The sequence below is a fragment of the Felis catus genome, chromosome F1, assembly GCF_018350175.1.
Source record: "Felis catus isolate Fca126 chromosome F1, F.catus_Fca126_mat1.0, whole genome shotgun sequence".
NCBI classification, from domain to species: Eukaryota; Metazoa; Chordata; class Mammalia; order Carnivora; family Felidae; genus Felis; species Felis catus.
Window position 1 is genome coordinate 63,513,637 of NC_058384.1, and position 106,525 is coordinate 63,620,161.

At 46.4% G+C, this 106,525-nt stretch overlaps 4 protein-coding genes across 11 annotated transcripts; 2 read left to right on the forward strand and 2 right to left on the reverse strand.

Moving 5' to 3' along the window:
• Window positions 1–340: 340 nt before the first annotated feature.
• SDHC (succinate dehydrogenase complex subunit C) lies at window positions 341–53,533 on the reverse strand. 4 transcript variants are annotated; one of them, XM_045049445.1, is made up of 7 exons: window positions 53,435–53,469; window positions 52,343–52,387; window positions 47,797–47,853; window positions 46,304–46,405; window positions 36,340–36,401; window positions 21,138–21,301; window positions 341–896 (listed from the first exon to the last, which is right to left on the reverse strand). In XM_045049445.1, the coding sequence occupies exons 1-7, from the start codon at window positions 53,452–53,454 to the stop codon at window positions 876–878; spliced, it is 471 nt and encodes a 156-aa protein (XP_044905380.1). In that variant the 5' UTR covers window positions 53,455–53,469; the 3' UTR covers window positions 341–875. The 4 variants fall into 4 exon arrangements, with proteins under 4 accessions (XP_044905380.1, XP_044905378.1, XP_003999607.2 ...); XM_045049443.1 differs by lacking the exon at window positions 341–896 and adding an exon at window positions 17,217–18,072; XM_003999558.5 differs by lacking the exons at window positions 341–896; window positions 52,343–52,387 and adding an exon at window positions 17,217–18,072 and having other exon boundaries at window positions 53,435–53,533.
• CFAP126 (cilia and flagella associated protein 126) lies at window positions 11,153–15,611 on the forward strand. 3 transcript variants are annotated; one of them, XM_045049441.1, is made up of 6 exons: window positions 11,153–12,395; window positions 13,659–13,763; window positions 13,878–13,940; window positions 14,143–14,223; window positions 14,702–14,878; window positions 15,198–15,611. In XM_045049441.1, exons 2-6 carry the CDS (start codon window positions 13,719–13,721, stop codon window positions 15,534–15,536), a joined length of 705 nt encoding a protein of 234 aa, XP_044905376.1. In that variant the 5' UTR covers window positions 11,153–12,395; window positions 13,659–13,718; the 3' UTR covers window positions 15,537–15,611. The 3 variants fall into 3 exon arrangements, with proteins under 3 accessions (XP_044905376.1, XP_044905377.1, XP_003999690.1); XM_045049442.1 differs by having other exon boundaries at window positions 11,154–12,395; window positions 13,659–13,940; window positions 14,145–14,223; XM_003999641.6 differs by lacking the exon at window positions 13,659–13,763 and having other exon boundaries at window positions 11,159–12,395.
• A 3,960-nt stretch (window positions 53,534–57,493) lies between the features above and the next one.
• On the forward strand, window positions 57,494–62,974 carry MPZ (myelin protein zero). Its single transcript, XM_003999560.4, has 6 exons — window positions 57,494–57,634; window positions 60,125–60,291; window positions 60,530–60,743; window positions 60,996–61,131; window positions 61,563–61,620; window positions 61,745–62,974. The coding sequence occupies exons 1-6, from the start codon at window positions 57,568–57,570 to the stop codon at window positions 61,844–61,846; spliced, it is 744 nt and encodes a 247-aa protein (XP_003999609.3). The 5' UTR covers window positions 57,494–57,567; the 3' UTR covers window positions 61,847–62,974.
• Window positions 62,975–76,931: 13,957 nt separating this feature from the next.
• Window positions 76,932–98,781, reverse strand: PCP4L1 (Purkinje cell protein 4 like 1). 3 transcript variants are annotated; one of them, XM_023247606.2, is made up of 4 exons: window positions 98,537–98,781; window positions 78,598–78,652; window positions 77,905–78,000; window positions 76,932–77,728 (listed from the first exon to the last, which is right to left on the reverse strand). In XM_023247606.2, the coding sequence occupies exons 1-4, from the start codon at window positions 98,543–98,545 to the stop codon at window positions 77,634–77,636; spliced, it is 255 nt and encodes an 84-aa protein (XP_023103374.1). In that variant the 5' UTR covers window positions 98,546–98,781; the 3' UTR covers window positions 76,932–77,633. The 3 variants fall into 3 exon arrangements, with proteins under 3 accessions (XP_023103374.1, XP_044904749.1, XP_023103375.1); XM_045048814.1 differs by lacking the exon at window positions 98,537–98,781 and adding an exon at window positions 90,021–90,306; XM_023247607.2 differs by having other exon boundaries at window positions 76,932–78,000; window positions 98,537–98,779.
• Window positions 98,782–106,525: the final 7,744 nt, after the last annotated feature.

The following is a 106,525-nucleotide window of genomic DNA, read 5'->3' on the forward strand; positions in this document are numbered from 1 at the left end:
TTTTTGAGACAGAGAGAGACAGAGCATGAACAGGGGAGGAGCAGAGAGAGAGGGAGACACAGAATCTGAAACAGGCTCCAGGCTCTGAGCTGTCAGCACAGAGCCCGACGTGGGGCTCGAACTCACGGACCGTGAGATCGTGACCTGAGCCGAAGTCGGACGCTTAACCGACTGAGCCACCCAGGCGCCCCCCTTTTTTTTTTCTTAAGTAAGCTCTACACTCAAGGTGGGGCTTGAACTCAAGACCCCAAGATCAAGAGTTGCATGATCTACCAACGGAGCCAGTCCCCTTTGCTTTTTTACAGTTGCATAGTACAGTCGTTTAGGTTGTTTCCGGCTGTTACAAATAATGCTGTGTTTAATAGTGCCCACTTCTTTTCATATTGTTTGCTGGAGTATCGTTGGGACAGATTTCTCGAAGTGGCATTGCTTAATAAAAAGGTATTGCTGGCTGTGGTCAGCCGGCCAGACATCGCCCAACTCCCTGTGATGGAGGTTGTACCGGTTTGCATTTCCACGCTCACCATGTCAGAGAACCTGTTTTCCTCACAGCCTGGCCGGCAGAGCGTGCTATCTACATTTTGGATTTTGGATTTATGCCAATCTCACGGGTGAGATACGATATCTCCATGTAGTTTTAATGTGCATTTTTTACAGTTGTAAACAATGTTGAACATTTTCATATGGTTCACAGCAATTTCCTTCTTTCTCTGTGAGATGTCTGATTGTATCTCTAGCTCGGTTTTCTCTTAGGTTATCAGGGTCTTTCTCTTCTGGCTTTCTTCTCTTTTTACCAGAGATGTTAACTCTTTGTCTATAATTTATACTGTTTTTCTCAGTTGACTTTTCACTTTGCTTTTTGTTGTCATTATGTATTAAAATCTGTCCTTCTGCATCTGTGGAGATAATCATATGTTTTGGTTCACTTTGGATCAATTAATAGGATAGATATTAGATTTCTTAATTTGATTGTCCATTTAAAAAAAAATTTTTTTTTAATGTTTATTTTTGAGACAATGCAAGAGACAGAGTGCAAGCGGCCGAGGGGCAGACAGAGGAAGACACAGAATCCGAAGCAGGCTCCAGGCTCTGAGCTGTCAGCCCAGAGCCCGACATGGGGCTCGTACTCACAAACCGCGAGATCACGACCTGAGCCGAAGTCGGCCGCTTAACCACTGAGCCACTCAGGTGCCCCTGATTGTCCATTCTTGCATTCATGGAGTTATCCATTTGGTCATGATAAATATGTGTGTGTGTGTGTGTGTGTGTGTGTGTGTGTGTGTGTGTGTGTATATATTGTAATGTGCTGTTGGATTCTGTTTGCAACGTTTTATATAAAATTTTGGGGGTTTTGTTGTTTTTATTCTTCTTTTAGAGAGAGAGAGAGTGCAAGCGGGGGAGAGGGACAGAGGGTGAGAGAATCTTAAGCAGACTCTGCATAAACACAGAGCCGGATGCGGCATGGGGCTCGATCCCACGACCCTGAGATCATGACCTGAGTGGAAACCAAGAGTTAGAAGCTCAACCCACTGAGACACCCAGGCGCCCCTATATACGATTTTTGCATCTGGGCGCCTGCTGGCTCAGTCAGAAGAGCGTGAGACTCTTGATCTTGGGGTCGTGAGTTAAAGCCCCATGTTGGGTGTAGAGATTACTTAAACAAAACTTTAAAAAAAGATTTTTGCATCATTATTAATAAGTGAAATGACCTATACTGTTCTTTTTTGTTATAGTCTTTGTCACGGTTCCAAAATTCAGGTTTGGGAATTCATAACTCATTTCATAACATCAATTTGGGAGTTTTCCTTCTTTTATCATTCTCTAGAATAGTTTAAGAAGGTTTTATTTTTTTATAGTTTGATAGAATCCCCTAGTGAAACTGTCTGAAACTGTTTTGTTATGTAGGAACTCTAGCTAGTAATTTTTTTTTTAATGTTAAATAGTCTGTTTAGACTTTCTGTCCCCACAGGGGTCAATTTTGTTAAATTGGATTTTTCTACAAAATTGTTCACTTAATGTAGATTTTCAGGGGTGCCTGGCTGGCTCAGTCAGTGGAGCGTGTGACTCTTGATCTCAGGGTCATGAGTTCAAGCCCCACGTTGAGTGTAGAGATTACTTTTAAAAATAAAACCTTGGGAAAAAAATTTAAAAAATAAAACCTTGGGGCACCTGGGTGGCTCAGTTGGTAAAGCATCTGACTTTGGCTCAGGTCATGATCTCATGATCTCATGGTCTGTGGGAGTCTGTGGGTTCGAGCCCTGCATCGGGCTCTGTGCTGACAGCTCAGAGCCTGGGGCCTGCTTCAGATTCTGTCTCCCTCTCTCTGCCCCTCCCCCGCTCATGCTCTGTCTCTCTGTCTCTCAAAAATGAATAATTTTTTTTTAATTTTAAATAAAATTTTTATTTTAAAAATTTTATAAATTATTAAAATATTGAAATTAAAATTTGAAATCTTAAAAAAATATTTTCAAATATATTTACAGAGAATATATATATATTTTTAATTTTATATATGAAATTTATTGTCAAATTGGTTTCCATACAACACCCAGTGCTCATCCCAAAATGTGCCCTCCTCAATACCCATCACTCACCCTCTCCTCCCTCCCACCCCCCATCAACCCTCAGTTTGTTCTCAGTTTTTAACAGTCTCTTATGCTTTGGCTCTCTCCCACTCTAACCTCTTTTTTTTTTTTTTTTTCCCTTCCCCTCCCCCATGGGTTCCTGTTAAGTTTCTCAGGATCCACATAAGAGTGAAACCATATGGTATCTGTCTTTCTCTGTATGGCTTATTTCACTTAGCATCACACTCTCCAGTTCCATCCACGTTGCTACAAAAGGCCATATTTCATTCTTTCTCATTGCCACGTAGTATTCCATTGTGTATACAGAGAATATTTTTAAAATTTCCTCTTCTATGTCTCATCATTTCTAATTTCATGTATATGTGCTGTCTCACCTTTTTCTTGAGTAGTTTAGCTCAGAAGTTAATTTTATTGTTCCCAAGAAACTGCGTTTATTAGTGTTACTTTCTGTTTCTGTTGCTTTTGAGCCCATTAATCTCTGCCTTTCTTTTTACTTATTTCTTCCTTCTGCTGGCATTGGTTTACTTTTTTTTCTAGTTTCTTGAGTTGTAATGTTTATTCACTCCTTTTTACTTTAATCCATATAGGTATTTAATGTCATAAATATTTCTCTGATAGCTGTTTTAACTATTTCCCAGAGATTCTGGTTTTCATTATTACTGTTTTCAAAAAGAACTCTACAATTTGTGTTGCATTTCCCCTTTGACCCAGGAGTGGTTTCACAGCATGTTTTTACATTTCCTGTTAGAAGAGCCTTTTGGGTTTTTTGTTGTTGATACCTTGTTATATTACACTGTGGCCAGAGACTACGATTTTATTTTTTTTTTTCCCCTTTGAAATTCACTGAGATTTTCTTGATGTGAATGTGCTACATTCTTGTGGATTTTGTGAATGCCTGAGAATGCATTTGGGGAAAAAGGGTATCCTGTATTACCAAGGTTCAGAGTTTCATGTACATTAAATCTTACTTATTATGTTATTTAGGTTTTCTACACCCTTACTAATTTCGTGCTCGCTGCATCTGAGAAGATTTGTTAAAATCTCCAATTATTGGTATGCCTATGTTTCTCCCTGTGTTACATCTAATTCTTTCTCCTTTTTTAAAATTGTGGTAGAACTTTCTCTCTTAAAACATTTTAGTCAGAACTCTCTTTTCCTGGATAGTTACAACTGTAATCCCTGCTTATGTTTAAAAAAAAAATTCTGGCCTGTTTTTGTTTTTGTCATTTATTTGTAGCCTTCCTGATTTTCCTCATCTCAGATGTGTTTCGTTGACACGGCATACTGTTGGATTTTGTTTCGTTGCTCGACGTGAAAATCATTTTCCTTTGATGGGCATGGTGGCCTTGTTAGTATATTTATTAACGTGATCAATATGTCTGACTTCAGATCTGTCTTAGTATGTGAAATTCGTTATATATTTTAGTTTTATGCCATGTGATCTCTTTCACATGTTTCCTCCGCTCCCTCCTCCCCCCACCCACCTTTTTTTTTAACATACTTTCTGGCATTTAGGAAGAGTTTATATTTTTGTTCTAATGGTCACCTTGATCCTAAAACTTTTATATAATACGTAAGTTCTCTCTCTTTTTGGCTATTGTCTGTGTGAGAACAGAGAAGCAATGGATATATTGGTCTCGACCCCTCCCATCCCTGTTTCCAGCACAGGGCTCCTAAAACCCTTGTAATTTCTTAAGTGATAAGGGCACTAAGAACATCTTTTGTGCTAATAGGTGATCTCTGACCTTAGTTCCGGACACAGGGCTCCTAAATCCCTTGGAATTTCCTGGGGAGTAGGAGTGTCTTTTGTTCTAATGAGGCGACTCTGAGTGGGCTCCTGGGTGAGGGGCTGGTCACCAGAAAGACAAGAGCCAAGATTAGAAGCCTGGACTTTTCAGGCCCACCCCCATTTCCCAGAGAGGGAGGAAGGGCTGGAAGTGGAGTTAGTGATTGATCATGTTTACCGGATGAAGCTTCCATCAAGATCCCAACAGTACAGGGTTTGGAGGGCTCTCCAGGTTGGCGAACACGGGGAGGTGCCGGTGAGGGGCCTGCCTGGAGAGGGCGGGAAGCTCCACACCCCTTCCCGCATCCCTTGCCCTAAGCATCTCTTCATCTGGGTGTTCCTCTGTGTCCTTAATCATATCCTTTTACGGGAGGCTGGTAAACAGTAAGTAAACAGCTTTCCTGAGTGCTGTGAGCCGCTCTACCAAATTAAACTCAAGGAAGGCGTCATGAGAACTTCTCGCTTATAGCTACCAGGTGACAATCTGGACCTTGCAACTGGCACCTGAACTGGGGGTGGCTGGAGAGGTGCGGTCTTGTGGGACTGAGCCCTTCGCCTCAGGGACCTGATACGATCTCTAGGTGGACAGTGTCAGAACTGAGTTCAATTGTAGGGCACCCAGCTGGAGGAGCCACAGATTTGCTTGGTGTGGAACCCACACACACATCTGGTGTCGGCAGTGGTGTGAACGTGGTAGCAGTGTGTTTGAAAAACTCCTAATATGGAGAAACAGCAAACCCATCTAGGAGTCTCTCCTTTAAAAAAAAAAAAAAAGTCTTGCTGAGGGGGTGCCTGGGGGGCTGTCGGCTGGGCCTCCGACTTCGGCTTAGGTCTTGATCTTGAGGTTCCTGAGTTCAAGCCCTGCACTGGGGCTGTCAGCACAGAGCCTGCTTTGGATCCTCTGCCCCTCCCGACTCATGCTCCCGATCTCTCTTTCAAAAATAAGGAAACATTTAAAACATTATAAAAAAAAATAAAAAGATTAAAAATCTCTTGCTGAGTACTTTTACACCTGCTAGTCCTAGCTGACATCTGTACCTGACAATCAGGACGCAGTCTACTTCTTAAATATTCTCCCTGAACTCTCCTCGCTGATGGTTGTACTACATTTACAGGGTTACGAAACCTGACATAAAAGAATACATATTACTGGTTTGTGGAGATTACATTTCAATACGCTGGAGAATAATCGTATCTGTTCTCAAAGGTAGGGCCACCCCGCGTGCTGTCCGAGCACATGGCTTAGCACATGGCACGCTGTGTCCATCACAGCCGTCGCTATTCTTAGTGGTGCAAGGACACGAAAGTTTGACTCTCGCCACTAGTGACACATATCGGTGTCTCCTCATGTTGGTTGCGTACAGTTTGTTCTCTAGATTCCTCATGAAGGGTTCTGATCAAGAATATTCTTTTCCGGTGTGTGTGGGGAGATGTAATAGTTTCCAATAGAGGGAGCCTTAGATTCCTCGCAGGAAGAAAACAGAATTGGCAATTTGTAATCTATAGAGAAACTTTGAAATAGCTTGTGTATTTGGGCCCTCCATTTCTTCTGTGCTGTGTCTAGAAGTGTACTATGTCTGGAACTCTGAGGGAATATACAGAAGCCAGGGGAGATAGATAGTTCAAGGTTGGGCCAGTACTCGGTGGGATAAGATCCTGTTAGCCCAGGAAAATAGCCACAAGCCAGGTTTCTCATCTAAGACTCACCGCCATCTGCCCCAGTAAAGTAGCATGAAGGTACCCTTGGAACTATCTGGAAGAAACCTTCGAGAGCTGATGGTAGGACCAGAGACAGTGATTCAGGAGGCCAAATTGTAATAGATAAGATACCCAAAGTTTTAGTCATAAGGGGTCACTAATGATTTTTCTGATTTAAAAAATTACCGTGGGGAGGGGGGATACATGAAAAGTATAAGTTGCTGACTTTTGGCTGTTATAAATTAGAAAGCACCAAATAAGGGAGTTTGTCTAACAATGCAAATTTTTGAGGGAGAAGTTGCTCTAGATCCCTTTAATTTCTGGGAAGGAGTATGGGGTGAAAGGAAACAACGTGGGAGATCTGATCAATCTATCAAGATTCCAAAATTTGCCTGACAACTCTGACACGTTGCTGGAGGGAGTGTAACCTCTTTGGAAGACAATTTGGCAATGTCTATCAAAATGCAACACCCTTTGGGCACCGGGCTGGCTCAGTCAGTGGAGCATCCAGCTCTTGACCTAGGGATTGTGGGTTCAAGCCCCACGTTGATGGGGAGAGTACCTCAAAATAAAATCTTAAAAAAAAAATGCAATACCCTTTGACTTGATAATTTCACTTCTATAAACATATCCCACAAATATACTCAGAGATGAAAAACAACACAAGTACAAAGTTATTCATCTCTGCATTGTTGTAATAGCAAGAAACAAACTAAATGTTCAATAATAGAACACTGATTAAAGTGTAATATATCATCCATGTAATACTATGCAGTTATAAAAAAGCAAGGAGGCTCTTGATACACTAATATGTAATGATATTCAAAATACATTTCTTTTAGGGGCGCCTCAGTGGCTTCAGTTGGTTAAGCTTCCGACTTTGGCTCAGGTCATGATCTCCCGGTTCATGGGTTCGAGCCCCATGTTGGGCTCTGTGCTGACAGCTCAGAGCCTGGAGCCTGCTTCGGATTCTGTGTCTCCCTCTCTCTGCGCCACCCCCCACCCCCACTCGCATGCTGTGTCTCTCTCTCCCTCTCAAAAATAAACTTTACATTTCTTTTCAAAATGTTTCTTAAAAAAAAATATATTTTTAAGTAATCTTCACACACAACGTGGGGCTCAGACTTACAACCCTGAGACCAAGAGTTGCATGCTCCATCAACTGAGCCTGCCTGGCACCCCAAAAATGTGTTTCTTTCTTCCTTTGTTCCTCCCTTTCATTTTTTCTTTCTTTCCTCTTTCTTTTCTTCCTTCTTTCTTTTCCTTTCTCCTTGAAAGTGCAAGCAGGGGAAAGAGAGAGAGAAAGAGAAAAGGAGAGAGAGAGAAAGAGAGAGAGAGAAAGAGAGAGAGAGAAAAAGAAAGAGAAAGAGAGAGAAAAAGAGAAAAGAGAGAGAGAAAGAGAGAGAGAAAAAGAGGGAGAGAAGGAGAGAGAGAGAGAGAGAAGGAGAGAGAGAAAAAGAAAGAGAAAAAGAGATAGAAAGAGAGAGAGAGAGGGAGAAAATCTTAAGCAGTCTCCGTGCTCAAGCATGGGGCCTGACTCAGGGCTCATTCCCACAACGCTGGGATCATGATTTGAGCCTAAATCAAGAGACAGATGCTCAACCAACTGAGCCACCCAGGTGCCTCCTAAATATATTTAATCTTAAAAGTAAGTAGTATAGCTTGCTATAATTATTGTAAAAGATAACAGTGATGAATAAAATACATGTTTGTATTTATTATTTCTAGTTTTTGTGTAGGCACAAACTACAAAGTGTAATTTGTAAAACTATTCAAGAACTGATCATTGGTTTTGGGAAAGCTATTCCTTATTTTTTAATCAATCAATTAATTAATTAATTTTCATGTATTTGTTTTTATTATTTATTTTTTTAATTAAAATTTTTTATCACTATTTTTTTTTAATTTAAATTCCAGGTACTTTTTTTTTTTTTAAGATCTACTGGTTCAAAGCAAAAGCAGGAAACTTTCACCTTCTATGGTCTCTCTCCACTTAAACTGACCAGTATTCTTTTTCTTCTTCCCAAATTCTATGACATTAGTTAAGACTCTTACTAGGTTGCAAGAAAGGTACAAGCCCAGGGTGCCTGGCTGGCTCAGTCGGAAGAGTGTGTGACTCTTGATTTCAGGGTCATGAGTTTGAGCCCCACATTGGGTGTAGAGATGACTTAAATAAATAAAACTTTAAAAAGAAAGGTAAAGCCTATGTTATTTCGGGATGATGGCTGCCAACGAGGGAACGCTGGCTTTCAGAGAGGAAGAAAGCACTCCAGGGAAAAACACAGATGGAGGAAAAGCAATCTCTCTTCGTGACCACGTCCTACCTTCTGCATTCTAGAGCCCTTTAAGACCCAAACATCTGCTATCTGGGCATATCAGATGTGTCTACCGCTCAAAATGAAGACTCTCCCCAGTTCACACCACAAGGGAACTGAGACACAGAAAGATGGAGTCACTGTCCAAGGTCATGTGTTCAGGCAAAGCCAGAATTTAAACCAGGCAGTTGACTCCAGGGTCCAGGCTGGTGGTCACCCTCAGCTAGAAACAATTTACACATTACCTACAGATACAAAGCAAACTTGTAACTCCACAGCAGGTGATCTGAATCCAAATGAAAGATTTCCTGCGGTCTAATTTCAGGCATCACAGAACTGAAGCAAACAATGAAAATATCTTGAGGCATATTTTGTGACTGGGACCCTTATGGGGCCTTCCAACTTTGAAAGAGTTAAATCTGGTCCCATGAAAGACCATCTCCTGTTCCGGAAGTCAACCGATCAATCTGAAGAAAGACTAAAATTTCAGTACAATTTTATGAGAAGCTTGAAAATTGCCTGTTATTATTTACAATTTCCTAGTCTTTGTGAAATTCTAACTGGAGAGTTGACACGGGTCCAAGCCCGGATTGGATTTTAAACAGACAACCTAAAATGGTTACCCTTCCCCCAAGAACAATAGGTTAGAGGATCCAGAAATAGACCTAAATAAATTAGGAAGTAAAATAAAGGTGGCATTTCAAGTCAGCAAGGAAACCACGGTATATTCAATGAATGATTCCAAGACAGCTAGTTAGGCATCTGGGGCCTGATCTCAGTCTAGTCACCAGAATAAATTCCAGGAGGAATTTAAAGCTAGGGGCACCTGGGTGGCTCAGTTGGTTAAGTGTCTGACTCTTGGTATCAGCTCAGGTCACGATCTCACGGTTCATGGGACTGAGACCACTTTGGGCTCTGCGCTAACAGCGTGGAGCCTGTTTGGGATTCTCTCCCTCTCTCTCTGCCCCTCCCCTACTTGGTCTCTCTCTCTCTCAATATAAATTTTAAAAAAATTAAATATAAAAAATGAAACTATGAACTATTTTTTTAAACATTCAAATTTACAAAAAGCCATTCAAAGCTTAAGATACAGAAGCACAGAAAGAGTAATCAATTTGACTGTGTAAATATTAAAAACACATCCATGGCCAAAAAAAAAAAAAAAAAAAAAAGCCCACAACAAAAAATTAAATGACAAGCACACTGGCAGGAAATGTTTGCACTGTTTGCAGCATATTTGACAAAAGAACTAATTTCCTTAATATATAAAGAGTTCAAGATTAATAAAAAATGATCAACAGCCCAATTGCAAGTGGCAAAAGACACAGAAGGTTATTTTCAGGGGAAAAAAATATGAGAAATAAAAAGGCTAATAAACATATGGGAAAAAATCATAATTGAAGAAATGCAAATTTAAAACAATGATAAGCCATGGTTTGTCCTTCTTTTTAAGCTTATTAATTAGAGAGAGAATAAGCAGGAGCAGGGGAGGGACAGAGACAGAGGTAGAGAGAAAGAATCCTGAGCAGGCTCCACTCTTTCAGCCCAGACCCTGATGCAGGGCTTGAACTCATGACCTGTGAGATCATGATCTGAGCTGAAACCAAGAGCTGGACACTCAACCGACTGAGCCACCCAGGCGCCCCCGGTGATTTACCGCGGTTTACCTCCAACTTTAAGACATAATATGGTGGAAGTGGTTAAAACTGATGGCTGTAGAGTCAGAATACCTGGGATGAAATCCTGGCTCTACTCCTTTCTGGGTATGCCCCGGTTTCCTTGGCTGGGGTGGTTACGAGAGCCAAGTAAGAAAATGTAATAAGAAGCAATTAAAACCGTGGCGGGTATATAGCAACTATGCTCGCTATTGCCAGATTGACAAAAACAGGAAAAACATTAGTAACAGTGTTAGAAAGAGAGTGGAGGACTAGCCCTCTCATGCACTTCCAGGAGATGTACAAACTGGCATAGTATCTTTGGCAACTTGACATTGTCCACTCAACGTTCTTTTTTTTTTTTTTTTAATTTTTCTTTCAACGTTTTTTATTTATTTTCGGGACAGAGAGAGACAGAGCATGAACGGGGGAGGGGCAGAGAGAGAGGGAGACACAGAATCGGAAACAGGCTCCAGGCTCCGAGCCGTCAGCCCAGAGCCCGACGCGGGGCTCGAACTCACGGACCGCGAGATCGTGACCTGGCTGAAGTCGGACGCTTAACCGACTGCGCCACCCAGGCGCCCCAGTCTACTCAACGTTCTAAATGCACAAGCCTTTTGACTTTCCGATTCACGTTTAGGAACATGTCCTATCAATCCCGTACGTTCGTAAGAATACATACAGGTCTATCTATATCTATTCATAAAGATATATATGCATATATAGATTTTCATTGCAAGCACGTCTATAACAGCAAAAGGCTGGAAATAACCTAAATGGTCAAGGAGTTACGACAGCAATAGTAACAGTAATTGCCTCTGAGGAGCAAGACTGGGGGTTGAAGTCAGGTGGAGACTTGACATCCTTCTGTAAAACTGGAACTCCCCCCACCCCCAGTACATTACTTCTCCCATTAAACAACAACTAGTTAATTCTTAAAAATAAGAATGCGGTCATCAGATAATTACACCTCTATCAGAAGAGCGAACCAGCTGAAGGCAGAAGTTCCATGAGAAATGCAGTTGCTTAACTGTCACTGTGCTTTCAGGACCACAAAGGGTAGCCTAGAGCACACTCCTTGGTTCTTAATGGTATCACCCTAGGGTGTTGAGGACCGCAGGGAATGAGCACACACGTCCTTTCCAGACTTCAGGTTATCCCGGGGTTAACTGCCAGAGCCTACAGAACCAAGGCTCTTTGTACCTCCAATTCTAGAAGCGCAGGAGTGTTCTTATACCCGGTGTGTTGGTTGGGGTGATGACTTGGGTGGGGGTGGGGGGAGAGGAAGGGAGAAGGGACTGACGACTCTCCCTTATGACGCTCTCTTGGTTCTCTATCGTTTCTTTGAACAACTGACTTTTTTCATCTTAACACCTCATGTATAAACAGACTTTACAACTTATGTGGCAGTGCCACTTTCTCATGAATTCTGACAACCCAGTAAACGGATATGCTGATGCCATTTTACAGGAGTCTCAGAGGGTTTGCCCAGTCCCGCAAACGTTAGGTTTGTGTCCTGGCACCACCACTTAATTCCCCAAATCTGGTGCCTTCCACACCATGGTTTTCTCGCCATCCCTGCCCGATCTCCCACCACCGGCTCCTGATCCTACCCAATCCCTGCCAACACCAAGTATCTGTGTTCTTAGGTCCTGAGATTCTGAAGTGATGGAGGAGACAGGAGCCATTTCAGGACAAAGGACAAGAGATGCTTTTTCCTTCTGGGGATAAATCTAAGTCGCGTTTTAAAACATTATTCCTCTGAGAAAACGAAGTAGGGGGCCTATAAACAGTTGCCCCCGTACTGAGTACCTCCTATGCAATGACACTGTTTAGACACTTTGCGCTTTATCTCATTTACCCTGTAAAGGGAGGCCCTGTTATCTTCACAATACAAATGAGTCTACACGAGTTTAGAAGGGAGGGTGGTGCCTGGGTTGCTCGGTCGATTAAATACCCAGCTTTTAGTTTCGGCTCAGGTCACGATCTCATGGTTCAAGGGGTTCAAGCCCCATGTTGGGCTCTGTGCTGATAGTGCAAAGCCTAATTAGGATTCCCTCTCTCCCCCTCTCCTGCTCACTCTCTCTCAAAACAAACTTCAAAAAAAAGTTTTTTTTAAAGAAGAGAGAGGGCTGCTATTTAGCTAATTTTTTCATGTTTATTTACTCTCTCACATCCCTAAAACGAAAATGAACCTAAGTGTCACGGGAAAGGTTGGAGCAGTGTCATCGGAGAAAGCGAAGAACAAGTAGAAGGGACCGGCAGTCCCGGAAGGTCTGCCTTCTGCAGTTGCCAGGCAACAAAGGTAAACAGCGAAAGTGGCAGGATCATGGCCACCAACTACAGTGCGAACCAGGTAAGCTCTTTTCCCATCTCTAACATTTCATCTTGCCTTCCAGACTCCAAGTTTGGACTGACCCTCCCATGGGATTCTGATTATTGAATGGACAGCTCAAAGTGGGGTGAGACTATTTTTCACCTCCTTAGCTCCTCAGGGTAGAGGGCCCAATGACGAGCAAAAGGTATGTCAGGGTTAAGTTTGTAGGATCTAAACAAGAGGTCAGCAAGTCTTTTTTTCTGTAAAGGGCAAAGGGATAAATATTTTATTTTTAGGGCCAAGAGACACAATCAGAGATATTATGTGGGTACTTACATCAGCAAAATATTTTTCCATAAAATTTTGACAAGATTGAAAATATAGTAACTGCATTTTTTTGGTAATACTAATGAAAAAATGATTTTTTTTATAGATCGTGTTTATTTTTTTTAAGTTCGAGAGAGACTGAGGCAGCACCAGCAGGGTGGGGGAGGGAGAGAGGGAGAGAGGGAGGGAAGGAGGAAGGGAGGGAGAGAGAGGGAGAGAGAGAAAATCCCAAGCAGGCTCCGCACTGTCAGCACAGAGCCCAATATGGGGCTGGAACTCATGAACTTGCAAGATCATGATCTGAGCCGAAACCAAGAGTCGGGTGCTTAACTGACGGAGCCATCCAGGAGCCCCCCAAAAATGGAATTCTTATGGGATGAGAAAACATTTTAGTTAATTGGGATACAAAGCTAGTGTTACCTTTTATCATATCAATCGCAAATATTCATCTATAAAAACCATTCTTAGCTTTCTCAGGTCATCCCAAGACAGACTGGAGGATGGATTTGGCCCACGGGCCAGTTTGCTGACCCCTGTTCTAGATCAGGGGTCCCAGTAAAAAGATAATGCGAGTCGCAACGTAATTGAAAATTTTCTAGTAGCTACATGAAAAAAATTAAAAAGAAATCAAATTAAGTTTATTTTGAGAGAGAGAGAGTGTGTGTGTGTGTGTGTGCGCGCGCACGTGACCAGGGGAGGGGCAGAGAGGGGCAGAGAGAGGATCCCAAGCAGGCTCCGCACTCTCAGCACAGAGACCAATGTAGGGCTCGATCCCATGATCCAGGAGATCATCACCTGAGCTGAAATCAAGAGTAGGATTCTCAACTGCCTGAGCCACCCAGGTGCCCCCGAAATAAAATTAATTTTAATGATACACTTAGTAAGTCCAAAATATTATTTTAATGTTTAATCAATATTTTAAATGTCTGCATTCTCTTTTTTGTACTGTCTTCATTGTATTTTCTATTTCCAAAGCACCTCCATTCAGACTAGTCACGTTTCAAGTGTCCATTAGCCACATGTGGCTAGTGGCCCATGTTGAACAGCACACATCCAGACCAAGAGTACATCCCTTCTACAGTGAGTTAAAGCCTTCAGGTCTTTGGTCCTCCGCTCTCAAGGACTCGCCTAGTTATCATTTCCTGGGCATGGGGCCTTTGAGCCTCACAGAGATTCTCGTCTTTCTCTCCACAGTATGAAAAAGCTTTCTCACCCAAGTATCTGCAGAACTGGTCTCCCGCCAAGCCAACAAAAGAGGTATTCATGGGCAGGGCTCCTGCAAGGCCGGTTTCTGATTCTTTACCCCATGTTCTCTGTCACTGACTGGCACCGAACTCCTTTAGCCTGTTCTAAAGTCTAAGACCCTCCTCTCCCTCAGCCCTTACCTCAAGCCCCTAGGACACCTTCTCTCTTTTCCACTCCATTTTCACAAACGCTTCTCTCCTCGCTTCTACCCTAGAGAATTTCTTCCCACGAAGGCTACACTCAGTTTATCGCCAATGATCGTGGCCATCTGCTGCCCTCGGTGCCCCGTTCCAAGGTGAGATACTGATCTCCATTCCTACTGAGAAAGGTAAAGAACTGAGGCACAGAACTGGGGTGACCGAGACTAGAGGTTTGCAATCTAGCACAGCCACTATCTGGAAATTAAAATTCCATCTAATTCACCACTGCAACACGACCACCCCCAAACTGCCAGTTTATCCAACATGACAGAGTGAGCACCCAGAATTCCTTACACTGATGAACACCTTCACGTGATGATACTTACGCAGTGGGCACTCTGCCAGACTTAGCCCAAGCACACAGGATTTAATTTAGGCCCTCAGAGTTAATATGCTGAAAAAAATAAGAGTGGCCTAAATAAGAAAGGGGGTAAGGTGAGGGTGGGGAGGCTGTGTCTCTGACTGATTTCGTCGCCACGCCTCCTGAGGGTGGAAGGGAGACAACAGACCTGCCAACAGGTGCGGTACTGGGAGTGGGGACCCTGCCGCAGGACCGCGTCGTCTTCCTTTTAGGCAAGTCCTTGGGGATCCTTCATGGGCACCTGGCAAATGCCTCTGAAGGTGCCCCCCGCCCGGGTGACCCTGACCTCCCGCACGGTGGCTGGTGCTGCCTCCCTCACCAAGTGGATACAGAAAAATCCGGATTTACTCAAGGCCTCCAACGGGCTGCGTCCTGAAATCTTCGGCAAGGTATCTATTCCTCCCACCCAACCTCAAATCCTATTATCCCCCCTTCTTTTCAACCTCAAAAATGCCTCTTGTTACGGCATCACTATCCCAGCAGGGGGAGCCTCTAACCAGCTCTGTCTTAGCCTGTCTAGTCCCCGTCTAAGGGGAGGAGCTAATGACATTTTACGCCCTCCCCCCCCCCCCCCCCCAGTGTAAAATGACCTGATCTGACCTTTTGTCCATGGTACGGGGATAAAGGGAGCTAGAATTCTAAGGATTCTAAGGACCAGGAACGATCTAGGCCTGACCAGAAACATAACTCTTGCATTCTACCCGACAGCCTCACGACCCAGACAGTCAGAGGAAACTCGGGAAGTGGATCACAAAGACCGTACAACAAGCACCAAGTCCCATCATAATCCCAAACTCCCCACCTGTAAACCTCAGTTCCCCAGACCAACCCCAAAGCTTACACCCCTCTGCAGGTCACACTCCAGGCCCCCAAAGCCCAGCCATCTCTCCCAAGAGCCCACCTGGGAGCCCGCGCATGCCGGAGCATTGGGCAGGTCCTAATTTAGCTGAGGTCCAGACGTACAAACCTGGAACTCCGGAGACACCCAGGGACCCCACTGAGAAAACCTGTCTGGAGACTGAGCGAAGGAAGCAAGACCCCTGGTGAGGGATATAGAATGGGGAAATTTCAGGGTGGGAATAAAGGTACGTTTGGAAAATAAACATCATTTGTTGAATCTTTTACTGACTCGGATGTTTTCCTCCTGTTATGGTTGCCCCCGGTAACCCGTTAGTAGGAGGAGGGTTGGAGGAAACAGAATAGGAATAAGAACATGACAGGTGCTTGAGGTGGAATACGTTTTTACACAGGTTGAGTCACTTATACTCCAAAAGTGACCAAGAGTAAGTTGGTCTGCTAATCGTAGCAAAAGAAATCTCAAACCACCAGTCCCTCACTGCCACCCCTCATTTTTCACCCCGAGCATTCCTACTACAACTTCTGGGTCGGAAGTACAGGCGTTGAGTAGAGGCTGCATGCGTGTGTCTGGAGAAGATGGGGAAGAAAAGGTAAGGAAAGCCAGACACGGGCAGAAGACACTACCCTTGTGCAAGACTTCACACCTGAGGATGGTGAACACACCAGGAAGACAAACTAGAGAGAGCTACAAAAGTGAAACTCAAGCAAACGTACATCCATAGTTTGAAAACTGAAGATACAAAAGTGATTAGAAGACAGAGGGGGGAAAAAACCCCTAATAAACAAAGAGAGATGGTAAGTAGGAATTGAGGGCAGAATAACAAACTTAATGACCACTGGACCCCAACCCCAACCAGTCAAATGGTTAAGAAGCCACCAAAAAAGTTAAGATCTGCTTCCCGGCTTCTAACACCTGTTTACCATTCTCCTGTTCTGCATCGTCCTGGTGCTGACTGTTCAATGCAATGCCCTTGCCGAACCTTTCCCGGTTCCGATGCCAAAACCTTCCCTCATGGACATTTGTCCCTCACTCCAAGGACAAGGACAAAGGACATAGGGTTTAAGCGGGAGGAAGGCTACAAAGACTCTTCAGGGCTAGCTGCACAAAAAGGGAGAAGCAATCCGCGTGGAAAGCCAAAGACCCCTTGGGGGCCGGGAGGAAGACTCTTGTGGCAGCAGGTCCCCGCGGTCTTGGCTTAAGCGAGGTCTTCCTGCCCAACGGCCACCAGTTACACAGTCCCTGTTCCTCCTCTCCAATCCACAGCATTAACCAGTTGGCCAACAAGTCAGACAGACAAGACAGATGTTACCCCCGAGTTTCCAAAGAATATCAAAACAGCACTCCCACCAAGGGAGTTAGGGACCCAAGAGCCTGGCTCATATAGATTTTCAAAGCAGCAAGTCTTCCCATTAAATTATAAATTTTTGCCGGGTCTTGAATAATCCCTCCTGTCTCGTCTCTGCCCCCCTTTCTCTCCCAGTCTATGTACCCAGCTCATGATCCCTCAGCTGCCACCTCTGGGGCTCTGGCTCCCTTCCTGGCTCCCAGTGTGCTGAACTGCACCAGGAGGTTTATAAGCAGTTCTCAGCGGGATTCTGGAGCCTGTGGTAACGCCGAGCTTCCACATGCTAAGCTTCCTTTCTCTTGCTCCTTCCGTCTCTGAGGCTTCTGTATGATATTCGATCTCTGGCTACTTCCATTTGATTCCCTAAAGACCGTTCCAGTGGTCAGTGGCAGAGGGACGAGCGGTTTCCCTCCTGTGAAAGGTCAGATTGGGGGATGTGAACGCCTGAGAGCAGAGGGAGTGGGGAGGAAACTGGCTCCTCCCCGACCGCCGTTCTCTGGGTTTCTCTGGATTTCAAGGAGAGTCAAAGACAAAACGATTTTTTTAATTCAGTTTCAGAAAAAGATGCCCTACGAACTTGGATTAGCAAAGAGGCTCATTTTTCCAGAAATGCAGGGGGGAAAAAATAACCCTTCACAGGTTCAGCGATAACTTTCTGGGTCTTCCTTTTGCATCAAGAGCTGTGTATCTCCCCCCACCCCCCGAGCACCTGCTTCAAGAGTCAACTGACTCTCTTTATCTCCCTCTAGCTGGGGCAGGCTAATTCCCCACCACCCCCACCCCTCTGCTTTCGGTCATGCTGTGTGGGCGCTGAAGACCCTGGGCTCTGACCAGTGAACAGAACTGTCCTTTAAGCTAGCAACCCACAGGCGGTGGCGCCCACAGCCCCATTCCCGGTCCCCGTGGCAGAGGCCACAGAGCTGGCATTGTTTCCACTGTCTCAGGAAGAAGGAGCCAAAAGCTGACCGTCAGCACAAATCAAGGCCCAATATGGACAGAGAATGAGGGCTCCCAGGCCCGGAGCAGGCTGTAGGCTGGGGCAGGAAAAGGGAGTTTTTGAGTCATTCCCTCTTTAGAAACGAGGGGAAACCGGGCCCTTTCCCACTGCCATGGCTCTATAAGGTATCTACTGGTACTGAGCTCCAAGGGGATGTGCGAGCACAAAGGGTCTGAGGAAATCAGGAGAACTGCGCCTCGGCGGGAGAAGAGAGTCACCAACAGGAAGACAGGTCAGTGAATCATTTATGGGAAGACAATGCTGGGAACTTCACTCTTCACATGGCTGCCAGCCCTACAGAGGACAACACAGTAAGAACCAAGACAGCCACTCCAGACTGGTACAGCTGGGGGATCTTCAGACCTTTCCCGAGGTCCCACATCTGCAGAAAAAAGAAAAAAAAAAAAAAAAAAGAAGAAGAAGGAGAAGAAAGCAAGGAAGAAAGGATTTCAGCAATCAGGGTCCTGGCTACTGTCCTTTCTGACACAGGAGCCCCACCTCATGGAGGGCAACCGCCCTCAGCCCGGGTCAAGGGGGAAAGCGCTTCTCTCACACCCGACCCACCTCCACCTTTCTCAAAGCCCGTGCGACATGGCACCCACCACCCCCTTCTCCCGGGGACAGGAAAGGCATCCTCAGCCCCTACATACAGAAGCTTGCAGACTGAAGAGATGTAACTTTCCCTCGTGACACCACCACCAAATCAGTGTTTCCCCAAGTGTGTCCCTCCACAAACTAGTCCCTCAGAATGCTGAAAGTTACTGCACGAAAAAACTTCTATGGTCAAGTGAATTTGGTGGCCATTTAGCTGCAAGACTTCTGAAACAACTTATTGACGTACAGCGCGAAGCTCCACAACGGGGGCGCACTACACGTGATTCCTCAGACACAGTGGCTCACGGGACCCCCGCTGAGAAGTCACATCTGTCAGAGAACCAGTACCCTAAGAAAATACTCTGGGATCTAGAACACGACGTCTCAGTTCTGTTTGTCAGTATATTTATAGCGAAAGTTCACGAAAGAATAAGCGGTATTTACCATTATCGTGTATGTGCTACGTTCTGTATGCCGCATCCTACTAAATTCCTGTTTTGTTGTTTTTTTAAGAACCTCTACGCCCAATGTGGGGCTTGAACCCACGACCCTAAGACCAAGAGTCACACTCTCTACTGACTGAGCCAGCCGGGCACCCCTAATTTCTGGTTTTGTGGGTAATAACCCACTAACCTGATTTTCTACCCATTGCAACAAAAACCAGGGGTTTAAAAACACTGATCTCGACTCTCTTGTACCCCAGGGTCACTAACATACTGTACTCTGAGTCACTAAAAGATCCCCTAGGGCAAAAGCAGAATTTCTAGGTTCTACACTTTCCACACTTGGCTGCCCCCTGCACAGCACCAACGCCCACACTCTGGGTTAAGCTAAGTCAGGAGCACTTCAGAGAAAAGTCAGGGAGAGCCCAGCACGGGGTCAGGGAGTAGGAGTCAGGCCTCTCTCTACCTGGACCAGATTAGGAGTCAAACAGATTCCACATAGAGCTGTTCTGCTTACATAGGAACGGTGTTTTACCAACAAAAAAACCCAAAACAAAACAAAACAGAAAAAAGGAGCCCTACTGGCTGGTAGTGATGGAGGGACACTCTCAGAACGCCAGAGACCCTGTCACTTCTCAGTCTCCTACATCAATGCCACTGACCACGCCCCATCAGGTCTTCAGGGAAGGCAGCTATCAGGCTCAGAGAGGCTCAGAGAGGCTCAGAGGGCGAGAGCTGGCACTGCCTGCAGAGTAGACCAAATCCTGTCCCACACTCAGAGCCAGCACTCGCAGCAAGAAAAAAAATAAAAGCAGATTTAAGGGCTTAAGAAAAGCCTTTAGGCTCCCCACTGTGTCAACAAAGAGATTACCATTACAGGCAGGAACCAGGGCAGAAAAACCTTGACTGCATTCTGAGATTTTGCAAGACCTCTTCCCCTAACCCCCCCTCTTACTGAGACCAAAGCAGATACACGGCAAACCCCGCCTGAGCCAGGATGTGACCAGAGGAAGCCGATCGGCTGATTTTCATTAGAGAGATGTGTTCTGCGGAATAAGAAGTCATTAATGGAAATGCCCTCCTTCCCTATCCCCTCCCAGGGGGCAGTGAAGTCATTGTGAATCAAACTGAACACCACCCCAGGGAACAGTTGATAGATACACTTAATTAAATAGGTCATTCAGTCCCTCACTTTTCTGATTCCATTAAAGTGTCTTTTGGACCAGACTGAAATTTAGAAAGTGCTTGTCTCTAGACTCTGATGTGGAAGGTTTAAAGGTCACATTAAGGCAAAAGTATCCATCTGGCAGATGACTCAGGTTCAGAAGGAAGGAAGATGAGAAACAATGGAATCAAAATTGTCTTCCTGGGAAAGAAAGCAAGGCTGGGGTAGGGAGATCACAAAATCTTAAAACGCTGGAGGAGAGACTAATCTCTGGCCCGGGGCAGGCATGATTAAGCTTTAATCCCTTTATAAAATAGAGATGGAAACACTAGTTTTGAACTGACCCAAAGGTCACACAGGAGGCAACACCAGGACAGCTTTTAGGCCATCAACAAATTTTTAACCCCAATATTAAAATCTGGGATCCTAGCTACCCAGCTGCTGTTAAAGGTGGCCCCATTCTCTCTAACAGCTTAACAAAAGACCAAAAACAGTTCGGGCATCTGGGCGGCTCAGTCGGTTGGGCGGCCGACCTCAGCTCAGGTCATGATCCTGTGCTTTGTGGGTTTGAGCCCCGCGTCCGGGCTCTGTGCTGACAGCTCGGAGCCTGGAGCCTGCTTCGGATTCTGTGTCTCCCTCTCTCTCTGCCCTCCCCCACTCACACACACACCCTATCTCTCTCAAAAATAAACACTAAAAAACAAAAACAAACAAACAAAAAAAAACAAGCACTCCACCCCTTATTTCCAGTTAAAAAAAAAGAACAGTCAACGCGATCCGATGTTAAGATAACAGAAGTTAACAGAAGTTAATATATTTGACTCCAGCAGTTTGTCACCTGGATTGACAGGAATCAGCAACCATCTAGCTCATAACTGAAACCCCAGGCTCTAGAACAGAGGCTGACACACAGTAGGCGCCAGTTAATTACGCGTGTACTAAGTACGCCTCCTAGGCCAGAGGGACGTCCTGGCTTCAGGGGTCTCTTGTAGTGACGTGCCTCACACAACGGACGAGTTCGCAGTGAGACCAAGCAAGGGTCTGGCTGGCCTACACCCAGTGCTCGGCGGGGCTGCCGAGCAGGGCACGGGACCCGGGGACCCGTTGAGCTTTCCCCAAGAGGCCCCCGGGCAAAGGTCAGCACAACTAACTTCAGGGGCAGCACCAAACCCAGGCAACAAAGGAGAGAACCCTACGTTCCCCTATATTCCCTTCACCCCGAAAGCGCGTAAACAATGAACTTACCAAGTGTCGGATCCCATTCCAGGTGTGATACATGAGAGGGAAGACAAGAGCGAACTTGGCTGTGTAGATCAGCGATGGCCCCAGACACAGGGACTTGACAAGTTCCAGATGGGACTCAAAGTTCCCAGGGACCAAGAGGGCCGACAAACCAAACAGAGAGACCCCTGAGGAGAAAACCAAATGAGCCCATTAGAGCTGCCCACCCGCTACGGCTAACATAACACATAAAACTGGTTCTACGACAGCCCCTGGCACCTGTCGTACAATTCTCACCCATTCTGAAACGGCAAGATTTAAACTAATGCTCGAGTCTGTGGTGAGCGGGAGGCTGCCTGGCACCTGACCCTAATCTCTGAAATCTGCCACACACGTTAGCACATTATTCCTCCTGTCAACATCCCTACAAGAGCGACACCTGCCACTCCAGAAGTCACCTTCTGACTGCATCTAGATTATCATCTCAGGAAGGAAAAAATAAAAACAGGATATTCAGTCCTATGTCAAGACTGAGAAACATTTTTTAAGTCGTTCAAATCTCTACCACACACACACACACACACACACACACACACACACACACACAATGTAACTCAAAATGGATCAGAGAGCTAAATGGAAGAGCTAAAACAGTAAAACTCTCAGGAAATCACGGGAGTAAATCTTTATGACCCTAGATTAGGCGCTGGCTTCTTAATATGATGGCAAAACCATCGGTGACAAAAGAATAAATTGGGCTTTATCAAAATTAAAATTTTTTTTGCTGTGAACCATGTCACCAACAAAGTCAAAAGACGAATAAAAGGATAGCATGGGGAATAAAGTCAATGACACCGTAACAGCGACACAGACACATATAGTGACATGGTAGCTACACTTGCAGCGAGCACAGCATAATGTACAGAGAAGCTAAGTCAGTGTTTGTACGCCCGGAACACACAACACTGTGTGTCAACTACACTCAAAAGAAAAAGTAGGAGAACACAGAAGCTGTTTGTAAATCGTCTGTCTGATAAGGGACCTGTATCCAGAATACATCAAAGACTCTTACAGCTCGATAATAAAAAGACAACTCAGGGGTGCCTGGGTGGCTCAGTCGGTTAAGCGTCCGACTTCGGCTCAGGTCACGATCTCGCGGTATGTGAGTTCGAGCCCTGCGTCGGGCTCTGGGCTGATGGCTCAGAGCCTGGAGCCTGTTTCGGATTCTGTGTCTCCCTCTCTCTCTGACCCTCCCCCATTCATGCTCTGTCTCTCTCTGTCTCAAAAATAAATAAACGTTAAAAAAATTAAAAAAAAAAAAAAAAAAGACAACCCAATTTAAAAACAGGCAAAGGAGGGGCACCTGGCTGGCTCAGTCAGAGGAGCGTAAGACTCTTAATCTCGGGGTCAGGAGTTCGAGCCCCACACCGCTAACAGAGATTAGTAAAAAAGATAAACTTAAAAAAATAGGCAAAGGATCTAAATAGTAAAGATAAATAAATGGCTGATAAGTACGTGAAAAGATGCTCAACACCATTAGCCATTAGGGAAACGCAAACCAAACCCATAATGAGCAGCCCCTGGGTGGCTCAGTCAGTTAAGTGTCCGACTTTGGCTCAGGTCATGATCTCACAGTTTGTGAGTTCAAGCCCCACACTGGGTTGTCTCTGTCAGCTCAGAGCCCACTTCAAATCCTCTGTCTCTGTCTGCCCCTCCTCTCTCTCTAATAAATTTTTAAAAATCTTAAAAAAACATCACAATGAGAAGCTACTTCACACCTACTAGGATGCTATATCTAAATATAAAATTACACGCACCTTTACATAAAATATGCACATTTATATAAATATCAAAAGCGTTCAGTCTGTCTTTAGTCACATAAATATAAAAAGACAGGTAATAACAAGTGTTGGCAAGGATGCAGACAAATTAGGATCTCAAACACTGCCGGTGGGAATGTGAAATGGTGTTATAGTCACTTTGGACAACAGTCTGGCGTTCCTCAAAATGATAACAGAATTAACACATGACCTAACAATTTCACTTCCAGGTATACACACAAAAGAAATGAAACAGAAGTCTACTCAAACACTTATACACAATAGCAGCATTACTCACGGTAGCCAAAAACTGGGAACAACCCAAATACCCATCAATCGACGAATGAGTAAATTAAACACAGTCTAGCCGTATACGGACATATACTACAACACGGAGGAAATTTGGAAACGTTATCCTAAGTGAAAGACACCTGTCACCGAGGACCCCGTATTGCAGAATCTGCTTATATGAAATGTTCCACACAGACAAGTCTACACAGACCGAGTAGGTAAGTGCTTGCCTTGGGCTAGACGATTGGGAGGGAAATGGGGAGTGATAAATGATATGGGGTTTCCCTTTGTAATGATTAAAACGTTCTAAATTTTCATTGAGGAGGGCACTTGCACTGGGTGTTGTATGTAGCGATGAATCACGGCAATCTGCCCCCCACAACCAAGAGCACACTGTATACACTGTATGCTAGCCAACTTGACAATAAATTATATTTAAAAAAAAATATGTTCTAAATCTTATCGTGGTGACTGTTACACAACTCTGGGAATATACTAAAAACTGAATTCTACACTTTAAATAAGTGAATTGCATGGTGTATGAATTATGTCTCAATAAAGCGGTCATAAGAAACAATCTCTACTCCAATAGCTGCCACCTAGTTCCCACCCCTACACATTTCCACCGGTAACCGTGGCTCATTACAGAGTGATTCTCAACAGCATGGTGAAAGGCTATTAGCTTTATTTTAACAGGCATCTAATTTTCCATCTCCACTCACGGTAGAAGAGGGACCAGAACTGTGGCAACTGAGCACCAGAAGGAATCTTGCGCAAGTCAGGCTATTGAGATGGCTATGCAAACTCTTTCCAAGAAGATCTGTTTTTCTTCGAGCAAGCAAACAAGGGAGAGGGGGCAGAAGGAGAGTGAGAATCTTAAGCAGGCTGCACGCTCAGCATGGAGCCCAATGAGGGGTAGGATCCCACAACCCAGGGATCGTGACCTGAGCCAAAATCAAGAGTGGACACTTAACCGACTGAGCCACCCAAGCGCCCCTCCAAGAAGATCCTAAAGAACGTGAAATATTTACAGCGGCAGGAGTTGGAAGACAGCGTGCAGGGAGTGTAACTTCTAGAAGGCCATTCTACTCCACTCTTGTCAAGTGTGGCAAACACACACGCCTCCATTTCACAGACACTTACGAAAAGCATCCTTCGTACTAAATCTGTATGAAGCTTGCAGACAGAAAAATGAAGACCTGGTCTTTGCCCTTAGGAAGCTTAGTGTCCAGCTTTTTTTTTTTTTACTTAGGGAAATCAATCCACAGGACCAAGTAAGGTGCTAAAGGGCACCAGCCCACAACCAAGGTATCTGTGTGCACAGGGCGCTAAGGAACTCAAAGACAACAATCAAGATCCATCTGGTGGGAGGAGCAGAGTACCCTGAAAAGCTTTTTCGCAGAGGTGCTTTTAAGCTAAGTTCAAAAAATCTTTTGTTTAAGTTTATTCATTTATTTTTGAGGGAGGCAGAGACAGTGTGAGCAGGGGAGGGGCGGAGAGAGACAGAGAGAGGGGGACGGAATCCCAAGCAGATGCTGCACTGTCAGCACAGAGCCTGCCACAGGGTTCAACTCACGAAACCTGAAGATCATGACCTGAGCTGAAACTGAGTCAGGTGCTTAACCGACTGAGCCACCCCGGCGCCCCTGAGCTGAGTTTTGAGAAAAGAGATAAGGGGACAGCAAAGTGGGGAGTGGCGGGATACATGAAAGAGGGCCTTACATGCCAAACTACACAGTTTAAACTTGATCCTGCCAGTCAAGGATGACAGATTTCAGGGGCGCCTGGGTGGCTCAGTCGGTTGAGCGTCTGACTTCGGCCAGGTCATGATCTCACGGTCCGTGAGTTCGAGCCCCGCGTCAGGCTCTGTGCTGACAGCTCAGAGCCCGGACCCTGCTTTGTCTGTGTCTCCCTCTCTCTCTGCCCCTCCCCTGCTCGCACTCAGTCCCTCTCTCTCTCTAAAATAAATAAAAACATTAAAAAAAAAAAAAAGGATGAGATTTCATCCTGGTACCAATCAAACGCAGTTCACCTCAGCGCCAATCCGTACCAATTAATAATGACGGTCTCAAGTGTTACAGTAAGACATACAGACAGCCAACAGGCACACGAAGAGATGCACGCGAAGGGTCACCTGGGAAACGCAAATCAAAACCACAAGGACACATCACCTCACACCTGTCGGAATGGTTAGTATCAAAAAGAAAAGAAATACCAAATATCAGCAAGGATGTGGAGAAAAGAGAACCCTTGCGCACTGGTGATGGGAATGTAAATCGGTGCAAACACTGTGGGAAACAGTATGGAGGTTCCGCAAAAAATGACAAACAGAAATGACATGTGATCCAGTAATTCCACTACTGGGTATTTACCCAAAGGAAACAAAAATCTAATTCAGGGCCACCCGGCTGGCTCAATTGGAGGAGGATGTATCTCTTGACATCAGGGTCATGAGTTCAAGTCCCACATTGGGTGTAGAGATTACTAAAAAAATAAATAAATGAACTTAGGGCCCCTGGGTGGCTCAGTTGGTTAAGCGTTCGACTCAGCTCAGGTCATGATCTCACATTTCATGAGTTCAAGCCTCGCTGTGCTGACAGCTCAGAGCCTGGAGCCTGCTTCGGATTCTGTGTCTTCCTCTCTCTCTCTCTCTCTCTCTCTCTCTCTCGCTCTCTCTCTCGCTCTCTCTCTCTCTCTCTCTCAAAAATAAATATCAAAAAAAATTTTTTTTAAATAAATGAACTTAAAAAAATTCACTAATTCAAAAAGATATATGTACCCCTATGTTTATGGCAACATTATTTACCAATAGCCAAGATATGGAAGCAACCCAAGTGTTCGTTGGTAGGTGAATGCACAAAGAAGATGTGGTGTATGCACCCAGTGGAATACTACTCAGGCATAAAAAAGAATGAGACCTGGCTATCTGCTACAACATGGCTGGAGTGAGAGGGTATTATGCTAAGTGAAATAAGTTAGAAAAAGACAAACAGCATATGATTTCACTCATACGTGGAATCTAAAAAACCAAACAGACTCTTAAATACACAGAACAAATTAGTGGTTGCCAGAGAGGAGGTGGATGGGGGAAGAGGTTAAATAGGTAAGGGGGATTAAGAGGTACAAACTTCTGGGGTGCCTGGGTGGCTCGGTTAAGCGTCCAACTTCCGCTCGGGTCATGATCTCACGTTCGTGAGTTCGAGCCCCGTGTCGGATTCTGTGCCGACAGCTCAGAGTCTGGAGCCTGCTTCAGATTCTGTGTCTTCTTCTCTCTCTGCTCCTACCCCGCTCATGCTCTCTCAAAAATAAACATTAAAAAAATTTTAAGAAAAAAAGAGGTACAAATTTCCAGTTATAAAATAAACAAATCACAGAAATGAAAAGTACAGCACAGGGGATATGGTCAGTAATATTGTAATGACATTGTACGGGGACAGGTGGTGACTTCACTTATACTGAGCACTGAGAAATGCAGAGTTGTCAAATCAATATACTGTACACCTGAAACAACCAACCAGAAAAAGGTGTTGTAGTGAGAAGGACTGTGAGGCTGTATCACATACACAAACACTGATCTGCCCTCGGCTCAGAAGGAGGAGATGTTTACTTGAGCCAAAACCTGCCATTCTTTTTTTTTTTTTAATGTTTATTTATTTTTGAGAGAGAAAGACAGAGCATGAGCAGAGTAGGAGCAGAGAGAGAGGGAGAGACAGAATCTGAAGCAGGTTCCAGGCTCTGAGCTGTCAGCACAGAGCCCAATGTGGGGCTAGAACCCAGGAACCACAAGATCATGATCTGAGCTGAAGTTGGACACTTAACCGACTGAGCCATCCAGGTGCCCCAAATCCTGCCATTCCTAATGGGACTGATAAATCATTAAGGGTTTTGAACTGGACAGTGATATGGTCACATATGCCCTTTAAGAAGGTCAACCTGGCAGCCACAGGGGACAGAGGACAGTAATCACAGGGGAGGCAGGAAGTCTGAACAGGAGGCTGTGGGTAATTCCGGGTCTTCGGTGGATGAAGGTGGTAGCCTGACTGAAGACAGTAACAGAATAAAGAATGGACAACTAAAAAAGATGTAAGGAGGTAAGATCTGGGGACACGGGGTAAATGAGGGAAGTCAAGGGTGGTGGTTTGCATGAGCGACTGATAATGCCCTTTACCCACACAGGGAACGAGGGAAACACATTCAGGTTTGGTTTGTCAGAGGACTGACGTTGATACTCTGGGAAGGGAAAGACAGGTTCAATTCAGAGGACACCTAAGGTGGAGGTACGGGAGGAACGTCAAGGTTGCATACGCAGTAAGCAGCTGGATCAAGGTCTAAAGCTCTGGCCTGAAGACACAGGTTTGAGCGTCATCCCAAGGTCAGTGATACGTGAAGTCTGAAGTGTGGATGCGGCAACTGGGGGAGGGAAATCCACCTGGCGATGAGGTCCTCAAGAGCAAGGGCCATGACTTACTCATTTCTGTAACCACAGCATTTCACACAGTGGTCGGCACAAACCAAGGTCTCTACGCGACTGGGTCGAGGAGTACAGGTGGCAACCTGGGACTTGTGACTAGAGCCCGAAGTGGGGGACCATCAGCCTGAAGGGCTGAACCCTTAACCCGTGAGGTCTGCACTAACTCTGAGTGGTATCACTACTGAACTGAATTGGAGGACACTCAGTTGGTGCGTGGACAATTGAAAAATTTGTCGTTAATGGGAAAAATATGAATTTGGTGTCAGAGCGTTGTGTGTAAAACAGTTCAGAAAAGAGCCCCTGTTTTTTGATGTCTATTTATTTTTGAGAGAGTGAGCAAGCGTGTATGGGTGTGTGCGTACAGGCGAGGGGCAGAGAGAATGGGGGGACAGGGGATCCGAAGCGGGTTCTGTACTGACAGCAGAGAGCCAGATGTGGGGCTCAAACTCCCAAACTGCAAGATCGTGACCTGAGCTGGAGTCGGACGCTTAACTGACTGAGCCACCCAGGCACCCCAGAAAAAAAAAGCCCTTTTTAAAAAGAACAGAAAGGCAGCCAGCCAACACGGTCTCTCCTCTAATTATACATAGACTGGAATTTGTGTGGTGATCCCCAGATCTCCCTGACCTCCCAGAAACATCACTTAATTTTTTTTCTGATTATAAAAATACATCGCAAAGAACTACAACATTATAGAAGAGTATGGTTTACAAAGGTTCCCCATAATCCCACTACTCAGAGATAACCATTTTGTGTATATCCAGAGACACTGTGTCATTTCATGTCATTTTCATATCAGAAAATACCACCTACTGCAAATACAATTATTGCTACAGCCATCGTTTACTGAAAACTTACATAATTATTTAATCCTCCTAACCATCTGAAAAATTAGCACCATCTTCACTTAGCAGTGAATGAAATGAGGTTCAGAAACATTAAGAAGCGTATCCAAGTTTACTTAGCATCAAGTGAACGGGCTGGGATTTGAACACAAAACTCAGATCCTTTCCGCTAACACCACACTTTTTTCTTAAGCACTTATAAACTCCAGACTCGTAATTGTTTTTTTAGACTTGCTGGTGTTTCCACTGTTTAAAAAATACTGATCTTGAAAAAAATGGCTCGGGGTTATGGAGGAGAATGGTGTCGAGAACAACTGATTTATTTTGAGACGTTTGTTTGTTTTCGAATTGATTAAGCTGACAAAATTCTATGACATTCATACAAGCAAAGGCTGAAGATGTTGCTGTTCACATCCCAGGATTTCCATTAGTTTTGACTCTGGAAGGTTATCCCAGAGTAGGTGGTGTTATTCTAAGATGAGGCAGCCTGACCAGTCTGGTCTTCTGGGAGGGGAGTGTTGCTATGAGCGGCCATTCCTGGGACTCAGCAGTTAGACTGCTGTCACATGGGGTGCACAGATCAGAGCGGAGCCTGTCTGGATATCTTAGGCATATGTGTGCCTATCAAAGTTTCGGATGAAGGTTTGCACTGAAATTCCAAGAACAGTGGAGGGATCCTGTGACCTTCTAACTTTCTATCTATCCAGGCCAAATCTATCCAAAGATCCTTGAATCCTCTTGGGCCATATCTTCTCAAACTCTCTCAGTTCATGGTACCTCAGTGTTTTCAGTAATTTTTTTTAAGGGTACCCCTAAGCCAAAAGAGATACCTAACAGTTTTGTTTCTTAACTAATTAGATCCAAACAACTCAAGTATTTATGTCCTGACAATTTAGCAGCCATCTGGAAAAACAAAAAACAAAAAAACTATTCACATAATGGCAAGAGGAATTTTCTTTTTAATTTCAGTTGTCAATAACCACAATGACTTACTAATGGGATGTATACACTGTCGGATACTGCACAACTTCTCCAACCCCGGCTATCAGACTGGCCGTCACCATCACCATTTCCAGGTCCACAGATTCTCACACGGGCCAGGCTGAAGGATCAGCCTTTCGGTGAGAGACTGCTTGCATACACGGGCAAACCTCTGCTCAGGCAGTCAGCTTCCTTTCTGGAAAAACCAAAGGCCTTACGTACAGACCTATAGATAATCAGTGGAACTCTGAAGTGGCTGCTTTTCTCTTCTGGGCTTGGCATGAGAGGGAAGGGACATCAGTCACTGATTCTCAAATGTGGTGTGTTATGGACACAGCAGGAATCCTGGCCACTGAGGCGGCGTGGAGAAAGCAGCAGCACAACCTGTGCAGTAAGACAAAGGAGTCCAGTTCTTACTGTCACTAACCAGCCACTTACTCCTCACTTCCCTTTCTGCTTGTATTAATGCCAGTTAGGATGGTGAGGATTAAATTAAATACTAGACGTGAATTTCCTAATACAGGCCTGGTGGCGATTATTATTTCTGTGAATGCTTGGGATACTTCCGCACCGTTCAGAAAATGTCTCATCATCTGTAGCTGAAGAGCTTGTTCTCAGCCTTTCCTACTCACAAGTGCTACGGTTCTGTCCTCGCATTACCAGGATGAAGTGGCCTGGCAAAATCGATGGTCTCCAGAAGAGCAAATGCTTCTCCGAAGGGTTTTACTTTTTCTCAGTGCAGGAACACTCCTGCCGCCGCCCCCTCCAGAGGCTGCAGGGAGGCCGACAGGCACAACGGGACAGGATGAGATTAGTGTGCGAGCACTTCGGATACAAGAACAATCAGGTGCTGTCACCGGGGCTGGGTGAACCATCACGTGGACGGCTCCGGCAAGGCTCTTGCACAGGTTTCCGTTCTCATCTGCAGGGACATCTGCAGGGGCGTGCTGGGAAGAAGGGTCTGAAAGGGCTTCGGATGGCTTCTGGAAGTGGCCACAGGACTTGCTGCCAACCTGAGGAGTTCTGTATGTAGCGCTTTACTGCAGTGCAGCAGGCCAGAGCTGGTCCCCACAGCCCAGGGAAAGCACCACTTAATTTGTCTGACTGATTAGATGGGACAACTTCAGTGGCTTTGTTTTCCTAATTTTCGTTGTTTAGCTGTTAGAGGAGCCCCCCTTGGGCACTGAGGTCACTGGAGGAGAGGCTATCACCAGCTTCCTGGTATACTAGGCATCAGAGGGGAATTTGGGAAATCGCATATTTGGTTTCCTCTCATATATTTTTTTCACTTGTAATGAGGAAAGCTTTGGCCAAAGTCACTTTTGACTGAATTAACTGATTGACATTCCTTGTTCAAAGATGTGCTATGGTAAGAAATATATATTTGGTCTCTCCCCCTAGTTCCTGGCACACCAGTCCTGACACCTTTGGAACTTCTAGAGTGGGAAGAGTGTCTTGGGATGACCGGTGGCTGGGGGCCCCTAGACAGCTTCAGGACGGGGGCTAGTTGCCAGAAAGACCAAGGCAGGGATGGAGGGTTGGAACTTCCATCCCCATCCCCACCCCCCACATCTCTGCAAAGGAGTGACTGGTGCTTGAGCTAATATGGCCAATATCGTGATCAATCCTGCCTAAGTGAGAAACCTCCATAAAACCCCCTGAACGACAGGTTTTGAGCTGCTTTCAAGTTGTTGAACACATCAGGTGCAGAAAGGGTGGTGTTAGAAAAACCCACAGGCCGACCATGGTGACGCTTAGGGCAAAGCAGCAAACCTAACTTGATACCTAAGCTAACTGCAGTTTCAACTTCCCAGCAGTGTAACCAGTCAACACGGAATTTTCTGGTCAATCTGAGTAAATTTACTGATAGGAAATTTACTGATAGATACCTTCCATGCCCCTCAGGAGGGCAACTTTGCCTAAACAATGCATTCCTTGCTACTAAATTCCTTTCCTTCCTTTCCTTTTTTTTTTTTGAAGATTTTATTTTGGGGGCATCTGGGTGGCTCAGTCGGTTAAGCATCTGACTCTTGATCTCAGCTCAGGTCATGATCTCACTGTTCGTGGGTTCAAGCCCCACATCTGGCTCTGTGCTGACAGTGCGGAGCCTGCTTGGGATTCTCTATCGCACTATCTCTGTCCCTCTCTCAAAATAAATAGAGGATGCTCGCTCTCTCTCTCTTCTCTCTCTCAAAATAAATAAATAAACTTAGAAACATGTTAAGATTTTATTTTTAACTAATCACTATACCCAATGTGGGGCTCAAACTCACAACGCCAAGATTGAAAGTCACATGATCTACCCACTCAACCAGCCAGGCGCCCCTCTTTTTTTTTTTTTTTAATGCCTTCTCTCTACCTTTAAAAACCTTTCTTTTGTTTAGCTCAGCAGAGCATCTCCTTGCTAAAAGGGATGCTGCCCAATTCATGAATCAATTCATAAAGCCAATCAGATCCTCACTTTTACTCAGCTGAACTTTGGTGTTATTTTAAATACACCAGAGAGGGCATGGGAACTCCACACACACTGACAGCCGCCCGTCCACCCCTATATGTTGTCCTACATTCCTCTTCCATTTGGCTCTTCTGAGGGGCATCCTTCATTTAAAAAAATCACTAAATGTAAGTAAAGTGTTTTCAGGAGTTCTGATGAGCCGTTCTAGCAAATTATCAAGGGAGGGGTCATGAAGACTCTGATTTACAGCCAGAACTTTCTATCTAGTGTTTAATTCCCACAATCCTAACTAGGCATTAATACAAGCAGGAAAGGAAGTGAGCCTATATAGTACCTGGTTAGTGACACATTGGGAACCGAACACAGATCTGCCCTACTCCCAAAGTTTACTCTTGTTACTTTGTCTCCACTGCCTCAGTGACTAGGATTCCTAACACATTCGAGAATCAATGACTAATGTCCCATCTCATGACAAGCCCAGAAGAAAAAAGCAGTCATTTTCAAGTTCCATTAGTTACTTTAGAAATCTGTAAGGCCTTTGGCTTTTCTAGAAAAGAAACGGACGGCCTGAGCAGAAGGCTTGTGTATGCATTCAGGCAATCTCTCACTGAAGGTCTCCGACCTGACCCGTATTTACTAACAACCCCAGACCTTCAGGACCATTCCCACACCCCTCTGAGGTCACTGTAAGCTTCATTTGTAGTTGCAATTCCTCTGAATACCTGTTATTTTGCACCCCCCCGGGCTTCATCTAAACTCACGGGGTTTCCGGTGGTGTTGCCGCATCCTGACTGCCTCCCCCAGCCTCACTCTTGCTGCAGCTTCCGCTACCTGCCACTCTCAAGGGACTGACCTGATCGCATCAAGACTGTTATACCATCTGTCACTATGAAAAGCCATGAGTGTTTTACTCCCTACAGCATCTAAGCAACGGAAGAGTATTACTGGCCATCTCTTCCCATATTTTAAAGGATTGTTTACGAAGTCCCTTTGCAATAAATTCTATTTTAAAGTCAAACTAGCGTCATCACACTTTTTGGTTCAACATGCTTTTCACAATTTACATATTGGCTGCAAAATCTCTACAGTGGATTTGTCCCAGCCAGCCTGTCCTATTACTGGAATGAGAACAGGAACTTTTCTTTCTTTTTTTTTAATGTAAAGCTCTATGCTCAATGCGGGGCTTCAACTCACAACCCCAAGATCAAGAGTCAAGTGCTCTGCTGACCGAGCCAGCCAGGCACCCCAAAAACAGGAAACTTTTATGACTTCCAAAGATCTACAGGATCAAGTTCCAACTTCCCCACACGGCAGTCAAGGTCCTTCACTGTCTAGCACATTTTCCAGCCTTACCTTCTGCCACTTCTCCCATAAACACTACTCTCAAACAACCAGACCCAGTCATCACCATCCAGTGACTCTGGACACTTCCCAACCCCTAGGCCATAAGGTAGTTTCTCTGTTGGAATGTCCTCTTCTACCACCTCTTAATGAACACTCCTCCTAATCCTTCTCTCAAGCTCTCCAACTCCTTCACAGATGGTCTCTCCTCAAGGACCCCATATTTCTATTAAAAAGTTATTACAGGGCATTATACATGTTTATTAATCTTACTCCTTAGACTCCTCTGCCCTTGAGGGTAGGGGCCATTACTATCACTATTTAATGTCTCATGCAAGCAGAAGATGAACTAGAAGGCAGGAAAAATGAACATTTCTGAAATGACCACCATGAGCAAAATGACTTAGATGGTTGTATTCATTTAGTAAACGGAGATCTATTAAGCACCTACTGCGTGTCTGCCAGTGGGCATGGAGGGTAAAGAAGGTACATGCAGTCCCCACTCTCTGTAGAATTAGCAGTCTAATAAAAGAGACAGATTTATAAAAAGTAAGCAAACAAAAGAATTACAAATATGTAATAAAAGCTCTGAAAGAGGCGACCAGTGCAATAAGAACTATGAAGGAACAGTGCTGTGAAACAGAAAATTAACAAAAGAACTAGAACTGGAAACTCCTTAATTAGAGATGGTGGTAGGCAAAGTACTTTTTTTTTTTTTTTAGGGGGGAGAGAGAGAGAAAATAAATGAAACAAATGAATCCCAAGCAGGCTCCACACTCAACACGGAGCCCGATGTGGGGCTTGATCCCTTGACCCTGGGATTATGACCTGATGATTCTGGTCAATGCAATCATGCAATGATTCTGGGGTGAGAAAGGCTTTTGCTCATTCAAAGGAATTCAAAGACCAGTGTGGCCAGAGAACAGGAAGCAAGGGGAGGCAAGGCCAGACGAGGCAGGGCACTTTATGCCACGGTGGAGATTTGAATTTTAATCTAAGCGCAAAGGCAAATGCAGTGATAGGGTGACTCTAAGTGTGACATGATTCAATTTATTTTCATAAGGTTTTGTTTCTCCTGCCGTTAAGTGAAGAACAGACTGGAGGAGAGCCACAAGAATGCAAAGATCACAGATGCTGGGACTGACTTCATTTCAGGCCAAATTCACCATCTGGTCCAGTGCACTTCATCTTCTAAGAGACCGCTGTCATTAAATTTATCGTACTTCTCATTCCTGTTTTCCTAAGTCAACATCCAGAGTGTGGTTTCTTGAAATCCCATCAATTCTGGGAGAGGCATTAATAAGATGCTCATTTTAACAAGGACTAAAACTGAGGTTCAGAGAGCTGACCGGGTTGCCTGCGTCACCCACCTATTGAAAATAGGTTCCCTTCCAGTTTTGAATGGACCTTCAGCATTTGAGGGAAACAGGAAAACTACTACCATATACACAACAGCCACTACGTTCCATCCTGGAATTAGGGGAAAACGTTAGGGATAAACTGGATACGTGCTGATGAATACAAGGTCTTTCAAGGGGGTAAAGATAGGAAAGAAGTAAGTTACTGCTAAGTACGGTTGTGAAAAAAATATGTATCACCGTTAGCTATGTTTGGCAAACGAATATTTTTTAATTAGTATGGTCTATGAAAGAGTCAACATCCTCTGTCTCATTCGGTGGTGATAAATACACTGAGATGAAAAGGGAAACTAAAGCCTGATAAACTGCTCTTGTTCTTTCAATGATTTTTAGGATTAAATTTGCTCATCAACACCACCAAACTAAGCATACAGAATCAATCTAGCAATTCTAAGATTCAAAGTAGGCAGAAAGAAAGTAACTGAACTTACAGCTAGCATAACCTAATCTTGAAGTCTGTTATATTATTTTCAGTCCAAGTGGGTTAAAAACCAGAAACTATACACAGATTCCAAGACAATAGCAATCATCCTTCTACCTGGATTCCATCATCCCTTTACCTACCAAAGGAATGATAAGTAGGGATGATAATATCTGATCTTAGGTAGGAGTTCCTATCCCTACTTGATTACCAACAAATGTGACTTTGAACGGCAAAGACATGGCATTAGCTAATTTCTGCCAATGTCTTAGCAGCAGCTGCCTAAATACAGGGTCCCTACACTTGAGCCAGCAGTCCCGCTGATGAGCACTTCTGTAAAAACACAGTCTACAGGAGTCCAGGGGGACGGTCCCTGAAGAACATCACAGAAAACAAAAATATGTCCATATTTCCTGTACCAGCCAGGGAAAAATTTAAAATACAGCTGATCCTCTTGTAAAGTATCTATCATAGAAAGATGCATCAAATCCCAAAACCTGATTAAAATCTGCATCCTTCCTGCCTGTAATAAACCTGACTACCTGAAATGGATGCACTAAGACCAGCATACAATTCATACCACGTAAGTAAATAAATAGACATTCTGGGCCGTAAACCAAGATTTTGCGAGACTGGAGCAGGACTTGGTTTTTTGGGCCTAATCAATTCTAAGTGATACAGAATGGGTGCTAAAGCTGAGTTTCTAGAAGAATAAGGTTGATGACTAATCTTGGACGGTGTTTGGTCAATGTGTAGTCGACCCACACATCTCTATGACATTTCTACCTCTGTTCTCTGTAATTTCAATAAATACATAATAGTGTGCTAGGGATAGGGGCGCCTAGGTGGCTCAGTTGGTGAAGTGTCCGACTCTTGATTTCAGCTGAGGTCTTGATCTCAGGGTCGTGAGTTCAAGCCCCATATTGGGCTCCTCACTGGGTGTGAAGCTTACTAAAAACCAAACAAACAAAACACCTGGCTAAGGAAAGAACATAAGCTTACTGGGAACTCATGATGAATTGTTAAAGGAACAAATGAGCAATAAACTTAAATGGACTCATCATTTTCTCTAAATCAAGTTGCTGATTTGCACAGGAGGGGGTGCTAAGAGACACAGAAACAGCAAAGTTCTTCAAAGTGCGTGTGCCGGTGTGCATGTATGCGTAAATACACGTGTCCATACCTGCACTCAAGGCCATACCAGTACCACGGTGGCAAATGGACATCGCCATGGGAAGCGACCAACTGCAAAGAAATACACAAAGGCAATTAAAAAAAGGAAAATATGACACAATAGAGAGTTCATTTTTATTTTTATTTTTATTTATTTATTTATTTTTATTTATTTTTTTTGGGACAGAGAGAGACAGAGCATGAACGGGGGAGGGGCAGAGAGAGAGGGAGACACAGAATCAGAAACAGGCTCCAGGCTCTGAGCCATCAGCCCAGAGCCTGATGTGGGGCTCGAACTCCCGGACCGCGAGATCGTGACCTGGCTGAAGTCGGACGCTTAACCGACTGCGCCACCCAGGCGCCCCGAGAGTTCATTTTTAAAAAAAAATTTTTTTTAATGTTTATTTTTGAGAGAGAGAGAGAAAGAGAGAAAGAGAGAGACAGAGCTCAAGAGGGGAAGGGCCAGAGACAGAGGGAGACACAGAATCTGAAACAGGCTCCAGGCTCTGAACTATCAGCACAGAGCCCCATGCGGGGCTCGAACTCACGAACTGCAAGATCATGACCCGAGCCGAAGTCAGACGCTCAACCGACTGAGCCACCCAGGGACCCCAATACAGAGTCCATTTTGGCAAAGACAAGATAAACTACTTGGATATAGGCACTATTTACATGTAAAAACAAAAACAGCTTTTGCATTCTTGTTTCCACTTTCTAGTTTGAGTACATGAAAACTGATTTATTTCAGGAGAAGCATCCCTCCCTTTCACCAGAAGGAAACTCCTCCTTTCCTAAGAAGGAACAATGTGGGTGGGTCAAAGACGCCAATTAAAGTTGCATCAAGTTAGAAAATAATCACCAGACTGCAACCACCTGGGTCTTCCCTTGCTCTAGTCACAAGATTGGAGGAAAAGGAAAACCAAGTGAGTTTTGTTTATCTAGTTTCACAGAACACACAGTCACCCCTGAACTCTTACTATATGCCCGTAAATATTCAAATTGAGCATACCATTTACTCCCTGGTAAATTACCTATCCCAAATTTTTAAATCCAATTTTCCTGGATTTAGTGTATGTTTCCTAATCCACGGTAGTTTTGAAATACTTTGTCATCAAACCCCTTTCTAAATCACGCTCTGAATCATTAATTTGCCAAAGCGTTTCCACAGAAGGACAACTAACACTGCTATATTCTGGACCTGGTTCTCATGCTCGAGAGAATTGGTTAGTGAAATGGAAAGAACAGAAGTCTTTGGATAAAGTGAACATTCACCCTAGAGAGTCAGCTTAGATAGGAAATGCTGAGCCTACTCAGACCATATTTTCAACACTCTAGAGGGAAGGTACCCAAGCAAGTTGAAAAAAATCTCAAAAAGAAATTCTAACTATGTAACGAAAATGGTCACAGTAAGAAAGGAGTAATGTCCAAAGAAACCAAAAAAACTGGCTAGACAACACTCTGCTTAACTCAGACTTAACAGGATAAATATAAAAGGCGGAAGAAGAGCCACATAACAAAGGACAAGCAGAGAACAATGACATAATTTGGTTAGATAAATCAGGAGACTAAAACCCAGAATGAGCTGAGGCTTGCAAAAATGTCAAGGACAACAAAAAGGGGCTTTTAAAATTGTATTCAGGGAAAGAAAGCCTCCTGACCGGGATGGACAATTTTATGTTAATAGATGACAGAGTACAAAGCAGATTGCTCAACTATTTTATTTGTCAAAGAGAATGATTATCAGACTGAAAAAGACAGAACAAATATTGATTTGAGAGAACTGAAAAAAACAGAGGTGGGGAAATTGTAAGACACTGCTTAGCATTCCGAATGCACTTAGGGCCCATGGCCAGTGAATGAAATCCCATGACTGAAAGAGCTACCCGATAAAACATGTGCACTGCTCTGGTATTTAGACATACTGAAGTGGAAAATGGGAGCGATAGGAGAAACTGCTGAAGTCAAATGTTACCCTAATTTTCAAAAATGGTTAAAACCATAGCCTGGGTTAGCTTAGTGCTGAGTAGGTAAAGGAGATTTTATTTCCCAAACAACCACAGTCCTATTTCCAGTTTCACGTGACCTTCCAGAATCTTGTCACTCCTTATAACTCCTTGTAACTCAGGCAAGTAAGTGTTTAGCCCTTTGAACCTTCATGACTGACTGCCTCAAGAAACAGAACGTAGCAGAATGGACATTGCGTGACTTCCAGAACACACTCTCTCCTGCTAAGAGGAAGCCCAAATAGCCTATGCAGAGAGATCACGGAGAAAGACTCAGGTGGAGAGAAAATGATGGTGCCTTTAGAAGCCAAAATCGGGGCGCCTGGGTGGCGCAGTCGGTTAAGCGTCCGACTTCAGCCAGGTCACGATCTCGCGGTCCGTGAGTTCGAGCCCCGCGTCATCAGCCCAGAGCCTGAAGCCTGTTTCCGATTCTGTGTCTCCCTCTCTCTCTGCCCCTCGCCCGTTCATGCTCTGTCTCTCTCTGTCCCAAAAATAAATAAACGTTGAAAAAAAAAATTTTTAGAAGCCAAAATCAACCCAAGACATAGAAGTAAATGGATCTTCAGATTAATTCAGCCCCGGCCTTTGTGTTTTCTAGCTGAGGCCTAAATATCACAAAGACAAATCATTTCCACGATTTCCTGTTCACACATTAGGTAAGAGTCCAGTATAGAAAATCAAGATTGTTTTAATTCATTTACAGAAAAGATAATCACTAAGAGCCACTAAAATTTTCCCTTAGGAAAATTTTTTTTCAGGACATGAGATCCCTTTGAACACAGATTATATCCTATTCATCTCTGTATTTCCAACTCCTAAAAGAGCATCAAGCACACTGAACAATCAACAAATACTTGATTTGAAATGTATTCATTTTATTTCCTTTTTGGACTGTTAATAGAATGCTAATCAAGGAAAAGCTAGAGACCTAGGATAGATGAGTTTCAGCATGTGACTTAACCATCGTGCTGCAAATAATACCATCGACAAAGTAAACAACATTTCTCCAAGGAAGATATACAAATGGCCAGTTAGTATTTGAAAAGATGCTCAAAGTCACTAATCATTAGGGAGACACAAATCAAAATCACAATGAGATACCTCTTCACACCCGTTAGGATGGCTATTGTTAAAAACAAACAAACAAAAACAATGAAGAATGAGCGTTGGTGAGGATGCAGAAAAATTGGAACCCTCGGGCAGTGTTGGTGGGAACGTAAACCAGCGCAGCTCCTGTAGGAAACAGTATGGCGGGTTCCTCAAGAAATTAAATCATTACCATATGTCCTGGCGGTTCAATTTCTGGATATATACCTACAAGAACTGACAGCAGGGATTCAAAGAGGTATCTGTGCACCGATGCTCACTGCAGCATTATTCCCAATAGCCAAAAGGTAGAAGCCACACAAATGCCCGTGGACAGATGAATGGATAAGCAAAATGCAATGTATACGTACACCAAAGCATCTGTTCAGCCTTAGAAAGCAACGGAATTCGGACACGTTCTACAATATGGATGAACCTAGAAGACATCGTGCCAAGTGAAAGAAGCCAAGCACGAGAGGACAAACATTGTATGATTCCATTTTATGAGGTACCCAGAGTAGTCTAATTTACAGAGACAGAAATTCAGTGGTTAGGGGTTGGGGCTGGAGGCAGAGAATGGGAATTATTGCTTAATGAATATGGAGTTTCAATTTAGGAATATAAAAGGATTCTGGAGATGGATAGCGGTGATGGTTTGTACAACAATGGTGAAGACATTTAATGCCACTGAACTGTATACTTAAAAATAGCCAAAATGACAAGTTTTGTATATTATGCATATTTTACTGCAATAAAAAAAGTTAAAAAAATAAGACAACCCAATTAAACAAATGAGCGTAGGATTTGAATATTCCTTTCTCCAGAGAAGACATACAAATGGCCAATAAGCACATGAAAATCAATAAATGGATGTTGGAGAAAAAGTGTGCTTGGATTTATTTCACATGACTCAAGGTAAACCCAGAGCCACTGGATAGAAGATGTAAGTTGTAGCAACTTCTGCAGTGCGTGGGTGGCTCAGTCATCCGACTTCGGCTGGGGTCATGATCTCATGGTTTGTGGGTTTGAGCCCTGCGTCGGGCTCTCTGCTGTCAGTGCCGTCTCCCTCTCTCTCTGCCCCTCCACTGCTCACTCTCTCGCTCTCAAAAATAAATAAACATAAAAAATTTAAAAATATAATAATAAGTTGCAGCAACTTCAATAAAAGAAGGGTCTGATAAAGAAATTCCCAAACTGGAAAAGGGCGGTAGGGAGTTCCTTGTATGCTAGAGGGGTATAAGCCCAGCCAGAGACAACCACGTGAAAATAACGCAGAAGAGATTCACTCATCAGGTACAACCGTGACTTTTAAACTTTTCTGGTTTTTTTTGGTGAGCAGCACCTTTCTTAAAATGCAAAAACTGGGGCGCCTGGGTGGCGCAGTCGGTTAAGCGTCCGGCTTCAGCCAGGTCACGATCTCGCGGTCGGGGAGTTCGAGCCCCGCGTCAGGCTCTGGGTTGATGGCTCAGAGCCTGGAGCCTGTTTCCGATTCTGTGTCTCCCTCTGTCTCTGCCCCTCCCCCGTTCATGCTCTGTCTCTCTCTGTCCCGAAAATAAATAAACGTTGGAAAAAAAAAAAATTAAAAAAAAAAATGCAAAAACCCAATACAGTGAAACCTTGGATTGCGAGTAACTTATTCTGCGAGTGTTCCACAAGACGAGTAAACATTTCCAGTAAATTTTGACTTCATAAACGAGCGATGTCTTGCAATACGAGTAGTATGTGATGTGGAACATCACATGATTCCAAATAAGCCAACGGTTCCTCTCTCTCTCTCTCTCTCTCTCTGCAGGATTGTGAGTGATAGTCTCCCATGCTCGGATGCTCAGTCTCAGGCCACGGTGTTTGGCAGAAATCAGTAATTTTTTTCAGAACGTTGGAAGGTGCCCACTCTGGCACTTGTGTATTTTTTGTCACTCCAAAGCACCTACGGGCAGTCCTTTGCTTTTCCATCCAAGAGTAAGCTTAGGAATGCTTGGCTTCATTCTAGGTCAGGCTGCCTGCAGATACAGACCTTTTCCCCTGCTGCCTTATTGCCAGTTACGTTAAATACAGAACATGACAAGAGTTTATTAATACTGTACTGTAGGGGCGCCCAGGTGGCTCAGTCGGTTGAGTGTCCGACTTCGGCTCAGGTCATGATCTCACAGTTCGTGAGTTCGAGCCCCACATCTGAGCTGTCTGTGCTGACAGCTCAGAGCCTGGAACCTGCTTCAGATTGTGTGTCTCCCTCTCTTTCTGCCCCATCCCCACTCATGCTCTGTCTCTCTCTGTCTTAAAAATAAATAAAACATTAAAAGAAAAATTAAAAAAAAAATACTGTACCGTAGCCAATATCCATTGGTGATAGTGAAAGACGTCCTACACAATAACCCACCTCTCTCGTCTCCCTCCCACCAGCCATGAAGGTTTTGAAAGTGCAGGTTATTTTTCTTTATACTTTGTATTTTCTTTATTATTTGGTATTATGTTACAGTATTGTAATCATTTCTTTATGAATATTTTTGGGCTGTAGAACAAATCATCTGAGCTTCCATTATTTCTAATTGAGAAATTCGCTTTGATATACAAGTGCTTCGGATTACAAGCATGTGTCTGGAACAAATTATGCTTGTAAACCAAGGTTTTACTGTATGTAAAACAGATCAAAGTGAAGTTGCTTTGGTCACCCAGGGCCGGGGCCCATAGCTGCATGTTGGCCAGCCACACACAACTACCCACAGAAGCTTAGTGGAATATCCAAAGTCCCAAGGAACATTCTTAAAACAGTGAGGTTGGGGCTCCTGGCTGGCTCAGTCAGTAGAGTAGGAGACCCTTGATCCTGGGGCTGTGAGTTCGAGCCCCACGTTGGGTGTATAGATTCCTTAAAAAGTAAAATCTTAAAAAACAAAAACAAAAAACACCAATGGGGTTGATGAGGAAATTAAATGTTATGGCCCCTTTCATCTCCAACTTTCAACCCTAGGTTTTAAGAAGTTTTCTAACATCCTTTTCAGTGGCTCTTGTTCTCCTGATAACTTAAGCCCTGTATACATTTTTGGTTTGATAAATTGATGCAATTTAGTGAAATAAATAATAAAAGTGCTCCCTTGACCATTTACTCCCTCCCATGCCTCCTCCAAAAAACTCTAAAGAAGTTAGTAATAGAAAATATGATTCCATAAAACATAAATCAGACATCTTTCCTGGACATATCACCTTGGAAACCGCCCCATGCTCTCTGATGCTTTTTTCCCCCCACAAGTATGTCTAGAAGGTAGTGAAAGACTCACGCCACCAGCCTACTAACATTCGTTACGTGACCCAAGCAAAAAGGCCAGGGCTTTAAATACAGATTCAGAGTAATTTGAGAAGTTCTTCATCATTATCATTTTTCCCCAAATATTTTCTCTCTTAAAAAAAAAGTTCCACCAAGTTGCAAGGATTAAGATCACCTATTAGTCTCCTTCTGTTTTAGTAGAATGCCCAATTTCTGCAATCAGAATTATTTCTGGAATCTGGCTTGGAAAAAATCTGAAGGGTTGTGGTATTTGCGGAGGTGGTAAAGAAACGGCCAGCCTCCCTGGCAGGAACCCAAGTAGAGAGGGTAGCGGGGCTCCAGCTGCTTTGCTGCATGAACTGGAAAGGAGCAGATCTAGAGGGGTGTTTCTTTGAAGACACCAGCTTACCAGTTATCGATGCTACTTCCGAGGACAACGGATGAACAGCTACAGATGCATCTGTGTATATGTATACACTCACATACCTACACGGACACCTGCATCTGCATCCACACATATCCTAGCTCTGTCTACTGAAAAGGGCCTACAAGCAATGACATCCTGGTAGCAATGAGAACATCTAGCACCCAGATCTTGATTTCGCAGGAGCCTTCTTGAAGCACTCCCACTGGCTAAGTGTGGGACAATCTGAACATCAAAATAAAGGAGAGTAACAGTGTAACCCTTTAGGCAGAATAGGCACTGGGAAATAATAAGAAATATGTATCTAGACTGTCTCTCTTCCTGGTTCCTGACACAGAGCTCCTAAAACCCTTATCAACTCCTTAGAGATAGGAGGGCTAGGAACATCTTTTGTTCTAATATTTGGTCTTTGACCCTGATTCCTGACACACAGTTCCTAAATCCCTTGGAATTTCCTGGGCGGTAAGAGCGTCCTTTGCTCTAATGAGGTGACTCTGGGTGGGGGCTGGTTACCAGAAAGACCAAGCCACGGTTAGAAATTTGGAACTTTCAGGTCCACTCCCTCTTTTTCCAAGGAGGGAAGAGGGGCTAGAGATTGAGTTAATAATTGATCATGCCTACGTGATGAAGCCTCCGCAAAAATCCCAAAAGTAAATGGTTCAGTGTCTCCAGGTTGGTAAACACAACCACACGTCACGAAGGTGGTATACCTCAACTCCATAGGGACAGAAGCTCCTGTGCTCAGAACTTTTCTGGACATAGAGGTGCGTCAAAGGGTACCTTATGGTTTATCTGTATCATCTGTAGTACCCTTTATGACGAACTAGTAAATGTTAAGTAAATGTTTCCAGGTTCTGAGAGCAATTCTAGCAAATGATTGAACCTAAGGATGGGGTAGAGAGAACTCTTGACTTATAGCTGGTCAGTCAAAAGCACAGGACTTGCAAACAGGCATCTGAAGCGGGGGACAGCCTGGGGGACTGAGCCCCTAACCTGTAGGCTCTGCACTAACTCCACACAGTAAGCGTCATGACTGAATTCCTGGATACCCAACTGGTATCCACAGGGATGGAAAACTGGTTGGTGTGGGAAAAACCTCCACACATTCGATGTCAGAAGTATCAAGAGCAGAGAGGAAAGGAGGTTGTTTTTCCTTTAGTTGGTGTCATCACAGTAGAGAAGAGTTTTTCCTTTTAGGATTCCTTGAGTCTGCACCGATAAAGTATGCTTCATCCTATTAATTTATTTATTACAAATAAATCTAGAAGGGATGATGGAATTAGAAAAATTACAATCTGGCAACCGTCACAGTAATAACTCATTGTAATAACTAATAAAGGTTGATGGTAAGTACCATCAACAGATGGTGGTAAAAGTCTCCCCACAAAATAATGATCAACTAATAAGCACACTATCTTTATTCATTAACTTTACAGAGAAACCGAAGCAGACACATTTATTTATTAATGTTTATTTATTTTTGTGAGAGAGCGGGCACGCACGCACTCTCAAGTGGAGGAGGACAGAGAGAAAGAGAGGGAGACACAGAATCCGAAGCAGACTCCAGGGTCCGAGTTGTCCGCACAGAGCCCAACGTGGGGCTCGAACTCACAAGCCGTGAGATCGTGACCTGAGCTGAAGTTGGATGCTCAACCAACTGAACCACCCAGGTGCCCCTGGTGATATAACTTTTATCATTAGTTAAAATGTGTCTGCTTAGGGCACCTGGGTGGTTCAGTTGGTTGAACGTCCGACTTCAGCTCCAGTCATGATTTCATGGCTCGTGAGTTCGAGCCCTGCGTCGGGCTCACTGCTGTCAGCATGGAGTCTGCTTTGGATCCTTCGTCCCCCTCTTTCTCTGCCCTTTCCCTGCTCACGATATCTCAAAAATAAATAAACATTAAGAAAAAAAAAAAGTTGACATCACCAGTAACGGGATAAATCATCATCATGTTTATCCCTGGCCCCACGCACTGAGAAGAGCACAGCATCACGTTAGAGGCATTCCTGCCAAAAACATCAGGCAAACAACCCAAGCTGAGGAACATTCTAAAAATGTTAAGGTCATAAAAGATAAGGTAAGACTCTTTCCTTACCAAAGGAGATTAAAGAGTTAAAGAGATAACTAAATGCACTACGTGATCCTGGGTTGGATCTTGGACCTATAAAGGACAATATTAGGACAACTGACAACACTTGAATGAGATCTGACGATTAAATGGTAACATAGGGTCAAAGTTAACTTTCTGATTGTGATGGCTGTACTACAGAGTGTCCTTGAATTTATGAAACATGCACTCAAGTATTAAGCCTACTTGAGTAATGAGTAATGATCCTCCTAAAGATGTCCGCATTCTAATCCCTGAAACCTGTGAGTATTTTACCTTAAATGGCAGAGGAGAATTAACAGTTGCATATGAAATTAAGTTTGCTAATAAACTCACCTTGAGCTAAACAGACTAGCCCGGATTATCTGGATGGTACCAACATAATCACAAAGGTCCTTAAAAGTGGAAGAGGCTGGCAGAAGGGAATCAGAGAAGAAATGTGACAATGGAAGTAGGGCGGAAGTGGTGGGAGGGAGAAGAATGTCACCCATCACTGCTGGTTTTAAAGATGGAGGGAGGAGGCCACAAGCCAAGGAATTCGAAGTAGCCTCTGGAAACTAGAAAAGGCAAGGAAACAGATTCTTCACTTGAGCCTCCAGGAGAGAATGCAGCCCTCCCAACACCTTAATTCTAACCCAGTGAGACCTGTCAGACTTCCGCCCCACAGAGCTGTAAGATAACAAATGTGCTGTTTTAAGCCACAAAGTTTATGATCACTTGTTACAGCAGCATAAGAGCTAACACAGGAGTAATGGGACACGATCATCTCTGCACTTGATCTTAAATCACTTGGACATGTTCACAAATCGGGAATGTGCACAACAGTATGCAGGAATTGAGTGTATTGTTTTTGCAACATCTATATAAATTTGAAATCATTTCAAAATACTGGTTTTTGACTAATAGAAATTACATTTTGACTTGCCATTTTCCAAATGGTAGTTCTTCAGGATAGATTACCCCCTAAGGCCAGAAGGCAAAAAACAGTTGTCTTCTTATTAAAAAGGCCTGAGCGAAATAATCAGGGGCGCAATGGCCCAACCTCCAGGACCTTCACCCATTACCTCTAGATTCCCTGGTTCCACAGCGCTCACCTGTAGATAGTGATATGAGGAGACAGAGGACGGTTTAAACCAGCGTTCTTATTCCAGAACCTCTCCATCTCTTCTTTGGCTGTGGTTCCCAGAGGAACAGCACTAAAATAAAACCAGAAGATGGAAGACTTTAAAATGATTAGAAATATACTTGTCTCAAGATTTTACATAACAAAAAGTTAAAATAAAAAAAGGTAAGGGGGGCTGGATGAACCCATTGTATAAAGAAAACATGTCTGTCCAATCCTCTTATCTTTAGGCCAAGTTTGACTCAGTTATTAACAACCTCAATCACCCAAGGAAGTCCTAGCAGAGGAAAACTCTTCTTTCCAATTCCCCACCACGCAGGTCCTGCCACAGAAGCTCTACTTCTTTGGTGCCAGGCAGCAGAGCCAGTACAATATTTTAAAATCATTTATATAAATGGATCATCCTTTCCCGAGGGCACGGGTGTGGTCTCCTACATCAGCACCACCTGCTCTCATCTGGTTTGTCAAGACTCCCTTTCACATCCTCAAAAATCAAGGCCTCAGCACCTCTGAACAGTTTCTTGGGTTTCCCTTGTCAATGGGGTGGATGGAAGCTAAGTGTTGAACAGCTACGTCCAACAATTTATTGCATGCCTGTATTAAATACATTCCATCCCCCTCAAGAAAATATAACCTATGCACAGATGACCCATTAATTATAAAAAAAAGAAAAAACCCAGTAACTTCATAGTGGAAAAATACCTAGCAGACATTCCATTATTCAAATGATCAAAGTTAAAATCACTGGCAATGGGACAAATGGGATCACATGCCCTTGATGTGAATATAACCAGGAATATAACATACTTACATATTACTCCTGCCCAAAATGGGTAACCTGACTCTAATCATAGCAAAGAATCATACAAGCCCAACCTGAAAGGCATTCTACAAAACAACTGGCCTGTATTCTTCAAAAACGTCAGTAACGGGGTGCCTTGGGTGGCTTGGTTGGTTAAGCCTCTGACTTTGGCTTAGGTCATGGTATTGTAGTTCGTGAGTTCAAGCCCCGCGTCGGGCTCTGTGCCGACAGCTTGGAACCTGGAGCCTGCTTCGGATTCTGTGTCTCCCTTCTCTCTCTGCCCTTCCCCTGCTGACTCTCTCTCTCTCTCTCTCTCTCTCTCTCTCTCTCTCTCTCTCAAAAATGAATAAACTTAAGAAAAAATTTTTCTTACATAAAAAATAAAAAAAAAAAAATACACAGAGCTCTAAGTAAACATAGCAAATGTCTTCCAACTTTTCTGAAAGTATAAAATATTTCCCAAATTTAAAATTTAATATTCTCATCCTTCCTTCTTCTACTACCAGATGAGAAAAATAGTGACCACGATCACTAAATTTTCAGCCAACCATCTACAACTATTTTCTTCCACACATATCCCCCAAATCTAAACAACAACCCATTGCTGTTCCCGAAGGAAAAAATGTTAAGTCATAATAGCCTCCACAAATTTAGAAACTTACTTTCTGATACAGAGCTGAGGACTAAGGTGGGCACGGAGGCAATGACGGCCAACCTGTCTGCAAGATAAGAGAAGAAGGAGTCAATGGAGGGCACCTGGCTGGCTCAGTCAGTGGAGCATGCGACCCTTGATCTTGGGGTTGTAAGTTCAAGTCCAATGTTGGGTGTAGAGATGGCTTAAAAATAAAATCTTAAAAAGAAAAGAGAAAGAATAAAAAGCAACACACATTTCGAGATCAATTTCAGTTTATCAATTTCTCTATTTTTGTACCATATTAGACTTAGGAGTGAAAGGAAAAATTAAGAATAAGATGAAAACAATGACAGTATTACTGTCCTTGAAATGATTTTTTAGTTAGAAAGCTACAACTTTAAATAACTTGAGAATAATCACAAATACAACCTACAAATGCAAAATAAAGTTTTAGCCCAACACAAATAATACAAGGTAAAAGAATAATGAGCGTTGGTAACGTTCAACAGAGAAATATAGAATGTGATTTATTTTTAAGTGAGGTTTTAAAGGAGGTCATGGTTAAAAGATAGGGGTTGGGGCACCTGGGTGGCTCAGGTGGTTGAGCATCCAACTTCATCTCAGGTCATGATCTCGCAGTTTGTGAGTTTGGGGCCGCCTCAGGCTCACTGCTGTCAGCGCACAAAGTCGGCTCCGGATCCTCTGTCTCCCTCGTTCTCTGTCCCTCCCCCACTCACACTCTCTCCCAAAAATAAAAATTAAATGTTAAAAAAAAATTTTAAAGAAAAAAAAAGATTGGGGTAAAGAAGAAGAACAAGAATACAGCTCAGTTAACTGCTGCAAAGGGAGGAACTAAGAAGGCTGAAGAATAAGGGGTTTGTAGAAAGAGGGTCTTAAACATTAAGCTGTCATTTTAGGAACTACCATCAAGTTCCCGACAACACAGATGAATTTCAAGTCAAAAAGTCTGTAATAGGGGCGCCTGGGTGGCTCAGTTAAGCACCTGACTCTTCATCTCAACTCAGGTCTTGATCTCAGGGTCCTGAGTTCAAACACTGCATTCATAGAGTCTACTTTAAAAAAAAAAAAAAAAAGTCTCTAATAGTGCAAAAAGTATGGGAACGCAAAGATTTCATGGACCACGTGAAGAGTTGCACCACGAGGATACACAAGTTTTCTACTGAAAAGTTGCTATTTTCGAAATGCATCAAAACAGTACCGGAACTGCTCCTCAAGCCTAAAACTAAGACGTGCCTGGGCATTCTATGTAAAGAGAGTTTAACTGATCCAGAGAGCACACACGAACTGAAAAATATGACCACTAGGCCCCTCTATTCACATTATCATATCAAATCTTTCCAGAAGTATTTAAGAAAGGTATCAGAGTGAAGCACTGGGATTAAAATGAAAAATATGTTGCTTCCACAAGTTTACTGTATATCCCCTATGCGCAAGGCACCGTGGGGAAATAAAATCACACTGAGGTCCGATGACCTTGTAAAAAAGCTCACAGTGTCCATCACACCCTCGATATTAGAGGCACAAACGTTTCAAAATCCCTCTGCTTTACACTAGGACAGTGGAAGGGTACGCTATTTGAAGGTAAAATAATCCAGCCAACACTTCCTTCAGCTCCTCTCTCTCTCCAGCCCTGGAGACAAGAGGTGAATGCAGACATTGTGTACCCCAGGCTCCCAGAAGGAAGTGGGAACAAATCTCTTTAATCAATTGAAGTAATTGTGGTTCTGAAGTTCGCAGGACATGCATTCCGCACACCAGGCTAGGTCCACTCACTCGGCTGCCCAGCAAGAGTTTGCAGATGTGGGCTGGAATCTACAGCACTCTGTCTAATGCTATTGTTTCCCAGACAAATACCAACGTAAGCTTTCCACAAGGCCCTCACAGAAACTAGGTGCACAAAGTCCATAGCCTTATTTGAAACAGGACCAAAGTAGGTATCGATCCTTGCCTTTTGTGGGAAACCAGGAACTCTGGCAAGTTCCACCAAGGAAGTGGGAAACCAGGAACTCTGGCAAGTTCCACCAAGGAAGTGGGAAACCAGGAACTCTGGCAAGTTCCACCAAGGAACTTGGTGTTCTAGGTTATGGCCAAAAAGTAATCGTACTTTGTTTTCTTTTTAATGAACAAGCCAGAACTTACCATTCTAGTTAGCACTGTCCCTTTCTAAATGCATTATACATGTGTACCCAAAAAACGTAATCGCTGTTCAAATCATTTGTGAAACTCTTCTCTGGACTGGGGTGACAACAGCGACACAGGAAGAATATTAAAGTAAAAACTGGAATTCCGATTCTGCATAAATCATGTAACTCTAGGGGACCACTGAGCTTCACCTTCTTTATTTGTAAAATGGGACTGAAAAGACCTACCTAATAGGTTGCTGGGAGGATTACGTAAGAAAACGGCCAGAAAATCATTCTCCAAACTGCAATTCGGCCCACATGTATAAGATACGACCAGTATTTCACTGGTTTCCCCCAAGGTCTTTAGAATTCACAACACATTCTTTTTAAAACCATCAGTGGTGATAAAAATATTCATCTGCTGAAAATGGATTTGACTTTTGGGGGGAAAAAAAGTTATTCAAAGCCAAGTCTACGGGATCAAACTAAATAAAACCATTTTTGGTCCAAAACAAGATGCGACTATAATATAATGAGTTTCTCTTATATGACCTCTAAACTTGATCTGATGGTATGCCAAAAAGTTTCAGAAATATCTGGGGTAAGAGCAACACTAAAATAGACGTATAACCTCGAAGAACAGGATGAAGAGAAATCACTTAAAGACAAAAATTCTGATTCATGACTGTTAGCCCCCACCCACTCCCAAACGACAACAGAAGTCATCCTTGATTTTTTTTCTCTCACCCCCATATATACGTGAGGCATCACCCAGTCCTATCAATGCTATCCAGGACTTCAGTCCATTGTTTTAGTCCTTATCCTCTCCATTTCTCACAAAGAGAACTATAAGAGGAGCTCCTGAACTGATCTCCCTACCATCAGTCTCTTCCCAATCATTCAATATTTACCAAAGCTAACTTACTGAAAAATAAAGCTGATTTCATTGGTCTTCTGCCCAAAGTCTTTTAACAGTTCCCCGTTGCTTGTAGTGTAAGGTCCACACCGTAGCCAAACAAGGCCCCTCTCAACACGGCCCACTCCAACTCTCTGGACCCATTCTCCTCCAAATTCCCGTCAGCCCCTTATATGTCTGCCACACTGAGTATTGCACTACACCCAGACACAGCAAGCCCTCTTAGGACTATATGCCCTCGCTCATGCTCTTCTCTGATTGGAACCTCCCTCACAGTCTGATTAAACTCATCCTTGAAAACCCAACAACTCCTGGATGGCAACTTCAGTTTCTTTCGCCTTACTTGCTGCCCCCTGCCATGCCTCACACCGCTTCTTCATATCTCTATAGCAACACATATTATGGTGCTTAATAATTAATCTATTTATCGCCTCTACTAGACTCTGAGCTCCTCAAGGATAAGACTGGAATGCTCTGTGTCTATAACACCTATGATAATGTCTGACACATAGAAGAGGCTCAAAAAAAAAAAGTTTGTAAATGAGGTATGCTTATTTTAAGAAGCAGTCTTATATATTTAAAGTTAAGCCTTATTTTTAGAGGTGTTTCATAGGTAGTGTTTTATATGATGAGCAATGTGCACATAGTTAACAACTCTTGGCGACTTTGTGCCTAAGCGGCATGAACTTTATCAGACAGAAGCCTAGCTATTCTTTGCTTAGTTCTCCATCTCCGTCTTGGCTTTGGCAAACCATTCCTTGACTAAATGCCAATGGCGTTGCATTACTCAGCTGGTTATTCATTCCTGGCTAGTCTGTGAACTGTTTAGGGAATATACAAAATATAGAGCACTATTTAAAAGCCATGATGTACGGTACTTTGAAAACTAATCATTTTTAGTTAGCCAATTAGCCAACATTAAAAATGTTTAGCCAATACTTCTCTTAAGTGGGTCCAAGTTATTACTATTTTCATTCACAAATGAGGACTGATGACCTTGACTTGTCCAAAATAAATGAACTAGTGACACTAGAACTAGAATCTAGCTCCTAGGATTTCTTAGAAGGTATTTTTCTTTGAGGCTAAGTTAGCATGTTATAAACAGTTCCAAATCCCTCTAATGAAATGGAATTAGACTCAGAATTTCAATCAGAAAAAGAAATTATTGTTGTTTTTTTAATTCCCTATGCCCCCTCCTAAGAAATCCCTTGTGAAAAAAGAAGAGAGAGGCGCCCTTCCCATGAGCTTCAGATTAATACTAATGAAAAAGAAGTCTATTTCTTGGCATTGAATCCTGGTGGTGACAGTGGTACACATCTCAAAATGATACTGTCTGGACATATTTACTGAGTATGATAATTGTCACCTTCCAAACAATAATCCTGAAACTCCTAAAACGAACTGTTTAGAACCAACATGATCATTTCAAGCTAAACATGAATTCTACCAAAAGGCCCCCGACACCCACCAAAATAAATCAAGGATTCAAAATCATTCAGTTACAGTAAAACTACCTGGAATAAAGAATGCAGTTCTGGCAAGACTGGGGCTGGCAACACCTTAGGAAAAAAAAGATACATTTGGAAATGAGAGGGAAGGAGGAAAATGATGGATTAAGATAACCCACTCCTGATCTCAACTCCGAAAGGAATCGATCTGTCACAGAGAAAAACTAAATAAAGTCCCTCTATTTTTATACTGGGTGTACTGCTGTGGAAAGAGAAATAAGAAGGCACTTGGGGAAATCAGGAATTAAATCTCAACGACATTAAAACTAACTTTCCATAACAAATAGTTTCCAAAAATAGGCCTGGCACGAAACTATGCTGGGATTTGTACCGGGAGTGTCTAAAGTCGCTCGAGTTGCCGCGTCTAGAAAGGCTCTGAGTGGAGAATGAGGTCTAGACAGTGGACAGGACAGAATAGAAGAAAATCTAGGATACTTCTCCGGGCGGCGAATGACCTTGTATAGAAAAACTGAGACATCCACTCCCTACCCCACATAGAAAGATAAATTGAAACTGAATTCCCTGGGCTGCTTTAGGACAGTAGAGCGACCGCTATGGGCGCTATTTCTAATCGCCGGCGCGGTAGGGATCCAGGACTCCTGTCCCCTCCCCCAGGGGCCCGTTAGGAACTCAGTGGCCACTCGTTGCCAGCAACTAATGTCTGCAGGAGATCGAAGCAAAAGCGAAGTACACCAAGATCTCTCTTCCCGAGGCCCGAATAAGAGCTCGAAGTCGTACGACCGACGGTCCGCTGACCTCGAAGTCCTAACTATTTACTCTCTCGGAGCGTGGCTCTGGGTGCAGCCCCGAACGCAACCTGGGGGGGAAAGTATTGAAGCTGGGGGAAGGAGAAGGAGCGACAGCCGCGCGACCTCTCGGTAGGGAGTTCAGGAGGAGATAACGGGCCCGTGACCCCGGGGACCGGAGCGGCTGGGGGGAAAGGGAAGGGGCCCTAGGACGCCAGGGCGCGCGACCCGCGCACCCACGGGCCCTTCCCCCGCCCCGGGACGCTGCAAACAGTCGTCAGCAAGACAGGAGGGGCAGCGCAGGCCTCCCCAGGGCCGCGGACACAGACTCCCAGCCCCGGGCTAAAGTCACCTCAACAGGAGCGCAGCCATCTTGAGTTCCGGCCTGGACGGAAGTGACGCACAACGTCTCCGCCACTTGGGGGGGGGGCGGGGCTATGTCACGTGACGCCTCCGGCTCTTTAAAAGGCTCGCAGGCGGTCCGCCTCAGCGTTGTTCACGCTTGATTTTTTCCGTTTTTGTGTGTCTGCGTGGCTTCCCTCGGCTGGCTTCTGCTAGAATTTGCCAGGGGGTCGGCAGAAATGGCGCTGACTCAGACTCTGCGGTCTGCGTTTCACCTGTGAACATATTCATTTTGCTTCGCACCACTGAACTTCTGACTTGCCCTGATTCTTCACCAGGGACTCCACAATAGTTTCGCTCTCCCTCTTTCCCAGGTAGGCCGGCCGAGGCTCCCAGGGAAACGGGCTCCATCCGTTCTGATGGGAAGCTCCACAACAGAGTACAGAGAACACGAGTTGAGGCCCAAGTTGAGGAAGGATCGTGAGAACTACGTAGACCACCATCCCAAGGCCTGGGAGCCTCGTCTAACCACCTGGATCAGCTCTGTGCCCACAATTCCTGGGCTTGAGCTGCCGCCTGAGCTGGACGCCCACTAGCCAAATACAACACTCCTTTGTTCCTTGTTTCAAGACTGTGTGGGTGACGCCCACAGCCAGAAGAACCTGGAGTGGGGGAGAACTCGCTTTGATTTATACACACACACACACACACACACACACACACACACACACATATGGTTTTGAGGAACCCAAGCACTGCAATCAATTGCAGACCAGTTGTGACTTAAGGAAGAAAAAGGGAGACAGGAATAGAAAATTGAAAAAGTTCTTGAGTCTTTTTGCGGGCGAGGGCGGGGCAAAGAAGTGAAGGAGACAGCCTAGAGCAACTCCTATTCTACAATAAAACATTCAGCTAACATTACTATTCAGATCTCATTTATATTTAGCACTCCTGCACTTTCAGGATTTAAATAGCACACATTCACTTATCTCTGCATCAAATGAAAATCCTGTTGTGCATTTCTATAATACTTGACAAAGAAAGCACTTTTATAGACTTTTGGACTGTTAAGAGACCTTAGCGGCTCTCTAACTTTAGTTTCTATTCAGTGCAGGGATCTCCTATACAACACTGATGGCCACTCATCTTCAACACTAACACATTCGGTAAAGGTTACCTCAAAACACAAGTTTTTTGGGGCGCCTGGGTGGCGCAGTCGGTTAAGCGTCCGACTTCAGCCAGGTCACGATCTCACGGCCCGTGAGTTCGAGCCTCGCGTCAGGCTCTGGGCTGATGGCTCGGAGCCTGGAGCCTGTTTCCGATTCTGTGTCTCCCTCTCTCTCTGCCCCTCTCCCGTTCATGCTCTGTCTCTCTCTGTCCCAAAAATAAATAAATGTTGAAAAAAAAAATTAAAAAAAAAACACAAGTTTTTTTTTTTAGTAAACTGCTTAATCATTAGAAAGTTGTTACATTCAAATAAAGTTTTCTGGGGAGCCTGGCTGGATTAGTCAGTGTACCATATGACCCTTGATCTCAGGGTTGTGATTTCGAGCCCCACATGGGTGTAGCAATTACTTACAAGTAAAATCTTTAAAAAAATAAAATACAGTTTTCTGCTATTGAACTTCCAGTCATTGGGGGTGCCCGAGTAGCTCAGTCAGTTAAGCGTCCTACCCTTGATTTTGGCTCAGGTAGTGATCTCACAGTTCATGGGTTTGAGCCCAGGATTGGACTCTGCACTGACAGCACAGGAGCCTGTTTGGGATTCTCTCTCTACCCCTCCTCTACTCACTCATGCGTGCACACATAATAACAATAAATAATAATTAATTATATATATAATGAATTTATTTAAAGAGCTAAGTAAAAGAGGCATATACATATATGCCTATATATATATATATATATATATATATATATATATATATAAACTTTTTGTAGAGGATGTGAAAGTGCTTCAGGGGATTCAAAAACACAAACGTAATTGTCCTCAAGCAGCTTATGCCTTAGCAGGGTCAGTAAGTAAATACAACAAAGAAATTAACAACCCCGTGAAAGAGGTATAGGTAAAAGGAATGGATGAAAGCAGAAAGTGGGTCATTTGCAGCTGGGGAGACGTGGTTCGGGAGGTGTAATTGACTACAACATCCCGTGAACATTTACTGACAATTTTGCCTGTGGAGTTTATGATCAAGTCCCACATTTAGAGTTCCACAGTTCAAATCCAATACTAATCATGGAACCCTCCATCTCCTGTGTAAGGAGATGACCGGTGGGTACCAGGAGCCTGTGGCTTTACAGGTGAACCTGCAGTGGTCCCAATCGCAGGAAAACAGTGGCCTCTCCCATCAAATTAACCCTGTAGGGCTCACAACTGATTGAAATTAATTACACTGAAATTCAAACAAGGTATTAAGTCAAGCCCCTTATCACCAGGGTTTATCTTTAAAATAAGCAGGAGAGAAAAGCAGGGTCTATCCAAGGCCTGAGGTCAGAGAAAGAAAGGGGGAAAAAGAAGGGGAAACATTGCAAATGGAAGTATGAGAGGTTCAGTGAAAAACAAAATCATTTCAGATAATCCCAAGAAGGGAAACAAAGGAGACCACAATTAGGAGAGCTCTGGTGGGAATGATTTTTTTTAGCCAGGTTTGTCTTAAAACTCAGCTCTGACCATGTGGACACTCCCATCTGTAACCCAAAATATCACCCTCAAACCATCAGGAAATTCTTATGATGAACCAATGAAGCCCACCCTCTTTCATTTGCCGCTTAATGCCTTTCACCAATTGGCTTCAACTTTCCTGTACAGACTTGTTTCCTATGATGCCCCTCATGTTCCCCTAAATCAAGTCAAAGTGGAGGCCACAAGATCTGGCTTGAATATCCTCAATACTTCAGAAACCTACACACACACACACACACACACACACACACACACACACATTTTGTTCTGTCTTTGTTTTTGCTTTTGCTATATCTGCCTGGATAGCTTCACTACCCATTCCTTTTCTTCAAAATGGCCACATCCTTCAAAGTTGGTCCATATCTAAAGTTGCCTTCTAGACACAACTCCCCCGCCTCTGAACTTCCTTTATTAAATGGTTTATTTTTGTTTTTCACCCTCCGTTACTAACTTAATCTCCCGGATGTTTGTGAACTACTGCGCATGTTCAAGCAGATCTGGTCGTGCCCTCCTTGGTATACTAAGCACTTGGTTCATCACTCTGCTATGGCAAGCACGATGGTTGATCATGTTGGGTATTGATGGATTTGTCCTTTGATCCTCCCCTCTCTGCCCCCCGCCAACTAGATTTTAAACTCCTTCGAGGAGAAACTTAATTTTTATTCCTCTTTCTGTTACCCACAAACCCATACTTTACATATAGCTGGCATTCAATACAATTTTGTTGCCTTGTCCTAAATCGCAATGGACTTAAACTGCAGCATGAGGCATTGAAAGATTCCCTGACAAAGAGGGAAAGCTCAGGGAAATTATTTCCTGGATATTTTCCAGTGGAGAAAGCTTCTATCAGGGAAGAATCACCCAGGATGCAGGGAGATAGGGGGTGGGGGGAAGGACTCCCAAATGACCTGGTCATCTCAAGAAGCCTATAATGCAACCAACAGTCATCGAAAAAATTAAAAATTAAAATTAAAAAAAGACAAGGGATTTCCCACTTTCAGAGTTCTCTGGGGGAGCCATTCTCTGGGAAGGAGGCTATAGAGAAATTCCCTCTCATGGCCTAAGGATTCAGGTTCCCCTGCCCATCTATCCCTCGGAGAAGTGTGTTTATGTCCCTTTTTCTGTCCCTCTCCCTCACCTCCCCCCCCCTCCCCAGGCATTCCAGCCTAGGGCAGGGGGAGGCCATCAGACACAAAGCCCTCTGTGTATGGGGTGGTATGTGTCCCCCCACCCCTCCACCGAGAGGACACAATGCCCCTTCTGCTCCCTGTACTCTTCCCCCCTCCCCACCACCTCTCAACTGCACATGCCAGGCTGCAATTGGTTACTGGCTCAGGACAGCCCCCTCATACTGGGGCCCCAGGGGATTTTAAGCGGATTCCAGGAACCCCCCGCTCAGTTCCTTGTCCCCCACTCTCCCATCCCCACAGACGCTCCGAGCCCTTGCCCCTGCCCCAGCTATGGCTCCTGGGGCTCCCTCGTCCAGCCCCAGTCCCATCCTGGCTGCGCTGCTCTTCTCCTCTTTGGGTAAGTGGAGCCACCCCAGTCTGGGAGCCCTGGAGCTCAGCTTGCTTCTCAGCAACCTTCTCCCTGCCTTCACTGCATGCCCCACCGCCACCAAAGAGTGAGCAGGAGCAGGAAGGTGATATTATAGTCGGAGAAAAAATATATATAGCTTAGAGGGAGACAATAAAGGTATTCTGTGAAGGGAGAAGGGAAAAGAGCGTAGAGAGCTTCCCTGAGGTGGACCTGACTGGACCCAGGTGGGAAGGTAGTAACATGCCCCCAAAGCCATGCTGAGCACCTGGTGGGAAGCAGTGTTATGGTGTGGTAAGGAACAGGACAGACACCTGGGTCGGGTACCTAATCATTCCCTAGCAGTGCCTGAGGTACTTAACCTTAGTTCCCCTGAATAGGAAGGTCGGGGAATGTGATCTAAGGAAGGAGCCCAAGGTCTGTGGTCCCAACTCCTCGAATCCTTTGTCTCTTGGTGCCTCAGTTTCTCTCTGTGGATCCATTGTCTATTATGCAGGCAAAAGGAGTAGGAGGGAGGTTCTATGAGATTCTAAGATCTTGTCCATCTAAAGCAGTCTTCCTTTATAAGGTGACCAAACCCTTTCTCACCCCGTGACAGATGTTGGGTGGGCAAGTGAAAGTCAAAAGTAGGGATATTTGAATGGACAGTTCCCTTCTCCAAACGGCCCCAAAGCCTAACACAATAGATGAGTAGTAGGCAAATTGGGGGTCGGGGAGAACTGCTCAGAATATCAGCTCTTTGAGTCCTAACCCCAGAATCCAGACCCTTCTGGGTGCTGTGCTGGACTAGTCTGGGACACCCAGAGAAAATGTTAAAGACAAGGAGTTGGAGAAGGTCATAGTGAGGGCAATGGGGAGAAGGAGTGTTGGAGAATAAGGAAGAAGGTTCTGTTCTAGCACCTGTCCCTCTCATAGTACCATTGAGCAGGGCTGAAGGGCAGTGGTTGATGCTAGAACAGGAGGAATAGAAGTTAGATCCAATGAACAACCTTCGTTGTTGCATTTGGGATTCCCAAGAGACCTCTAAGGAGAAGCAGGTCACTGATCTTGCATGCTGAGGTGGGAGATTTGAGACTCTGGAGCAGGAGTGGGGGGGTGGTTATGGGGTCTGGGGATGGCAGGAGCCCCCAACATTGGTCAGACAATGGGTCTCTGTTTGTTTGGTTGCTTCCTCCCCCTCCCATAGAACAAAAGGGTCTACAGTTGCCCCCACCCCGGGCCAGCCCACACACATAATCTCCCTGGAATGGCCTTCCTTGTGTGGGTGAGTCTTGGGAGTGGCACTGGGCCAGCATGGCCCAGAGGAGGGTGACAAGGGTCAAGCCACAGAGGGCTCACATGCAAAGTCATCTGAACTCTGAGCTTGGGATCTTCCTCTGTACCCAACTTCCCCTGAGAAGCTCCCTGACCTCCCAGTCGACAGCAAGCTGTATGGCAACCAGGGATTCAGCAGCGAGGACAGTTGGGCCAGGAAAAAACAGTCTTAATTATCTTCTTTTTTTTTTTTCTGTGAGAAATTTGAATGTGTGATGCTGTGAAATACTACGCAGCTGTTAAAAATAAGATTGATCTCTATGAATCAACATGGGAAGTTCCCTCAGACACATAGGCATGTTATACATCCTCTTAAGTGAAAAAAGCCAAGTACAATATAATGCAATGTATCTCGAAAAGGAAAGAAAAGCTCCATAAGACAAAACTATTTCATGTTTTGAGTTTGTCGGGTTTACACTGCACTTGATACATAGAAAATGGTTACTTACTAAACTGATTGACACTGGTCATATTTGGGAGGGGACTACAGGAAAAGCATTTGTTGGGGGAGGCGTCAAGAAAGACTTCAGCGGGGCGCCTGGGTGGCTCAGTCGGTTGAGCGTCTGACTTTGGCTCAGGTCATGATCTCGCCGTCTGTGAGTTCAAGCCCCGCGTCGGGCTCTGTGCTGACAGCTCAGAGCCTGGAGCCTGCTTCTGATTCTGTGTCTCCCTCTCTCTCTGCCCCTCCCTGACTCATGCTCTCTCTCTGTCTCAGAAATAAATAAGCATTAAAAAAAATTTTTTTTAAAGAAAGACTTTAGCTTTATCTCTATTTGAATAGTTTCTAAAAAAGAATGCAATATGTATTACCGTATAACTTACAAATTAAAATTTTTTAAGCCTGCATCTTAGGGGTACCTTAAGAGTTAAATACTGACCCAAAGGGAAAGGGAGACTTGGAGACAGAATCCACCTTCTGGAAGTCCTCAAGAGAATTCTGTTACTGCTGATTTCATTTCCTCTTATGAACACACTGAACTTGAACCCAATGCAGCGTTTCTGCCTAACTCTTCAGCTGGCCCAGAGAAATCCGGGCTTGACAGTGGATCATTTCTGCCCCAGCTTTGCTATGGTCTCTACTCAGCCCTTGGCTTCCTATTGGTCTCACTTCCTCTGGATCCCTTAGTGGGTCCCGGGCGCCCATCTGACTCCCCTCTCTGCTTCCAGGGCTCCCCCTGGCCCAGGCCATTGTGGTTTACACGGACAAGGAGGTCCATGGCGCTGTGGGCTCCAAGGTGACCTTGCACTGCTCGTTCTGGTCCAGCGAGTGGATCTCAGATGACATCTCCTTTACCTGGCGCTACCAGCCCGAAGGGGGCCGCGATGCTATCTCGGTGAGTGCCTGGGGGCGTCCTGGGATTGGATAACCAAACGGTGCTCCGAAGAACAACAGAAAAGAGCACTTGGGCAACCGAGGGGACATCCTTTGAGCCCTAACCCTAACTGTGGCAAGGTAAGTAGCCATCTGACTAGGGCCTCTCTCCACTGTCTCCCCCACCCCCAACTACCCTCTCCAGCCCAGGAGCCCTTACCCTGAGGCTAGACCCACATACTTCCCCTCATTCCTCATAGATCTTCCACTATGCCAAGGGACAACCCTACATTGACGAGGTGGGGACCTTCAAAGAGCGCATCCAGTGGGTAGGGGACCCTCACTGGAAGGATGGCTCTATTGTCATACACAACCTGGACTACAGTGACAACGGCACTTTCACCTGTGACGTCAAAAACCCACCAGACATAGTGGGCAAGACTTCTCAGGTCACACTCTATGTCTTTGAAAAAGGTGTGAGAGGAGATGGCCCAGGGGGTCTGGCAGTACAGGGAGGACTGGGGGCGGGGGGTTGTGGGGGGGAGGGAAGGGCTGGGGGAAGAGGCAAAATACCTGGGCTAATGCCCTTCAGGCTCTGGGAGGGCGGGCAGAAGACAGCCGTGGCTGAGCGCTGTACCTCTGAAACAGCAGGGAATGGGTGTGGGGCTAGGAACCGAAGGTGCGTGGCCCCGCTCACCCCTTTACTTGTTTTCCCTCCCCTCCTAGTGCCTACGAGGTACGGGGTGGTGCTGGGAGCCGTGATCGGGGGTGTCTTGGGGGTGGTGCTGTTGCTGCTGCTGCTATTCTATGTGACCCGATACTGCTGGCTACGCAGACAGGCGGCCCTGCAGAGGAGGCTCAGGTAAGGGGAGCCTGGCGACCCTCCCTTTATTTTTCATTTTTTTTTATTTAAAAAAAATTTCTTTTAACGTTTATTTATGTTTGGGACAGAGAGAGACAGAGCATGAACGGGGGAGGGGCAGAGAGAGAGGGAGACACAGCATCGGAAGCAGGCTCCATCCAGGCTCTGAGCCATCAGCCCAGAGCCCGACGCGGAGCTCGAACTCACGAACCGCGGGATCGTGACCTGAGCTGAAGTCGGACGCTTAACCGACTGAGCCACCCGGGCGCCCCATGGCGACCCTCCCTTTAACCCCACTGTTCCCCATCGGGGCAGAAACTTCTTGGGGGGCGGGGGGGGGGAGCGGCAAAGGGAGGAGGAAGCTATAGCTGCTCTCCAGGGGGGCCCGGGCCTGGAGCGGGGCAGACCCACAGCGCCGCCTTTCCCTGCAGCGCCATGGAGAAGGGGAAATTGCACAAGGCTGCGAAGGACTCGAAGCGCGGCCGGCAGGTCAGTGGAACTCGGGGCCTGGACAAGGCGCGGAGCTACCTGGCAGCAGTAAGGGATGGGCTGGGACCAGGGTGGGGCTGGGCCCCCCCAGAAGGGTGACTGAGGTGTGACCCCCTCCCTGCAGACGCCAGCGCTGTATGCCATGCTGGACCACAGCAGAAGCACCAAAGCTGCCAGTGAAAAGAAGGCCAAGGGGCTGGGGGAGTCTCGCAAGGATAAGAAATAGCGGTTAGCGGGCCGGGCGGGGGGTCGGGGGTCAGGGCGGGAGCCCACCAAAGGCTCTCAGGTGGTGGTCATAGAGATGGAACTGCGGAAGGATGAGCAGAGCTCGGAGCTCCGGCCTGCGGTCAAGTCCCCCAGCAGAACCAGCCTCAAGAACGCCCTCAAGAACATGATGGGTCTGGACTCCGACAAGTGACCACCCCCCTGGGCCCTCCCAGAGCAGGGGGACCTAGGCTCCTCTTCTTCCCCCCGTCTAGGTGCTTTCCTCCTTAACTCCCCAGCCCTGCCCCGCCCTCAGCACCCTTTGAGATGTAAGTTTCATTCCAAAGTTCACGCCCCAGGCCCCTCCCATCTCCCCCCACCTGCACCTCCGGCTTTCTGGGAACCCAGGGGCCTCACCCTCCCCTTCACCGGCCCCAAGGACTGTGTGTTTGGTGCCTGTCCCTCTGGCACCGAGAAGAAAGGGACCTTGATACCCCGTGCCTCAGCTCCAGGCCACCTGGCGTTCCCATCCCTTGCGGCACCCAGCCTGTCCCTCCTTCTTTTCTTTCTGACCCTCCCTCCCCTTCATCAGGTGGCCCAGCTCCATATTCTGTCCTCCCGGCTAACACCCAGAACATCCAGATCAGACTCTCCTTCAGGGTTTACTTAGGTTGTTAGTTATTTTTTATTTTTTAATCCAGTCTTGTTTGTTTGTTTACCGGCGCCCTCCCCCCATGACTGAGTACCAATGACGTCATGTGGTTTTTGCATTTCCCCCTCCCCCCTCCCCATTAAATCCTTCATGGAGAGCTAGCCCGAGCAGAGGGGCCCCTGGTCCTCAATCCTCAGCTACAGGACTGGTGCCCCTGACCACTTTAGGGCACTGTTCTGGGACTCGAGGTCATGGGGAAGGAGAGACAGAGAGAGGCAAAGAATCCTCACAGGTCAGGGCATTGAGGACGGGGCAAATAAGCCTTAAGAAAGGGCTTTAAACAACCAAACAGAAAGGGAAAATCAACGGGAAATGGGGGGGAGGGGAAGGCTGCACTCCCGGCCACAGGGGACTCTTAAGATTTTTCTAGATTCTGTATATTTCTTCTCAAACTCCCAAATGTCCTTAAATGTTTAATAAACACTGACATTTCCAGAAGTGCTGCCTCCATCTCCAACTTCCTCATTCTCCTGGGAATATCCCTGCCCCCTATTCCATCCCCAGCCCCCTACAGTCCCCCATCCTTCCCCTCTCCCAGCCCTCTTCCTCATCACCTGGTTTCGGTTGTTAAGAATTTGGCTTTATCTTACGGACCTTCCATAGTACAGTGGAAAGAACTCTGAAAAAGGCTCACAAGACGCCTTCAGCAAATATCCAGTGAGTTTATCCTATGTGCTGAACTGTGTATCAGCCTCTGTGTTTACATGGGTTAGAACACAGACTCCCTCTTTACCAAGATCTGAGTTTTTAAAATATGCCCGCCCATCTGTGTGGCCCATGGCTGGTTATTTGACTTTTCTGTTTCTGCCTTTGTAAATTGAGATGATACCTGCCCTGCTTAATTTTTTTGAGACGCAAATGAGATCCTGTACATGGAAACCTTTGTAAACCATAAATGGATATGCAACTAAGATATTAAGGATCAGTCTTTTAAAGATGTTTCTACAGGGGCGCCTGGGTGACTCAGTTGGTTGAGTGTCCGGCTCTTGATTTCGGCTCAGGTCATGATCCCGAGGTCATGGGATTGAGCCCCACAGCAGGCTCCTCACTGATCATGGAGCCTGCTTGGAATTCTCTCTTCCTCTCTCTTTCTCTCTCTCCCCCTCCCCACTGTCTCCCTCTCTAAAAAGATTGCTTGAAGATATTTCTACATCTTGCCTAAAGGATTACACTTTACAAATTAGCATAAATCCCATCCCCCCTACCAACACAGGCATGTGTAACTTTAGTTGGTGCACTATTTTAGCTATGCTATTAATACCTCATTATCTAGTTTGTTGGTATGCTAACGTAGGTACACCATTAATGGCCTGGGATACTAAGATGATTGTGGAAAGATATATATAAAATTTTCCTGGGGGGGGTCACTGATGGCAAAAAAAAAACCCCAAGATTCCTGCAAGTTATTTCTTCACCTTATTAAGAGGTTAAAGATAAGATTTTTTAACACCGGCTTTGCCCAAATCCAGAGTGCTTTCGTTAATTTCAAGCCATGTCTTCTGCTTTTTTATTTTTTTATTAAAAAAATTTTTTTTAATTTTAGACAGACAGTGTGCACAAGTGGGGGTGGAGAGGAGCAGACTAAGAGAGAGAGAGAGAGAGAGAGAGAGAGAATCTTAAGCAGGCCCAGAGCCCCCAACACAGGGCTAGATCCCATAACTCTGGGATCAAGACCTGAGCCTGAAATCAAGAGTTGGACGCGCAACTAACTGAGCCACCCAGGCAGCCCGGTCTTCTACTTTTTTATAAAGAAAAATTAACCCAAATTCATGTTAATACAAAAGCTAATAGAATTCATTGGATAAATGCAAATCAAAACTACAATGAGATAAACCACTTCACACCCATTAGGATGGCTCCTATCAAAAAACCAAAACAAGGGGCACCTGGGTGGCTCGGTTGAGCATCCGACTTCGGCTCAGGTCATGATCTCACGGTCTGTGAGTTTGAGCCCCACGTTAGGCTCTGTGCTGACAGCTCAGAGCCTGGAGCCTGCTTTGGATTCTGTGTCTCCCTCTGTCTCTCTTCTCCTCCCCCACTCATGCTCTCTCTCTCTCTCTCTCTCTCTCTCTCTTTCTGTCAAAAATAAATAAACATTAAAAAAACCCAACAAAACAAAACACAATGACAAGTGCTGGAGAGGATGTGGAAAAATTAGAAACCCTGTACCCTGTTGGTGGGAATGTAAAATGGTACAGCCCCTGGGGAAAACAATATGGAGATTTTTTAAATAATGAAATACAGAATTACCATATGATTCAACAATTCAACTTTTGGATATATACCCAAAAGGATTGCATGCAGGGCCTTAAAGAGGTATTTGTACAGCCCTGTTCACAACAGTATTATTCACAACAGCTAATGTGTGGAAGCAACCCAAATGTCTGTGGATGGGTGATCAGAGAAGCAAAATGTGGCATATGCATACAATTGACTGTTCTTCAGAAAGGAAGAAAATTCTGACTTACGCTACAACATGATTGAACTTGAGGACACTATGCTATGTAAAATTTTGCCAGTCACAAAAAAGACAACTCTCATGTGATTCCACTTACAGTATACGTACTTAGAGTAGTCCCAGTCATCCAGACAGAGAATAGCATGGTGGTTTCCGGGGACTGAGGGAAGGGGAGACAGAGGAGTTATTGTTTAATAGGTGTAGAGTTTCAGTTTTGCAAGACGAAGAGTTATGGTGACGAAAAATGGTGATGGTTGCAGAGTATTACAGATGTGCGTAATACCGCTGAAGTGCACAAAAAAATGGTTAAGATGGTAAATTTTTTAAGTGTATTTATTTCTTTTATATTATAAATATATATTTATTTTGAGAGAGAGAGTGAGTAGGGGAGGGGCAGAGAGAGAGGGAGAGAGAGAATCCCCAGCAGGCTCCACGCTCTGAGCACAGAGCCCATTGCGGGGCTCTGTTCCAGGAACTGAACCATGAGATCATGACCTGAGCCGATATCGGGAGTCCGGATGCTCTACCGACTGAGCCACCCAGGTGCCCCAAGACGGTAGATTTTATGTTAAGTGTATTTTATCACAGTGCCAAAAAAAAATGGAAAATCAAAGCTAATAGAGGCCATATAGCTTTTTTAGGGGGGGGAGAAGAAGTTTAGTCACAACTCAATGAAGTTAAGAGTCTGAGCTGAAGAGTCCTTACCAGTGGAACAGGCTACAGAGTCCAGAAACATGCAAATAAGTGTGAGGCTATATTCTATTATGAAAGTAACATTCTAGTTCAGTAGTAAATAAATGGATTATTTAATAAAAGATATCAGCATAATTGACACGTGTGTCTGGAAGAAAACAAAGTAAGATCTTTATCGTTTTGTATTCAAAATTAAAATCAAATGTAAAATATATATATATGTGTATATATATATATATGTATATATATACACAAATATCAAAAGTGGGGGGGAAGCAATATTCAACTTAAGATGATTGTTGACCTGTGACCATCATATGTAGCTTTCATTTGGATAAACAAATAACACATCATGTATAAGAATATTTGTTTCATCTCCAGATGAGGAAGTCCTTTAAGCAAGTCAGGAAGTTCAGAAATCTTATAATAAGCACATAAAATCTTCAACCACTTTAACGGAACAATATATTAGAAATGAAACTAGGGGCGCCTGGGTGACTCAGTCAGTTGAGGAACCAACTTTTGATTTCGGCTCAGGTCATGATTCCAGGGTCGTGGGATTGAGCCTTGCATCGGACTCCATGATGAACGTGGAGCCTGCCTAAGATTCTCTCTGTCTCCTTCTACCCCTCCCCCACTTGAGTGCACGAGCGCTCGAGCTCTCTCTCTCTCTCTCTCTCTCTCTTTCTCTCTCTCTCTCCCTCTGCCCCTCCTCCCCTTGTCCCACCCCTCCACTCCCCAGCCCCCACCCCCCACTCATATGCACCTGTCTCTCAACATTCAACATTATCAACCACTTCCTCTTTCTGGTACCACTCTAATTCTTGGCTTCCTTGAAACACTATCCTCATGTTTCTCCTCCCTATTTGAGAAATCATGAATTCGTCCTAAAGTAGAGATTGAAGCAACCTGGGAGCGCCTGGGTGGCTCAGTCGGTTAAGCGGCCGACTTCGGCTCAGGTCATGATCTCACGGTCCGTGAGTTCGAGCCCTGCGTCGGGCTCTGTGCTGACAGCTCAGAGCCTGGAGCCTGTTTCAGATTCTGTATCTCCCTCTCTCTGACCCTCCCCCGTTCATGCTCTGTCTCTCTCTGTCTCAAAAATAAATAAACATTAAAAAAATTAAAAAAAAAAAGAAGCAACCTGGAAGACATCTTTTGTTTGTCCCACATGATGTGTTATTTGTTTATCCAAATGAAAGCTACATTTGATTGTCACAGGGCAACAATCATCTCAAGTTGAATATTGCTTCCCCTCCCCCCCCCACTTCAAGTGAGGCCTCCATACTCACTGCTCACTTCCCTACCTGCCTGACGACTCTTAGTGTATGAATTTGCTACCCTGCCTTAAAACACCTAAGAAACTGGACAACTATTCATGTGTGGAGCGAGGGTGGGGTAGGGAGGCTGCAGTCAGACTTACACACGCAGACTTACACTCCTCACGGCTCCTCAAACAGGCCATCCGTCATGATGCTCATCTGGCTACATTAGTTACTCCTCAGAATAAAATGCCTAATTTAGACCAACACATATCTAAAACAAGCAAATAGAAAATGTGTCACATCGCTATAGTCCTCATTTCTGTGACTGATCAAGAAACCATAACTGATATCTATGAACTGCTTCCCCCATTCATTCCGTATTTTCCCTGCCCTCAGCCAGAATCTCAGATAGTCAAGGTTCTTTACCTGGTAAAGTGACCCAAACTTCCATTTCCGGCTCAAGGTCTGAGCCCTCAGTTGTCCTGCCTTTTTTTCCGCTGCTACGTTTTTCCAGTAACCTTTACTATTAGGCATGGAAGTACTAAGTGGTGCCCAGAGAATCCCCTGGGTTCTCCGAAATAGTTCTTGCTGCCCCCAGTGGGCAGCAGCAACCCAAATTCCCCCAGGTTATCAGGATCAACCACACCAGCCAGCTGAGTAATCCCTGGACCTCTTGGTTCAGTGGTACATGGAGTCCCGAATGACCAGGTGACAGTCTCATCTTCCAATTCAATGGAACCATTGTGTTCACTGGTGGAAACATTCTCCGTTTGGGAACAAAGTCCTTCAAACCAACAGAGCCCGAAGTTGCTGAGAGAAACAAAAATTCTGTGAGGGGGTTATTAGGTGTAACAGTGAAAGAACCACCCCACTTCCACCCCTGACTTCTGAACCACATACTCTGCTGTAGGGGAGACAACACCATATAATGGTCTCTGATTCAAAGCATAGGTTGCGTCTTGTGAGACAGAACTCCATTCCTTCGGTGTTGTCTCCCAACCGTTGCTGTGGTCTTCGGTAAGCCCTTCCACGTTTCAAACAGGTATCGGCTTCCAGGTGATGGGGGATATGGTAAGACCACTTCATTCCAGATGGTAGGGCATGTGGTAAGACCACTGAGTTCCACTTAAATCCCATTACTGCACCTTCCTTGGCTATGCAGTAAGTTCCTCGATTAGACACAATGCTATAGGGAGTGCTACAACTATGGGTAAAGCATTCTGTGAATTCACCAATCGTGGTGCTGCCAGAAATATTACGAGCAAAGAAGGCGAATCCACGTCCAGAATATGACTATTCCAGTGAGGACACATGTATACGCTACCACCACCCCCCATGATGAAAGAAGTCCAGTATAATTAACCGGCCATCAGATGTCTGGCTGGTTCCCCCAGGGAATGGTACATATCAGGGACTCAGTGTTGGTCTCTGCAGTTGACATATTGGCATTCAGCAATAGCGTTAACCAGATTAGCCTTGGTAGAGAGAAATCTATGTTTTTGAGCCCATTCATAGCCTCCATGTCTGTCAACATGGCCACTTTATTCAAGAGACCATTGAGCAAGCACCAGGGTGAGCAAGGACAGAGGCCCTTGGTGGACACACACAGTCTGAGCCCATTCTCAGCATTCCGTTGGAACATCTCTTCCCCAGGCTTCCTTGCCACCAGTGTTAGAACCCTGTGCTTTCTGGTCTCTGACCATCCAGCCAAACCATTAGTAAGTGCCCTTGAGTCAGGGTAGATCTATACCTCTGGCCATCGCTCACTGCCGACAGTGAACAACCAAATGTACTGGCCACCAAGACTAGTCTTTTTCCTTCACTGAGAGAATTTTCCTTTACCATTGTCCTTCAGTGTCACTCCTGAGTGGGGCTGTAATGATATAGCTCTTCCCTTTTGAAGATTTTTTTTTTTAAATAATCTCTACACCTAATGTGGGGCTCAAACTCATGACCCCAAGAGCAAAAGTCTCATGCTTTTCCAACTGAGCCAGCCAGGCACCCCTATAGCTCTTTGCTTTGGGGCACTACCAGCATATATAAACCAGGCTGAAGTTTGTTTTTAATTCAGTCAACTGGTCAAGCATTGAGGAAGAGAAGCAATACAGCAGGAACAGTGTGAAAGGATCTTGAACCTCCTGCTCATACAACTTACCTTCTGGAGGAAAAAAAAAAAAAATCTTGTTTTTTTTATATATAGTTTCCATTAATGGTAATCTGATATTGTGTATACCCAATCTTATGGCTAAGTGGATTAAACAACACCTAGCTCAGCGTGACTGGGTGGCTCAGTCAGTTAAGCGTCCGACTTCGGCTGGGGTCATGATCTCGCAGCTCGGGAGTTCGAGTCCTGCTGTCAGCACAGAGTCTGCTTCGGATCCTCTGTCCCCCTTTCTCTCTGCCCCTACCCTGCTTGTGCACACTCTCTTTCTCTCTCAAAAATAAGCGTTTAAAAAAATTTTTTTTATTATTACGTTTCTTTATTTTTGATAAGCAGAGACAGAGCATGAGTGGGAGAGGGGCAGAGAGAGAGGGAGACACAGAATCCGAAGCAGGCTCCAGGCCCAGAGCCCGACGCGGGGCTCGAACCCACAAGCTGTGAGATCATGACCTGAGCCAAAGTCGGACGCTTAACCGACTGAGCCACCCAGGCGCCCCAAAATAAACATTTTTAAAAATTAAAAGAAACCACACATCTTTGGTCTTTGTCCTGTTTCTTGAACTTCCTGATGACAGCAATAAAGGTATCATTTGTTATGTTAATGAGGCAAAGTTAGGGAAGCTCTACTTAACCTAAAGATAGTGCTGGGTTGGGAGAAGCAGCCAAGTGATTAGAGGTTTGGAACTTTCAGTCCCATCCCCCTGACCTCCAGAGAGGGGAGAGGGGCTTCAAGGTTGAATCGATCACCAGGGGCAATGAGTTAATCAGTCATGTCTATGGAATGAAACCTCCATAAAAGCTTAAAAGGAGGGGCGCCTGGGTGACTCAGTGGGTTGAGCGTCACGACTTCAGTTCAGGTCGTGATCTCACAGTTGGTGAGTTGAGTCCTGCATTGGGCTCACGGGTGTCAGCGAAGAACCCGCTTCAGATCCTCTGTCCCCTCTCTGTCCCCAGAGGGGCACTGTCTCAAAAATAAACTAACATTAAAAACAAAACAAAACAAAAAACTACAAGGAGAGCTTCTGGGTTGGGAAACCCTCGGAAGTGTGGGGACAGTGGTGCACTTGGCAAGGGCACGGAAGCTCCTTGTCCCTTCCCCATACATTGCCCTGTGTATCTGTTCTACCTGGCTGTTCTAGCATGATGTTTTTTTAGAATGAGCCAGTAATCTAGTAAGTAAAATGTTTCTGAATTCTGTGAGCTGCTCTAGCAAATTAATCAAATCCAAGGAGGAGGTTATTAAAACCTATGACCTACATAGCAGGTGGGTCAGAAGCCCAGGTAAAAACCTTGAACTCCCAACAGGCATCCGAAGGGGGTAAGGAGCAGTTTTGTAGGACCAAGCCCATAAACTGTGGGTCTGACATTATCTCCGGGTAGACAGTGTTAGAATTGAGTTGAATTGTAGGATGCCCAGCTAGTGCCAGAGAATTGCATGGTGGTGTGGGAAAATCATACACACACAAAAACAAACCCTCTGGAATTGGGAACAGAACCCATACAAGAGATGTACTGAATGTCAGATTACTAGATTGGTGTTAGAATGAAAGGAATTATGGCCTAAATCAAAAAAGCCTTCCATAACAGCTTCTTTCCTTAGAAAGTGCTTTGGAGTCATCTAGAAGGTTTTATTTATTTTAAAGATTTTAGTTTTTAAAAATGTTTATTCTTGAGAAAGAGAGAGAGAGCATGCACCGGGAGGGGAAGGGCAGAGAGAGAGAATCTCAAGGAGGCTCTGTGCTGCCAGCGCAGAGCCCGACCCAGGGCTTGAACTTACTAACTGTGAGATCATGATCTGAGCCAAAATCAAGAGTTGGACGCTTAACCAAGTGAACCACCCAGATGCCCCTCAAGATTTTATTTTTATTTATTTTTTTAAATTTATTTATTTATTCATTTTTAAATTTACATCTAAGTTAGTTAGCATATAGTGCAACGGTGATTTCAGGAGATTCCTTAATGCCCCTTACCCATTTAGCCCATCCCCCCCAACCCCTCCAGCAACCCTTTGTTCTCTATATTTAAGAGTCTCTTATGTTTTGTCCCCCTCCCTATTTTTATTTTTTAATTTTTTTAACATTTATTCATTTTTGAGAGACAGAGAGAGACAGAGTGCAAGTGGGGGAGGGGCAGAGAGAGAGGGACACAGAATCTGTTGCAGGCTCCAGGCTCTGAGCCATCAGCACAGAGCTCAACTCGGGGCTCAAACTCACGAACCTTGAGATCATGATCTGAGCCAAAGTTGGACGCTTAACTGACTGAGACACTCAGGTGCCCCTATCCCCCTCCCTGTTTTTATATTATTTTTGTTTCCCTTCCCTTCTGTTCAGCTGTTTTGTCTCTTAAAGTCCTCATGTGAGTGAAGTCATATGGTATTTGTCTTTCTCCAACTGACTAATTTCACTTAGCATAATACCCTCTAGTTCCATCCACGTAGTTGCAAATGGCAAAATTTCATTCTTTTTGATTGCTGAGTAATACTCCATTGTGTATGTGTGTGTGTGTGGGTGTATACGCATATATATGTATATGTGTATACGTACATATATATACATATATATATATATACCGTCCCCATATATATATATATATATATATATATACCATATCTTTATCCATTCATCCATCGATGGACATTTGGGCTCTTGTCAATAGCACAACTATACTTTGGCTATTGTCGATAGGGCTGCTATAAACATTGCGGTGCTCGTGCCCCTTCGAAACAGCACACCTGTATCCCTTCGATGAATACCTAGTAGTGCAATAGAAGTTACACCAGTATAAGATTAACAAGTTTGGGGATCTAATGTACAGCATAGTGATACTAGCTAATAATACTGTATCATAGACTTGAATGTTGCTAAGAGAGTAGATCTTAAATGTTCTCACCACAAAAAGGAAATGGTAACTATGTGATCAAATGACGGTGGTAGCTAATACTATGGTGTTCATTTTGCAATTTAGAAATGTGTCAAATCAGCAGGTTGTATCCTCTAAACTTATACAATGTAATGTGCCAATTGTATCTCAAAAAAATCTGGAAAAAAGAAGTTCTATCAAAATCTATGTTATATATCCCTTCCCCGAAGACAGTTTCCATGAATTGAAATGAATGGAACATGCAATGCTTGCAAAGTCCTTGTGAGAAATTACAGCTAAAGAGCAGTGTCTTGTCCATTGAGCCAGAGGCTCCACCAAGACAGTGGAGTTCTCACTGGATCTCCTCACTCCTGGTTATTCACACTCAGGAAATAAAAGCGATCAGAACACCTCCTTAGGAAGCAGTGATCCAGTGTGGGTGAAGCCAAATGGCCATGCTTCCCCCACAAGAGTAGGGAGTCTGGGAATGAGCAAGTGTGTGTGTGTGAGTGCGTGCGTGCACGCATGCGTGCGCAGTGAGAGAGAGAGAAAGAGCAATCTCATAAGTAAAGGGTTGATTCTAGTGTGTGAATGTTGTTTAGTAATGCTTTAGGGTAAAATAATGATTCAGCAGAAGCTGATGCACTTATATCTCTTTGCTTATTCTGAAAGAACCACAAGTTAGGAATGGCCTGGAGAAGGAACTCACCCCTGCTTTTGGCGAGACCCTAAAACAGGCGTCAAACCAGACCTGGTTTAAATTCCTGCTGTAGCTCTCTGTGATCTAGGACAAATTACCTGACTTCAGAACCTGGAGCTTTGTTAAGTTAGTACCCAACCTATGGTGAATTTCAAAGAAGAAATTGAGCGTTGGTGGCGTAGTGGTTGGCATAGCTGTCTTCCAAAGAAGAAATCGAGAATATGGGTAAACCACGTCACTAGGCACTTTGCGTGGAGTTGAAGCCTTATCCATGCTAGTGCCTCATCATCTCTACCTCCCTCCCTTTTCTTCCTCTTTTCAGTTGAAGGAAGTGGGGGAACTCTCCCGCAGGACACCTAACTCCCTGTCCACTGGTCTGGATCTCCATCTGTCACTGGCTGCTTCACGACCATCCTTTTGTCCTGAAGATGCTTTCCTTTCTAGGCATTAAGTATGGCTCTGGCTGAGCCCCCATTATTTACCTTGGGGTCCCCCTCTGAGCGGCCAGCCCATTGTAAAGACTCACAGCCTGGTCGTAATGTGTGGGGGTCTCTTTTAGAGAGAAAAGGGGTGGAGCCGGGAGAAAGGCAGATTCCCAGATCCTCAGGCTGGCGCTGGGCCTGGCTTTCCAAAGGCTCAGGGCAGCAGTTCCCAACCCCCTGGGTCCGGTGTCCCTTTCACTCTCCTGAACGATATTCATATGCAATATAAACTATATACCTAATGTCAAAAAGTAAGTCCAATACTCTGATATTATAAAGGTGAAACAGAAGATTAATTTATAATAAAATAGAAAATATTTTAATATGTAATAGCAGGCATGGCCACACATCTAATCTAATAGTCAGAGCCTTGGACTTAATACAGAATCACTGTGAACACAACAGCAAAATGAGCCAATGGATAGGCGTGTTTTAGAGGACACGGATTTCTGGAAAGGGCTCTTGGTAAAGCCCTGAACAAAACAAACGATAAGTTCCTTCAATCTACACATCAGTTGCATTTCTGGCAAATTCGGTGTTTAAAATGATTAAAAAAAAAAAAAAAACCCAGTTTGTGTTCGTTTGTAAAATTAAGTGGCGTTCTGGGCTCCCGCAGACAAGAACGGGTTTTTCACCTATGTTGGGATCCAGTGGGACTTTTCCAAGGCGTGTGGGCTGTGGGACGTTTTGTGCACTCCTGTCCCGGTCACTGCAGTATGCGCTGCATCTTTGGCCCCGAGACCCTGAACAATACCGGGAAAAAATAAATAATACCGCCTCCTTGCCCACCCCACCCCCCAACATATTAAAATAACCACAAATTACCCTCACGGATTTCCAAAACATCCTCTAGAGGGCAGTACGTCCCCCTGTTGAGAAGTGGCTTAGGCGACAAAACGTGACCCGGAGCCCTCCCAGGAGTTGGGGAAGAGTTTGGTTTCCTTTCATGAGGCCCACATCTATTCACCCTTGTACCTGACGTGGGCCTGTTGGCCCTCCCTCCTCTCTAGGCCCACATATCGGCCCTCCCTCCCCGCCCAGTTCTCTACCCGTTTCGCCTCGGGCGGCCTACACATTTCCTGGAACACGAGGGGAGGCAGCTGGAGGAGACCAGGCACTGATAGAATTCTGGAAGGAGTCTGGCAGAGCAGTCGGGGAAAGCTAGGCCCTTTCCTGGAAGGATGGGGCCCAGACGGGACCCAGATCTTCCCGCGTGGCCACCAGGGCCCAAGCAGGTACGCCCGAGCACAGCTAAGTTTGCCCTCAAACTTGGCTGGACAACATGCCTGCCTTCCGAGCTGTCCGCCTTCGCTCATCCAGTCCCTTGTTAAGGTGGTACAAGGAGCACAGATTCTGGAGCTAGACTCCTGAGTTCCAGTCCTGGCTCAACCATTCGATTTGCTTTGGGAAGGTTATTTAGGCTCTCTGAGCCTCCGTTTCTTCATGTGTGAAATGAGGATAATGATAGTATCCCTGCCATAGGGTCCCAAGAATCAGATGAGTTGATATACGTAAAAGTGTTGGGGGGGCCTGGGTGGCTCGGTTAAGCAGCCCACTCTTTTTTTTTTCCTTCTAATATTTATTTATTTTTGAGAGACAGACAGGACACGAGCGGGGGAGGGGCAGAGAGGGAGGGAGACACAGAATCCGAAGCAGGCTCCGGGCTCCGAGGGGTCAGCACAGAGCCGGACTCGGGGCTCGAACTCACGCACTGAGAGACCATGACCTGAGCTGAAGTCAGCCGCCCAACCGGCTGAGCCACCCGGGCACCTCCAGTGTCTCACTCTTGATTTCGGCTCAGGTCATGATCTACAGTGAGACTGAGCCCTGTGTCGGGGCTCTGTGCTCACAGCATGGAGCCCGCTTGGGATTCTCTCTCTCCCTCCCCGCCCCTCCCCCATGCATGCTCACTCACTCTATTATATATGTATATACACTTATATTTATATATTTATATTATATGTATATGTAAAAGTGCTTTGAACAGTGCACATACTCTTTTGCAAATCTTAGATATCATTATCGTCACCACCATTCATGCCCGTCAGGGAGCATCAGGCCAGCAAGTTCCCCCAACGTGGGGGCCGAGCATCCCTAAGGCCCCAACTATGAAGAGACCGAAGCTGACGGAGTTCATTTCTGCACAGGAGAGAACGCTCGCCGCTAACGTGGCGGACGCGGCGCCCCGTGGGCGGCTCGCGAAGATCTCGGTGACTGCGGAGCAAGAAAGGCCAATCATCACGATCGCGACCGTCGCGATCACCCACCAGCGTCACCATCCTCACACGGAGGGAAAAAGGGAATCTTGGAAGGAAGAGGGAGGGCTGTGAACTCGGGCAAAAGGCTTACTTTCCGACCACCTGTGGACTGTGGGTCTAGGCCTTTGGAGACCCGGAGCCCGAGCTGCTTCCCAAGTGACCAGAAAAGAAAGGAACCTCCTGACCCCCTCCCCCTCTCCCCCCCCCCCCCGGCCCTCGGGCAGCAGACGGGCTGGCTTTGGGGAGAGGTCGGGGAAGACGAGGAGGCCAGCGGCTCACTGGACAGCGATTCCAGGGAGGGCTGGGACTCAGGGACCGGGAACAGCAGGGGCAAAGACGATGCCAGGAGCCACTGCCCCCAACAAAGGATCCCGGAAATAAAGGAACCCAGCAAGGGCAAGGGGGGCAGAAGTGGGCAGGGAGGGCGGCCCCCCCAAAGAGGGCGGAGTAAGAGAGGACAGTGGGAAGGCTGCCTCCATCCCGGGCAAGGTCAAGGAGAGGTCAAGAGTCCCACCCAGCAAGGACACCAAGTCCCTCAAAGTAGCTGGTCCCGGGAAGCTGGAGCCTTGTCCGTTTCGCTGCCGGAATTTCTCGCAAAACCTTCGCCTTCGAGTCTGGGCTTTGGGAACGTCCTCCGAAGGTTCCCCTGCTCAGATGCCTGAACCTCTTGCACTTTGGGCAGGGCTCCCCTCCCGGCTCTATCACCGCTCCCTACACCCCTACACGGCCGAAAACGCGCCAAGAGGCATGTCCAGGAACGAGGTGCGGTAACTGAATTTGCTTTCTTCCTTGACTGTTTTCTGCCTGTCTCTACGAGTGGGGCTCGAAGTCACAAGCCGTGAGATCATCATCTGAGCTGAAGTCGGCCGCTTAACCGACTGGGCCTCCCCGGGCGCCCCAAGCTTCTGTATTCTGGACTCAAGAAAGGGGGGAATGAATACTAAGTGAACAGAGTGTGTGACCCTCCTGGCTTGACCTTCAGGCACACAGCTTCTGGTTTCAGCGTGTAGAGGTTAATTCTCAGCAGTGCAAGCCCGCGTCAGCGCCATCACTTTAATTCATGGTTTGGAATCTGCAGCGTGACAGCCGTGGTCTCTCCTGAGCCAGAGCCTTCCTCTCCGGCCCCTAAGTTAGACACACAGTGGGAGGGAGGGGGGATGTGGGAGGGACAGCAAGGGTAGGTCACCTGGGGATGGGCAGCAAGGAAGGCCGGGCTTGTTCTCCCAGGGATAGACCCCAAGTGCGCTCTGAGCCGGAAGGCGACAGGGAGGGAGGCGAGCACCCTGCAGGTGTGCACGGGGGTGGTGACAGCAGCAGAGAAAGAGCCTGTGTGGGCGGCGAATCAAGGTGAGGGCGAGGTCAGGTGGAAGAAGGCGGGGGAGGGGGGCTCAGTCTCATTGCTCGGGCAGCGTTGACTTCCTGTGCTACCGCGGGTAATCCTTGCACCTTCTCCATCGCCAATCCCCACGCCCCCAGGCCAGCTCAGGCTCGCACTCACATCCCCTCCAAGAAAAGACAGAAGTGGAGGTCGAATGACCCCACTGGAGGGTTTGTTTTTTTCTTTAATCATCATTAAACATGCTAAAATCACACAGAGGGGCTATGTCACTTCCGCTCGGACTCCACGGCGGGGTAGGTGGGGACTCCAGGGGTCACTTGGTTTGGCGGCCTTCAGGGATGGCCAGATGTGGGAGGTTAGAGGTAGGCAGGTTAGCAAAGTCCCGGAAATCCTTCATCTGGGTACACATCTACCAGCAGTAGTCTCCAGAAGGCCCCCCTCCCCCACGCTCCTGTCCTCTCCAGATGGGCTCTAGTCCCGTCTCCCTGCCCTTGACCCTCGAAACTCGCTCTGCCTCTGCCTCTGCCTCTTATGGTCGCAGACTGGATGATGAAGGGTCCCTTCCTGGGAACTCCTCTACTCGGCATGCAATAACGTGGAAGGTGCTTGATTTGGGTCCCCCCGGGGGGGGGGGGCTCCAGTCCCCACTGTCACCCAGCTCCTAAGAGGGTGGGTGGATGCGGTGGCCCAGAAGGATGTGAGCGGCAAAACCCGTTACCTGAAGTGTGAATGTTGTAGCTGGCAGAACGGTGCTGGTGCCCCCCCTCGGCGCCCTGCTCTGAAGGCTTTCCCCTCCCTCCCACGCTGGCGGGGGCCCCTGTCTCAGCCTCAAAGCCTCTTGCCCCTCAACCTCACAGGCGAGGCACAGGTACCGACGAAGGAGGCTTATCCCGAGGAGAAACCGGTCCACCTCAGGCAGGTGGCTGCCAACTGGGTTCTCCATCTTCCCCATGTTCCTCGTGCTTCCACTGCGACGATGGCTGGAGGGGGCGATCAGAGAAAATAATGTCTAAGGGTCGAACTTGCCTCGACAAGAGGCGAGAGGGACACACAGGAGTGGGAACTGTGGAGGAGGGGAGAGAAGGGGGGGGGAGGGCAAGCCTGGTTATTCAGGGGCTAGGATCCTTTTTCCTTTTCTGGAATCTCCGGAACTTGCCCTGAATGGCAAGGGCGGCCTTCTCTGTTTCCGGTGCTGTCAGATCAATATCAATCTCCTCTTCCTCCTCAGCCTTCTTGGCACTGTTGGCCTTCCCTGCAGGGGGATGAGAGACTCATAAATGGGTACACGGGCATTGCCCCCACCCCTTTCTCCAGGCCCCCAAATGCAGCGGTTAGGGTCCACTTCCTGCTGGGCTCTGTGGGGTTCTCCAGTCTTTGCTAGGACTAAGGACGCCCGGTAAGTCTCCTGCAAACTTGAGTCAGGGGACGGAAGCTAAGAGCTCTCTCTAGCTACTTAGGAGCTTTGCTGCTCTTAGACCAAGATGGCAAATGTCTTCTGTCACGACTCATTCCTAAAGCCCGCACTTCATACCCAGAGCATGTTCACTGTCCCCAGCTTGTTCTCAATTTCTCATTGACACAGTGGCCCGATTACCTGGCGAGTTTCTTCCTCTCACAGTGCCTGTTCCCAAGCACTCCTGAGCCAGTTTCTAAAATCAAAGAGGCAATGCCGGTAGGTTTCCTTCTGAGGAAAAAGTGGAAGGAGGTCTAACCTAGTGCTTTGTTTCACTTATCCACGTTCCTATTCCGATCACGTCTGACTCCGGGAGCTTCCAGACTTACAGCCCTACCCGTCTTCATGTCCGTGTATCTACCCGCTCTACAGATCGCCTAGCCCAACCCCACTCACCCTTTTCCTCTGGGCCAGGTGCCTGGTTGGTTGCTGGGGACGTTTTGGTATTAAGCTGGAAAAGACAAATCAGAATGTTAGATATTCACAGAAGCACTAAGGTGCCACCCCCTCAGACTCCTTATCAACACTTTGAGGTCCTCCTACCAAGCACTTTCCCCTAGGCTTTTGAAGAAGCGGGTCTCAAGATCGGAGAGAGGGAGAAAAGTCGTCAAAACTCGTTCAACAAGTATTTATTGGCGCTAGGGAAGTCGTAGAGGACAAAACAGACTAGCTCTGTGCTCATGGGGTTTACATCCTAGTGCACAGATAGACCTACTACACTAGTATGCTAAGCGGTCATAGGTGCTGTAGACAGAAGACAGGCAGAGGGGTAGTGAGGGCTGGGGTGGGAATGGAGAAACACAGTTGTGCGCAGAGTGGTCGGGAAAATCCTCTCTGAAAGTAGCATTTGAGCCAAGAGCTGAAGGAGATAAGGGACCCTCCAATGGCTGTGGAGTGGAAGATGAGCCGTCAAGAGGAGGGAAGCAAGAGAAAGGGGGGTGGAGACAAGATCAGAGATAAACTGGGGTGGGTCGACCATGGGGGGACCTGGGAGCTTTTTTTTTAAATGTTTTATTTATTTATTTATTTATTTTGTGGGAGAGTGGGGGGAGGGGCAGACAGAGAGGGAGTGAGAGTCCCAAGCAGGCTCCACGCTGTCAGCCCAGAGCCCTTATGCGGGGTTCGATCCCACAAACTGTGAGATCATGGCCTGAGCCGAAATCAAGAGTCAGACGCTTAACTGACTGAGCCACCCAGGCGCCCACGCCTTGGGAGCCTTCTTAAGGATTTTCACTTTTATAGGTGAGATGAGAAGGCACAAAGGGGCACGTGGGAGGAAGCAGGAAAACCTGGGGGGGGGGGTGGTTCCTGCAGAAAATGAGGCAAGAGATAGGGGTAGCTTGGGTCAGGGTGGTGAGGAGTTCGATCCCGGGTATATTTTCATGTTATGACCCAAGGGATCGGTTGATTGGATGAGTGGCCTTCTGAGAAAGGGGTCAAGGATGACTCCAGAGTGTGTGGCCTGAAGAAGTGAGGAAAATGGAGTTGTCATTTCCCACAGTGGAGAAGGCAGCAGGAGGAGCAGATTTTAGGAAAAGGGTCAGGAGCTTGTGTTCGGACAGGTCCAAGAGGTCTACTAGTTACTCAAGTGGAGATTCTCCTACGAGCTGCTGGATGTCCAAGAGGAGGACCTGGCCCAGAGGTATAAATTGGGCAGTTGTTAAACATAGGGGTGACATTTAAAGCAGTCAGGGGCGCCTGGGTGGTTCAGTCGGTTGAGCGTCCGGCTTCGGCTCAGGTCACGATCTCACAGTTTGTGGGTTCGAGCCCCGCATCGGGCTCTGTGCCGACAGCTTAGAGCCTGGAGCCTGCTTCGAATTCCGTGTCTCCCTCTCTCTCTCCCTCAAAAATAAATAAAAACATTAAAAAAAAATTTTTTTTAAAGCTGTCAGACTGCATGAGAGCACCATCAGATAAAGAGAACACAGTCAAAGCCCGGGACGTTCCAGTGATTTGAGGTTGTAGAACTAAGGAAAAATCAGCAAGGGGAAATTGAGAAAAAGTCAGGAAGGAGCAAAGCCGAGAGATTATAGTAATTTAGAAGTCCCGTGAAGAAACTATTTCACGCAGGAGAGAGTGATGAACCGTGTCCAATTCTGCAGGCCAGCCAAGTAAGATGAAGACGGGGGCTGCCCTGGTGACCCTGACAAGAGGGTCACAGTGGAGGAAGGGAGGAGACGTCTGGTTATAGTGGGTGCGTGAAAGAAATGGAGGAGAGACTGAGGCAGCAAATGCAGAAGGCGTTGCAAAAAAAAATGGGGATGCGGGTGTGTGGTTTGAGGGGGATACGGCTCACGAGAAGATCTGCCTTAAGATGGCAGAAATGACAGAATGTGTTTTTATGAAAAGAATTCAGTAGAGAAGGACACACTACAGTATTGCAAGAGCCTCACGGCTGGAGAAGTAGAAAGGGGATGAGATCTAGTGCGTAAGTAGAGGTGGCCCTGAACAGGGGGTGAACTGGAGGGAAGGCAGAGCTTACGGGTCCAGAGGCAACACGTGGGAACATTTGCAAGGTCTCTTCTCATTTGCTTCTGGGTTTTCTTTTTAAGTTTATTTATGTATTTATTGGAGAGAGAGAGAAAGAGAGAGAGAGAGAGAGAGAATCCCAAGCGGCTGATGGCTCACCTGACACGGGGCTCGATCTCACGAACTGCGAGATCATGACCTGAGCCAAAATCAAGAATCGGACACTTAACCAACCGAACCATCCAGGTACCTCGCATTGCGTCTGTTTTTGAAGTCAAATAGGTAACATGGTCATCATCCAAGAGGAGGAGGGAAGAGGTACTGAAGGAAGGAAGCGGGGAAAGAAGGTGTGAGATACTCATCCAGGGAAGCAAGAAAGTGACTGAAGTAGGAAACAGTAACAGCATCGCTGGGAAGCACTGGGGCCCCTCCTAAGGCCAAGGACATGAATTTGAAATAAGATTAGTCAACGATACGTGTGCCCTTCTCTGGCCTTTCTGCCCAGATGGAGAGTTGAATTCAAAATAATAGTAGTTCCCCTTCCTCAGAATTATGTCCCCGGGGCTGCTTCATCTGGACATTCCTATCACAAGGTACAATTCATCTTGAGACAGAGGCATGCCTGTGCGCTCCTGGGTACCCTTGGAGTCTGTGGGCTCATTTCCAAATCGAATACCTGGTACTTCCCAAAATACAGGAACCGAGTGCTTTCACGAAGGTTCTGCCATCTCATCCGTAGGCTAGTTCAGTGGAGTCTCCAGTATTATCCCTCATGTTAGCAAATGCAAACCTTTGCTGAATGACTGCTGGATGGAAGGGCTCTGCTTTAAGAGCGGATAGAAAGAACCCAGTGTATGGCACGTAGATTATGCCATTTGTACCCTATTTTGATGAATATTTATCACCCACTTACTGATGCTTGATTCTACGCCCTGATGGAGTATAGAAGAAACACAAGATTCATTTACTCAAGAAACGTATCACTGCCTAACACATGCCAAGCGTCATTCTAGACGCTGGGGATGAAGCAGTGAGCAAAAATAAAGTTCCCGAACTCACTGAACACTTATGCCATGTTCCAAGAAGGAAAATGAAGCGGCGTATCTAGGAAGGGCTCTCTGATGAGTGACATTTGAGCAGAAGTTTGAATGACATATAAAAACAAGCCACGTGAACGTGTGGGAGAGAACCTTCCAGGCGGATGAAACATCAGGTGGAAAGTCCCCGAGGCAGGTTCTGTGCCTTCTGTGTTCAAGGAAGAGTAAGAAACCAGCAGGGCTGGAGCCGAGTGAATGAGGGAGAGTGTAGAAGAAATTAAGCTGGGTGGGGAGCCAGAATATGAATATCTCTGGACCAGAGCAAAGGCTTTGGATTTTTTTTTTTTTTTCAGTTGATGGAAAGGCATTACAAAGTTCGGGGCGCAGGGAACCATGGCCTGATATACTTTTAAAGAATCACCTTGCTGCTCAGAGAACAGGCCCTAGAGAGGCAAGAGAGAAACCAGGGGAAAGAATTATGAGGACGATAAGCCAGTGAGTGGAGAAGCCAGATCATGGGGGTTTGGAAGAGGGCTGGAGGTGATGAGAAGTATTCAGACTGGAGACAATTTTCATGGTAGGATCCATGGGACTTTCTGATGGACGTGTGTGTAACGATAGCTCTTTCAAAGAGCTCTGCTTTAAGAGCAGCAGAGAAATTTGACAGAAGGTGGGGAAGAATGCGGAGTCGTGGGAGAGGGTTTCAGCAAGTGAGTTGAGAAGGAAAACTTGATGATGCAGAAGAGAGAGAGCATAGTCGCTAGAACAGTGCCTTGAACAGGCAAAAGGAAACGGACCTAGCACACAAGGAGAGGGGTTGGCCTCAGAGATATAGACAGTCCATCCATAATACAGGGATGAAGGCAACCAACATGGGTACAGAGGCAAGCGAGACGGTACCTGTAATGGGACTTCGTGAAAGTTCTCTTCTGATCGCTTCTATTTCCTCGGTTAAACAAGAAGCACGGTTGTCAGCTAAGAGCGAAGAAGGGCCACAAGGCAGTAAAGGTTTGAGCAGAAAGGAGGAGTGATATAACCATGTAAGAAAGTAAGAGAGCGAATAATGAGATGTGGTAGGGTCACCACGCAGCACTAAGGGCCCACTTGAGGTTAATGGACACGGATTTAAAATGAAACCAATTCAGATAGTGTCCCCAGCTTCCACGCTGAGTGAAGAGCACCCAAACGGTATTTACTGAGAACTTCCTACGTGCCAAACATGATCTCATTGGATCCTCTGAAATTTCTGAGGAGTCATCCCTATTTCATAGTTGAGGAAACAGGCTTAGAGAAGTTAAAGGTCTTGTCCAAGGTCAACCCACACTGCTAGGAAACAGTGGAACTGGCTTTGGGACCCAGAGTGGCAGACTCCACGTTCAACCACCAGGCTCTGCTGTTTCCACTGGATGGAATATTGTCACACGCTGGCCCAAATATGCCAATATGCTAACGTCGACTGAATCTGGGTGAAAAGCACATAGATGCACACTGAACTGTTCTTCCAACTCTGATAATTTTTTCTAATAAAAAGCTAGGGGGAAATAAGAAAATCATAATTTGAAGTAAAACAAAAATTACTAAGACATGTTTTAAAAGTAGGCTATAAATTGGTATGGTCCAATTTTTGTAAAAGATATAGACCGCTGGGGCGCCTGGGTGGCTCAGTCGGTTGAGCGTCCGACTTTGGCTCAGGTCATGATCTCACAGTACGTGGGTTCGAGCCCCGCGTTGGGCTCTGTGCTGATGGCTCGGAGCCTAGAGCCTGCTTCACATTCCGTGTCTCCCTCTCTCTCTGTCCCCTCCCCCACTCACACTCTGTCTCTTTCTCTCTCAAAAATAAAACATTAAAAAAAATTTTTAAAAAAAGATATAGACTGCTTATCTATCTATCCATTTCAATTTACAAATCTGAAAGAAGGGCTCCCGGCTGCCTCAGTTAAAGGAGCATGCAACTCTTGATCTCAGGGTCAGGAGTTCAAGCCCCACGTTGGGTGTAGAGATTACTTAGAAATAAAATCTGAAAAAATTAAAAAATGATAATAGGGTGCCTGGGTGACTCAGTCAGTTATGTGTCTGATTCTTGATTTCGGCTCAGGTCATGATGCCAGGGTCGTGGGATTGAGCCCTGAATTAGATTCTGTGCTGGGTGTGGAACCTGCTTAAGATTGTCTCTCTCTCTCTCCCTCTGCCCCTCTCCTATTTGTGTTCCCTCTCTCCACCTGGGGGGGTTCAGTTGGTCAAGCACCCGACTTCGGCTCAGGTCATGATCTCACTGCTTATGAGTTCAAGCCCTGTGTTGGGCTGTGTGCTGACAGCTCGGAGCCTGGAGCCTGCTTCGGCTTCTGTGTCTCCCTCTTTCTCTACCGCTCCCCCCACTCATGCTCTGTCTCTCTCTCTCTCAAAAGATGAATAAATGCTTAAAAAATTTTAATAATAATGAATAAAAATCATAAAAATCTGGAAGAACATTCACAAAAGGGTTCCTGAAACTCTACAGAATTCCTGCTAGTTCCCCTTTCATTTTGTTTTTAAGTTTATTTATTTATTTGGGAGAGAGAGCACAAGCAGGGGAGGGTCAGAGAGAGAGGGAGAGAGAATCCCAAGCAGGTTCAGTGCTGTCAACATGGAGGCAGACACAGGGCTCGAACCCGCAAACTGTGAGATCATGACCTGAGCCGAAATCAAGAGCCTGACACTTAACTGGCTGAGCCCCCAGGCGCCCCTGTTTTGTTTTGTTTTGTTTTTTAAGTAAGCTCCATGTCCAACACGGGGCTTGAACTCAACTCACGACCCTGAGGTCAAGAGTCATGTGCTCTACTGACTGAGCCAGCCAGGGACTCCTTGGCTAGTCCCCCTTTGACCAAAAGAAAGGGCCCATGAAAAGAAACGTTGTTTCTGAGACTCGGGGGAACAGCCAGTCACTGCTTTCTTTCCCCATGATCTTCCTGTGGTCAGTTTTACTTTTTATTTCCGTATCTTTTTGCACACGATCAATATAATGGCCCAGTAGTCGCCTACGTGACACGTTGCCCTCTGGTACGCCGTCATCACGAGCGGTTCGTCCACACTGCAAAAGCAGGGCGGGGACAGTAACAGGATAACAGTCAATAGTCCAGGCAAGAGGGTCATGGGCCAAGAGGCGAGTGCATGACCTCCTAGTTCAAATCCTACTTTCTCTATCGCCAGCAAATCCCCGGCTCTGATCCTTGCTTTAACTGTTATCCCTCTGACTCTAAGCCTGTTCCCTTAGAGTTCTCTCACCCTAGCCCCTCCCCCTTTGGAGGACAGTCAGGGCCCAATGTTGAACATCTCTCCTCAGATGGCTAGCTCTTCCTCTACTGTGCTTCTCATCTTGGCTACTCTTGAACTTCCTCTGAGCGGGAATAAGTGTGGGGACGGACCCACACTGGCCACCGCTTCCCCTCTGCCCTGCCCTGCCTCAGTCTCTCCGGAGATGACTGACCCTGGGACGCGGCCATGGCTCAGCTGCTGTCTGGTCCCCCAGGGGTTCCCGGCTCCGTGCGGCTTCAATTCATGAGGGGTCACCGGGGAGACCAGGAGAGGGTGCTTGCTCTAAGGAGGAGAAAGGCCCTATCACTCCCAACGCCCCCCTTGAACCTTCCGCTGAGAAGCAGGGTGCTGAGTCTCCCACCTCCTGGCCTCCTCCCTCGGCCCTTTCCAGCCAGTTCTCAAAACAGCCGCTCTGAACACTGGATTTCTCGACTTCGCTTTTTGGGATTTGCTGAGGTTGGGGGCTGGGGGCAGTTAGATCGCAGGTTGTCAGCTCCCCCACTCCATACGGTACTCGGCCCTTTCCTGCTCCCTGGTCTCTGCCCCAACTCCCCTGTTTGTTCTCCAGAATCCCAGCAATTTTCGATGAATCAAGGTCACCTGCAAGCAGGGTGACTAACTGCATTTCAGATAAACCAGGGAGGCGTGGCGGGGGGGGGGGTCCACTCTGGGTGAACCAGAAACCACATGCTCTGTAAGAGTCTCTCTCCCAAGAACTCACATCTGCTAAGCCACAAGAGCTGTGACAGGTGAGCGTTTCTCAGCCTCTGCCCACCTCACATCCCGGCCAGGGATGCGCGACAAACTCTCGGGTGGTCTTCTCTTTCTTTCAATCCTGAGTTCTTCCGACCAGTAACGGCAATGAAATGGTTTAGCGAATCCTCTCCCTTACGGGACCCAGCAGGAGAACGAGGAGAAATCGAGGACCGCATCACGTCACCCTGCCTTACTGGTCGTCACATATGTCATACCTACTCCGTGTCACACGTTATGAGCATGGACACGAGGGGTCTTATAACAGCCCTACCAGATGGCTATTGGTGCCCTTCTCATTTCACAGAGAAGGAAACTGAGGTCAAGAGAGTGACTTGCCTACGGGCACCCAGCTAAGAAGTAGCAAAGCCAGAACGTGGATCCAGAGTCCAGGCTTTCGAACACCACGCTGTGAACGCCACTGTCCCGTCTCTAGCCGAGGAAGGAAAGTGGGAGGGAAAATCCTAATCATTCCCACAGGCAGCCATAGTCAAGGTCAGTCTCTCAATCGGCGGGCCCCAGCACTTTCTTCACGTACTCTCCACGGGGAACATAGGGAACAGTATCATGTCCTCCCATCGTGGGGAAATCTTTATTTTAAGTTTATTTATTTTGAGGCGGGGAGAGGCAGAGAGAGAGAATCCCAAGCAGGCTCCGCGCCGGCCAATACGGGGCTCGAACTTGCGAAACGTGAGCTCGTGACCCGAGCTGAAATCAAGAGGTGGACGCCTAACCACTGAGCCACCCAGGCGCGTCCCCCCCACCCCCCCCCCCCCCCCACTGTGGGGAAATCTTACTACACAACCTGCTCTCCGAGCTGCGTACTGATTCAGATTCCGGCCCTGCCAGTTGACCTGACCACCCCGATTCTGGCTTTTATCTCAGCGTGTGCTCCGTGGGCCACCTGACACACAGCAGGCTGACCTCTGGGGGACAGCTATAACCCGACGCACGCTCTCTACTCGCGGTGACGCTGTGAAGCGGACCCTTCAGATGCCGAGAATTCCACGTGCGGGGCCATCGCCCTGGTTTCCGTCTCGAAGGACTCCCCCGCCTACATTCAATCTGCGATTCTGCGTTTCCCGTGCGCTTAGAGCTGGGTTCGGCTCAGCCTCCGTGCCCACACCAGGACGAAATGTTTCTCACTTCTCAACACGCACCAAACGCTAATTAGCAACTGTGAGGCCATCAACTCTCGCCTTTCCCCAGAGGGTCCCGCTTCGTGCCTTGCCTACCTCCCTGCACTCCTCTTCCCCTCACCTCTGGGCCTGACGAACTCCCAGGTTCCATTCTATCACGTTGGCGGTAGCTGCCAAGTTCCCCATGAGTATATTCTTGTTTCCTCTGCAGTTCAAAGTTGTGGGCCCTCCCTTCCCCTGGGGAGGGAGGAAAAGGAGAGGCCAGGCCTGTTAGCTTAGGGGTCTCGGGGCTCTGAGACCGCAGAGAGGATTCTGCCAAGGCAACAGCCTCCCTTTCCCAGTGTGATACCTCCTCCTGGGGCATTCATTAGCATTCAGATGAATCCCGATTCTTCCATTTAGCTTCCTCCTTTCTCCTTCTCCGGAGTCTTTACGCTTAACTCCCCTCACTCTCTTATATATAAAAACTCTCCCTGTCTTTTTTTTTTTTTTCAACGTTTATTTATTTTTGGGACAGAGAGAGACAGAGCATGAACGGGGGAGGGGCAGAGAGAGAGGGAGACACAGAATCGGAAACAGGCTCCAGGCTCAGAGCCGTCAGCCCAGAGCCCGACGCGGGGCTCGAACTCGTGACCTGGCTGAAGTCGGACGCTTAACCGACTGCGCCACCCAGGCGCCCCTCCCTGTCTTTAAAAAAGGGGTAAAAAAGACTTCCTCGAGCTGAATTCTTTCTTCAACTACCATTAGAGGGAAAAGCAGCAGGTCTAGGACCATGCCTGGAGGAACCCCGATACTCAAAGGTTAGAGGGATCTTTTCGACAAATACAAATATTGCAAAAAAAAAAAAACGAAAAACAAAAAAACCTCCATCTGTACCTTGCACTTCAGACAAAAATTAACTCCAAGCGCACATAAAGCCTAAAACTATAAGACTTCTAGAAGAGAATATAGGAAAAAAAATCTTTCCAACCTTGGGGTAGGCAAACATTTCTTAGATAACCACAGGTAAAATCCATAAGAGAAAAAAATTATAAATTGGACTTCGTCAAAAGTAAGAACTGCTCTCTGAAGGGCGCCTGGGGGGGCTCAGTGGGTTAAGCGTCCGACTTCAGCTCAGGTCATGATGTCACGGTTTGTGGATTCAAGTCCCCCGTCAGGCTCTGCGCTGACAGCTCAGAGCCTGGAGCCTGTTTCAGATTCTGTCTCCCTCTCTGTCTGCCCTTTGCCTGCTTGTGTTCTCTCTCTGTGTGTCTCTCAAAAATAAATAAATAAAACATTAAAACAAAAGAAGTAAGAACTGCTCTTAGAAAGACACTCCTAAGAGACTGAAGAGGCAAGCCACAGATTAGGAGAAAATGTCTGCAAATCACACGTCTGACAAATGCCTTATATCCCACATACATAAACAACATTCAAATCTCGGTAACGTGAACGCAGTTTGTAAACACGGGCAAGATATTTGGACGCTTTGCCAAAGAAGATACATGGGTGACAGATGAGCACAGGAGAAGATACATAACATCATTAGCCGTTTGGGGAATTCAAATTATAACCCCACCGAGGTACCGTTACACGCCACTACTCTCGTGGTTTTTTCGTTTCGTTTGTTTGTTCTGACCACACGGCGTGCTGGCAAAGATCCAGAGCGCCTGGAACGCTGTCTACTGTTGCTGGGAATGCAAAATGGCACGGCCACTTGGTGGTTTCTCAGGCACCGTCACTGCTGACCCCAGCAATCCCCCTCCTACGGATTTTTCCCAGTGAGATGAAAACCCCTACACATACACCTGGAAGCGAATGCCTGTAACAGCCCTACTTGTCATCACCAAAAACTGGAAGCAGCCCACATGTCCCTCACGTGGGGAAGGGATCAACGAAGCGTGGTCCGTCCGTGCACTTTGATACTACTCAGCAGTTAAAAGAAGGCATAAACCACTGATACAACGATATGCATGATGGATGAACCTCAAATTCATTAGGCTAGGGGGCGCCTGGCCGGCTCAGTCCATAGGGCGTGTGACTACTGATCTCACGGTCTTGTGTTCAAGTTGGGCGTAGAGCTCATTTAAAAAAAAAAGGGGGGGGCGCCTGGGTGGCGCAGTCGGTTAAGGGTCCGACTTCAGCCAGGTCACGATCTCGCGGTCCGTGAGTTCGAGCCCCGCGTCGGGCTCTGGGCTGATGGCTCAGAGCCTGGAGCCTGTTTCTGATTCTGTGTCTCCCTCTCTCTCTGCCCCTCGCCTGTTCATGCTCTGTCTCTCTCTGTCCCAAAAATAAATAAACGTTGAAGAAAAAAAAAAAAAGCATTAGGCTAAGTGAAAGAAGCCAGTCCCAAAAATCCACATATACATAGTATGATTCTAACGATATGACATTTCTTGTAAGGGCAAAACTATAGGGAACACAGAAAGATCATCTCATTGGGGTCTGAGGTCACGGGAGCGGTGGTGACAAAGGGGAAGGAGGGATCTGGGGATGATGAAACTGACCCGTATCTTGATTGTGGTGGTGGTTTCTTGACCACATGTGTTTGTCAAGATTCACAGACCTACACACTGATAAGGGTCCATTTTACTGCCTAGAAATTTCATGTTAATGTCTTCAGTGTGGTAAAAGGTTAAGGGGAGGTCAAGAAGCTAGCAACGACTGAGAAGGAGCACTTAGAAAGGCAGGGTAGTAGGGGGCACCTGGGTGGCTCGCTCGGTAAAGCGTCCGACTTCGGCTCAGGTCATGATCTCACGGTTCGTGGGTTCGAGTCCCGCGTCGGGCTCTATGCTGACGGCTTAGAGCCTGGAGCCTGCTTCCGATTCTGTGTCTCCCTCCTTCCCTGCCCCTCCCCTGCTCACATTCTGTCTCTCTCTCTCAAAAATAAATCAACATTTAAAAAAAAAAGGCAGGGTAGTAAGACAGACTGGGGGGAGGGGGTGGGCCTAGGGCCTCTCACGGCTCCCCTCTTCGCAGCAGGGCTCTCTGAACACTTACTGTGCCCGAAAAGGAGTTGAGGACGAAGGAGAACCTGTCTGGAAGCGTATCTCCTATGGCCTGTACAACAGCTACCGTGCATTTGGCTTCCCTTCCCCCACCCTTACCACCTACCAGATTCCACTTCCTCGAAAGCAAAGTCTGTATTTACCATTTATCTGTGTGTCGCAGTAACTGCAACCTAGGCCTTGCACAGAAGAGGTACCCAACAGATATTTATGTGAATTAAAAATTCCTCAAGCCTCAAATTCCCGGAAGGAGTGCTATGGCATATTAGGTGAAGCTAGACAGATCTGGTTTCATATCCTGGGTCTGCATTGACAATCTTCAAATCCCAGTTCTGGGGCGCCTGGGTGGTTCGGTCGGTTAAGGGTCTGACTTCGGCTCAGGTCATGATCTCATGGCTCCTGGGTTCAAGCCCCACGTCGGGCTGTGTGCTGACGGCTCGGAGCCTGGGGCCTGCTTCGGTTTCTGTGTCTCCCTCTCTCTCCGCCCCTCCCCTACTTGCTCGCTCACTCGCTCTCTCTGGAAAAAAAAGAAAAAAAAAATCCCAGTTCTGCCATTCCTAGCTGTGTGACATTGGGTAAATCACTTAGCCTTGCTGTGCTCAGACCTCTCACCTGCAGAAAAGAGACAGTATCTATTTTGAAGGGTGAAAAGAACTAGAGAAAATGTATGTAAAACGCCTAGCATGTATTAAAATAAATAGTTAGGATTTTGAGGTAATACAATCCTGGGTTAAATACAAGAATAGGTCAAGTTACTGGGGAATTGCCTGGTTCAAGTCCTGGAATCAAGGACTAAAGTTGCTACAGAGTTTATCTTCCCTAAAGAGAACTGAAGGCCGAAGACTATGCCAGGATTGGTCTAAGGGGACTTGAGGCTTATTCTCCAACCACAGGACCTTCATAACGGAGCTCTTTTTACTCTAAACCAATGCTGGAAATCACAATCTCCATCTTCCCAATGTTTGTCCCCAGAAATGCTGACGATGGCTCTAAACTCTGATAAAGGGCCCAACAATAGTCTGCGTGGACAGAAACTGTATTCCGTGCAGCAGCTGCCCAGGTCTGCAGTCCTGGAGACTCCTGGAGCCACTCCCGGGTACACAGGAAGGGGGTCCTATACGGCACCTCCATAAGTGTTCACATTTCATTTCCAAATTTTTTTTAACATTTGTTTATTTTTGAGAGACAGAGACAGAGCATTAGCAGGGTGGGGGCGGAGAGAGAGGGAGACCCACAATCCGAAGCAGGCTCCAGGCTCCGAGCTTGTCAGCACAGAGACCGACGCGGGGCTCAAACTCACAAACCGGGAGATCATGACCTGAGCCGAAAAGCTGGACGCTTAACCGTTTAACCGACCGAGCCACCCAGGTGCCCCTGTTCACGTTTCATTTCAAAGAACTCTAGGGGCGCCTGGGTGGCTCAGTCAGTTAAGCATCAGTCTCTTGATTTTGGCTCAGGACGTGATCTTCTATTCTAGTTCGTGGGTTTGAGCCCCGTGTTGGGCTCTGCACTGACAGTGCGGAGCCTGCTTGGGATTCTCTCTCTCTCCCTCTCTCTCTGCCCCTACCCTGCTTATATGTGCACGCACACACTCCCTCTCTCAAAAGTAAATAAATACACTTAAAAAAAAAAAAACCAAACCTCTAAGACACAGACACGCATTTTATTTTTTTAATCCAAACGATGATTGTGCAAATCTGTCCATTGCAAATCCGCTCAATCAGAAGGATGGCTTGTTAGTATCGTCTTGGCAAAACGCCTGAGAACAGTCAAACCGGTGGTGACTTAAGTGCCATTTCCCTCCTGCCACCGTTGGGGACTAGGTACCTTCTCACTTTAGGCCTGACTCCCTCTGCCTCCTTCAAGGGCTGCGTTTCTTCCTTTCTTTGTCTTTTTCATCTGTAATGGTGTTGCCACGGCAACCACTGTCACCAGAATAGGCAAGACAGTGTCACCCCCTCTGCTCCAAGCAGCAAGTTAGAGCCAACCTCGGAGAAGGTAAACTACCCAGATTTCCCTGCACTCCTCTTCCCACTGGGCTCTTGAAAGAGGTTGTTCAGGGCAGCAACAGAATTCCTCACCATACCTGGATTTGCATGATCCGGCTGGGATGCTTTGCACATGAAAACACATCATCTACACATTCTCGTGCTGCTGGAATCGCAGAGTTCAGATGAAGAAGCACAGGTACTCAGCATCCTGCCCTACAGCCCAGGGCAGGAAACCTCAACAGGGCCTGAACCGTCAAACTCCAAAACAGGAGCCCCCAAAAGACCCCTACCCCTTCCTTGGTTTGGTATAGACATAAATCCCAGGCTCCGTAAGCTCCCCGCCTGCGTTAGAGGCGCAGAAAGGGACGGGAGACAGGGGTTCGTGCAGCTGCTTCCAAGTGGTGACAAAGAGGGTCCCCAGGGACCCTTGTACCCCTGCTGACGTATCTTCCCCCGATGCTAGATGAAGGTCGCTGCCGAAGGACTTCAGAGAGGCGCGCGGGATGTCCGGGTGCCCCTGCGAGACCCTAGCCTGCTGTTGGGAGCACTGTTGGAACCGGTTCAATTCCTTCAGTGCAGCAACCAGCTGCAGTCTTCAAACAGCCTCTGAAAGACTCGTTCAAGGTCACCCTCAAGATAACAACAGAAGGAGAACTAGGAATTCTTACTTCAGGTCCTACACACACACATTCTTCTCCTCATATAAGGAATGTGAACCAAATATCCTGGAACCCAGATGCCTCCTAAAACAGGAACTGGACCTGAGCGGTCGGAGCTCCCGAGCCCCCCCCCCCCCCCCCGCTCTGCCCCCGGCCCCTCAGACACCCCAGCCCTGGTGCCTGGAATAGCATACCCCCCACCGGAGTCAGAGGCAGAACTCCTCGGGCCAGGCTAGCTCATGGTATGCGGTGAGTCAACAGCCCCGCCGTCCCCCCAGCATGGGCTGCCACAGTTTAATGAGCGGTTCTTTGCGGTGCCCTGCACACAGCTTGGAGCTGTGCCTTCTACCCCACACTGAGGGTAGGGGTGGGGGAGAGCGAGCAGCGCCAGGCATCATTTATTACTGTAATCTTCAATGTGCATCCCACCCATGGCGTTAATGTCCCAAAATAAACGTATTAATCCCCCCACAGCCTACAAAGCAAACACTCAGCTGGAGGGCTTTGTGTGGGAGGGAGGCAGCACCAAGGACAACAGAGTGGGAAATGGCACCTCTTTTCCCTGGGGTGTGGGGGGGGGGGGCGCTGCTGGGAAACCCAGGTGGGCATGCCTTCAGGAGTCAGCCTAGAACGAAGCAATAATGAGGCTTCAGGGAGGAGAATGTGACAAGGTCCAGGATTTGGGGCACCTGCTCATGGGCACCCGCGGGGATGCAGAGCTCTTGGAAAAAGTGGTTTGGGATCGGCTTCCGACTTGGCTTACTCCCTCGGGTAAAACAATTCTGGGGCAAGTCAAGGCATTTTGAGCAGCCGGTCTGGAGCATGGATTTCGAAAAGCACGCGCTTCGGATCCTGGAATCCTAGTAGGCTGCTAGCACTTCCTTTGCAGGTCTAACACATTCTTCTTTCCCCCTTCTTAGACTTTTCCTCCCAAAGCCTTTGTACTACTCTTCTTGGAAGTCAAGTGGCCCAGATGAAAGGGCCCTTGTTTGGTTAGCAGGTACACCAATTTTCTCGCGAGATCTTTTGTGCTGCACTGGGCCCTCCAAGTCGAAACTTCACCAGACGTCAGAGAATTGCTCGTTTCTTTCTTTTCAGACAGAAAACCGCTCCTTGTGGCCCTTGATGCTCTGCAGTTCCGGGGATCGATGATGGACACCAGAAACTAAGAACCCAGGAAAAGGGGGCCTCCAGGGTTCCCCTCACCGTCTCTCCTGTTAGCTTGCCTGAGCCACTTGAGCACATTCACTGCACCCATTTTCAGGGCGACTGCACATCCTGCATTAGGGACAGTAGTTGCCCTGCCTAGTATCCTACCAAAATGTAGCCCGTCGATAAATATTATCTCCCGGTGGATCTCTCGTCTCCCTCCACCCTCTTGCTCAGCAGGTATTAAATCACGTTGCTTAGATTTCCTGTAGAAAGTACTTGTGACCTATTCCTTAAAGGTTGCATATAAATCACAGCATTCTATGCTCGCTGGGGTAACATATTAAAGGGCTCATATGGAAAGTTCTTCTGGAATGAGCAGTCTGTGCCCTAGTCTTGGTTCTAGTGTTGTGTACACTTAGCTCAGCTCTAAGATAGGAAGATGGGATCAGATGATCTTTAGGGCTTCTTAACATATCTAAAATCATATCACTAAAACGTTTGGACAGGGATGCCTGGGTGGCTCAGTCGGGTAAGCATCTGACTGTTGACCTCAGCTCAGGTCTTGCTCTCAGGGTTGTGAGTTCAAGTGCTGGGCTCCACACTGGGCATGAAGCCTAGTTACAAAAATGTTTTTTAAGTAATAAAATGTTTGGTTATTTGAGATTTTCTTGGTGAAAGACATATCTGTATTTCTATCTTGAAGATTTTTTGCAAACCAAGCTTCTTTCTTTCTTTCTTTCTTTCTTTCTTTCTTTCTTTCTTTCTTTCTTTCTTTCTTAAGTTTATTTATTTTGAGGGAGAATCCCAAGCAAGTTCTGTGCGGTCAGTGTGGAGCCCAACACAGGGCTTGAACGCACAAACTGTGAGATCATGACCTGAGCCAAAATCAAGAGTCGGCCACTCAACCAACCAAGCCACCCGAGCACCCCAAATTTTTTTCCACGAGAAAAGAAACTCATGAAGGGCAATTTGGGACTATAGAGAAACAGAAAACAGGGAGAGGCATTCATAGAACCACTGCTCTGAAAGGACACTCACTCACCTGCCCCTTCTTCCTCTTCTCCCCCTTCAACCCTATCTCCATCGCTTGCATTCCTGAAGACCCTCCACAGACAGACAGGAAAGACGCCTCAGGTTTGCATATTTCAACTCCAGCCACACTGCTTATGGGTGCCTGCCCTTATAGAGCCGTGACATTCTACGATGCAACAGATCACAGCTGCGGCTTAGGAAAAACAGTCGTCCCAATTCCTGGCTAGAAGGTAACAGTCATCCACTTTCACCAGCGAGAGGCTCCCACTCAAGCAGCTAAAGCCAACGACCCGGATGGGTGACTGAGAAAGCAAGTTCTGGAACCAAGTTCTGATTTCCCTCGCTTTGGAAGACAGATTATTTTCAGAGGTGGGAGGGCATTCCAATATGAAGTAGCTAGCCCTTCTATTTTATATGTCCAATAGAACCGTAATAATTATAATAAAATACCGAAGAGAGAGGGAAACTTGGATTTCCTCCAAGTCCCTTCCAGGTTCCCTAACACCTGGCTCACAGAAGACAACAGAATGGTATCGGCCTGCCCAAGCTTCCGCTGTGGGGAAGGTTGCAGACTCTGACAGATATGCACACGAACGAGAACGTGATCTCCCAGATGCGATATCCCATTCCCAGTACCTAAGACGAGAGCCAGCAGGAGGATAAAGGAGGGAGTACCAGTTCTGAGCTCTCTCCTAGCGAGGTTTAACGGATTTTTGGCCCCTGCCAGCCAAAACACAAGACAGACATTGTGAGCACAGTTCCCAGGCATCCACGACCCCCGTTTCAACAGAATGACGGCCAGACCAAGGGATCGCACCAGCTGGGCTCCTCACAGTTGAAAAATGCGACAGGATCACAGGAGAACTTGCATCTGTGCTGTAAGCAGCCGGCTACACCGCAGGAGTGTCACGACGGGTTATGGGACAGAGCCGCCAGGGACGGCGTGCATCTCCCATTCCCATCCTTCGTTGAAACCAGCGAAAAGTTACGAAACTATAAGAGACAGACCGTGATTCACAGCAATCAAGTCCTGCCTGCAGCTGTGAATACAGCAAGCTGGAGCTGAGTCCCCTGCAGCTCCCCTGTGCATGGATACACACACACACACACACACACACACACACACACACACACACACACGTACGTTTATGGGGAAACGCTCTCTGCTGCAGTACTGAGGGACAGCAAACAGCCATGGAGACAAAGAGGAGCTGGAGACCGTCCCCAGCAGCCCCACCGGAACCCCTGCTCCTTGGTTGCACTACGTCTGAAGACTGCTCTCCGGTCTCGGTTCTTCAGTTGAAATGGGAATCTCGTAAGGAGATCCCAAATCCTCTTGTTTCAGGCAGTTTCTCTGAAGCAAGAAAATAAACAGGTGGGGTGGGGGGGGGGTGAAGCTTATATAAGATTTAGGGTGCACGGGGCTTTCCTGGGCAGCCCGAGGTGGAGAGCCTTGGGGCTGCCCAGGGAGAGGTGGAGAGGTTTGGCGTCTCCCTGGAGCTCCAGAGCCCTGGGCAATACTTCCGCTTTTTATCGTCTTTTTTTTTTTTTTTTTCCTACCAATGGAAGAAAACAGGCCGGGTCTTGGCCTCTCAGGGAGCAGAGACCCCTTGGGGATCTGGTTCAGAAAGAGCTAGTCTCTGCGTAGACCCAGGTGGCTGCTTCTGGATTTTATAAATACTCATGCCTGAAGCCAGGCTCGGCTCCATATTAGAAGGCAGCCTTGAGAACTAAATTGCTAGTTAGAACCAGTTCACTCTGACGGCCTGGGCACCCCTGCGCACACACACAGCTAGTCCCCATCCGAGGATCCCACAGTCATCATTCTACCGAGCGAGCTCCTGAGTGAGGCTAGCCAAGTTCCGCCACCAAGTCAAGGCTTGACTTTCCCCTCACACACCAAACGGTCTTCCTGGTCACCGAAACAGCTTCATTCCTCCACCAAATGCCACCCTAAATGCCAGCCCCTGTAGCGTGCCCTACAGAGAGTCTGTGCGCTTCCCCCCCCCCCCAAAGCACAGGCTAACCACACATATTCACGCTGGCATAGCCTTCAGGTCACAATCTCCCAGGGGACGGCTTGAATTGCAACTTTCAGATTTAGAAACACTAGAGGGGGCCTTGAACTCCAGAGCTCACTGAAAAGAGGGCAAAGGAAACCTCTCTTCTCATATCAGGGCTGCTCACATTAGAAGCAAGAGGAAAGGGGACGCCTGGGTGGCTCAGTCGGTTAAGCATCTGACTTTGGCTCAGGTCGTGATGTCACGGTTCATGGGTTCGAGTCCCGTGCTGACAGCTCAGAGCCTGGAGCCTGCTTTGGATTCTGCGTCTCTATTCGCTCTCTGCCCCTCCCCTGCTTGCTTGTGCGCTCTCACTCAAAAATAAATATTTTTTCAAATGTTAAAAAAAAAAAAAGAAAGAAAGAAGTGGAAAGAAGATTGAACAATTTTTCTTTCCTTCTCTTTCTGAAAGGCTGCCCTGGTCACAGTCACAACTAGGTGAGGGACTTGGAGCCACTTTGGTTCATCTGCAGCCCCCAGACTAGCTGAATTTTCCAGGATAAACTCAGTGGACATAGCAACCAACACAACACAGCCGTTGGCACTAATTGGTTCCCTGGACGACAACTTTCAGTAGAGCTCCTACTAGAGATCAAGATCTAAATTGAGACCTAGGTTCCAGGGTCCTGTCCCCTCACTAACCTGGTATTCTTGAGAATTCTTGGAATATTTCTGTAATATTCCAAAACAGAAACGGGGAGACAGTAACGATGGATAGCTAATGTGGATTGAGGACCTCCTCTGTGCCACTGTTCTAAGTCTTTTGCATATTATTATCTCATTTAATCACTTGAACGATCCGTATTACCCCAATTTTACAGATCAAACAACGAAGCAGAGAACGATCCAGTGACCTGCCTAAGACCACATAGCTAGGAAGTCGTAGGGCTGGGCCCTGGCATGTGGCTGAGACGCTGGATTTATCACAAGATCCTGGGTACTAGGAAAGGGGGTTGCAGAGGGCAAGCCTGCGGTGCTACTTAGCCCATACTAGTTTCACTTGGGAAGGGAGATCCTGGTTTTTGGATCCTCCAAATGCATTCAAACAATGGGAGAGGTCTTTCCAAGTCTCTGCTTTGACCCCCACCTAGGGACAGTGTCCTTGGAAAAGGGAAAATCCCAGTTGATGGACTGGCTCTGTCTCAGATGGATGCCACGGAGCCAGCCAGAAAGACCTAGGCTGTAACACTGCAGAGGGAGACCTCTCCGGAAGGGGACGTGGCTCCAGGAGTGGACGTGCCCCCACAACAGGGGCTTCTGAATAGCAGAACCGGTCCCTCCAATGGTTGGCTCCTGTCTGGATGGGGGGCGGGGGGGATGCCACCTTCCCCAAAGGGGGGGAGGTGACGCCCACGGGGGGCGAGGGCTGGGGTTGTGGCTGAATGCTACCTAAGGAGCGAGTGCAGCACAGCCTGGAGAAGGGAGGGTACAGGCGAGCCTTTCTCTCCGAAGTCCGGGGAGTGCAGGGAAGCCCGAGTGACCTCGCAGCGCTAAGACAGATGCAGAGAGCGGTATCCCGAGGAGGCGACTTATCACCCGAGACCGCAGTCCCCCCGCCCCCCCCCCCCCCAAAAAAGCTCCATCCAAAGCGCCGTGCTGAAAGCCTCCGTCTTGCAGTCGCTTTCCCAGCGCCCGGGGCGGGAGCTTCCCCGGAGGGGCAGTGGGGCGCCCCCGGAGGGCTCGGGGACTCGGGGCTGCCGCGCCCTCCCTCGCTCCCGGGTTCCCGCGCCGCGGCCTCCCCGCCGCAGGCTCGCCCGGAGCTCACCTCGCTCATCGCGGCGGCCGGACGGGGCGCGGCACGTGCAGCAGAGGCGAGGGGCCCTCGGGGCTGCGCGGGCGACGGCCGCGGGTGGCGGGGCTCGGAGGCGGGAGCCCCGGCCGACGAGCGGAGCAGAGGCTGGTGCGGGGAGGGGTGGGGGGCGCTGCTCCGGAACCCGCACCCCGGCTCTCGGCGACCAGCTCCCCGCCGCCCGGTCCCCTCCCGACCCCGTCCTGTCGGAGCCGCTCCGCGCGCCTCCGCCGGGCGCTCCTTTTATAGTCGGCGCCGCACCCGCCTCCGGCCCGACCAATAGGAGCGCCTCCTGCCGCAGAGTGACGGCGCGGCGCATCCAATGGTGGCGGGCCCAGCGGTCTGCTGCATTTCCAAACTAGGGTAAGAAGGTCCGAGAGCGGGGAGGAGGGGGAGACCGTCGGGGGAAGCTAGCGCGCAAAGTGAAGTCGCGGGGCCAAAGAAGGAGGGAGAGGAGGGAGTGGTACACGAGGGAGGGGAGGAGGGAGAGGGAAGGAAGGAGTGCGGGAGTTCGAGACAGCGGAGAAAGAACTGGAAGGAAATCAAGAGGGTATCCGAATGAAAGGGGTAGAGCCAAGAGTTGTTGCAGATTAAGATTTAGTCGTAGGACGGCAGTCTGATTAAGAAAAGGGAACAAAGGAGGAAGAGAGGGAGAGAGAGAGAGGAGGGAGGAGAGACTCAGAGACAGAAGCAGGTGGACCGTATTCCATGGCAAAGAGCTGGGAAATTGTGAAGTGCCTGTTTGAGAATATTCTAGATCTTAGGAGTAGAAAGTTTACGATTCACCTGTCTTACCTCCCATATAATGCAAAAAAAAAAAAAAAAAAAAAAGTCCCTTAAGCATCCACTTGAATAGGTAATGAGCTCCCCACAGAGTGAATTTACAACTGCTTATTCATTCAGTCTCAGTCTGACGATGTGCCCTCCACTGTATCAGGCATGATGCTGAGAGCATTAAAAAAAAAAAAAAAAGGGGACACACTTAATATGACTTTGCCCCTATTGGTGCCATTGAAATAGGGTTCAACATGCAAGTCCCGTTAGCCTGTGTCTTCCTGCAATTTAGGTAGCTGCCCATGTGGTGGTTCCTGTTTGAGTACCAGAGTCCCCTAGCCAAGTGGGGTGTAGGGAGCAGATGTGAAAGATGAAGCCCACGGTCCAATCTGCATAGACGGTTTTTCAAGAAGATGGAGTTTTACTCAATAATTATGTCGTCTAAGTTCCAGAGGGGAAATATGGTTTGAGCAAGATGAAGGGAAGTCAAACACAGAGGCGAGAGTCATGAACTCCCCAAGAACTTCCACTGATACTCCCTTTTATCTAACTATCTAGCTTTCATTTCTGCTTTAAGGAAATCCTCCAAATCCTCTTGCCTAGATACTTCTAGGCACTGTAAAGCCATTGAAGAAACTTTTAGGCGCGTGTAAAGCCTCCATAGAGTTTCAGTGTGCCAAAACCAAGCTCTCTCAGCTTCAGCTATGACATCCTTTTGATAGTTTCCTTCATGGCCTGTAACAACTGAGTCATTATAGCTGGGCTACTCTCAGCCGAGAACCACTGATCTCTTTTCAACAACCAGATTCAGAGAAGACCTCAATACCCTTTCTCTAGCTGGATCCTCGGTGCTTTCACATTTTCACTTTTTTTTTTTTTATTCCCTGGTAATGAAAAAAATTTTAATTCCATTATAGTTAACATACAGGGTCATATTAGGTTCGGGTGTACAATGTCATGATTCAACAATTCTATCCATGACCAAAGTGCTTTTACACCCTCTCTGCTAGGTCAGAAACAGAGAAGAAGGGGGAAAGATCACGTCTTTTCCCCCATCCACCTGAGATCCTCTGACTCTCAGTTACCAATGGGAATCTGGTTGCCTAAGTTACCCAGTTTCTAACCAGGCTGGCTCCTACTCACTCTAACCTGCTCCTCTGGCTACCCCCACCTTTCTAATGAATGGTTAATTAGTATTGAAAAGATTGCCTGTAACGAAGCACACCTCTCCCAAGTTCTTAAACAGCTCTGCAAAGATTACAAAGAGAAGTTAAGGTCCTAGGTCAGAGATCATCAGCATGCTTTTTCTGTAACAACCAGAGAGTAAATATTGTAAGCTTTGCAGGCATCGTGGTCTCTGTTAAAATGATTCAAGTCTCCCACCACCGCCTGAAAGCAGTCATAAACAATAAGGGTGGCTCTATGCTAATAAAACTTTGTTTGTGGACACTGGAGTGTGAATTTCACGTAATTTTCACGTGTCCTGAAATATTCTTTTTCTTCTTTTTAAGTTTAAATATAAAAACCATTCTCAGCTCATAGGCTCTGCAAAAAAAAAAGGCAGGAGGCCAGATCTGGCTTACTTAGATGATTACATACCCAACAGTGTGTACAACAGTAAGTTGCATCATAGTAAATAGTAATAGATCAAAGAAGATAGACATGGTCCAGGACCAAAAGACCAAAACCTTCCTGCAGAAAATGGGATTTGGGTTGGGCCTCAAGGGAAGGATAATATTTAGGCAAATAGTGGAAGGAAATGGAAAGAAAGAAAAAAAAAAGATGTATCTATCTGGCCTCTGGGTGTTAACAAGAGAAAAATAATGAAATAAGACTGTGGTTGATGACGGGCACCTGGGTGACTCAGTGAAGCACTAAACTCTTGACTTCAGCTCAGGCCATGATCTCGAAGTTTGTGAGACTGAGCCGCCCATCAGGCTCTGTGCTGACAGTGAGGAGACTACTTGGGATTTTCTCTCTCTCTCTCTCTCTCTCTCTCTCTCTCAAAATAAATAAATAAACATAAAAATTTTTGAAAACTCATCAGTGGCATGTTTGTTTGTCTGTTTTTTAAAAAAAAGACTGGTTGGTGAATAGGGAAGCTACAGGAGACGTGTAGGGCCTTGAATATCAGAATAAGGAACTTAAACCTGACCTTTGTACAAACAGCATTTTTAGATTATTCTTCCAGAGGAAACAGGGCTGATCTGGCAAGAGAAGGGTGAGGAGCAGGGAGAGCAAGATGGGGATTTTGCAGTTGGACAAAGTATAAGAGTCTGGGTGAGTGTAGGGAAAGTGACAGAAGAGAAGGGAAGTGTTTGAACCGGAACCTGGGGGACCAAACCGAATACAGCAGACTGAGACTGGAGGTTTGGCTCAAACTTGAACACCTGAGTGAGGTCAGCCACATGTCAGCTGCGAACATGGCAGGTAGGAACGGCTCAGAAGCCAGAATGGAGTCAGGAATCAGACTAGAAGCCTAATGAGTTTCCCGTCGGAGAACGAGGATAGCAAAGGATGATTAGCTGTAAAAGACAGTGGCTAAAAGGGAAACAGGAATGTGTCCAGGTGACATCATGGAACCTGTACTGCTAGAAAATGCCTAGTATAAGGTGGGTGTCCATTAAATACCTGCTAAGTGAATGCAGTCACCAATAATAACATGTGGAAAGAGCGTGAGTTTGGAATCAGACCGTAATGCATACCCTATTTATTCATTCCATAAGCATTTATTATATGGGCCTGACGCATACAAACCCTCAGGGTCTGAGAAACGAAAGAAAGAGGCCGCTGTTGGCTTCAACGACTCACAGTTGATTGACAGAATCTGAAAGACACAATTGCTCAGCAATGTGTAAGTGGTGTGACAGATAAGTGTGTGCAGAGGTGTAGCTCTGACCCGCAGTCTCCCAAAGGCAATCTTCTGTGCTCGGGGGCCTGAAGGGTCACGCGGATCGGGAGGATCAGGAAAGTGGTGGGGGGGGGGGGGACAGTGATGCTTTGGAAGCTGAGGTGTGTATGGCAACTCCAACCAGACAGAATAACAAGGGCTCGTGTTCAGAGGTGAGTGAGCCCAGCTTGTTCAGGGATCTCTAAGTGTTCAAGCACCTCTAGAGCCAGAACGTGATGTGTTAGATCAGGAGAGGGAAGTGGGGTTGGAATAGATGAGACCAGAGTGACAAACAGGGGCCAGATCGCAAAGGACTGTGTGTGACATGCTAAAGAGATTGGCTTTTATCCTGAAGGTGATGGGAAGCAAATGAAGAATTTTAAGCAGGAAAGAGACATGATCCAATTTGCATTTTAGAAATAGCAACAGCATAGAGGATGGGCCAGAAGGAGATGGCACTGGGTGTAGGAGAATAATTTAGCAGGCTACCGCAGTGATAAGTAGAAAGTGATGAGGGTCTGAACTCAGCTTCGAGGTAGTGGGCATGGCAGGCCAAGAGACAGGAATGACCGGCACAGCATGTGATCATTTTCAGGGAGGGAGGGAGAGAAAGGAGGCTGGGTGACTCCCCAGCTTCTGGCTTGGCATCTGGGAGCAGGTGGCCATGGAGAGGAAGGAAAGAAGGAGGGGAAGAGGACGATTATGTGTCAACGTCCTTCCATGTTCACAACAGACCTGGCGAGTGGGCGTTATTAACCCCCTTTCCCAGATAAGAAGACTGAAGTTCAGGGAGTTTAGCCCGATAGGTCACAGCCAACAGAGATTTTTTTTTTTTTTCCCAGTCCCTGGGACAGGAATGTGGGAAGAGGGTAAGGACCCCAGTTAACCCTGAAAGTCTGCTCAGCATGGATGTGAGGGGCCTACCACAGAGGCTCCCAGCCTCAGTCTGCTCCGTGGGGGAGACCTTAAGGCTGGGAGCACTTCTTTTTTTTTTTTTAATTTTTATTGATTCAAGTAATCTCTACACCCCACATGGGACTCAAACTCACAACCCGGAGATCAAGAGTCACATGCTCTTTCAACTGAGACAGCCAGGTGCCCCAAGGCTGGGAGCACTTCTGTACATAAAAGACCAAGCTCAGAGATGTGTGTCCCCAAGGCAACTGTCAAAAGAACAGGGCTCAGGGTGGTCCCTGGGCCCCAGGAGAAGGGGCAGCCCTGGGCCCGAGCATCCTTCCACCAGCCTGAACTCCTCCCTAAGCATCTAATACCCATCCAGGAGGAGGAAGCCAGCCTCCCTTCCCTTGTCTGGGATTGGCCCAGCCTGATGAATTCAGACTCTCATGGAGCTGAGTCTCAGTGATGTCAAATGATCACAAAAGTAACTCAGCACGAGCCTAGTCAGAATTTGAACCTAAGTCTTATGACGCCCAAACTCATGCTCTTTCCACTTTCTCGTGCTAGGATAGCCACCAAGTTAGGTAACATAGAAGTTAGTGGGAGTCGACAATGATTTTCTTTTTTTTTTTTTTCAGTATTATTAAGATATAATTGATAGATAACATTGTATAAACTTGAGGTGCACAACATCGTGATTTCTTCGTACATGTACGGTGAAATGATTCACCTGACAGCGTTCTAAATTCTTTTCCTTGTAATGAGAACTTTGAAGATCGACTCTCTGAGCCACCTTCAAATGTACCATATGGTTAATTATAGTCACCATGCTGTGTATTACATCCTTTGAATTTTTTTTTTATCTTATAACTAGGAGTTTGTACCTTTTGACCAACTTCGCCCAATTCCCGCACCACCTCCCCCCTCCACCTCTGGCAACCAAAAATCTGATCTCTGTGTCCATGAGTTTGTCTTAGATTCCACAGGTAAGTGAGATCCTATAGTTGTCTTCCTCTGACTTATTTCGCTTAGCATAATGCCGTCAAGTTCCCTCCATGTTGTTACAAATGGCAAGATTTCCTTCTTTTTATGGCTGAATCGTATTCCACTGTGTGTGTGTGTGTGTGTGTGTGTGTGTGTGTGTGTGTGTGTGTGTTCACATCATTTTCCATGTATCTAGTGATAGACACCTTTTTTGTCTTAGCTGTTGTAAGTAATGTTACAATGAGCAAGGGGGGGTGCACTATCCCTTCAGGACAGTAATTTTGTTTCCTTTGGCTATATACCCAGAAATAGAATTGCTGACTCATATGCTAGTTCTATTTTTAATCTTTTGAGGAGCCTCCATACTGTTTTCCATAGTGGCTGTGAATTTACATTCCCACACACAAGGGTTCCCTTTTCTTCACATTCCCTCCCCCATTTGTTGTCTCTTGTCTTTTTGATGTTGGCTCTGACGGGTGTGAGGTGATACCTCATTGTGGTTCTGATTTGCATTTCCCTGTTGATCAGTGATGCTGAGCACCTTTTCATGTACCTGTTGGCCATTTAAATATCTTCTTTGATCTTTGAGAAAATGTCTATCTCGGTCCTTTGTTCATTTTTCATTGGATTATTTGAGGGTTTTTTCTATTGAGTTGCTTATATAGTTTGGATATTAACCCCTTACGGGATGTGTTCTTTGCAAACATTTTCTCCCATTGTGTAGGTCGCCTTTTCATTTTACTGATGGTTCCCTTTGCTGTGCAGAAGCTTTTTAGCTTGACATAGTCCTACTTGTTTATTTTTTTGTTTTGTTGCCTGTGCCTTGGGTATCGTAGAGCTCCATTGTAAGACCTATTGAATTTGAGATGCCCATGTGACACCCAAATAAAGACATCTAATAAACTGGTGGGTCTACTGATCCTCCTGTAAGTTATTTAAACTCTCTGAGGCTTAGTTTTCTCTTCCGTAAAATGGTGATATTATCTATCCGGTAGAGTTAACGCTCACTGAGAATAAATTAATGGAGCGATGGATGCCTAGCCTATTATATCATTTTTATCACACAACTTAGAGCTCGATTCTTTCCTGTGAGATGTAGGAGTTCAATTTGTTCGTGCACGCTCCATAATTAGACAATTCATTCCTCAGTAATAGGGACCTTCTCTTTTGTCCGTCCCAATAAAGTGTCACCACAGAGTGGGCACTTAATAGCTTCCAGCTGTAGAAGTGGATAGAGGCCCAGGACGCAGGACCCCATCCTCCTCCAGCCATCTCTTTCCCGGTGGGTGGAACCAGCATCCATTTCATCACTGGTGCTAGAAACCTGAAGTTCTGTTGAACTCCCCCTCCTCTTTCTCCGGGCAGACAGTCTAGCGCACCAAGTTCCAATGATTGCACCTCTGGGAATTTCTCAAAACCCTCTCTTCCTCTACGTCCTCCCACTGTCCTAGCTCAGGTGTAATCTTCTCCCAGTTACAGGACAACAAGAGCTTTCTTACTGGTCTCTTCGCCTCAGGTCCAGCCCCGTCAAATCCATCTTCCAAACAGCCAGCAAAGAAAGATATTTACAATAAGATAGATCTATCCAGAATAGATAGCCTCATGTCACTTCTCGGCTTCCCCTTTAAAAGCTTTCTGATGGACTCGGGGCACCTGGGTGGCTCCGTCGGTTGAGCATCTGACACTTGATTATTGGTTGAGCTCAGGTCATGAGCTCAGGGTCGTGGGATCGAGCCCCATGTCGGGGCTCAGCGCGGAGCCTGCTTAAGATTCTCTCTCTCCCTCTCTCTCTCAAATAATAAACAAACAAACAAATTCAAGCTGTCTGGCGGACTCAAGCTGCTTAGTCTGGGGGACAGGAGGTCCCCTGCAAACTGGCCCTGCCTGTATCTCAGCCTCCCAGCCCACCTCTCCAGAATTCTCTCCTCCCACCTCCAATCTGAAGGGCTAGGCTCCTGCGAGAGGGAGATATTTGAGGTTCAGCCACACCCACTTTTGTGTCTGGCTTCGTGAACTTCCGCAGGTTGCGCCCTCTGCCTGAGCCGCATTTTGCTGTCACCTGACTCCTCGGTCCCCTTTCCAAATCGGCTCAGTTGTCACGCCTCCAGGAAACCTTTCCTGCCTCCTCTTCAGCACCTTTTTGCCACAGCGGACTTAGGTGCCCCTCACCTGTGGTCCCATATGCTCTGTGCACAGCGCCGTCCTTGCTCTGACTACGCTTCGCTTTATCTGTGCGAGGGTCCGTCTGCCTCACCAGCACATGTAAATTCCATGAGGACAGAACATCTCAGTCATCATAGATCTTGGGAGTATGTGTATATACATATACATTTATTCATATATATATTTATTCACACACACACACACTGTTCACACTTGTGAAAATATTCTTTTTTTTAAAGTTTTTTTAAATGTTTATT

Coding starts and splice junctions, on each gene's coding strand:
- CFAP126 (XM_045049441.1), top strand. CDS start 13,719: ATGTTGAACAGCACACATCCAGACCAAGAGTACATCCCTTCTACA. Junction 13,941..14,142: donor CCGCCAAGCCAACAAAAGAG/GTATTCATGGGC, acceptor CTTCTACCCTAG/AGAATTTCTTCCCACGAAGG. Junction 14,224..14,701: donor CCTCGGTGCCCCGTTCCAAG/GTGAGATACTGA, acceptor TCTTCCTTTTAG/GCAAGTCCTTGGGGATCCTT.
- SDHC (XM_045049443.1), bottom strand. CDS start 53,454: ATGGCTGCGCTCCTGTTGAG. Junction 47,854..52,342: donor AACTGCATTCTTTATTCCAG/GTAGTTTTACTG, acceptor CTTATCTTGCAG/ACAGGTTGGCCGTCATTGCC. Junction 21,302..36,339: donor TGGTATGGCCTTGAGTGCAG/GTATGGACACGT, acceptor TTTTCTCCTCAG/GGGTCTCTCTGTTTGGTTTG.
- MPZ (XM_003999560.4), top strand. CDS start 57,568: ATGGCTCCTGGGGCTCCCTCGTCCAGCCCCAGTCCCATCCTGGCTGCG. Junction 57,635..60,124: donor GCTGCTCTTCTCCTCTTTGG/GTAAGTGGAGCC, acceptor CTCTGCTTCCAG/GGCTCCCCCTGGCCCAGGCC. Junction 61,132..61,562: donor GCCCTGCAGAGGAGGCTCAG/GTAAGGGGAGCC, acceptor CTTTCCCTGCAG/CGCCATGGAGAAGGGGAAAT.
- PCP4L1 (XM_023247606.2), bottom strand. Junction 78,001..78,597: donor ACCTGGCCCAGAGGAAAAGG/GTGAGTGGGGTT, acceptor ATCCCCCTGCAG/GGAAGGCCAACAGTGCCAAG. Junction 77,729..77,904: donor GGCCGCCCTTGCCATTCAGG/GCAAGTTCCGGA, acceptor CGCCCCCTCCAG/CCATCGTCGCAGTGGAAGCA.